The sequence below is a fragment of the Sorghum bicolor genome, chromosome 2, assembly GCF_000003195.3.
Source record: "Sorghum bicolor cultivar BTx623 chromosome 2, Sorghum_bicolor_NCBIv3, whole genome shotgun sequence".
In the NCBI taxonomy this organism is placed as follows: Eukaryota; Viridiplantae; Streptophyta; class Magnoliopsida; order Poales; family Poaceae; genus Sorghum; species Sorghum bicolor.
The window spans coordinates 69,547,168-69,649,287 of NC_012871.2; the positions used below are offsets into that span (position 1 = coordinate 69,547,168).

The window sequence follows — 102,120 nt, forward strand, 5'->3', positions numbered from 1 at the left end:
GTCGTGCGGTACCGATCGTGAGCCGCGCCAAAACCCTAGATATCGCATTGATGAAGAAGGCGTACCTGGCTGGCGTTGATGAGGAAGGCGTCGTAGATTCGTCCTATCGCGCGCTGCGTCGTCCTATTGTGCGCTGCTTCGTCCAAACACGCGCGCGAAGCTGGCGAAGGAGGACGCGCGATGCTTCTCCTATCGCGCGAAATGGTGGCAGCGCGAAGGGAAACCGCGCGAAGGGAAGAAAAAAGCCCGCGAGGTGGAACCGAGAATCTCGTGATCTCTATTTGCATAGCCGGACTCCTTTGACATATATGCCAAGTTTCCCCCTCCAAATGCATAGCTATGTAAAATGCAAAGTCCAAATGCATAACGATTGGAGGGTTTTTTTTTTTTGAAGTTTTATGCATTTTGGTAAATACCAAGTCCATTTACATAATGGTTGGAGTTGCTCTTAGATATATATGTATGTGTGTATGTATGAATGTATGGATCATCACCGGTTCCATGAAATTTTTGTTAGCACCACGATGGATTGGTTCACTGGTAACTAGATTCAGAGTAGCAAGGTACAAGACCTCAGGAAAGAGGGAGGTCAGAACAGCAGGAGAAGAGTCTAGAAGACTCTAGAAGGGACCTGGATACAGGAGAGGGAGAGGTAACTGGGGAAGGAAGATGAACAGTAGACTTGAGAGATGAGAGGAGAGTTCTCTGAATAATTGTTCCCTGGCCTCCTGAACCTCCGCTTGTCTTCTCCTCTTTGTAATCTTTGTCTCTTCCAGTAAGGACTGAACTGGGCTCAAGGCCAAGCTCATGCGGTGACGAGTTGACGACCCAGCCATAGCTGATTCCTAACAATTTTATTCCCAAAATTAAGGCGAAGAGTACATTTGAGTGGGCACGTAGCAGGTCGACCACACGGAGCTACCTATTAGCTCCCCGTGCGCGCGCCAGTGATCACGGCGAGTGCTCGATCGATCAGCACAGGCTTGAAGCAATCAACCTCAGCTGGAACGCCAATGCAATGGACGCGGCCATACGGATTTGTGATCCCTGATCCGTGACTATTGTGCGCGGGCGACCGCGAACAGACTCAACAGCTGTAGTGAACTAGTGATCGATCCATCGTCGGCGATGAGCGATCACTATAATATCCAAGCTGATATGATATTATAATTTTTATTATTCATGCATGGAATCGTGATTTGTGACGGGTGGATTGGACGATCCGTGATGCACGCACGGATATATGATTTAGTATTCGAAACGGAATTATCGTCTGATCTACTCCATCCATCTATCTGGAGCGGATCATCATCATCATGCAGGGCAGGGCAGGGCAGGGCAGGGGCCGCACATGCGCAGATGCGCTCAATGGCCTGATTTGGCACGAAACGCAAGTTCGCTGCACCTCGTGGCCCCTGATCGGCGAAGAAGGGCTCGTGTACGTTGACTTCGATCTCTCGCCCGCCGCGTCCCGTCCCTCTAGCTCCCTGCCCTATGCTATGCACGCATATGGTCCCTCTCGCCGTGTATGGCGCGCTTTGACATTTTCCCCCTTAATTTCTTGAAAGAACGGGCAACAATTGTACTGCATGCATTTTTTTTTTTGAAAACAAACAAACAAACAAACAAAGAGGTTCTAGTTATTCACGGTGCTGGAGATTGCTGTTTTTTTTAGAACTACAATATAGCACGCACGCTCACTCACTGTTTCCAAGAATAATTTGTCGACGATGAAATAAACCAAGACCCATGATGCATAATTTCATTTTACATTTTCATAGGCATCTGTATTTGAATATCGCAGAGTGTTATGAAATAAAATGCTCCCAATAGTGTTTCACTCAATTTCCAACTAGTTGAGATAAAACAAGACGCTCTTAGGGCACTCACAATGCAGACTCTATCATAGAGTCTAAAATTATTTATTACCTCAAACAATGTGGACTTAGAGTCTAAATAAGACATAGAGTCATATTTTTTCTACATCTTTTTTCAATAAATATGCTGCCACATCAGCAAAATACCATAAATAATATGTAATTAATTGTCTTGGACTCTGTGATAGAGTCTTGTATTGTGAGTGTCTAAGAGCACTCACAATGCAGACTCTATCATAGAGTCTAAAATTATTTATTACCTTGAACAATGTGGACTTAGAGTCTAAATAAGACTTAGAGTCTTATTCTTTATACCTTTTTCTTCAATAAATATGCTGTCACATTAGCAAAATACCATAAATAATATGTAATTAATTGTCTTAGACTTTGTGATAGAGTCTTGCAGATGCAGACTTTATCATAAAGTCTAAAGTTATTTATTACCTCAAACAATGTGGACTTACAGTCTAAATAAAACTTGGAGTCTTATTTTTTCTACTTTTTCTTCAATAAATATGCTGCCACATCAGCAAAATATCATAAATAATATGTAATTAATTGTTTTAGACTCTGTGTTGTGAGTGCCCTAAACATATACTACTGTCTTAGAAAGAATCTGGCGGGATAAATAACTGTTCTTACGTCATTGCACTAAGCACTAAGCAGCAAAGCAGTCCAATATATATATATATATATATATATATGCCCTTTTTTTTTCTTCCGCATGCTGTAACTCTTCAGGTGCATGCCCCACCTTATTCTCCCCCAAAGCAAGCCATGTTGGACTTGCATTGCATCCCGAATGAATCCCAGTCGTACCTTCATCTTAAAGCTGGCAACTCATCACCGCTAGTAAATTGATCCACAACATGTTATAACGATTTCCAAGGATCACTAGCAGAGTGGCTTGCAAATGAACCAAGAAGGGATCACTCGAAATATATAGAGATGGAGCGTATCTACTCCTGTGGGTCACACACTCCCTCCTGGTCCCCACGCAGCAAAGAATTCTTTGTATCGATGTACTCCAAAAACAATTCGTCTGAGAAAGCAGCGGTACTGAAATCCCTCGGAAATCGTAGAGTTCGGAATAATTTGGCGTACGAGTTGGCTCAGTTAGCTATTAGGTCCAAGGAGTGTTAAACTTTTCTTTTTTTGCTTATTTCCCCGAGTGGGTTAAACCACTCTTTTGTAAAAACGTCACTTAATCTTTAATAAATTCTCTTTTTCGCGAAATCCCTTGGAAATTTCTTGGCAGTCGCCCGATCGAAAAAGATTTAACTGCATGCGATACACAATATACTAATAACATATATATACACGTTTGTGAATTTTTCCTTGTGGCCGATCGAGCTAGATGGTTAATCCCGACATCCCGTACGTCACTAGCACAGTGGCCGGGGGCACAGAAGTCTTGCATGCATGTGTTACATACTAGCTTGTTGGACCCGGTAGTAGTGACATATAGTGATACATACAGCTCCTCTACTGCATAGGAGTATATACACAGTACACTTGTGACTTGTGCTTCCATTCCATTCCATGTGGCTGGCACACACAGGGCAATATGCATCTGGCGGCGCTTCAACTTGGGAAATTAATGGGAAGGGGAACGAACGTAGTACGTGCGGTAGCTGTGCATGCTGTCCAAGCAAGAATGCGGCCGGTATGTTCCAACGGACCAAAGTGCTCCACCACAAGAGGACCACACAGCCACAACGGAGACGGACGGCCGGCCGGCGACCGGCCAGAAAAGGTTCAGAGAATGAATGCGAAACATATTGCAGGTCTACCCGATAAAACCACGCACTGCCAATGCAATGATCCATATGCGCTTTTCGTACGTGCGTCGTGCGCAGCGATATATATACGTAGTATAATCTAACCAACCGGACCGACCTGTGAGCGAAGTCACTGCACGCATGCACTTGGCGATCGATCGATAGATGGAGCAGCCGCCGCAGCACTTGCTGTCCTTGTCCTTGTCTTCGATTTCTTTATCATGCATGGGCAAAAGCAGGGCCGCCTGATCTCCAAATGTATGATCATCACTTCATGAATTCAGCAGCACTTGCACGTAGTGCTCGACTAAAACTGATCGACAGATTTATCAGAGCTCGGAATGATAACGACGTGGACCAGTGGAGCGGCGGCGGACCGCTGGGCGCCACCACTGAACCTTTTGGTTTCTTTTACAGATCATCCGTGCGAGTTGCGGGCAGTTTTGCCCGCCGGCCGCCACCCATGCATGGCTGCGCATGGTGCATGACATGAGCGCATATCAACAGCGACAGTCACTAGCGAGAGTGCGAGACGATAAGAATTCCCCCCATATGCTCCTGCTTTCGCATTCTACGCTATTATTTGGTTCTTTTATTAGTTCTTCGGATCAGAGGGGGTGCTATATATACTGCTAAGTGTAAGTGCTAACTACGCTCAGTACTAATTCAACAGTACTTTTCAGCAAAAAAACAATGTTAATATTTTTTCACTCAGAATAAATTAGCATCAGCATAAGTTATTTTTTTTATTCATTAAAGGTCCACTAAGGACGCGTTTTTTTTAGCTGCCGCTTTTGGTTGTTTGACTTAAGGTCTTGTTTAGTTCCGATTTTTTTTTAAAAAAATTTCGGTACTGTAGCATTTTCGTTTTTATTTGACAAATATTATCCAATCATGAACTAACTAGACTCAAAAGATTCATCTCATGATTTTACAGGTAAACTGTGTAATTAGTTTTTGTTTTCATCTATATTTAATACTCCATGCATGTGCCGCAAGATTCGATATGACAGGGAATCTTGAAAAGTTTTTGGTTTTTGGGTGAACTAAACAAGGCCTTAGAATAGTTGCCTAAGAGCCATCCCAAATCTTTACATCCAAAAAACTTTTGGCGGTAAACTTTACATTCCAAATAAGTGTTTATATGTTTTCCAAATTTTTTACTCCCGTACCCAACCTCTCGTTTCCTTTGACCATTGGCGGACTCAAGGGGAGGGGAGGGGGGGGGGGCTGCAGCCCCCCTCTTGGGCTCAAAAAATATTTAACAGATTTTCTTTTTAGTAAAAGACTTCATGTATTTAGTATTTTTCTATGTTTATTCTATGAATCTTTGCTTTTGAGCACTTTATAAATCAATATTAAATTATCAATTTTAGCTATATTTATTAGTTCCTCTCTTGGTCCGTTTCTGGGTCCGCCACGGCCTTTGACCAAATTTCTGTTCCCTTCTCCACCACCGGCCCCAACTCTCCAATCCTCTAAGCAGGAACTTGTTCAGCTTCTGGGGCTTAAAGTTCCTGCTTTCACATTCAGTGTCGTGTCTTGGAAATTGAAAGGTGAAATCTCATATTGAGACGAGCCTAAAATTGCTCAATGTCTTTACATCTGTAGTTATGTCCTTCCTCATAATCATTAGTCTTAATGAAAGATGTGCCCAGTCAGTAGTCCGGCAAAGCGATGTTGAGGGCGATGGACACAGCAAATGTGACCGTGATGAGCACCGCAAACAAAGGGCGCATCAGATTTTTGAAGAGAAAGCTCGTGATGAAAAGCCAGAAGAACTCTTCCAAGCTCGCGGGACGCCGGTGCACATTGATGAGCCCTCTCCATCCGGCTCGTCGCCAGATGGCTTTCCCGAGGTAGAAGGGCGCCCAGATGCCCGGGAAGCAGAGGAGCACCGCGGCCAGCGCGAGCACGTACACCAGGGTTACCAGCCACCGGTTGTCCTCGCCGAGAACGACGTGGATCCCGAACGCGAACGCGGCGACCATGAGCTGCGCGCCGGGCGGCAGGAGCCCCGACGCCGACTACTGGTAGAGGCGGCGCTGGCCTCGTGGGACCTGCCCCGCGCCGCCGTAGACGAGGAAGCATGTGGCGACGATGGAGCAGAGGAACGCCATGGTGTCCGACGCCACGAACGCCCGGAACGCCAACCGCCTGGCCAGCACGGCCGTGCCCGCACGCGGGTGGTCGTCCGCGACGTAGCCCCCCGGCACGGTGAACGCGGCCGCGAACGTGACGGTGGCGATCAGCACGGACGCGATCGTTGCGGTCGCCGTGATGCCGTCGATGTCCTTGGGGTCCTCGTCCATAGCCGGCGTTGTGGTCGTACTCATCCTGCTGTGCAGACGGACATGATCCTCTCCTGTGACCGGTGCTCTTGTCCAGTACAAACAGTTCTTCACTACGGCTCGAGGATTCTGTACACCAAACATCACAAGACGATCAGATGATCAATGGAGTCATGGAGAGTGTGTGACATTCTTGGAAACAGATAGTGTTATTCATTAATTACCAGGAAATAGTGTAAACCAGGCTCCAAATGACTGTAAGCAAGATCTGCAGGCGTTAGACCATCCACGTTGGTAATGCCTACCTCCACGCTCATGGTCTGCAGCAGAAAACTGACCATCCTTGGATGCCCATACTTGACGGCCAAATGGAGCGGGGTGTTTCCTTCGTAATCCATGGCATTCAGCAGGATAGCAAACATGCCATCTCGGCAAATGAATCGAACCACACCTTCCTGATTATGCTCAATTGCACAGTGCAAGAAATTCCTTCGCCGGCGATCTACAAATTCTGCAAAGTCAGGGCATCTCTCTACAAGCTCAACGATGTTCCTAACGTTCCCCATCATGGCGGCGACATGCACTGGAAACAAACCTTCGTTGTCGGAGACACGCGCTAGTGAAGCTTCTGCACTTAGGAGCAGCGAGACGACGCCGTGTTGCCTGTGCGACAGCAGCGCATAGTGGAGAGGAGTTTTCCCCGATAAATCAGCTCTGGGCAGCAATGCCAGACCCTGTTCTGATTCCAGGATTTCTTGAACGATTTCTAGTTGAAGATTGCCAGTTGGTGGTCAACCAAGATTGCAGAATTGCTACGGGGATATGATATGCATGCATCCAGCAAGTTGTTTGCCATACCTTTGCTTTTGGACGCCGCGGCAGGCAAAGCAGTCCGTCCCTCTGGTCCGGCAAACGATGCCAGCGACGGTGTCCCGTCAGGCGCCGGACGAAGCAGCGCGCGGACCATCTCCACGGAGCCGGTCATCGCCGCCAGATACAGCGGCGAGACGCCGCCGTCCGTCGTCATCGCGGCCAGCTCGGGAGCCTCCGTCGCCAGCAGGACCACTGTCTCCGCGTGGCCGTTCCGGACGGCCTCGTACAGCGCCGTGGCGCCCAGCCCGTTCCTCGCCCGCAACGCGTCGGCGCTTGCTCCGCCCGCGCGCATCGCCGACAGGAGGCAGGCCGCCACCTCGCGGTGCCCGGCCATTGCCGCGCGGTGCAGCGGCGTGTCGAGGCCCCCGTCGCGCGTGGCGACGAGCGAGGGCGCCAGCTCGCAGACGCGCCTCGCGAGCCCCGCGTGCCCGCGGCTGGCGACCAGGTGGAGCGCCGTGCTCCCGCTGCGCGTCACGCCGAGGAGGCCGCTTGCTGCCTCCCTCTGCCGCGGCGACGGCAGTGGCGCCTCTGCTCCAGTCGTCGCCGCTCCCAGCTGGACGTTTACCGCCACTCCGCCGTCCGTTCGCGAGTGGCCATCGTTTTCTCGGGCCAATAGCTCCTCCACGCGGGCCTCGTCGCCCTTAGGTCAGCGCGCGCAACAGTTCAGAGTCGAGGCCGTTGTGAGATCCCGCCATGATTGGATCTGCAAGTTTCCCCTGCAACATAGGCCTTGTAGTTCACCCAAAAACAAAAAAGTTTTCAAAATTTTTTGTCACATCGAATCTTGACATATGTATGAAGTATTAAATATAAACGAAAATAAAAACTAATTATACAGTTTGTAAATCACGAGACAAATCATTTGACACTAATTAGTTTATGATTGGATAATATTTGCCATAAATAAATGAAAGTGCTACATTAGCGATCGTGTGCCTGCAACTTGTATTGTACTGTTGCTGTTCTTTTTTTATATATAAATTGTATTGTTGCTGTCTTTGTTTTGTTGGAATTCCTTGTTTTGTTTGATACTTTGATGATTGACGGAGACAGATTTCGGGCGTTCAGGGACACGGACATGGTCATCCCCAGATTCCAATGCAGGGACTATGGGCTGAGCAGCCCATCCGTTCGAAATTAGGCCTTGTTTAGGGCCTTTAGGGAGCTTTTTACCTGTATGTCATTACGAAAGATTGACCAAACCACCATGCCACTAAAAAGTTGTTTCGCACCGCTGTGCCTAACTTCATCTTCAACTATACCCGTGTGTCATTCTGTCTCTATTCCGTTCGTTCAGGGACGCGAGCGGCAGCTACCTCCCCGACATGACGCCGCATCTGGAGCGCTCCCGCATCTGTCCGCCGCCGTCCTGTGCCGGCTTGGGCTCGGCCTCCGCCGCCTCTCCGTTCGCCGCCGTCCTGTGCCGGCTTGGGCTCGGCCTCCGCCGCCTCTCCGTTCGCCGCCGTCCTGTGCCGGCTTGGGCTCGGTCTCCGCCGCCTCTCCACACTCCCCGAGTTCCCTGTGGCCGTGGCCGCGGCCGGGGCGCCGCATCCACAGCACCCAACCTCCCGACCTGGCGCTCCGCCCGTCCTCCATCTGGCACTTGACGACGTCGTAGGAGGCGAGGAGGCGGAGCATCCGGTCCACCATGTCCGCCGCGCCGGGGTTGGTCGGCGCCACGGGCAGCCGCGCCACCACCTCCTCTGCCGCCAGCGCCTTGCCGGCGTCCTTCTGCAGCACCTCCAGCAGGCCCAGCTCCAGCGCGTTCTTCAGCGTCATGGGGAGGATCGACGACGACGCCAGCTGCATCGCGTACATGCACGCCTCCTCGTCCGGCACCGCCGCCACGTCCTCCGCCGTCGACCCCATGGCTAGCTAGCTAGCTGACGACGGCTGGCCGGCCGGTGCCCGGTGGAAGAAGATACTAGGAGCTAGCTGAGCGACGCGAGAGCTTGGCAAGTGTTGGCGTGTGCTGCTGCTGCGAGGAGGAAGGAGGAGGAGGGAGGGGGTTATATGGGGCCGGAGAGCTCACCAACCACCACACCAAATCACGCGCTAGCTTACCAATTAGTCAATTAATTACCAACTGTTTTTTTCTTTTCTTTTTTTGCATTTTATTTAACAATGGATTGAAATTTTGGGAAGAAAAAAGGTAGCATGAAAGATGCATGGCACTAAGAAAAAGCTATACTGCTAATCTCCTATGCATGCATGGACAGTGATTTTAAGATGATAAGCAGGTAGTGTAAGTAGGGTCCATTTTTTCTGGTGGCGTTGTTGGTGATGACATGATTAATCTATGCGTTAATTAGGTAGATTTAGAAGATTTGGCAACCGTGCGAAGGATTTGGTAAATTTTGTGCAAAAATTCAGCGAGAAATCAAATGATGAGCTGTGGACGCCTGGACTTTGGCCGGTGCCAGCGGCCGGGTTAGTCAGCGATGACCACCGTGGCAGTGGCAACGGTCGTGGGTTTGACAAGGATTTATTATTATTATTATTATTATTATTATTATTATTATTATTATTATTATTATTATTATTATTATTATTATTATTATTATTATTATTATTATTATTATTATTATTATACATTTTATCTTTCTTTTATTTTTTCTTATTATCTTTATGATGTTCTATATTTTTTTATGTTTATGCAGTATAAAGTTTATTATTATTATTATTATTTATATTTGGCAGTCAGTGGCACTGGGGACAATGAAATTTTGTTGTGGAGACCAAGTGGCCTAGGGGCATTTAAGTCTTTTGCCAGATCACTTAACTGCCGTTAGGCTTCAAAATGGACGGAATGACACACAGGTATAGGCGAAGATGAAGTTGGGCACAACGGTGCGAAACAACTTTTTAGTGGCATGGTGGTTTGGTCAATCTTTCGTAATGGCATACAGGTAAAAAAACTCCCTTTAGGGCTTGTTTAGCTCATTCAAATCCGAAAACTTTTTAAAATTCTCTACCACACCGAATCTCGTACCACATGCATGGAGCATTAAATATAGATAAAAAATAACCAATTACATAGTTTGTCTGTAATTTTCGAGACGAATCTTTTGAGCCTACTTAGTCTATAGTTAGACAATAATTACCAAATACAAACGAAAGTGCTTTAAAATTCAAAAAAAAAGATCTAAACAAGGCCTTAGTTTATAAAGTGCTTTAAAAATTTGAATACATACATAGAGTATTAAATATAGATAAATAATAACTAATGTACAGTTTGTTTACAATTTACGAGACGAATCTTTTAAGTCTAAGTAATAAATGGTTGGATAATAATTGTCAAATACAAACCAAAGTGTTAGAGCAACTCCAACAGTTTTGCATTTGAGTTAGGCATTCTTGTTTTTTTTAAAAAAAACTCAAAAGTGACTCTAACGGTTTGGCACTTGGTTTTGACAAATTTGGCAACTTGGCAAATGAAGGGTCAAACTGTGCATATATACAAAAGTTACTCTCCAACGGTTTGGCAATTAGTGTTTTTGCGCGACGAAGAAACTCCTTCCGCGCGTGTATCCTTCTCTCGCACGCCGCCGTCGGAGTTCCCATGCGATTGCTCCCTGGTGTCGCCATCTTCTATCAGAGTTCCAGTTGTTGGCTTGGTGGAGTCTCCAACGACCTAGAATCCATCGGTGTCGTGCCTGCTAGCTAGCCTAGATGTGCCTCTCTGGGAGGAGTTGTTGGTCGGCTGGATGCAATCGCCGGCGACCAGACGAACTGGTGAAGGAAAACAAAAACCATGCAAACTCATGGCGGCGTGCGAGGAAAAAAGCGCTGGCAACAAGTGGGTCCATATTTCTATTTTTGCAAAAAAATTATGAAAACCGGTTAGAGATAAACTTTTTTAGCTTTGCCATTTTTATTTGTGAGTTGGCAAACTTTATGTGTTGCCAAACAAAAAATACAAAATCGTTGGAATTGCTCTTATAATAGCTAGATTTAAAAATTTTTGTGAACTAAACGAGGCCTAGGAAAAGGTCAGTGAGTACTCGAATGACAGATGGGTTTTGGGCTCCCTTTTTGTGCCGGTGGACTGGCTTCATTTAACCCTTTTGGATTGCATTCAAAAAAAAGTTAACCATTTAGGAAAGTTCATTAGGAACAGGCCTTACATCACTTATTCTATTTAGAAAAAAAGTCTACATAACCCCACAACTATTTAAGTGGACTACTTCACCTCCAAACTCTAGAATCATATTTTGTACCTCTAAATTTCTAAAACAGGTCAAATAACCCCCAAACGGTTTTTACGGTGGTTTTATCTTATCTTATCTTATCTTATTTATTTATTTATTTACGCTGATTGTTTTGAAAAATCATAGTAAATTACAGAAAAAAATTATAAAATAAAAAATTCAATTTTGCTGGACTTCACATGAGTAGATCTACACACTGAATGTATAATTTGGTATGCTTTAATACAATGTTTTTATCGTAGCTTTAGATTTATGCTCTTCTATAATTAATTGGAATAATTCATAGCTGCAGTTTCTATGGTCCAATTATGGTAAAATTTTTATGGTGAGATAATTATTGTATAACTTAGTTATAGATAAATCATAAATTTAATAACCATAAACTTAAATAAATCTATAACTACTACCATCATCTATCCTAAAGTATAGATTTTGTTGACTTTTCTAGATTCAAGATACTTTAGGGCTTGTTTAGATCCAAAAACTTTTTGGATTTTGACACTGTAGCATTTTCGTTTTTATTTGACAAACATTGTCTAATCATAGAGTAACTAGGCTTAAAAGACTCGTCTCGTGATTTACAGACAAACTGTGTAATTAGTTTTTATTTTTATCTATATTTAATACTCCATGTATATGCCGCAAGATTCGATGTGATGGGGAATCTTGTAAAGTTTTGGGTTTTTGGGTGCATCTAAACAAGGCCTCTATACACTTAGATATACGATATGTTTTGATATATAATAAAAATTATATCTAGAGAAGCTAAAACAACGTGGAACGAAGGGAGTAGTAGAGATGGACACCTCTGGAGATGGACGTTACCAAACAACATAAATACACCATGCTAAACTAATACTCCCACTGTTCCAAAAAAATGCAATTTTTATTTTTTGAGAAATCAAACAATTTAAATTTTGACTAGATTTATATAAAATGTACTAACATTTGTATACAAAATAAGTATTATTAGATTAGTTATAGAATATATTTTCATAATACATTTACTTGGGAATATGAATGCTAATAATATTTGCTATAAACTTGGTAAAATTTAAGCAAATTTAATGGGCACAGATTCTATAATTGTATTTTTTAAGATAGTGAGAGTAATAAATAAAATAAATAAAATAAATAAATAAATAAATAAAGATGTTCATGCGTTTGCAAACATGCATATTCAACGCCATAGATCGATGTGGATGTTGATCCCAAAAAATATATATCTACTCATCATCCAAGTCATCTTCTTGTATCGTCTCGAGCTTGGGCTTGGATGGCCGCCGGTGTCTCTCCGCCGCGTGCCTGAACTCCGCGACGTCGACGCACACGGTGCCCATGCTCATGATCTCCGCCACGACGTCTTCGTCAGGCGTCCCTCGGCGATCGGCGCTCTCCAGCAGCCGCCGCAGCTGGCCCTTGGTCATTCTGATCTTGACGCGCGTGCCTCCGCCGTTCTCTGCTGATGACGACACCACCCCTCTTGCTGGCCTGCCGGAGCTCTCGGCCGCCGCCGGCAGGCCCCAGTCATCGTCGACGTCGTCGTCCCGCCACGCCGTCACCCTCACCCGCTCCAGGCAGCTGCAGTTTCCCATGGCAAACAAATTCTAGCTAGCTAGTTGATCTCCAAACTGGCTAGCTAAAACTGCTGCACACCGTGGATTGGGAAAGGCAGGAGGAGGAACAAGATGAACTATGAGAATATAGGCTGAAGACGAAGGCTAGCTAGAGATGGCGTTGTTTGGGCTTATTGTACGTTTTGGGGTTTAGAAAGAATGGGTTTTAGTGTAGTGGAGAGACAGGGGTATATATGGAGGTTGGGGTGCCTATACGAGTGTCTGATGGTGAGACGACTGCGCATAGAGATTAGAGAATGGAAGGTTTGTCCAGAACCAGAACAAAGCAGCCGCAGGTTCCAGGAAGCAGACTAAAGACTACATGCATGCCGTACAGGTACAGTACAGGATATAATCGTTGCTTTGCTTGGGATTTGATTTTATTTTAATTTAAATGAGAGATGCATGGTTTTGCTTCTGTATCTCATCGCCGAGGCCTGAGCTTGAGTATGCTTGACCGACAGAGAAAGGCTGGCCTGTGGCCGTGCGCAGGAGAGCTGCATGCATGCGTTTAAACAAGTAGCCTTTGTCTGCAGCTAGGTTGAAGCCGCGTCGGCGGCGGATTATTTAAACTTGTGGATGATGCTGCTGATCATGACGACTCTGTGGTATGAGCCTAGCTGACGATAGTACTCGAATAGTTTATCTTGTATGTCAGCGGTCAGCGCCTCTGCTTACAACTTGTATTGATTCGAAACTTTGTTTTATTAGTGTATGTATATAAAAAAAATGTATATAAATATGGGGTACGGTGGCATGCGTGCGTTTAATTAACGTTTATAAACCGGTCTGAGAATTTGGCAGCTTTCAATAATTCCATGGCCATTGTCACGAGGATGACCGTGCCACCGGCAGAAGAGAACCGGGAACACTGAAGAAGAAGAAAGAAGGCTTCCATCTAAGCGGGCTATATATCAGGCCTCATCCAAGAGTGAGTGACCCGCCCTGCGTGGCTTTTAACCAGGCCCAGCAGCCCATGTAACTCCTTAAGAGAGCCCATCTTAGATATAGATCGGAGTAATTATAGCTTCAAGGGATTCTAACTGCAGATACATGGAGAGCAGTATTTATTTAGGTAAATTATTATTTTATTTATACGTTAGACTAACTAAAAAAATTTATTTAATCTGCTTTAGTTTACTCTATATAAAAATTGCTATACTAGATTAGTTCAATGAAAGTATACACTACCGGATTCGGCTTTATGTACGACACTCAACAGAGAGTACTCGCCAAATATTTTGACGGCAAAGAGCTTTTTGTGTTGCCGAGTGTTAAAAAGACATTCGAGAAAAAGAAACACTCAGCAAAATAAAAAATAAAAAATAAAAAAATTCATAGCATTTTTCACACGCTACATGACCGATAGGAGTTTAATCTATGGCCTCCCTCGCGCATCTCCCCCTCTAACCACTGCACCACACTATCATTTTCTATATTCTATTTTGGTTCCTCATAATAGTATAATTTATTGTTTGAAGCTCTAAATAAATTTAAATTAAAAAGTTATCAACTACAAAGTTTTATAATTTTTTAAGATCTATAATTTTCGTTTACGAAGTTTCTCCATCTGAAGTCTTTTACAAAATTTAAATTTTTTAAGAAATTTAAACGTAGTTTTATATGGCAAAATGATTTCAAATGAAAAAAATGACAACTACAAAGTTTTATAACTTTTCGAGATCTACAATTTTAATTTAGGTTGTTTTTTCATCCGAGGTCTTTTGAAAAATTCGAATTTTGAAATTTAGAAATTCAAATGTAGTTTTGCATGACAAGATAAACTCAAATAATAAAGTTATCAACTATAAAGTTTCATAACCTTTTGAGATCTATAATTTTTATTTACTTGTTTTTCCATCCGAGATTGTTTAAAAAATTTGAATTTTAAATTTCTAAAATTGAGATGTAGTTTTGCATGATAAGATGAACTCAAATAAAATATATGTCAACTACAAAATTTTATAACTTCTCAAATGACATGGTGGTCATTTGTTCATCGGACATGGTGGTTCTAACATTGTTCACAAATCTTATATATCTCTCTTGTAGTTTTATGAACTTATGAGAGAGATGTAGATTTGTGAATAACGTTACTATCGCTTTGTCGAATGAAGAAATGACCAAAATAAAAATTATTTAGAAAATAATCAATAATAACCATTGGATGTACTCTAATTTAGAAAAAAATTTCCCACCTCTGCATTATGAAAAATACATAAAGCAACCTCTAATTTTGCATCTAAATTACCCACTTATACCATTTACACATGATAATTCAAAATAACTCGCTTAATTTGTATATAAATTACCCACATCTATCTAAAATCTTCTTTTTTAGTATAATCGACAACTCTTCTATCTGTTTTTTTAATACTCAAGTACCCGACTGGATTAAGGTTTCAAGTTTAGTAGTACAACTTCAAAGTTTTGGTTCCGCGGTTCAACAAAGGGGCACGAGATGAAACAATCTCACTTTCAATTCAAGTGTTGTCTTTTAGGGTGGCGTCCCTCAAGCCTAACTAATCAAGCCATATTTCTCAATCAGCTCTATAAATAGCGGACCATTTTTAGAAACGGTCGGAGTTCCTAGCCGCCTCAAAAATATCATTTATATTAGAGCCGTCGTTACTAATGGTCGCAGTACAAACCCCTCCTCCCTCAAGATAGGTACTAAGAGCATCTCCAAGAGTTTGGCTAAAATAAGTAGCTAAATTCTAATGTTTAGCCATTTTGTAAAATAGATAACTTCTTAAAAATAAGAGGTTTACAACAGTCTTGCTATCAGATAGATAGTGCCAGTGGTTGGCTATATATGACCAACGAAAATCAAGGGATAACAAATTTTATATTTTACAAAACCAAACAGCACATCTGCTGGAGCCTATTTTTCTACTATAAAAATTCTAAAAGGCCTCCATAATAAGAATAGCAAAGCTGTTGGAGTTGCTCTAAGGTCAGTCTCAATGCATGTTTTATGGGAGTGTCATGCACATTAAATAGGGTATCACATAAGCAAAATAGCTGACTTGGCATGGTCATTAAATAAAGAGTTTCATCATATGAGAGAGGAGTTTCATCCTCATGAAACTCATGTGGCTCGGTTACCTAGTTTATAGTCTTGGTAACTGTGCCATGAAATTATACATTGAGACTGGCCTAAGCTGTAGCTCGAGGAAGAAGCAAGGAGCTTGGGTAACTTATCAAACATTACAAAACTAAGGGGAAAGATTTTGCTTTGACTCTTGAATTGAAGGTAAGTAGATGCTATTCCTAACATCTTTTTGAAGGTTTAGTGGTAGACTATTTGGTTAATTAGGTTTTTAATTTTCTCTCTTGCATGATGGTTGAGGTATTTATGAAAGAAATTAGACTAAATCTTTGAAGATCTCAGGTTAAATTTAGTTGGGGAATAAGATTCTACCCTTATTCAATAGCAACATCTTAAAAAGGCTATAATACTATTAATTAGAATTGGTTTTTTTGTTTGATATCCATATTTTTTTTTGTTTTTGAATGATGATCAAGTGCATCAGTAATAGGTTGAATATTAGTTGGTGCAAAAATTAATTAACTTTTTTTGGTAGCCATGTCTTGATGTAGTTCTTTTTTTGGGTCTTTCGAAAATGAATATCGTTACAACATACACAAAGATGGGAAAATCTCTGAAATCACATTACTTAGCCAAGCATGATCCACAACGTGATGTCCAAACATTAATAAATGTCTACCCTGGCTTTGCTTTGCTGGTGCGGATAACAAGACGGACCCTTGCTAGCCTAGGAGAGCTAATTTGGTTCTCTTGCATCAGCAAGGAAAATCTTGCTAGCACAGGAATCAAGATAAGTTGGCTAAACATCCAAACAAGCTTCCAATTCTAGAATATCATATTGCAATGGCCCTGTTGTGCTGTTTGTAGCTTAAAATACTCCATACAATCATAAAACATACTGTATCATTTAGAACAAAACTCGGTAAAATAAAAAAAATGCTATAAACACTAATAACTTATAATTTTTCATTTGGAAACATGTAAGACATATATGTATTTGTATTGGAAAACATTTGAAAAAAAAAACTCATGAATTTGGAGAATTTTAAGAACACGTTGTTTAGTATAATATTAGCGGTCGAATCATGTAAAGTCAAGTATTTATATGAGGAGTTACCTAGTCTCGTGTCCAGTAAAATGCAGCTCGACCGAGCATTTACTATCAAGTAAAACGCTGGCACACAAAGGATATACCGCTGCAGTAAGCTGTAGTTGTTTCTAAGGAATTCAAGGATAAAATACTTGCCCGCTGTCACAGGAATATAGGACGAGCATTTGTGCCTTTGTGTTTGCCCCAGGGCAAAGTTTCGGCTACTGTTCTTCCGGTATCTGCAAAAACTTGAAGCAAGGAACCTAAAAGTAGATTACAAAATTACTAAAGAACATCAAAATCTCAGAATATTACTGCCTTTACACCCCGCAGCTTCAGTTACAAGTACAACCTCTATACACATGCTGAGAGAATCAATACATGAGGATAGAGGGGCGAAACTAAAAGGGAGCAAAAAAAAGACTCAATTCAAAAGGCATCTTCACTAATCCTCTTAAAAGATCGAGACTTGCAGATTTAGAGTATCACCAATCACCTTAGAAGAGAATTTGCACACCTTCTGTTTCCCGCTTTCCAGCACAGTCCAACTCCTGAACTCCCTGCTAGGAATCAAAACCCAGATAAGCTCCTCTGTGTCTTTGCGTGTCAGCATCTCGCCTTTGCTCAAGGCACGAATATTACTGCCTTGCATGCGTGCACAACGGACCGGGCCCCTGCTGCAGCTGTATATAAGACGTGGATCGCCGGCCGGCGACACCATCACCGTGTTTTGGTGTGCAAGACAGACAGCAGCAACACTAGCAGATCATCAGAGGAGGAGAAGAACAAGCTAGCAGAACAATGCGGCGCTACGGGCAGTCGCTGTACCAGCCGCAGAGCCCGGTGGCGCGGTGCGTCAACTTCCTCTGCGCGGTGCTGCTGACGCTGATCCTCATCGCCGGCGTCATCCTGTTCGTGCTGTGGCTGAGCCTCCGCCCGCACCGCCCCAAGTTCTACCTCGCCGACTTCTCCATCCCCAACGCCAACCGGCAGTCGGCCGGCCTGGCCAACCTCCCCGTGCACTTCACCGTCAACGAGCACAACCCCAACCAGAAGATCGGCATGTTCTACGACGAGGTCCTCGCGTCCGTGTTCTACGGCGACCAGCTCGTCGCCACGGGCCCCGTCATGAACCCATTCTACCAGGTGCCCAAGGGCGACACGCCCGTGCAGGGCACCCTCCTCGCGAGGGGCCCCGTCCCGACGGACCCGTCGTGGGGCCTCTTCGCCGGCGAGGTGGCGGCGGGGGCCGTCCAGATGCGGCTGGTGCTCACCTCCAAGGTGCAGTTCCAGGTGAAGGTGTGGGACACCAAGCGTCACCACATGAAGGTGGAGTGCGACTTCACCATGCAAGGGGACGGCACGCTCCGTCCGCAGGACAAGAACTCCCAGTGCACGCTCTACTTCTAGTTCTAGCATGCATGTCTCTCTCGAGATCTCGATCGGCTTGAATTGGTGTGGACATCGCTGATCCTTTTTCAATTAGTCTTGGTTTCAAAGGTCATGTTGTATTTAGTGTTTTTCCCCTTCATTTGGCTGGTATTTGCGATTGTTGTAGTGCAATTATTTTTAACACGTACGAGCGTATTCATTCAAGAGAATATTTGCAAAATGTGATGATCTGCTCTTCCAAAAGTTTAAGAATCAAGAAGATGTAGAAAGGATGTAGTCTACTCATATTATTAAACCAATACTCATATGAATTTAAACCATGACATCGTCAGTTCATAAATACCGACACAGCATTCTCAATAGGGCACCGTGTTCCAAGTGTCAATTTCTAATCAATCATAGAATGAACAGCCAAAACACATGCAGGTATTCTCCCTTCCTTGGTAAGTACATACTAATTCTGTCGAACTTCTAACAAAATTTACAACAAAACTGAGCTGGCCACTTGGCATGTCCTGGGCTCACTTTTTTTTTAGTAACCGAATTACAAGGTAGCTGAACGGTAAACCCCTAACCAAACGCACTTGTATTGTTTGGCGTCTCCTCATTTCTCCTCTAGTCTCCTCAAGACAGATTCTGCGAATATGCGTTGCCTGGAGATTGGAAACCACTTTAGAAACTTTGGAACAGTACAAGTCAGGAAATGGGGGAAGGAGTGAGGGAGGAAACTCACTTCTCTTCAGTGTGTTTGGGACTAGGGCGGTTGTGTTTCAGATAGCCATCCCAGGGAACCTTCTTAAGACCAGCTCTAGCTGCTATCATGTCTCTTACTCTGTTCGAAGCATTTAATCATGCAAGAAATAATATATTAAGCTTAAGCTTTTCTTGGAAAATAAAATACATATTTTTTAAAAAATATGTTACCTCTCAGCAAACGCAATTGCAGTCTCTCCCTCCCTCAGATATTGAGGCTCCAAGTACCAAACATCACACACAACGGCCCACGATGTCATCAGTCGGACCAAGTGCATCGTAAAAGATTGCCTAAAACATTTCATGCGAGGTAATCATGTTAATCAACCAAAGAAAAGTGTGGATGAAATAAATTTGTTTCATCATTTACTGTATTCCTTACTTCTTACTGTTCCAGAAGGCATCCACGAATATTTTATTGTACTTGATAGCTATTGGACAGACAGCGCACCCAAGCTCAAAGGCACCCTAGAGAAAGAACAGAAACAATAAACAAACATTGTCATAGTAAATAACAGCAAGTCAGAAATTATGCAAATAAATCCTATGCTGCTACTAACTTCTAGACTCTGACATCTATTTACTTTCTCACAGAATATCCCATGTTTAGCTACCAGGAAGGCCGAGATAGAAATTTACATTTTTTTTTGAAAAAAAGTTCTGTAGTTACTTGTAAGTTTTTCTTGAATACACTGCATCAAGGACACCCCCCTACCTAAAACACTAACCACACACCAGAGTAAATGAAGATAGGGTTCACCTTCTTGAACATGACGGTGTACTGGTTGTTAACACAAGTTCCTTCTGGGAAAATCAAGAGAGGGTTGTTGTCTGGTTGTTGAACATGGTCACGCAACCTGACAATGCAATTCTTTGAACAAAATAAACTACATAATCAAGGGGATTGTCATTTCAAAGACAAAACTTACTTCCGTGCCGTAACTTCACGATCCCGGAGATCATTACGGTTAAACCAGATGCAACCCACACTTTCCAAGATAGTCTTCTGAATAAATCCTGCAAATAATGGGAACCGCCAAATAGAGAAATAATAAATAAATCATTTGAAACTTAATTCAGTAGAGAATTTTCTGAAGAACCGGGGACTCACCAACCCATCCAGGATGCTTCTGCATGATGACAGCAAATGCCGTCATTTGCTCCAGAATAATGAAATCTATCATTGATGTATGGTTTGCAACAAATACCTAATGTATTGGAATAGAATTGCAAAGGGCAGTTATCAGCAATGCACTCAGATTTAAGGAAGCTACAGTGCTTACATGGACCTACCTAATTATTCCAATAAGACAATTTTATTGGAACTACAAGCAATCTAATTTTGAATGCAAAAGGTTGACATTTTTTTTACAATTGCGAAAATCAATATTTTGTAATGCATAAAATTTAGTTCCAGCACTCTTATGTTTTGGACAATTAGCACACCTAACTCTAACGTTCTTACATATGCACAAATCTAAACACGAGTTACCGGACAAAGAAAAAGGTAACCTGATGAGGTCGTGTGCTTGGGCGTGGTCCATGGTACTTGATCACTCCAGTCCATGAAGCAACAAAAACACTGCACATCATTTCAACCAACTTCCTCTACATGAAAATTGAAACAAAATAATGTAATTAAGAGACCAAGAATACACAATATAAATGAAGTAAAAAAGAAATAGCAAATAAACAAAGACTGTGGAGGTATGGAAATGTAGACTGCATTATTAAAAAAAAAGACCAGAAACTGTTCAATCCTCCTGGTGCTACTCTTTTGCAGTCAAATCTAAGCAAAGCAAAATATCAATTTCATGAGAAATACTGTGAAAACAGGACATTTCCAAAAAGCTTGAAATGGCCATCTTTTAAGCACTTGCTAGGTTTAATAAGATGACTTAGAGGAAAACCGTAGCATAGACGGTCATATTGATTTTCATGATGCAGGTAGTTGCTGCCGCCATGGAAGCTTTATTATGAACTAAACAGATGAAATTGAAAAAACTTAATGATAAACTAGGTGGATGATGTTAATCCCTATAATTCAATAGTTTAAAGTCATCACTCAAGGCCTTAAATAGCAACAGCAGGTTATTACTCCAAGAACATCATCTCAGAAGTAGCCTGAGGAATGATGGATGAACAGTGATAGTGTGATACTATGCAAGCTAACATACATATACCGGATGGAATAGCTTACCTCAATTTTACTTCTCAACTTGTCTTGACCTTTGAATAAGAAATGGACGGGGAAAAAGGCGGCAAAAAATGCTAGCCATCCTAATGCAAGTGTTAAGGACCTGATTAGAAAATTAAAACAATCAGGTGGTGATCATTTAATGTTTGACAAAATAAATAGAAGAAGGTGAAACACTAGAAGAAAATGAATTCCATTGACACGCTTATCGGCAAAATTTTATAAGTGAATTGTGCTTCTGGAAACTAAGTCTTCTACTGAAGCAACTGAAGAAGATGTGGACTGTATGCCATAGAAGATGGCTTATGATGAGATGGTTAGATATAAAAATACACATATATTTTCAATCTGGTCTATGAAAGCAAGTGTAGATCATGACATTTTTACATTGTTATCTTATTAAAGGCGGAGGTAACCAAATAGGCCCGATTACATATTTAGTATTGTACAAACTAGCAGGTTCCACACAGGGCCTCTGGCCTCCCTAAATCCTCTGTTGACTCCAAAGTTTTGCTACTTATGTTGGCTTCAAGCACTTCCCAATTTGTGCTGACAATAAACAAACAACTGCAGAACAACACAGTGCTAAGGAAAGAGTGGGTTTAGAATTTAGTGTCTAATCAGTTGAATAACAAAAATTACTCACGGAAAAGAATTAGGAATTAGGAATATCTTAACACTCAAGTACCTCAGTGGGAAGAGTATTCCATATCTAATTACTACACCGAAGCACCATAAAGGGAACAAATATATGTTCCAATTCCATGGTTCTGGAGAATTCGACTTAAAGCAACGCGTGAATGAATCCTGCATATGTGTAAAATACAGTCAATAAAATAACTAAGTGAAACAAATAAGTAAGAGTCAGAATAACAAATGTTATCCCATTTATTTCATACAGCAATTTAAGTCAAATAAACAGTGGTACAGAAGAAATAAAAATACGAAGATATGTAAGATTTTATGTGATGATAACATCTTTGCAAACAAACACATAACCCGGATTTTTCCACCTCAAACATAAGGTGGTCTGTGGTTTGACCAGGCTATATACATATACTCCTACAAGGATCATCCAGTTAGGGGGTGATTGGTTGCAAGCACAAGGCCATCCAAAGGGCCATCCTGCTCCTTTTCGTGCACCTGAGGCTGTTTGGTTCACCCACCTGCATCATTTGCCTACACCCGTCCATTCACTTTGAGTCCCTCCGTCCTAGCTCTTCTCATACGCAAAATTTTAGCTTCCCTTGCGAGCCAGGATGACTTGATGCATGCGCGATTCAAGGACCCATATGTCATGCTCCTCGTACTTCAATGCTACATGCATCCAAACAAGACCTCTTCCCATACAGGAGCGGCAGCAAGAACAACCAAACACAATGACCTATACGAGATCAACCTGGCTAATTTGGGCCTGCACTGTCCGGTCATCCCAGCTCATAGCATGTAATGCAACCAATCACCCCCTTAATATTCGTGTGACACAGGACATTCATGTTCCATCTATATGAACATAGGAAGATTTCCTGCAGATCTTAGTTGACACTTGACAATGTGGCAAGAACTTTACAATCTGAGTTAACTAATGTAAAAAAAAAGGAACTATCACTATTTAGAATGACAGTATGTGGCTCTTCCAACAATATGCTTCAACTAGCTCCACAACAGCCTATAAGAGTACAAATGATATACCAAAAACTATGTATCCACAATGCACAATGAAAGAAAAATAAAATTAAACACTGAACCAAGCACGATTGGTTCCAGCAGGAGCAATATGCTGGCAGATGGACAGGATCACCGCAAGGTTGGTTAGATAATTCATTTAAATTATAATAAAAACAAAAGGGCAGTGGTATCCTCCACAAAAGCTAGTATCCTGTCAAGATTTACTATACTATTAGCAGATTAGCTAAAAAGGAGGCTCGCTCACTCAGATTGAAATCCTTAATACTGAGGTAGTACTTCTTCATAAGTTCATATTCACCAGAGTGGTGACAATTAACTACAAATTACAAAAAAAATTAAAAAATAAAAATCAACATTTTAAACAACCAAATGAAAATCTTGCTAAGCAAGGGGACAACTTAATAATTGATAAAATTTGTGAATTGTGAAGTCTCTTCACAGAAACTATAATAAATCCTCCACAGGGAAGATTCATAAAATCAGGCCAATTGGATACTTCCAATAGATGTTTTTTTTGTATATTCATCTGAATTAACTACAAGATTAAGTTTTACACCATTATTTCATAGACCAAAGCCAGAAAGACCTTGAGGAACTTTAAAATAAATTGGAACATCTAGCAGGTGAATGGAATATATCAAATTCCAACAAAATTCCAGATAATAAAGTCATGAATAACAGATTCAATGAAGTTCCTTTGATGAACGGTGGGCTATAGCTGAGTGTTTGGTCGACGAGCAAGCTAGGAAGGGCATAAAACTATGTTGTCATCTTATGTACTTGGACAATTTGGGAACACCATAACTGGTGCACACTTGATGGTTCTGCTCCTAGCATAGCTGGAGCTCTGACGCTTGCTGTTGAGGAGCTCCATCCCTAGGGTTTGGCAGGGGCTCGAGGAATCACATACCTTCATGCCCTTGCTCCACGAGGATGACGGGTAGCTTTTGTTGCCTTGTTGGATCCAGATCATTTGTTAACGTGTCAGTTATTAAAGGCGAGATTTTCCTTTTCTTGTGGGTGTGTGTGTGTGTGTGTGTGTGTTTTGTGGAGAAATGGTTCTTACACCTTTTTTTCAACTTATGTGTTCCAAAAAAAGGGGGATAATAACAGAATAAATGAAACAGTTAGACAACAGCAGCTAAAGCCGAGACTCATCTCCACAAATTGCCGCTATGCAGAGATAACTTGCTAAACCTGACAGATCATAAGCCAATCCTCTGCCAGGAACCCAGCACAGCACCTTCTAACCCAAAATACATTACACAGAGGATTAAAAATCCGAGGAGGCACTCACATCGACGATGGCACCCGCCGCCTCGGTTAGCACCGGCGAGATGTCCAGCAGATCGCGCCTGCACAGCAGAAGAAAAACGCAGAAAGCCTCATAAGTCTCGGTATATAGTACAAGCGAAGCACTAGGGTTAAGGAACGGAAAAGTAAGGACTGATTGAGACAGGGTCTAGGGCGATTACAGATGGAGATTCCGGGGCGCCTCCTGCGGGAGCGAGTCGGGCGGGAGGTAGTCCTCCAGGTTCGGGCGGTCCAGCTCCATGTCCGCCGCCACAGACGAGCTTGCCATCGCCTCCGGCCTCCGGCCGCCGGCCGCACGCCCGCCGCCGGTGAGATGGCGATGACGCCGAGGAAAAGCTACGCGATGGGGGAGAGGCGAGCACGTGGATGGGCGTAATGAGGCGTGTACGGTAGTATCCTCTTCCTCTTCTTCTCCAGCGAATTGGTGCGGTGCGGACGTGTCTGTCGAATGGAATCGCACCACCATCACATTCACCAACGAGTGGATGCGGCTCATAAACTAGCGGGGCCCACCTGGCAGAAGGTCCATGGGCTGGCTCGGTTGGCTCACAGGCCAACCTTTGCGGCCCGGCCTGGCCCAAAAGGATCGCTTAAGGTGAGGGTGCTCGCTCTCTTCGGTCGTGCCAGCGCCAGCCCTCGAGGAGAGAAGCCATCCCTCGTCGCCGCCGCGCCCTCGCATTCGTAGCAGCCAGCCGCCGCCATGGCGCCGCCGGCCAGCACCGACGAGCCCGCGCGCCATAAGAAGGCCAAGAAATCCAAGCTCGATAGCGAAGAGAAGAAGCATAAGAAGACGAAAAAGGCGCGCGCTGCCACAGAGGGCGCCCGGGTCCCCGACGCCGCCGAGCGCAAGAAGCGCAAGCACAAGGACGAGCGCGAGGAGAAGCGGGACGGCAAGAAGTCCAAGAAGGAGCGGAAGCTCGAGGGAGAGGGAGCGGAAGCCGAGGCCGCCGACGGGAGGGACGGGAAGGTGAGGCGGGCGATGGAGGACGAGCGGTTCGCGGCGGCGCGGACGGACCCGCGGTTCCGGCCGATGCGGAGGAAGGAGGCCAAGGTGGCGCTGGATTCGAGGTTCAGCAGCATGATGACGGACCCGAGGTTCGCCTCGTCGGCGGCGCCCGTGGACAAGCGCGGGAGGCGCCGCAAGAAGCGCGAGAACCCCATGCTGGAGTACTATCTCAACCAAGAGGACTCGGAGCAGGAAGGGAAAGGGAAGGGGAAGAAGGAGAAACCGGAGCTTGTTGAAGAAGAAGAGGAAGATGAAGAGGAAGTGGAGGAGCAGGAGGAAGAAGAGAGTTCTAGCAGTGATGACGACGAAGATGAAGACTTGGATGACGACGACGAGGTGACACTTTGCTTCTAGTCTTTTGATTATTTAGCTTATATTCAGCTTGCATTGCTCTGGTCGAGGTCTTTCTGTACATGAGTTTTGCAGCTTCCTTCCATTTTCTGTCGTCCTATGTTAGTGCAGGGTCTATGCCCTTTAGCTCTTGCGCCAGCTAAATTGCAGTTATCTTAAACCAGTACGGCTATACTGTCTTCATGCCCTTGCTTTCAAGTGTTGATGATAATGTATTTTAGATTCCTGGGAGAACAATTAGCGTTGGAGCACCTTCCTGTTTACATTGTGAATTAGTAGCCTAGTAGCCTATTTTGTGAATACTTTCTAATTAGTTATTGCAGTGCAAGTTAGTGTGTTCTAGTCTCTAGAGTCTATTTTCCGTGCAGATCTCAGGACTCAATTCATGACTGGAAGATGTCATAGGTATATGTATTTCTGTAGGGCATTTCAACATAGCACACTTGATTGTGGACATCTCAGTAACATTGCTTAGTTAGTTCAATCCCTGTTTTAAGTGAAGTAGTGTGCTTATGTCTGTAATTATCCAAGTGATTGTCTCAGTAACATTGATATATGCTTGTGATTATAGACAATTACACAACCCAACAAGTGCTGAAACCTGCATCCAAGAAAACTTTGGTTGTTCTTCTATGCTTTAGCTCTCTTTGCCAAGTGTTGTTCTCTTCTGCCTTGACAACCTTCGTAGCGCATCTCATCTTCTGTAAAATGTGTAAATCCATTTGTACAATGGTGCACATGCGGAGCCAGAAAATCAAAATTTCCTTTTTTAGGGCTGCCAATAGTAGTAATATTTTCAAATTTTGTTGAATTCAATATTTTATTTTCAAATTCAGCCTTCTGTTTTTCTATGCTCTATCATGTTGCATATTTTATTATTTTGTTTTTACCAGCCTTGTTATTTCCATTGTTTAAAGGATATTTTTTAAAGTTCCATGTAGTTTTTTTTAAAGTTCCATGTAGGTGCTTTGCCTGAAAGAACAAAATATGCTAATTCTTTATGGCTAATTGCCTAATTCTTGGTTTTTATTTATTTTTTCTACAGTGCTCTGTTGGCAGTGACATTGCTCATTACTTAATGGCAAGGCATGATGATACGCCTATGATCGACAAGGAAACTCACAGGCTTGCTGTTGTTAATATGGACTGGGATCATATTAAGGTGTGTGTTCATGCAATAGTTATTTCATCCTGAGAAGTGAACTGCTGTGACTAAACAAAATATCAGCTATGTCAAAAGTCTATCTTATTTTACATGCATTTTAAAACTGGCTCTTACAACAACTTTACTTGAAAGATAACTGTGAATCAAACATGTATCTTGACTCCAAATGACAAAGTCATGTGTCTTCCTGCAAAAAAAAGGAGGATTAAAAGTAAAGTAAATGTTGACAGCGAATCACTGAGTTCGTTGACCTATTTATGCATTAGCTGATCAGCTATTGCTCGTATGTACATGAGAGCCAGACCATAATGGAACTTAGATCAGTGCAAACACCTTAACTTCAGATGTCCTAGTCCTAGATGCTAGCGCAGACAACCAACACAACTTCCTTCATAAAATTTGAAGGTCGGGCAACTATTTTGTGTGGTTCTATGTAATTAAGGTCGTACATAGGATCAGGATGGAGATAATCCAACAGGATTTTACCTACTGGCTGTGCAGAATTGCTAATTGAGATACTGAACCGTAACCATGTAAGATTGATAGAATGGTACCAAATCCAGATCTAATTTATTGAAAATCATCTTTTGCTAAAACTAAAGACCTGAACAGCCCCTTACCATTCATGTGTGATTTTTAAAGTTCTTCCTAGCAATTTTTAATGAGTAAATTTGAATGCAGTGAGCTGATGGCACAATGAATTTATTGCTTTTTCATCCCTACTTCACAGGCAGTTGACCTGTATATGGTGATGACTTCTTGCCTCCCAAAGGGTGGGCGAGTTTTATCAGTCTCAATCTATCCATCGGAATTTGGACTGAAGTGCATGGAAATTGAGTCAACACAGGGCCCAGCTGCTCTTGTCAATGCCAATGTTGATGAAAAAGACAGTGTTGAAGACGAAGATGACAAGGATGATGATGAAGAGAACACTGACGATGATGATGATGATGACGATGAAGAAGAAGAAGATGATGATGATGAGGAAGTTGACTCCGACAAAGAGAACAACAAGCTGCGTGCTTATGAGCTAAATAGACTGAGGTTAATATTGAATTGGAGAGACATTCATTTGATGATAGATTTTTATTATTATTTGCTTTTCCTGTGCCATAAGTAGTAAATGATATAAAATTGGCATCTCCAAACTGATATCTACAAAAGTGTATTATAGATTAGTTCTGGTGGAGTCTCCTTGACATATTTAGCATTTTTTCTCGAATACGCAAAAGATCTGCATATCCTTGTATTAAGTAGAAGAGTTTAGACGACATATTTAGCATTGCTTTCATATTATTTTTGTCAATTGTTTTTTTTTTTGATTTGTACCATGTTAAAAGTGTTAGTATCCAAGGCTTACATTTTTTTGCTCTCATGCTTCAATTGATCCTGCACAGGTATTACTATGCAGTTGTGGTGTGTGATTCCAGCGCAACAGCAAATCACCTGTACATGACTCTTGATGGGACTGAGTTCTTGAAAACAGCAAATGTGTTTGATTTGCAGTTCATTCCTGACTCTAGGGAGTTCAAACATCCTGCTCGAGACGTCGCTACAGAGGTACCTTCCTTTGTTGATTGTATCCAGAACCAATTTCTTCATAGTAGTATTGGTTGAGCAGTGACAAATTATTGGTTAGCATAGTGCCTAGTGCTTTTTTTAAAAAAAGGTGGCTGATACTTATATTTCCCTTTTCCATTTCTTTTCTTACTTTGTGGTTTCTATGAATGTACAAGGTCCTAGTCATGCTAAATGAAGCTTCCCTTTTGTAAATAACTTGAATGATTTCAGGCGCCTCCGAGTTACAAGGAACCTGATTTCGAGACTCGTGCTTTGCAACATAGCAGAGTTAAGCTCACCTGGGATGATGATGAACCTGAACGTAAGAAAGTCTTGAGGCGAAAGTTCACTGATGATCAGGTTAGGTCTTTTTTTTTTTGTTTTTTTATATTGCTATTTATCCTTGTAGTTATTTGTTTCTTGTACTCTTATATGCAACTTTTGTTACTTCTATTTTCTGATGCAGCTAGATGAGCTTGACATGTATTTAGCAAGTGATGACAGCGCGTCAGATGATGGTGTAGACAATTCTGAGGACGAATCTCTACCAAATGGGGGATCCAAAAGGAAGCTAACAAAAGAGGAGAGGTTGGCTCTTCTGCTGCAAGGGGACAAATCTGATGAGGAGCAAAGTGATGGCCAGGATATGGAGATTACATTCAACACAGAGCTTGAGGATCTTAGTAAACGTATCCTAGAGAGAAAGAACAATGAGGAGAAGACCGTCTGGGAGAAGCACCAAGAGAAAATGAAAGAGAAAAGGAAGGCTAGGAAGAGGGGACTAAAGGATGAAGACGAAGATGACGACTACAGCAGTGAAGATGAGCGTGAGAATGATGATGATTTCTTTGCAGATGAACAGTCTGATGAAGAACCTAAGCCAAGCAAAAGCAAGAAGCACAAGGACAAAGCAAAGAGGAAAGGAAAGGATGAAACCACAGAGGACCATTTGGAACAAGAAGCAACCAAAGAAGAGTTGGAGCTCTTGGTTGCTGGTGATCAGGACACTGCCAATGGTGCAAAGGGTTATAACCTGAAGCGTAAAAAGGGTAAAAAGGGCAAGAAGGGCAAAGAGGAATCTGCTGAGGACAAACTTCCTGACATTGATCTTACCAAGGATGAGAGGTTCTCACCGATGTTTACTTCTCACTTGTTCGCATTGGATCCTACTGATCCCCAGTACAAGAGGTACGTGCTGTATACATTTACCTTGTTATGATAAGCGTGAGACTTCCTTAATATTTCTGGTTTGTGTTCACGCGTGCTGGAATGTTATTTTGTAGGAGTGCGGCCTTCATGCGGAAGCAAGCTGGGAAGCCAGGTCCACATGGAGGCAAATCAGGCAGAGAACCTCCGCTGGAGGGTTCGTCTCTGGGAGGTACAGTACCACCTGAAGATGCTGCTACTAACAATGATGATCAGAAACCTGATGGTTCAACCACAGAGAAGCTGCAAATTTTGTCTGCTGTCAAATCTCTCAAGAGGAACCTTGGTGCTTTCAAAAACTCAAAAAATACAGGTGACCGCTAAAAAGAGCACCATTTTGTTCCGGCTATTACACTAAAGTAGTGAAATACCTTCGGGAGAAAAATGAAATAGTTTCATGATTATGTATGCTTATCTCTGTAATTCTGTACACATGCGTCCAATCTTTGGATTTTCAGTTTTGACACTATTCAGAATCCAGTTGGACGAATCTGTTCAATTATGGTGAGATAATTGGTTGAATTTATCAATTTAGTCACACCGCAGGTGAATATCTGGCATGGTTGTAAATGTAACAGCTCTACGGACCCTTTGGAATACCTATGGAATTCTAGCAAGAGACTGAGACTCGTACTAAAGTTCTGTCAAGTCGATTTAATCATTGGAGCATGTCGAACCGTGGAGGAGAGAACCCCTTATTAAAGATATCCAGTGAGCAGTCATCAAAGCAAGAAAGTATTGTCAAGTCAAATTCAAGCAAGAAAGTACTGTCAAGTCAAATTCCTAAAAGGGGATCAATATGTTGTTTGACGAAACCCTAAAAAAAGGGAAAACCCTTGTAAGCGCTAGTGGAGTTTTGACGCTTGAACACACAGCTACAAGAAATAACACTATGAGCACAGTGTCGCCAACGTAGAACTAGCAGACAACTTTGCAGTCGCCGCCAAGAGCTGTTTGTTCGTTTGGCTGGCTGATTTGCTGATCAAGCGAGGCTATCCGGAGCTCTCGCCGCACCGGTGGAAATCGGGCCCGAGCAGACGACGCTGGGCACGGAGCTGCTGCGAGTGCTCACCACCGTCGACGTGTCCCGCTTGAAGGAGCTGCTGAGCGGCGAAGGTCGCACGCAAAGGGCAGACGGCCACGTCGCTATTAAAGTCAACGGCACGTCATCACCGGGCGCAGTGTCGTCGCCGGGCGCGGGAACGGGAACGGAAAGTCTCCTCGGCGTGACGAGCAACGGGAACACAGCGCTGCACCTTGTCGCCAGCCGCGGGCACGCCGAGCTCGCCGCGTTCGTCTGTGAGAGCGCGCCCTCGCTCGTCGCCGCGCGCAATAAGGGCCTCGACACGCCGCTGCACTGCGCGGCGAAGGCCGGGAGCAGGGGCGTGGCGGCCTGCCTCCTGTCCAAGATTCGCATCGTCGCGGCCGCCGGTGGAGCGGACGTGGCGACGGCGGCTGCGGCGGCGCTGCGGGCGAGGAACCGCCTGGTCGCCACTGCCCTGCACGAGGCCGTCCGGCTCGGCCGTGCCGGAGTGGTGGATCTCCTGATGGCCGAAGCTCCCGAGCTGGCGTCGGTGGCGACCGACGATGGCGTCTCGCCCCTGTACCTGGCGGCAGAGACTCCGTCGGAGCAGATGGTCCGGCTGCTGCTTCGTCCGGCGCCTGACGGAACGCCGTCGCCGGCCTCTTTTGCTGGTCGCCATGGACGGACTGCTTTGCACGCTGCGGCAACTTTTAGCAAAGGTACGACTGAAAACTGGGTACAGATAGAATTCGAAGTTCCAGTTTACTGACTATTTACTTGTACAAATTTTGGACTCAGTACTTTTATTTTTTTGTTTCAAACAAGTTCGTCTCAAAACATTGTAGAAATTGCAATTTCTGATCCATCAATCGGTGGCAAATTGCCAATCCTCAACCAGATATGGCTCAAGAAATACTGAACTGGGAGCCAGTTGGCCCAACACTGCTTAGCAGAGCTGAGCTGATTCGTCTGGGAGAACCCCTCTTCATTTCGCAATACTGCATGGACATCTGGATGTTGTTGAGCTGTTCCTCGATGGCCATTCATCCATAGACCAAGCTCGCATTTCCGACTGCCATGGCTCATTTCCTTGTGCACGCTGCAGCCATGGCGGGAAGCACACGGATCCTTGATGAGCTCGTCAAAAAAATGCCCGGACCACTACGAACTGGTTGATGACCAAGGAAGAAATTTTCTTCATTGTGCAGCTGAGCATAATCAGGACAGGGTGGTCCAGCACATCTGCCAGAATGACACCTTTGCTATGCTGTTGAACGCAACGGATTATGAAGGGAACACGCCGTTGCAATTTCCAAGGATCGTCAGTACGCTGCTGCGAAATATGACTGTGGAAATAAGCATTGGCAACACTTTACCGTGTTGAATTGTCTGTGCTGGCTGGGACTGGGAACATGCATTACTCCAGATCGACGGCTCCACCCTCTTCATCAGCAGGCAGACCCGAACCCAACCGAAGAAGGGGCTTCTGACGACGAAGGGCATGTCATGGTGAGAAAACGGCACGATTGGATCAGTCCTCATCGCCACCGTGGCATTCGCGGCGGCGGCTTTCACCGTGCCGGGCGGTTTCGTCGCCGACGACCGCCGGAGCACAGGGTCGACGGCGATCCTGGCGAGGCGGTTCGCGTTCAGAGCGTTCGTGGTGTCGGACACCATGGCCTTCCTGTGCTCCATCGTCAGCAACCTCCTTCCTCATATACGGCGGGCCGGCGGCGCGAGAGAGAATCCGCTGAGCCATCGGATCTGGTACAAACTGTTGGCTTCTAGGTTCATGCCGCTGGCAGTGCGATCCCGGCGTTTGCCTTCGGGTTTCACTTGGTGCTCGGCGACGCCAACCGCGGGCTGGTTGTCTTCGTGTACTTGGCGTCTCTGGCTCCGGTGCTCTTCTGCTTCCCTGACGTCTGGATTCCCTTGCTACTTGGGCTGGCGAAGACGCTGTGGCGGCGGGACTTGTCAACGTACACAAACGGCCGTCGAGCCTGATACAATTGGCCCAACTTTTCATGGCAAGCTTTTTCGTTCCATTATCTTGGAGGCACATTGCTTGTTGTGCTTATCACTGCCGCCTTCGCCGCAGCAATCTCACTGGATATTAGTTTGCCAAACTACTGAGACAGTCTGTCAATCTGCAGTATGCATTAGAATTCTGGAATGCATAGAGCCGTCAGTCTGTTCTGTATGCATTAGAATTCTGAAATGTAATCAAGTATTTGAGCTGGGCATAGCTTTACAGTAAAACAAAATGATCATGTGTAAATACGTATTTGTCAGTTGTCACAATATAGGAGATTTTGATATTTGCAGGTCCTATTGAAGCTTGTCAAAGAGATGATTTATCCATATAGAAACTTGTGTACTCGCCTTCTCATAAGTGAGCTCATTTGTTGTTAAGAAAAGAAAAGATATACATGAGAGCTCAGGCTAGGGAGCGTGACTGCGTGAGGGTTGCTTGATCAACAAAATCCATTATACAAAAGAGACTTGTAAGGATTTAGAGGCTTTCCTCATTTATTTGGTACCATCTTTTGTATAATTGTATTGCTTCATCTTATGCTAGATTGCTTATCATCGCCTGTGGTTTCCATGTAAAGGAGTATTTGTCTACACTCTTAATTCGGTACTCACCTTGGCATATATGACTTTAGAGTAAAACAAAAGATCGAATGGGTGCTAATAATACAAACCTAAGTTGTTGTAGAAAACAGTATGATATATTATCCGCACAGTGTTAACTTTTTAAAACACTCTATAAGAATACGCAGCAACGGAAAAAGTCAATGCCCGTAACAAACAACGATTGTTCACTTGTCTTGTAATCCATATTTTTGTGTGAGCCAGTAGTGTTCATGACTTTTCACAAGCGAACATGCCTCGTCGACGTTTCAAAAGAAGAAACCGGGTGGGCGGGTGGGTAGGTGTAGTCTGTAGTTTATCATACTCTTATATCATCTACGGAGTACTAATAAAAATTTTCAGCATAACTCTTGCCAACAAGTAACCAGTAGCAAAACAACGTTGCAGTTGCAGGGCAGCCAAGAGCTCAGGTCCTAGCGAATCATGTCGGAAGCTGCCGCCACACTGGTGGAATTTGGGCCCGAGCAGGTGACGCTGGGCACGGATCTGTTTAGAGTGCTCACCACCGGCGAAGTGCCCCGCTTGGTGGAGCTGCTGAACGCCAGCGGCGAAGGCGGCCCGCAAGCAGCAGACGGCCACGTCGCGATTAAAGTCAACGGCGGCGCAGTGTCGCCGGGCGCGGGAACGGGAAGCCTCCTCGGCGTGACGAGCAACGGGAACACCGCGCTGCACCTTGTCGCCAGCCGCGGCCACGCCGAGCTCACCGCGTTCGTCTGCGACAGCGCGCCGTCGCTTGTCGCCACGCGGAACAAGGGCCTCGACACGCCGCTGCAGTCTGCACTGCGCGGCGAGGGCCGGGAGCAAGGGCGTGGTGGCCTGCCTCCTGTCCAAGATGCGCACCGCTGTCGGTGGACCGGACGAGGCGGCAGCGCTGCGGGCAAGAAACTGCCTAGGCGCCACTGCTTTGCTCGAGGCCGTCCGTCTCAGCCGTGCTGGGGTAGTAGATCTCTTGATGGCCGAAGCCCCCGAGCTGGCGTCAGTGACAACTGAGGATGGTGTCTCGCCCCTGTACTTGGCGGCAGAGGTATGGTCGGATGAGATGGTCCGGCTGCTGCTTCGTCCGTCGCCCGATGGAACGCCGTCGCCGGCCTCATTCGCTGGTCGCGACGGACAGACTGCTTTGCACTCTGCAGCAACTATTAGCAAAGGTAAGTATGACAAAGGTTCCATTTTGCTTGATTTACTGCTTCCACTTTCCGACTGGTAAAAAAGTTGTGCTCCTAAAGTTCAGTAAATTGCAACTTCTGTTGCTTGGTGACGAATTGCCACTTGCTTTTCAACCAGGTATGGCTCGAGAAATACTGAACTGGGAACCGGTTGGCCCAACCTTGCTTACCAGAGTTGATTCGTCAGGGAAGACGCCTCTCCAGTTCGCAATACTGTATAGACGACTCGATGTTGTTGAGATGTTCCTAGATGACCATACATCATCAGAGCAAGCTCACATTTCAGACAACCATGGCTTATTTCCAGTGCATTCGGCTGCTAAGGTGGGAAGTACAAGGATTATTGACGTGCTCATACAGAAATGCCCAGACTACTGTGAATTGCTTGATGATAAAGGAAGAAGTTTGCTTCATTGTGCTGTCGAGCATAATCAGGAATCAGTGGTTCGCCACGTCTGTCAAAATGGCACATTTGTTACGCTGCTAAATGCTATGGATTCTGAAGGAAATACACCGCTCCATTTAGCGGTTAAATACGGATGTCCGCGAATCGTCAGTTTACTACTACAGACGATGTCCGTCAAAACAGGCATTACCAATAAGGACGGCCTAACTGCTGGAGATCTTGCTCACCGTGTGTTAGAGCGCGGAAGAATGAACTATTTCCTGGTAATACTCCTAAATTGTATTATTGTGTTATTAAGGCATTGCATTATCGTTCTGTTTCTGCCTGCATCATTCTCAGTCTCTGTTAGCTTGCTGTCATACACTGAACGACTACCTTTTAGAATCAGAACTTCTACACGAATTTTGTACAGTGATTTTCTTAGTTTCACTGAATTGATGTTTAGAAAACTTGACCACAAACACACTATTTCTTTATTTCCTAACACCAATTACACACGCACACACACGCACGCGCACAAACATGCACACGCACGCACGCCCCGCCGGTTTGCAACGCACTGATGTGCCAAATTCTCGATACTGTGCTTACTTGAACCTCAGCTTAATTTATACTTTCTTCGTTTAGCGTAACGACACGGTCTCCAAAGTCTAACTTTGATTCTTTATTTTTATAAAAATATTTATCAAAAAGTGGTATATGTATATTTTTACAAAAGTATTTTTCAAGACAAAATCTATTTATATAGTTTTTATATTTTCAAACTTAACAACTTAAAAGTTATTCATGATTTTATGTTTGACTCAAATCTTGTTCAAAACAAATTTCTTTATGGGTAGCATAAAAATAGATGGCTACCCCAATAGATAAATAGGTAGTCTAGTTTGGATAGTATATAAGCAAACCATAATCCGATAATCCCAATCTCCTGTTCCCCATCTCTCTCAAAAAAAAAAAAACTATTATCAGACGCACTACTGCCTCCTTGTTTCCGAGTCTTGAGCCTTGACCGACCCTGCTCGCCACGGGACACCACACGTGCTCGATGTGGGGCACAATGGCACACACTTGCCATTGCCATTCCTCCCGTCCTGGTTGGCTGACTGCCTGGCTCCCTACTCGCCTCTCCCTCCTCTCACATCCATGTCTCACTCCTTATTATCCTCTCCATCTTTGTTTTAGGGCCTGTTTAGATTGACAATAAAAATTTTTTAGGTGTCACATCGAATGTGTCGGAAGGATGTCGGGAGGGTTTTTTAGAAACTAATAAAAAAACAAATTACATAGCTCGTCAGGAAACTTCAAGACAAATTTATTAAGCATAATTAATCTGTCATTAGCATATGTGGGTTACTGTAGCACTTAAGGCTAATCATGGAGTAACTAGGCTTAAAAGATTCGTCTCGCGATTCTCAACTAAACTGTGTAATTAGTTTATTTTTTTATCTACATTTAATGTTCCATGCATGTGTCCAAAGATTCGATGAGATGGATGAAAAAATTTTGGGTGGGAAACTAAACACGGCCTAGGGAAGTCGATGACTCCAGTCTCACTCCTTGCTGTCCTCTCCCTTTTTTTTTGAGGGAACTCTCCCATTTTTGTTTCAGGTAAGGCCTTGTTTAGTTCTCAAAAACTACCAAAAATTTTCAAGATTTCCCGTCACATCGAATCTTAGGACACATGCATGAAGCATTAAATATAGATAAAAATAAAAGCTAATTACACAGTTTACCTGTAAATCGCGAGAAGAATCTTTTGACCCTAGTTAGTCTATGATTAGAGAATATTTGCCACAAACAAACGAAAGTGCTACAGTACCCGAAGCCAAATTTTTTTGCAGACTGAACAAGGCCTAAGTCGATGAATCTAGTCAGGTGCCTAGATTTGACATGAGTTATGTCGCGAATTCCAGCTAGAGTTCTCATGTTTTGGAGGGACTCGTCGGATTTCAGGACCCAGCAGCGGTGAGGGCTGATGTCCCCCAAAAACTAAGTTTGGGTGGGTTTGTGATGAGTAAAATAATCACACTTCACCCAAACACCAAGTTTAAATACAAGTGTAAAGTTTTATTCATTTCATGATTGTACTTTACATGTCAGAGGGGGTATTTATAGAAGTACTAGTCTTCGTAAATGATACTAAAATGACATTAATCTCTTTAACATTACAACCCTTTTGAACTACAAGGGCAAAATTATCATTTTTTCTTTGATAATCAATTTCTTAGGCTTTTTCATCTGACTTGAAATCAACTTCGTCCTTGACCTTGCTTGATGGACGAAGTCTTTATGACTTCGCACTTTCTTTATCATAGAGCGAAGCTTTACTCTTGACTTTGCATCTTCATTTCTTCTGAGCGAAGTCACAGTCTTCGTCTATTAGTGTTGCAAACAAACTTCATATGAAAGTTATTTGCCAATTCCAAAGTTTTATGATAAAGTTTGCTAGCGGAGTCAAACCCTCCATCAGTTTGGGTTTTACTCTCGGGTTTTGGGTGCGGCCAAACTAACCCACCCCATTGCCATCCCTATTCATGATTATCTCCATTCAAGCAAAAAGTTAAGAGGCATGCCTAGGAGGACATCAGTACTCGGGAAACATGTATAAGGGAGGAGGCGCGCCTAGGAGGCTTGGGTCAGGATGTCATCAAGATTGCAACAACTTGATCATGAATGACTTAGGGGCTGCTATGGAGGACATGACACCCGGGTATTTCCATGAGACATATATCTGGTTATAGTGGACATAAAGTGGTGATGAGATGGAGTCCAAGTATTACCTAGGTTATCTTCACTACCTTAATACACACAAGGGGTTGAGACTATCTTGGAATCACTAAGATCATGTTGTGACAAACTAGAAAACATATCAACTTGACCGAGGCAGAACTTACCTTCTATCCTTAACCCCTGGCTATATAAGGCAGGTAGGGAGCCCGTGTCGGTATCTCATCATCCACCTCATATATTGATTTGTCATGGTCGTTAAGATGTATGCTAGGAGAATATGTCTAGACATGTCAATGGGATGATTAATTAGGAAGGAGCCTAGGCCTAGTTGTTATAGATTAGATCTAAAAGGATTAGTAGGGGTTATAGACCTGTCGAGGACGAGCTGATTCTCCACGCGAAGAGAGATATCGTGGTCGACAAGACATATAGCTGGAGAATACGTGCAGGCATGTTAGTAGGCTCATTAATTAGAGAGGAGCCTAGGCCCAACTTTTTATAGATTAGATCTTAAAGGATTAGTAGGGGTTATTTACTCTATATAAAAAGACCTAATGACCATTAGCAATCTTGTAAGCCCTTGTATATTTTGTGGTGAAATAGAAGGCAAGCATGTTTCATGTTGCTTCTAAAAAAGAATAAGTTTAGTGTTAATCCCTTATCTCTTCTCCTCCTCATCCTTTGTAGCCGCCACCTCCCTCTCTTCTCCCTGTGCTGTCTCTCTCCTATGCTATTGCCGCTCTCTCTGCCTAGCAACAACAGCCGTAGTATAGGGGATATTTAACTATTTGCCACTGATATAGAGGTCACCTCTCTGTTTGCCATGTTTCTAATGCCAACTACAAATTTACCACCAAAAACAAGAACTTGCCTATAATTTTGCCATTTTTGCTGAGGTGGCACACCACTTCAGCACGCTAGCGTGGACTTGACATCTCTATCCACTAAACCCTAACGGCACCAGCTGCTGCTCGTCAGCTTCTCTTTTCTGCTAGTCATTGTTATTATATGAGGAGGAGGAGGAGGAGGCCTACCTCGTCGGTGCCGCCACTAGCAGAGGGGAGGGAGGAGCTTGCCGACCTAGGTGGGGGCGACAGTGGGCGCGTGCGCGTGAGCGGAGGATTGCGCTGTCACCGATGTCACTATGGTCGTGAAATATACTAGTTTTATCCATGTACTCAATTTTCACGTTTAGTCATCTTTCATAGCTCGCCATATTACAACAGTATTCTTCTATTGGTATGCAGAATCCGCATCGCATTGTGTATGATTGTGTGTGCTGGTCTCGAGCGACCATTACTTTACATGGAATTCACCATGTGTATGTAGACAAGAAGCCCACTGATTTTTCTCAAAAGAAAATCGAAGCAAACGAGGAAGAAGCATCCAACAACGAGGACAACATGACGAAAACGGGAACCATTGCATCAGTCCTAATCGCTACAGTGGCATTCACAGCAGCATTCACCGTGCCAGGGGGGTTTATCGCCGATGACCACCCAAGTGCGGGGACATCAATACTTGCAAAAAGGTTTGCTTTCAGAGCATTTGTGGTGTCAGACACCATGGCCTTCGTCAGCTCCATCCTAGCAACCTGCTTCCTTATATATGGTGGTGCAAGAGAAATCCCGCGCAACCATCGCTCCTGGTATAACTCACTGGCGTCGGGGTTGGTGCCGGTGGCAGCGCAGTTTATGATCGCTGCGTTCGCTTTTGCATTTCATCTGGTGTTGGGCCACGCCAATCATGGACTTATTGTCTTTGTATATGCGGTGTGTTTGGCTACGGTGCTATTTTGCTTCCCCGGTATTTGGGTTCCCTTGCACCTCGGGCTAGCGAAAGCGGTATGGCGGCGAGCTGGATGGAGAGGACTCGCCAACGTACACGAGCGCCCGTCGAGCCTTGTCCAACTATTTTGGTGTTTCGCCACAAGCTTTTTGTTTGAAAATCTTGGAAGGCCACTATTTGTTGTGCTCATCTCGGTTACCTTCATCGTCGCCATCGCACTAAATATTGCTTTGCCCAGCTACTGAGTCATGCATGTTTAAAACTGTTATTAAGTGTGTGCATTAATTATATTGGTGTTAAGAACAGTTTTATGTAATGGCAATTCTATGGAGTATGGAGTGATATGTCAAGTCCCTTAAAAATGGTATTACTGCACAGAAAAGATTGGATAATTGCAAAGAAGAGGGCTCTAATCGAGTATATATAGCTCCACTTGAGAGTTTACTCTCTCCTCTATTTCATTGGCATACGGATCTATATGTCAACTCTTCATCCTCTCTTTCCTCCTCCTCTATTTCATTGGCACCTGGATCCACGCGAGCCAGCCGCCTCGCTGCCTCGCCGAAGCTCGGGGGCATTTGGATGTTTTTTGTGCTGTACTCGAGATTTGCTAGACTTGACGACTTGAGTTTGCTATAGAGGACTTGTCATGTCCTGTCGACCTAGCCCCGTCATGACTACGACGACTTGAGTTTGCTAGAGGGGAGAAGTTTTAGTGAAGTTTGGACATAGAGTCATAGACCAAGTTCTTAAAAAAGAATTTTAAATTGGCGTTTTATTCACTATCTGGTCACAGTCTCAATCCTTTATATACCCAACTCCTTACAGGCCGGATATTTTGTATCCATTATCTAAAAAAAACTCCTTACGACCAAAATAAAAGACTATGTCCATAGGACACTTGAATATTTCTGGTGCTCAGAATACTCGGTTTTGTTCTTCACACCTTCTTCCTCCACCCGACACACCCGACACACCGCTGCCGCCTAGCGCCACTGCCCTACCACGATGTCGTAGAGTCTCGCGGGCTCCGATGAGACCTTACTGTGGGCCCACAGCAGCCTCCTCCTCTCCCTCCCCCTCCCCCTCCCCCTCCCACTATTTCCATGGCTATGGGCGCTCGTGTCGTGACCTAGCCCGACTGCCTCCTCCACCGTCGGAAATACTACCTCCCACTGTCTCCACCGCCTAGCCGGCTTGCCTCCGCCAAGCCCCTTCAAAGCCCATCGAATCTGAAGAAGTCCAGAGATGAAGAAGAAGAGAGGGAGAGGAATCAAATGTTATAACACTCAAGTGTGTTATAGCATCAGTGAAATAAAAAAATTTATAAACTTGTTTCAAGAAAACTGTATTGATAACCAAGAGTAGTATGTCAACGGAGCGTATAAATATCAACGAGATTCAGTCACGGCACAAAGAAAAGAAAACACCTGAATAAATGGGCAACCCATAGGATAAAAAGCAATAGGCCCTGTTTGGATACTCTAACCAAGTTAGAGGTTAGAGTTATTTTGTAGCTCATGACTAACCCTCAAGTAACTCTAGCCGAAGAGGTGTTTGGATGCAAGGGTTAGATTGACAATAAATACAATTTCCCAATCATTTGGCTCCTTTGCAGTTGGATTTGATGTGGCCAACTGCTGTGTGACCACTTCCCACTCAGAAATGACAAAAACAAACATCTTTAGAAATCAAGCATCCATCACAGGATAAATTTTATTTTCTCCATACAAATGAGATGTCTCACTCAAACATACACGTCCTGAATGAAGCAAAAAAAATTACACTCAATTAAACAAAGCACCAGCTAACTGATCACGGAAGGCATTCATGTTGATATCTTCAATAAGAGGTTCATCCTCTGGCCATGTTGATGCAGAAGAACTAGGCATTGGGTTATAATTTTCATCCGCATCACAAGCATCAAATTCCCTATCTGCAATTCTGCTCTCTCGAATAAAATTATGAAGAGCCATACAAGCAACAATAATTCTAGTTTGCTTGTTCTCTGGAAATCTTGGCATGTTCAACAAAATCCTAAATTTCATCTTCAACACTCCAAAAGATCGCTCTATGACATTCCTAACTTTGGCATGTGCATGGTTGAATGTTTCTTTCATACCTTGTGGCGGCGGGCCATTTTGCCATTGTTGTACATGGTACCTTGTACATCTGTATGGTGAAAGGTAGCCCGGTCGATTTGGGTACCCTGCATCAACCACATAATACTTCCCTACATATTTTGAAAGGCACACAATGAGAGTTTGATGAACAAGTCTAATTGGATTTAAGTTGTTGTAAGACAGTTCAAGTAGCAAACCTGGTGGTGGATGTGGAAATTTGTGCTGATGAGTAGTTATGGCATCTTTAAAAACTCTCATGTCATGTGCTGAACCAGGCCATCCCGACAACACAAAGGTAAATCTCATATCGAAATCACAAACAGCAAGCACATTCTGATTGGTTTCATTGTGCCTGTTCAAGTATGGTATCCTCTTACTCTTATCCACCACAACCTTCACATGTGTCCCATCTATAGCTCCTATGCAGTCGTTGAAGTGTGGCCAGAATGCAGGATTTTCTAAGTTTGGGTGCACCTCTGAAAATGTTGGGTCATTGGGTACAATAATGTCATGTGCTAACCTTAGGAGACATGTCAAAACTCTGTTAAATGATCTGCTTACTGTCTCTGTAGACCTCCTAAAACGGTTATCAGCCTGTCTAACTGACTGTGGTGAACCAACAACCCATAAAAACATAGCAAGAGCCTCTACAGATGTCATTTTTGTAGTGGACTTTAACCCATATGAATGGACCAAAGTATTATGTAGCCTGTTAAATAAAGGTCTCTCAACCCTAAACATGTTGTAGCACTGGGTATCTCTAGCTAGTGTCTCCTGCACCCAATCCAAACCAGAGTCTCCAGTGACCCTCCTAGGTAGTTTCACAAAGTAGTTATCAGAGTACATACCCAGAATAGGAACCAACTGCACGATCAAATTCTGGGCCTGCACCAAATTGTTGCAGCACATGGATATAATCTCATCCTCACTTGTGCTACCTCCATCATCCTCTTCTTCCTCAATCATAGGGCCCTGATCTTGTTCCTGTTTCAGCACATGTAGGAAATTGTCAACACATAGCATAAAACTTGAAGCAGTGCAAGCAAATGGACTTAATTTGCCACACATAATAATATGTTCAGCACACAATAATTTAAGACTTCACACACACACAATAGGTTCAGCACATAATAATTTAAGACCTCACACACACACAATAGTTCAAGACCTCTCACACACATAATAGGTTCAGCACATAATAGTTGAAGACCTCTCACACACATAATAGTAACCCCACAGCTTCACACACACATTTCTTAAAGAACTACTCAACATCTCCTAAGCTCATATTGTTGTCCCTGCACCATTTCTTGAAGTAACCCAACCTAAGCTGAGGACTTAATTTGCCACAGAAGAACTGCCTTTGGTACTCTGATTCAAACAACTTGGACATAGCATATACAGAATCAACGGTTTGTTGAACGCCACACTCAAATGCTAGCTCCTGACACCTCTCGACAGAATATGCTGCCTTTTCATTTGCACGTTTCTGAATTTGAGTAGTGTTGACTGTGACAGAGTCTTTGAAGGTACTAGCTATGTCCTTCACAAACTTCACCATTGGGTTCTTGCTCTTCTTCACTGGACTGGTCAAAGTGCTTGAAGTGCTTAATGACCTCTTTCCCCTTTGGTTTCTCTGGCTGCTTCTACTTGTAGGTGTTGTTTGAAACTCCTCTTCCTCTTCTGCCCCTGCATCTTCCTCCTGATTCTGACCATAATCATCTCCAGGCGCAAAGGCTGTGCTTCCATCGACAGTGAACCCTCTGAATAATTCATCAAGCAAGTCCTCGTTTCCTGGAGGACCCCACTGCAACCTCTTTAGGTATGGTTTTTTCTGCATCATAGGTTTAAATCACAATGAGATCAGAAAACTAGTTAAGGAATAAGCTAGTGTCATATATAAATCATAAAGACAACAATTAAAAAACAGCAGGTGACACAGTCCCTTATATAATTTGCTCAGGTAGCTCAGGTTGTAAACTTGGTTCCTCAGGTTGCTTTGAGAAGGTGGATGGTGGGGACATATCAAAAACTAGACATATCTGTATGTTTGGTAAACTCTTACATTTTTTACAAAGAAATTTGATGACAAAAGCAGTAATAATAGATGGCAGAAAGAACATTTGTTACTGACTCTTGCATGGGCCACGGCAATTCTAGATGCAGCAATATTCATTGAGGAATTCAGTTACAGTAATTAGAAGATCGATGCAGCCAGGAAACTTGCAAGTGACAGAACAGAAGTACACTATTTCTTTGGGGACCAATTCACTGTCCATGCCTATTCGTTGCATCTAACATGTCGGTCAATAATGCCTTGTTGGCCCCCAAACTCAAACAAGAACACTTCTTCATTGCTCAGTCCCTTATATATTTGCTTTCTATATACTTTCAGTTTGATGCTTGTCAAAATGAAATATATTAGGCTCAAAATTATCATTAAAAAATCAGTAAATAAAATGAATAGATATACTCAGCTAGTTGTGAATTTGGTCCTAGTAGGCTAATGTATAATTTTTAATGGTTACATGGTATATATATGGCTTTCAAGCATAGAATTACCTCTGTGTGTGTTGTCCAGAAATCAGACTCAGCATCAATTGTTCCATCTGGTTTCCTCCCCAACCCTGTGTGTGTTTGCAAGTACCGCCAGAATGAGTGGGTGTTCTTTAGGATGCCTATTTGGTTCTTCACCTGTAGACGAGTATAGAACAACCCTTTCCGAGCAAGTAAGCCGTCCATAACAGCTTGGTACCCTTCACCACTCATAACAGTACCATTATATGTTCCTGCTCTACGTTGGTCTACGCACAATTCTAGCAAGCAAGCATTATTTGCATCATTCCATTGGGCTCGATTGGCATGGCTCACCGAGGGAACGCCGGAGCTCCCTAACTCCTCCACATCATGCTCCATTTCTTCATCGATGTCGAAGGGTGCGCCAGAGGCAGGTGTCTGAGTCGGCGCTGCCCTCGGTGCCCTTGGTAGTCGGGGACGTGGTACGCGTTGGCTGCCACCGCCACGGGAGGTCGTGGTCGTGCGCTGCCCGCCGCTGCCACGTGGAGCCGTGGTGGTGCGCTGCCGGCCGAGTACTGCGTCAGACGAGTTTGCGCGCTGACGAACGCGACCGTCTGCCCCCGATGACGACCCGCCAGAGAAGACGCCACCGTTTCCTCCACCACGACCGGTTGCCGACGAGGACCCGCCGGGGAAGACACCACCGTTTCCTCCGCCGCGACTGGCTGCCGCCGACGAGGACCCACCAAAGTTCACTTGCCGAGCGTAGGGTGTTGCTGGGGTTGCCCATGCGTCTCCTACTCCAGCTCGCTGTGGTCGATTAGGAGGGAGGCCAGAGCCCATGGAGCGGCCAGAGAAGAGGTCGACGCCGTCGGCCCTGGAGGACGGCTCCGTAGAGCCCTATCCCCGGGAACTCCTCCGCCGCCGGGACTTGCGAGTTGAGGTCGAGATCCGGCAGTTCGCTCAACGGGGGCTGCGAGCCCCACGCGTCGAAGCCATCTCCACACGTCGAAGCCATCTCCTTGGACGCCGGATCTGCCTCCGCTTCTGGCTGGGAGGCGCCGGCGAGGCGGATCTGCCTCTGGATGGCTGCGTGGGGGCGGCGAGGCGGGCTTCACGGCGTGGGGGCGGGCGGCGACTCGGGCACGGAGGCGACCTGGGACGCGGGCACGTCCGGCGAGGCGGGCTGCGCGGCGCAGGGGCGAGCTGGGACGCGGGCGCGGCGCGGGGGCGAGCTGGGACGCGAGCGCGGCGCGGAGGCGGCCTGGGACGCGGGTGCCGGCGCAGATGCGGCCTGGGACGCGCGTGGCGAGTGGGGATCTCCTGCGGCCTTGCCTGTGGGTCCCACCTGAAATATCTCCAAATAACCCAAATAAGCACCTCTTTGGGGGGTAGTTTTTGGGTATGGGTTAGATGCAAATAACCCCAATCTAACCCTCATGTTTAGATTCTTTAGGGCTATTTAAGCTCCAAATAGCTAAATCTAACTCTAACCTATGGATCCATTGATAACCAAGAGTAGTATGTCAACGGAGCGTATAAATATCAACGAGATTCAGTCACGGCACAAAGAAAAGAAAACACCTGAATAAATGGGCAACCCATAGGATAAAAAGCAATAGTTCGCGCAAGATGCATGAAACGACATATATACAATTTTGGAGCTGTGAATGAACAACAAAATCAAAGGCTAGCGCAATCCGCCGGCGCGAAGGAGAAGGTCGCGCCGTCGAGATCGTAAAGCACGTGCAGATCCATCTGCATGACGTTGCCTATCACGGACACGCCCCTCGTCGGCAGCACCAGCAAGCACGCCACTCTCCCTCCCTCATCGACGGCGTCGAAGTAGCTCTGCCGCGGCACGGCGTACTCCGCGCCGCCCGCAAAGCGAAACACCAGCCTCGGCACGGGCGTGTCGGCGGCACCGGCCTCGAAGCAGAGGTCGAAGTCGAACTGTGCGCCGCTCACCCTCGTCAGCAGGCCGGCCGTCTGCGACAGGAACGCCTGCCTCAGCATCGTGTACCCTGCCTCGGCCAGGTACGTGAACGTCGTGCCGGAGTCCACGATCACCCCGCCCGCGCCGGCCGCCGTGAACCCGAACGTGCTGCTGGTGACAGGGAGGTCGGTCGAGCCGACCGCGATGCCGGTGAGGTTCACGTAGTAGTACGGGGCGCGTCGTCGCGCCGCCACGGGGTTCCGGAGGAGCGCCGTGGACTGCACCTTGTCGCCGGTCACGTTCGCCAGCGCGCCGAACAGGATCGGGCTGGCGCCGGCGTCCGCGTCGGAGCGGAGGCAGTACGAGAACCGGCCGACGCCGATCTGCGACAGGAGGGACAGCGCGCTGCGCCCGAGCCCGACGATGCCCGACGCGCCGTCCATGTCTCCGCCGTTCGCCGTGCTGCACCCGAACGCGACGCCCGCGAACGACGACGAAGCGTCCCCGTCCCCGTCCCCGTCCCCGATGGCTAGCGTGTCCGCGGCGAGGTACCCGGCGGTGAATCCAACGGCGTAGCGGTAGTCGTAGACGCAGCCGGTGGCGTTGCACGCGCGGAAGGCGCTCGGCAGGGCCTGGCACAGGGGGCTCGCGCAGGGGAGCTTCGAGAACGTGGAGGAGCGCGCCGGGTCGTACAGCGGCGTGGGCTGCGCGAAGCACGCGGTGGTGCACGGCGCGCACTGCGTCCAGGTGAGGTCGCTGCCGGTGTCGATGATGGCCGGGAAGGCCAGGGGCGGCGTGCCGACGGACAGGATCATGTGGTACGCCCCTGCGCCGTTCTCCGCTAGCGCCTCGAGGAGGCCATGGCAGGAAGAGGCGGAGACGGAGCTCGTGGTCGTCGGCGCGCCTCCCATGGGGGCCCGGTGCGAAAGCAGCGCGAGGCGGCGCGCGTCGCGACGTGCCGCGGCGGCGTAGTTGCCGGGATGCTGGTGGACGCGAGCGAGGGTGGCGCGGAAGCCGTGAGCTGTCTTCGCGGGAGTCACCGGCGAGAGGAAGCCGATGAGAAGAGCAGCAAGCGTCAGCAGAGGTGCTACAGCTCTGCACGCCATGTCGTGAGAAAACTGCGACGTCTTCCTCCGTTTTGTTTCGACAGGTTTCGTTTGATCAAACAAAGCAAAATTGCCCATTGACCTTTATCAGCACCATGCCTTCGAACGTTACGTGGTGAATACGACCTAGCTGAAATTTAGTATCTCCAGAGTATATTTGGATCACTCCTTTTCATAATACGTGTACGCAGGATAATTCAACGCGTATTTGTATATATCAAGTGCAATGTTGCAGATGCCGTTGACGGCAGAGCTGACGGGACAAGCTCGAACTAGCCAACGCGGGATGGCGCACATTCGAACTAGCTAGGAAGCTGTGTGTATACAAAAAGGGGCAGCCTCTATTTTTTCAAGTGATCAAAATTCTGTTATAACCTAGTTATATAGTACTCCCTCCATTTCATTTTTTTTTGTTTTTATATATATAGGTTATATTTAGAGACATAACAAATATTAGAAAAGCCAAGTACTTATGGAACGGAGCTAATTTGCAATTTTGGCTGATTCAGAGACACAGAACATTTCGGAGTTCAGACTCTCTAACATCACTCAGTTGAGCTCATACCTTTTCATAGCCTGAGAGCTGCATGCTCTCTAGCCTCGTTTGGTTAGAGGTGTGATAGAATCAATGTACGGACGCGCGTATAATCTTGTTTCAGAAAAATCTATTCAGATTTGATTACTTCTTTCGCAAAACACAAAGTTATATAATAAATTCCTCCATATGTGTATGTTGGTAAGGAGTTTAGCGATAGCCCAGAACGACCACAAATTTTGTATCTCTCCTAGTCTGCGCAAAATAAAAAGATGATGAATCACGTATAACAGCATGCCTTTAAAAAGCGAATCTTTCGTGTATGAGCAACGAACGACTAAGAGTAGTGGCGGAGTAACACACTCTTTGTGTGAGCAACACAAGAAAATTGAGAGGTAAGGAGCTAGCACATGAGTGGGTAGAATGGAAAACCGAAATTGCCAACTATATTAGGTTTGACCGCTTGAGGCAGCCATACACTGGATTTGATTCTCCGATCTTTAATTATCACAATTAGCAAACCGGAGCACACAGAAGCTTAGTTTGGCCAAATGATGCCTTAGTGAGAAGAGCCAACGAGAAGCCTAATCATGCACAAAGCGATCGAGGGTTCGCGTGGTAGAGGATAGCCGTTGAACATGGTTGAGCACCCATGATATCGATGGAGGTACTCTCTCCGTTACAAATATAAGATATCTTGACTGTTCTAGATTTATTGTTTTTATCATGCATCTAAACATGCATGGTGTATATCTAAGTGCATAGCAAAAACTATAAATCTAGAAAAGTCAAAACGTCTTATATAAGAATGGAGAGAGCAACACGTAATGGAGATTAGTGTTCTGGCACAAGTTATGGTGAGAAGGAAATTGGCAAATTGCATTAGTGTTCTGGCAAAATCCCTACCCCACCTATGTTGGTGCCCGAATGTATGAGTGGCAGCTTGGGTGAAGTGTTGTAGAAGTAAGTGTACTGACAAATTGCCTTAGCGTTCATCCGGGAGCATTGGACGTTTATTGTTGGGTACACAAGTTGACAATATCTCTCGTCTCTCATCTTGAGCTGTTCTAATTGGCCAACCTAGGAAAATCAAACAAAACATTGGCTGCAATAACATTCATCTTTAGAATTGCTAAACTTAAATTCTTTGATATGACTTCTCAGCTTTGGTAACATATACCCATGCCCTAAAGATGCGATAGCCCAGAACCCACAGCTCCAAAACTAAGAGTTTGCTTATTGTATTTTTTTCGCCAGTTAACAATTTTTTTTTCTCATAATAAATTAGCGAACGGTATTTTGAGTCACGACTTTTCAAACCAAGGCAGCATATGCGAGAGCCAGGCAATTCACCTAAAAACAATCCCTCAAACATTCAGCTGCAATATGCTTCGAACATCAGCATACAGATGGTCCCCATTTATTTCAACGCACCGTTCCCAAATCCTAGAGCTCGCCGCAGTTAGCGGGCTCAAAGGACAAGACGTCCCTCCCGACGTCGTACCGCACGTGCATGTTCTGCTGCTGCATGCTTCCGAGCACCGACATCCCCCGCGCGCTGACAATCCCCAGGCACGCGACCCCGGCGACCCTGTCCTCCACAACGGCGCTGCTCCGCGGCAGCTCCATGTCTGCGCCGTCGAAGTGGAGAACCAGCCGCGGCACGTCCACGGCCTCGGGCCCCCGCCCCTGGGGCGCCGCGAAGCAGACGCTGAGGCCCAGGTGCGCGCCGCTGGCCAGCGGCAGCGCTACGCGGGCAGCGACCGCGCGCGCCAGCACCACGAACGCGCGCTCCTCTAGCGCCGTGAACGTCGTGCCGGAGTCGATGATGAGACCGCCGCGGCCCGACGCGGTGAGCCGGAACACGGCGGGGTCGATCGGAAGCAGGGTGTCCCCGACGGTGATCCCTTCCAGGGAGAGGTAGTAGTAGGAGCTCCGCCGCGGGCCGCTCGGGCTCGGCACGAACGGCGTCGACTTGGCGGCCGGCGAGAGGCTCGCCGACGAGCCGAGGAACAGAGGGCTTGACGTTGTCGTGTCGTTGAATGGCGTGAAGCAGTAGGAGAACTTGGTGACGCCGAGCTGCGACACCAGCGACAGCGGGCCCCGGCCCATGCCAACCAGGCCGGAGGAATTGTCTGTGCCGCCGAGGTTGTCCGTGCCGCACCCGAAGGCGAGGTCATGGACGGTGGTGCCCGCGCCGAACGTGAACGTCTCAGTGGCGAGGACGCCATCGGTGGAGCTGCCATCGCCGTAGGAGTAGTAGTACGTGCAGCCGCCCCGCTCCGGCGCCGGCGCCGACGCCGACGCCGAGCAGCGGGAGGAGGGCCTGAGGCTCGGGAGCGCATCGCAGAGCCTGGAGCCGCACGACACGTTGGCGTAGGTGACGGACCTGGCCGGCGCGTACAGCGGCGCGGGCTGCGGGAAGCACCGGCGGCACGGCGCATCGCACTGCGTCCAGATGAGGTCGCTGCCCGTGTCGAGGACGGCCGAGAGCGCGAGCGGCGGCGTGCCGATGGCGAAGTCGACGAGGTAGGTCGCCGTGCTCGCGTGCACGGATGCCGCCGCCGTGGCGGCGCAGGCGCCACCACCACCACCGTCGCTCCGCAGCGTGGACGCAGCCGGCGGCGGGGCCGCGGCGAGGAGGCCGTTCACGCGGCGGTGGCTCCGGTCAGCGGCGCGGCGGACGCGGTCGGACCCCGTGAAGTCGCCGCGGGCGTCGACGTGTGTCAGCTCAAGGCGGATGCCACGGCTTGGCTGGCCGTGGCCTGGGACGGCAAAAGACGGCAGCAAGAGGAGCAGGCAGAGGAGAAGCGATCGCTTGGCGGCCATTAGAGACGGTACCAAGGGTTCCGTCATACTACCTTGTTACTTACTTGTTTCAGGACGTCGTTTTTAGTAATTCTTGATGAACTTGGTCTGGATGCCAGAGATCTTTAAAGTATTTGAAATTTTGAATGATTGAATGGGTGGTGGCTGGCAAGTGCGTTGCACGTCTGCGCAACGTTGCCAGAAGTTTATAAATCTTGTTCGTCTCCATTTCGCCCATTGGATTCTTCAATGGAAGTGACAAGTGATCATGCCACTTGGTGAACTTGAGTCATGTGCTCCAGGCGCGGCGGCGCCAGCGACGACGACGACGAGAGCTCCCGGACAGTGATGAGTCGCCGGCCTCGCCGGTGTTTTGAGTGCTCTGGTACTTGCGACCTGAATAGCGTGGATCTGTCGGGCGTCCTTACCGAGCCCAACTGATTGGCCCAGCTTGAGAAACCAAAAACCTTCGTGAGCCCAATTAACAATGATTCACATTCCACGGCCCACCTGTTTTGGTCCATCACGGTTGGTTGGAGTTGGAGTGTCGCTCTGCATCCTGCAACTGCAACTGCAACTGCAAGGCAAGTGGGCAGCCGTATTTTTCCTCTCCCTGCAAAGAGAAATCAATCAGTGTATCGTCGTCTCCGGCCGTGGGAACAGGAGTCACAGGACACGGGAGCCAAGTAGCCAACGGCGGCCGCCTTCCTCTGGGCGTCCGGCCGGAGACGCTCCGCCGCTGCATCCATCGACGAAAGCGTGTGAGTTCATGCATCTCTTCCATCGATCGCTCCCTTTCAATCTTGGAACCACGTACGTAAGTGCTGTTTCTGATTTTCTCTGTAGATCCGCGTGCTACGTTATCTTGCTTGTCTTTGTCTATCTGGTTGATGCTAAACTGTTTCAATTTAGATCCATACTGTTTTTTTTTTTTAAGATAGATCCATACTGATTAACTGTGTCTGCGAGAATGCCAAGTTAACCAAATACTTTAGTGCAAGAATTCTATTCCGTCCTTTCCAAATTATAAGTCGATTCAACTTTTTTGTACATAGATTTGACTTAGACTTAGCAAAATTGATGTACCAAAAAATTTAAATTAACTTATAATTTGGAAGTGGAGGGAGTAATTAGCAAATCTCTGATTACCTAGGCCTTGTTTAGTTCGCGAAATAAAAAGTTTTCGACTACTATAGCACTTTCGTTTGTTTGTAGTAAATATTATCCAATTATGGTGATTTACAGACAAACTGTGTAAATAGTTTTTGTTTTCGTCTATATTTAATGTTTCATGCATGTGCCGCAAGATTTGATGTGACGGGAAATCTTGAAAACTTTTTGGTTTTTGGGGTGAACTAAACAAGGCCCTAGCTGTAGAACCCATAATTAACCACCAACAATTTGTGCCTAATCATTAGGTTTTGGGGTACTTTTTTCTTGCTTTTCTTTTGGAAGTTGGAAATAAAGGCTGACCGAATCTTATGCATCATACGTATCTGTGAATCTTATGCATCATACATCTTTGTGAGTTCATTGAATTGTTACGGAAGTTGTTCTACAATGCACTTAATAATTAATCATTCGTTCATATATGTACTGCTTTGTGTAAATAGCAAAATGTGGACTGGAGACTAATCAGCTGTATTTCAAAGTAATGAATTTAGATTGGTTTGGTGCCCTGTTATATATGTTCAGTCCCTCCAACATTTTTTTTATACCTGCCACTTGTTTTTTTTCAAAATCTAATAATTAGGTTATGCATGAGGAGTGAGTTATTCCACTATAAATTCATAGGATGATGTCATTATGCACCACCTCATATAACAACACAGCCTAAATCTCTCTTATGTATCGTAGGCACATGTCTAGCATGGTGCAACCAGACTTTCCCAGGCTCATACCATTTGGTGCCCGAAGAGACTATGTCACATCACATGGGCCAGAAATGTTGAGAATTATTTAGCGCAGAATAATCTCAGAGACACAATTGTCTCAGGCTCCAACTGCAGTAAACAGGAGAAGGCACTGGCTCTGTTTTATATCCGCCGCCATCTGAACGAAGATTTCAAAAACGAGTATATGCTCGAACGGGATCCACTTGTTGTATGGCAATCTTTGAAGGATCACTTTGATAGGATGAAGGCGGTAGAGCTACCAGGAGCGAAGTTGGACTGGGACCGCCTGCATTTCAGCAATTTTGACTCTGTGACTGCATATGATTCGGCTCTACGACGCATAGTCTCTCAACTGAAGCTGTGTGACAAAGAAATCACAGATGAAGAAATGATCGAGAAGACTTTGTCGACCTTCCCGCCAAGTCAGCGTATCCGCCACCTGGTGCATAGGATGGCAAACTATGGCAAATACTCGGAGCTGATTTTCGCGTTATTGCAGGAGGAGAGAGCCAGTCAGGACGTCATGACAAACCAAAATGTCGAACCAGCCCAGAGGGTGTCTTTCAAAAGGAAGAGAAGACGGGGTCAGAGTGGAAGGTTGAATTGAGTGGCATAGCGTCTCTTAGCACGGGACCTATGACAGCAACTAGGTTGCAGATTAGGGAGGTTAAGAATTATATTATATCGTTTGGTCATCTGTCCTTGTCGGACCTATGTATTCTTCAGTAGTCATCGATTTCATGTTTGCTTGTTGAACCCCCATTGCATGTATCGAATGTCTCACTCATGTAAGTGTTAAGCTACATCTGGAATGCTCGGTTGACAGTTCTGAACAAATCTCATTTTTCAATAGTTGAATGCCAGATCAATGTAGGCTACTTCAGTCATCGATTCCATCTTTGCTTGTCAAAACCCATATATCGATTGTCTCGTTCATGTATTTTTCAAGGCACATTTGGACTATTCGGTAAAGCATTCCGAACAAATTGCAGTTTCCAAAAATGGAATTAGAGTGTTTGGTTAACAATCCACTGTATAAAAAAACCATGAATCCTGTGCTGCACATACTTATATTAGTAACTGTATATATGTACAAGTATCGTCTCGTCAAAGAGTGCTGCACTTGGCCGGAGCAAACGACAGCATCTCGTTCCGGACGTCGTAGAGGATGTGCATGTTCTGCTGCTGGTAGTTTCCGAACGTGCTCATGGCGCCGTCCGTCTGGTTCCGCATGGCCAGGCACCAGACGCCGGAGCCCGAGATCATGTAGCTGTCCGCGGGGAGCACCATGTCCGCGCCGTCAAAGTGGAGGGTCATGCTCGGCATGGCCGGTGGCGCCGACGTCGGAGTCGGCAGCGCGTAGCACAGGTCGAGCCCCGTGGAGTCCGACCCGTCGATGGCGGGCAGCGTCACCAGGGACTGCACCGCGGCGCGGACCTGCTGGTACGCGGCGTTGACCAGCGAGGTGATGGTCGTGCCGGAGTCGATGATGAGGCCGCCTGTGCCGTCGGCTTTCAGGGAGAAGGCGTCTGGAGAGATGGACAGCGCCTTCGCGCCGAGGGATATGCCGGTGAGGTTGAGGTAGTAGTAGGTGCTCATGGGCGCCTTGGCCGGGCTAGCGACGAACGGCGTGGAGCGGACGCCGGTGCCGTTGAGCGCCGCCGACGGGCCGAGGAGGAGCGTGCTGGTGCTGTTAGTGTCCTGGAACGGCGTGAGGCAGTAGGAGAACCTGCCGGCGCCGAGCTGCGAGACGAGCGACAGGCTGCCCCTGCCCAGGCCGACGAGCCCCGCCGAGCCGTTCCAGTCGCTGCTGCTGGCGTTGCTGCAGCCGAAGGCGATGCCGGGGACGCGGGCCTGGTCGGCGGCCGCCGAGCCGAAGGTGAAGGTCTCGGAGCCCTGCACGCCCGCCGTCCACCCGGTGCCGTACGTCTGGTTGTACATGCAGGCGCACCCGGGCGGCGGCGCCTTCCCCGCCAGCACCCCCGCGCACATGCTCAGGGAGCTGTTGCAGGGGAGCACGCCGAACGTGGTGGAGCTCGCCGGGTTGTAGAGCGGCGCCGGCTGCGCGAAGCACTGGTCGCCGCTGCAGGGCGCGCACTGCGTCCAGATGAGGTCGCTGCCCGTGTCGGCGATGGCCGGGTACGACAGCGGCGGCGTGCCGATGGACAGCGTCATCAGGTACTCCCCGCCGTTGGGCAGGTCCTTGCGGGTGCGCGCGGACACCGTGGTGCCGTCGGACTCGGCGAGCTCGCGGCCGAACAACGACCGGGACTGCTGCCGGTGCATGTCGCGGCGCAGTGCGTCGCGCACGAACTCGGGCGCGGTAATGTCGGGGTCGGAGTGGATGCGCGTGAGCCCAACGCGGACGCTGGCGGCGCCGGAGGCAAGCGTCGCGCAGACCACCAGGAAGACGAGCACGGCGAGCGATGCCATTTGTGAAGTCGATGACGACATTGATCTAGTGATGGCAAGCTAGGAGCATGCAATGCAAGATGTGGTGGCTGGGATGATTATGGATGCAAGAATGGAATGGCATCGAGAAATGTGATCAGCTTCATATAAGGCGACCATGGATGGACTGTGGCTTTGCTTGCTCTAAGCTAGCCTCGCCTCCTCTAGTACCAGGTCAGAGCCGCCATCTTGTGCCGGTCTCAGCTGGTGAGTTGCCGGGAAGAGATGAAACAGTCTGCAGCGCTAGCAATTTGTTGTCGTGCTCACGCCAAGAAGGTGTCGCCTACGGTTGTATGGGCGCTGAATTTTTAAGGGATTAGGTGACCTATTTGTTCGGCGTGTGGGCAATAAGTGTTCAAACAGGGCTCTACTAAATTGAACGGGGCCTGTGGTCGTTGGATAATTGTTAGGCACTTTTTGAGGAAGCAGCAGCCGCCGTCGTGGTCCAAAAGCAGGTCAGATGCAGGAAATTGACTGAATCAGAAGAACGTAGGCGAAGAACCGTGTGCAGGCATCGACTGCAAATTTTCCACCTCTGTTGGTACTAAATGAGATCATCAGCAGCATTGGGAACATATGGAGAATTGGAGATGAAGAAAAAGAAGATGAGGGATGCAATAAAGTAAATTAAAGTAAAGTAGGATGTAGGATGAATGTTTTAAAGAAAACAGCCGTTGTTTAGTGATTTTTTTTATTTATTTCTATTCCATGTAAATGTACTACTCTACGGTATATACTACCTTATCGTTCTCCAAACATTACCATTGGCCCTTTTTTTTCATGTCATGGCACGTGTGGTGTGACCACATAGGCTGTCCGCTGTCATGCTGAGGCCAGGCATGACAAAGTACTTCTAGGGTAGGCGTACAAATCGAGTTCTATCTCTGAATTAGTTGATCTAAAAAATCTAATGCAACCACAGTAGTTGTTCCTGGTGATCTCTCAACCTAATTTGCTTCGCCAAGAATAAAACTAATGGACGTATCAACATGCAAATGATACATGAGAAACTTCCTGTTAACATCGTGCGATTCTGTTATATGTTCCTCAAATGAGCAATCACCTGACTCAGGAACATGGCCCCGCACCATCCAAGATGAGCTCCTACACTTTATCCCTGACTTCCACTCCATGTGTGTTGGCATGATTAGCCCAATGGCGAACAACATCACTGAGTTCGGCATCACTCATCTTACCCACTTTGGAACCCTCGCCAAGTTCTTTGGCTACTCCACCTATAGGTACCAGTCATCTCACGAGTGCTACATGGTGGACACCCCACAACAACTAGAGGGGCCTCCAGAGCACTACATGTACCTTTGCGAACAGGACAAACACCTCAGGGCTCAACAAGCGTGCCTCGAAATGGAGAGGCGCCAACTTGCTGAGCAACAAGGAAGAATTAGATGATCATAGTTTTGCTTAGGTCGAAGGTCATCGAGGGTTACTTGACATAGAGAAGGGAATATGTTTTAATGGGCACTACTCAAGATAAGAAGGTGCATTGATGTGGATTTACAATGGTCATGCCACTATTGTAGAGCACACCACCGAGGAACATCTTATCGAGAGGGATGATATGATGCAAGAGGGTTTTAAAGAAAAAGTTATGACCAAGACATCCAAGGATGGTGATATGTTGGTTAGGCTTATGCCATGAGCTCAGCTGTGTTGGAGTTTGGCTGAATAAATAGGATGGGCTAATCCATGTAACTGAGCTCTAAACACCCATAAATGGTAACAAAATTACTATTTACTTAATGGAGTAAGCTGAGTAAGGAGGGTCATGGTCCATCTTGGCCTCAACTAAAGCTTCACACATGGGCTTGGGCTTCCTAGGCTGACCTGAGGTAGAAGGCAGGTTTTACAAGGATTTAACAAAAAGTTTAATACGATTGACTTTAGATAACATTTTTATTTCAACAAAAACATTATGACATATATTTATATTGATAATATTGTTATACTATTTTCTTTTATAAAAAGTGCCACTACACATGTAATTCTTGATAAGACAATTCAATATCTTGAGCCACGAAGGAGGTTAGTGCACACCAAAAATTGACTATGGTATCCCTAGTTTTTGAGATTTGTAACTCCTAGGGCCCAGTTTTAGATCTCACTTTAAACTATACGCTATCTTAAGCATTGTGCGGAATCCTTACATGACAGTTTTGATAAACAGTGTACAATATGCACAAGAGTTGGAGTTTAAATTTGAGAACAAAAAATTGCAGAAACAAGGTATCAACTAAATACATCTAGGACGCACACGTAACGTAAGCAGTTTTCGCTTCGAAACTGAAAATTCTTGCCTTGAGGGTCAAGACCAAGCACACTGTAGAGTTTGATTTATGGATTCAGAATCTATTGTAATTTGTCTTTCTTTCTTCATCATCTTCTTTTCTTCTTTTTGTTTCTTGAGCCTTTGCTTCTGGTTGCTCCTCTTGTAAAACTTGAGTTTTCTTTAAAATAAATTCATGTAGGGGCTTTCAAGCTCCTCCAGTTTCGTCAAAAAAAAGTGAGAGAGAGAGAGAGAGAGAGAGAGAGAGGAATATGGACATCATGGATGAAATAATATATAAAGCATGTGATAAGTTTATTACAATTGGATAGAGATTATAAAGTATTTATATGGATATTGTGTTAGAAGATAAACAGAGAGGACACGCAAAGATAAATAATTTGGTTTCTTGTAGGTATTGAAAATGAACTTGTAAATGAAGAATAAAATCCTGACAAAAAAATGAAGTACATCGAGCCCAAAGGAAAAAAAAAAGTATCTCCTGCTTTACAACACAACTCTAGTAAACGTCCTAGAAATTTCTTTTCCCTGAAACAAAAAATAAACATAAAACTAAACCACAGCTAGACTGTCACAAGGGAAATAGCACTGCGCCCAGCCGAGACGAGTCAATGCTTATGTATCTATATTCCTTGTGGTAGTCTAGTTCGAATTTCAGATTTGAATTGGAACAGATTTTGAATAGATTTCTCGATCGACAGCCCATTATTATATACACATATATAACCTATATATGCACACACATATTTGCAATTCTGTAAAGCTCTGATCAGAGCGTGCTGCACTTGGCCGGAGCAAACGTCAATGTCTCCTGCCCAACGTCGTAGAGGATGTGCATGTTCTGCTGCTGGTAGTTGCCGAGAATGCTTACCCCGCCATCGGTCTGGTTCTGCATGGCCAGGCACCACAAGTTGGAGTCCAACATCATATAGCTGTCCGCCGGGAGCACCATGTCCGCGCCGTCGAAGTGGAGCGTCATGCTCGGCATGGTCGGCGGCGCCGACGTTGAGGACGGCAGCTCGAAGCACAGGTCGAGCCCCGTGGCTGCCGACCCGCCGTCTGTCGTGGGCAGCGTCACCAGGGAGACGACCGCGGCGCGGACCTGCTGGTACGCCGTGTTGCCCAGCAATGTGATGGTGGTGCCAGAGTCGATGATGAACCCGCCGGTGCCGTCCGCCTTCAGCGACAAGGCGGTGGTCGGGATGGACAGTGCCGTCGTGCCGAGGGATATGCCGGTGAGGTTGAGATAGTAGTAGGTGCTCATGGGCGCATCGGAAGGGCTGGCGACGAAAGGCGTGGAGCTGACGCCGCCGGTGTCGTTGAGCGATGCCGACGGCCCGAGGAGGAGCGTGCTGGTGCTGTTGGTGTCCTGGTACGGCGTGAGGCAGTAGGAGAACTTGGGGACGCCGAGCTGGGAGACGAGCGACAGGCTCCCCCTGCCCAGCCCGACGAGGCCGGACGCCGACGAGGTGTTGAAGCCGCCGCTCGCGTTGCTGCATCCGAAGGCGATGCCCGGGACGCCGGTCTGGTTCGCCGGCGTGGACGACCCGAAGGTGAACGTCTCGGACCCCTGGTAGACAGACGTCCACCCGCTGCCGTACGTCATGTTGTACATGCAGGTGCACCCCGGCGGCGGGGTCGTCCCGGCCAGCGCCGCCGCGCACATGCTCAGCGAGCTGTTGCACGGGAGCACGGCGAACGTGGTGGAGCTGGACGGGTTGTACAGCGGCGTCGGCTGCTGGAAGCACTGGGAGCTGCAGGGCGCGCACTGCGTCCAGATGAGGTCGCTGCCCGTGTCGGCGATGGCCTGGTAGGACACCGGAGGCGTGCCGATGGCCAGCGTCATCAGGTACTCCCCGGCGGTGGGCGAGATCTGGGTCGGCGCGGACACCGTAGTGCCGTTGGACGACGACGCGGCGAGCTGCCGGGCGTTGTGCCGGTGCATGTCGCGGCGCAGGGCGTCGCGGACGAACTGGGACGCGGTCACGCTGGGGTCGGCGTGGATGCGCGTGAGCTCCACGCGGACGGCCGCGGCATTGGAGGCAAGCGCTGCGCAGACGAGGGAAACGAGAACGGCAAGGGAAGCCATTTGCGTCGGCGATGACATGCAAAGCAATATGCAAGCTGCAGGAGTATATACAAGAATGGCGTTGGAACGTTGGCGTAATCGCGTTTATTTATATTGCTAGTGAGATCATATCATGGGTTGCGACCGTGGCGGCTAGCTCTAACAGGACCGTAATGTTGACCTGGTCAGAGCACGGCACCATTGTGCCGGTATGATTTGGTGAATGATTTTTTTTTTTTTTTGAGGAAATTGGTGAATGAATTTGCCTGGAAGAGCCGAAGCAGTTTGCGACTCGGCTTTACGTTGTCCTGTGGCCACTGTTGTCGCTGTGGACATCAACACGGTGGCGTCTACCGGTTTCATGGGCGTTGAATTTCAAAGTGATTAGCCGATTAGGAGTGGAATTTGGTCGCCATCCAGGCCAAAAAAAAGTCATGCCTGGACGACTGATCGCCAAGTACACACAGGTGTGTCTGTGTCAACAATTCTCAGCCGACCACGGCAAGCTAATAAGACGCTGGACGGCCCCTTGCAAGAAAGCTCTGTGCGCCCAGATGAACCTACCGGGGACGACATTAGGACGCGATCACAAATTCTCCACACATTCCCGAATTTGAACGTCATTAGGACGTGAACTGTGACCGCGCCTGAAATATTATCCTGTCGTCGTTTGTGAAGATGATCGCTCACCGACCACGACCATCAGGCCAGCACGGCGGCGAAGGGTGAGGAGAAATCAAGGAAGCAGCCTACTATGTACATGTTTTATATATGAAAAAAAAGGTTGTGTAATTAAGGGGCGAAAAGCTTAGTCAACAATTGGACACTTCTTAATCATGCTGCTCCTGCTCCTTCTCCTGCTCTTCCTCGCGGCGGACGTGGATGGACTCGTCCAAGCCCAAAGTGCATGAGGACCTTGGATTGACACAGCGGCCACCGGAGCTCCAAGCAGTGCGCAATCCGTCATGCTGCGGTCATCCACGCTCAGCCTTGACCGCGCCGAGATGGCCATCGCAGCAGCGGCGGGCCATTCGTTGCACGCCGCCGGAGAGGACGACATCGCGGCAGCGGGCCTCTCGTTGGAGGCCCCCGGGAGAGGCCCGCCGGAGCAGGCGGGGGATGAGGGGACATCGATGATCAACGCCCACGATGAACGCAAACAAAACTTCAGTAGCTAGTTATTTCTTTTGACATACAAAACGTCCATCTTAGCAGTCTAGAGTCCACTATTATTTGTAATTAAAGTTCAATAGCACAAGAATTATGATATCTACGTCAGCGAGACATCATCCACTACGAATACAATCTCCACGATTATGCTAATAAATCTATACATATATTATATCATGTTCATGCATTTTCAACATCATACATATAAATTTCTCCTTTATATCCGCGACAACATACGGGAATTCTCCTTGTTAACATGAACACCCGATGACCACCACTCCAGCAGAAAAACAATGACAATCGATACGAACACAACTATTCTAATTTCAAGTCAACATAAAACACATTATAATATGATGATTATGAATACATTGTAGGTTGACAAAACTTATGTCCACAACAGTTCATGTAATTCTGTAGCATAACAAAAGCACCTTGTCAGCAGGAAAACCCACAAAATGCGAAAAATAAGTTGACATCGGTTATCCTTGCCTGGTGATATGGTGATATAATATAATACTGTTCTGACCGTAGGTAGAGAGAAAACAAAGTTAGCCCTCATGTAAGCAACTGTGCACATTGGACTCTATGGTATTTATCAATAGAAAGATAGACACTCTATGGTATTTATAAATAGCAAAGTAGGCACAGTTAATCGTTTGATGCACATAGGTCATCAGAAACTTAATTTATCCAAGGTAGAGGACCAACACCCCACCGTGCCGCACATACGTAGTCCTAGTGACGCTTCTATGTAGTCAGACGATAACATCCACTAATTATATAGATAATGAGAGCTTACTAGCAAGTAAGCACCAAAATGAATACATAAAGATTCAAATAAATTTAAGCTAGGCACCATAAGATAGAGCATGGTTTTTAGAAAAAGAAATTGTGACACCAGTTTCATAAATTTTCGAGGTGAAGCAAACATTCTATAAATTTTCTAAGATTAAATCAAATTTGAGGAATTTTAATTGCATTATTTCCTAGTAACAACATTTATATAATTTTTTTAAAAAAAATATTTTTAAGATTTTTGGATAGTTTTTTTTTTAAATCTAGTATGATTTATATCCTAAACATTCAACTTAGTCTAATTGACCCTTTGACGTGGAGCAACATCAGTAAAACCGCCATCAGAATCACTCAAGGTAAAAAAAACAATGATTTTAAAAGTTAAGAGGATTTAAAAAACTAATTTTATAGTTTAGGAAGAAAAGTCAGAAGGCCGGGATAGTTGAGGGGGTAAATAGAAGTTTTTCCTATTTTATCTTCGGTTACATCGTCTCAAAATAAGCATATTAACTCTTCACCTATCTATATGGACTAAAATAAGTTTTTTATGAGATCCGGCAAATATCGAGATTGACAAAGTCACCGCATGCATCTCGCTGTCGATGGACATGTCACCAACCACTGGAAGCATAGTGCCATTAAATCCTAGAGTGAATCCAGGAAAATACAAGCATCCGTGTCAAGTCGAGTAGGTTTTACCACAAAGAACCCAACCAGCATGATCAGTTCACGACTAAAACAAGTTTTATGTATAGACTAAAATAGCTTTACTAGCCACTAAAAAATATTTAGTTGATCCAACAATCTAGATTATAGTAGTGATTGCAGAAATAATAAACAGATCAAGATCACTTGGTTCTTTGAATAATCGGGTTTTGCCGAGTTGATTCTAACAGGCAGTTGGTGGGAACGAAGGAATTTCGTCTATGGTGAGACAATCCAATCAACAATGAGAAGTGCATTATCCATTGTGACTTTGACAACGAACTATCAATGAGCTCTTAAGAAGAACGCCAAACAGAAAGAGGGTTAGAAGAAGCCGCGAAAGAAACTTTTTGCTTTTGAATATAGATACTAGCTATAAATCAGAGATGGGTTTCGAAGGCAGTAGAGGATAGAGGAGCCATGAAAGACTCGTCTGGTTGATTCATAGCTGAATCCTAGTGTTATTTTGATCATATCGTGGATGCCCCAACAACAGAGGTATATGCTTTTAGAAAAGAACTCTTAGTCCAATATATTGGCCGCCAGCGACTCATTATTCATTTTAACTGTTAGAGGTTGTGGATATGATGAAGCAAGGAGGGTTTTCGGAAACAAGTGCACCAATATATGATGATTGTATGGAGCTATGGTAGGATTTTAGTTCAATCTCTACATATCATTGTAATAGAGATATTAATATAGTAGCGCACAACTTAGTTAGTTTAGTCATTCAGTGAAAGAATTCTTATCTTTAGGTCGATGAGTCCCTAGCTTTATTACCGAACCTGGTAAATGATGTAACCTTGTTTTCACTTTTGAGATCAATAAAGTGTTTATTTTTGGGTCAATACACCTCCTAGCTTTATTATCGAAGCGACGAAGCCTTAGTAAATGATGTAACCTTGTTTTGACTTTTTGAGATCAATAAAGTGTGCCAGATTATATGTACATTCATAAAAACACAAAAAAGAACTCAAAGATGAAGTTGTTCCTCTGGCTAGCTTTCAGACGGAGGCACTGGACAGCGGACCGCAGGCGCCGTTACGGCTTGGACGCACACGCCAACTGCCTTCTCTGTGACCAAGAGCCGGAGACCATCGACCACATCGTCATCACCTGTTCATACGCCAAGCAAATATGGTGGAACATCAGGGCAGCACTAAATGAGACAAGTGCGTTGAGGCATTGTGACAACGTCCTGGAATGGTGGGAGGTTTGGCGCAGCCTCTGGGTGGGCGAATACAAGCAAGGAGCAGACTCCATCTTTGCTCTAGTGGCATGGGAGATCTGGAAAGAGAGGAATGCTCGGCTTTTCTGCGGCACAGTGACACAACCCTTGCAGCTGCTGGCCTCCATCAGGCACCAAGCCCAACTCTGGGTGCAAGCCGGTGCCAAGGGTCTTGGGAGTTTATTGCAGCGAGTAGTACAGTAGCAATATTAGAACTGGGGTTGGGCTGGTTTTTCCTGATTCATGTACTGATTCCGACCGCAGTGTAAAACCTTACCCTTTCTCTTAATACAAAAACGCGCAAACCTTTTGCGTGATCGGAGAAAAAAAAACACAAGCAATTCCGAAGCCCCGAAGGCCTTTCCAGACCACGCTCGATGGCGCGCTGACGCGGCCTGCGGCCACATGACAGAACCGTCTGTACAAATTCCACCGAGCAAGCACTAGTCCAATATCCAAACGGCACCCTACAGGAATTCTGTAGCGCTGCGCTGTGGTCAACATTTTAAGTAAATTTACCAAGAAAAAAGAACTACTAGTACTATCGATGTCAAATCTATTAGCGCTCGCAATTCTTCTCCTCTCCACCACGCCGGCGCCGACGGCCGGTGACCACTCCTTCTGCAGCGATGCCACGTACAAGCGAGACAGCACCTACATGTCCAGCCTGAGGTCGCTCGCCGGCGCACTGATCAAGGACGCCGCGAGGCTGCACTCGGCCACCGGCGCTGCCGGGGAGGACCCTGACAGGGTCTACGGCGCCGTGCTCTGCCGGGCGGACACCGCGGGTGCTGACTGCGCCAGGCGCCTTCAGGATGCCCTTGGCGCCATCGACGGCGACGATGGCCGCTCACCTTGCGCGCTCCACAGGGACGTGGCCGTCTACTCCGAGATGTACCAGCTCCGTTTCTCCGACCGGAACTTCCTCGCCAACTTCAGCAACGCGCCGGAATGGGTCGACGTCACGAACCCGGACCCCGTGCCACTCGCCATGGCAGCGCAGTTCGACGAGCGGGTGACGGAGCTGCTGAGCGCGGTTGCTGACGCCGCGGCAGGGCAACCGGGCAGGTGGGCCGTGGGCGAAGCACCGTGGCCGTCGTCGTCGTCCGGGGACAGGGACCGGACGGTGTACGGGCTGGCGCAGTGCACGCAGGACATGCCGCCGGACCACTGCCGGGCCTGCCTTGATGGCGTCATGGCGGAGAGGCGACAGAAGATCAGCAGCGGCAAGATGGGCGCGGCGCTCTTTGGTGCGCGGTGCACGATGCGGTATGAGATGGACCTGCAGTTCTTCAACGTCAGTGGCAACAGCAAGATGGTGTCCCTACGTAAGTTCCTGCCTAAGCATGTCCGGTATTCAGCATGAAAATCTGAAAGAAGTAAATGTTTTTTTCCCCTATTATTATGCATTACAAACCTGGGTCGTCATGCTTGCATGTTACCAAGATGAGTTGTTTCTGAAACCTCCAAGAATTCAGCTGGCTCCCCGAAGTAGAGTAAATCAATCTGGAGTGCATATCGGCACCCCGAAAATTCTTCAGAAGTTGTTAAACCCCATCACTGATGATTTCGTGTATCATGTTCAGGGAAGAAGAAAAACCGTGCGTTCATCATCATTGCAACAGCTTACTCTTCGGCAGTCCTCTGTACACGCTTGTTTTTCTGGCTGCTAAGCGTCCGGAGGAAACAGAAAAGTAAGCTTAGTATAGTATTTTTATAGCCAAAAAGGAAGAAAAGAGAAAACTCTATTCTAATTTCATGTAAAACTAATGGAGAGATGCACATTTAGGGAAAATGAACTTGATGGAGGAGCCCGAGAATATGAATGAAATTCTGAGACAATGGAGGATTGAAGATGCTAGTTTGGAGTTCTCAATGTATGATTTCTCTCAGATTGCTGATGCTACAGACAACTTCTCACCCAGAAATATACTAGGAGAGGGTGGATTTGGCCCAGTTTACAAGGTATTTCCTTGCTATAATGCTATTAGTATGTCATGCATCAATATATTAAAAAGCTCCGTATATGATGAATTTTGCAGGGAGTATTTCCTGATGGACAAGAGGTAGCAATAAAAAGACTGTCTGCTCGGTCACGACAAGGTCTAATAGAGTTCAAGAATGAGATCCAGATTATAGCAAAAGTTCAGCACAAAAACCTTGTTAGACTGCTTGGTTGTTGCATTCATGAAGAAGAGAAGATGTTGATTTACGAATATCTGACGAACAAAAGCTTGGACCACTTCATTTTTGGCATGCCCTTACTATAAAATGCTCATTATTTCATAATTGCATTTGTTCTCATATGCAGAACTGACACCTGGTCTTGTGTTACATTGCTTGTAGATCCAATCAGACAGGCATCACTTAAATGGAAGAGACGGATTAAAATAGTTGATGGTATAGCCTAGGGACTCCTGTACCTTCACAATTTCTCACGAATACGCATCATCCATAGGGACTTGAAAGCAAGTAATATCCTGTTAGATTCAGATCTAAACCCTAAGATTTCTGATTTTGGGATGGCAAGGATATTTCCATCGGATGCCACTCAAGCAACAGCCAGCAGACTTGTGGGCACATAGTAAGTGTATTATTATACTAGTTCTGTTACTTGCTAATATTTCTATCAAAGCATTTGCATTCTGACTACCCACATTCTCTCCTTCTCTAGTGGATACATGGCTCCTGAATATGTATCTGATGGTCTTCTCTCGATCAAGTCAGATGTTTTCAGTTTCGGGGTCCTGCTTCTTGAGATTATAAGTGGAAAGAGGAGCTCAGGTTTTCAGCACAATGGAGAGTTTTACAACCTTCTTGAATACGTAAGCAACTAAGGACTAACAATCTGTAAAACTGGTGGAACAGATATGCTTTCCCTTATAACAAGATTGCATTGTACTAACAGATCAGTTACTATTAATGGTGTATTTTTATGGTCTTCTACATTATTTCTTCCACGAAGTATAGGGCTCAAAGTACAGGGCGGTTTCCTTTACCTCCTCCCTGTTTCATTGCTATTTTCTAGCATTTGTAGCTACATCTAACAGCTAAAGATATACCATCATACACATGTAAAATATTCATTTTTCTTTTCAGGCCTGGGAACTGTGGAAAGATGGGAGATGGAATGAGTTCATTGATCAATCATTTGGTGATGACTATGAAATGGAAGAGCTGATGAAATACCTTGCTGTGGCATTGCTGTGTGTTCAAGAAAAAACAATTGATCGTCCTACAATGCCTGATGTTGTTGCAATTCTTAGCAGTGATGACATCACTTTGCCAGAACCAAAGCAGCCAGCTTACTCCTATGCGAAATTAGATGTGTCAGTAAATGTCGCTGTATTGAGTAGCAGAAATGATGTCACCATCTCTACTACAAATGGCAGATAATAGAATATGAGTATACTGTTAATAAAGTCAGAGCTACAGGTCTTGGTCATCCTTCTTGTGTTAATTAATTGCAAGGCACTGCGTTCTGCTGTTTCTCACCAGTAAACCTGTCAGCTGCTTTGACCATTGGTTTTACATATTTAACAAGATTTTCCTTATTATTCTATATAAACTGAGACAGCATTAATTTATCTTTCAGTCCCAAACTGCCTACCACTGGGCGCTGGCACATAAGCCATGTTCTGGTCTCATGATGAATCACATTCCCCCAATAATAGACAGATATCATTTGTTTGGACATATCATAAATCTATTCCTGGCTGTTTTTAGTCTTTCTTTATTTTTTCACAGTCAAGACATCAGCATAAGAATTTAGAAGACGTAAATACGTAATCAAGAAGTACAACAGTACCTGGAATGTAGACAAGTCCACTGCCCACAAGAGAACGAAGTAAACTTCACATCACGTGGAATAGTCCACAAGAGGCAGCTCTCTAGACCAGTCTTCTGTGGAAAATATGGCCATGGCACCATCTTTCAATTTCTGTTGTAAAGAAAGAGTCTGAATGGAACCTAAGCTTGACCATTGAATTCCTTTGCCTTTTCGAAGACGGAGCAAATATGACATCTGGCACTCATCTGTGACCAAAGGCCATGGCGCTCTAGTTACCAGTCATTATGAAACTGTTACCTCTCCTATTTCTCTTCCTCTCATGCCCAGCATCATTGGCTGGCCAGACGTTCTGCAGTGATCATAATGGTGCCAGGTACACGCCAAACAACACAATCTAACCTCCCTCACTAAAACACAATTTGCCCATGCAATAAAGGTGCACTCAGCTACAGGAATGGTGTTGTTAATTGGCTAGCTCTTGCTGTTTTGCCTTCCATGCGTTATGACTTATGAGCAGATGGTGCTATGTTCTTTTGGCCATGCCTCCCTTGTCTAGTGACAGGAGCATGCTTGTATGGCCTAGCAGTAGCAGTAGATGGTATGGCAAGTATGGCCTTGCAACAGTAGTATTCTCTCTTCTTCTATGTGAGTTGAGGATCATCAAGGCATGGGAGCTGGCCAAGAATTGGCATCAAAGCCCAAGGTTGGGAGATCGATAGCGATCTCAGGCTTAGGGTAGCCATTCTTTCCCCCTGGATCGGTACGGACACCAACCATCCAGACTCCCTGTCACTAGAGTGTCATCCGCTCGTGGTGCAGAAGATGGTGAGGTTGGAGGCGCAACCTAAGTTCTCACATGTACCAGCTACAGCGATTGAGTGGTGTTAATGAAGGTCATGCTCCAGGCTCAGGAGCTGTGTCGTGCAGTGGATCTTAGCGCTTGGGAGCAAGGCCATTGCAAAGTTGGCCTGGGATAGCCTCAAGTCAATGTGCATCGGCTCCAACTGTGTGAGGAAGGCAAAGGGCGTAGCAACACCAACAGGAGTACGAGTCCATCGCTTTCCTTGACGGCAAAGTACACACAAGTGTGTCTGTGTCAAACAATTCTCAGCCGACCACGGCAAGCTAAGACGCTAGACGCCTCCTTGCAAGAAATCTCTGTGCGCCCAGATGAACCTACCGGGGACGACATTAGGACGCGATCACAACAGATGGCGCACCATGGCTTAGTCCATGGCCTCCCGCTGATCATTCCATGTGGTCAACTTCATGATCTATTTGAGGTAGAGAGGTGAGGAGATTCATTTTTTGGGTTCCATCTAGGGCTGGACAACAAGCTCGCTGAGCTAGTTCGATGGTTCGTTTAGAAAAATGCTCTACCCGCACTCATTTTTCTTTCAAAATCAAAGTTAGATGGTTTTGAAAGAATTTCAACTTTGGCTTGGCTCGTTAAGCTCAGATTGAAGTGGGTCTCAAACAACACAATAGACTATAATAAATAAGAATATATCAATTTCGAATAAATCTCAAAGAGAAGTCCACTTGGCTTTGTTATCCACCCCTATTCCAACGGCTTGTGAAAGAATGCATTGGCAAATAACGACCAAATCTAGTGTACTAGCTAAACGCAGCATTAGGACTGCTTTAAGCACTGTGCAAACTTGCATAAAGGCGTATGCGGGCAACCAAACAAGGGTAAGCTGCACTACACAAATCTGAATACAGACTAATGCAAGCCAGTGTAAGGGTACGCAACCATAGGAGCAGCTCTTGGAGCGCCAAAGCACCAGCCATACACCAGATGCTAAAACTTGTCTTTCAGTTAACATAAATTGTTTCAACAAATGCATAAATAGAACTTTTCTCAAACTACAACTTATTGATCCCTGTGCATGGATTTACAGGTAACACAACTGATGTCTTTGTGGGAATTGGAGTTTTCGTAGTGGTAATATCTATTTCTTGCTTGGTTATCCATGTATGGATCAAAACACAGCAACAGAGAGGTCTGTACTAATATGACAACAGATCAAAATGTGTGCCATGAACTAGTATTTTCTTATATGTATCATTTCAATATTATTTTTCAGAACAAGCAATATTAAAGTTACGACGAATGTCTTTGGCAATACAAAGTGTGATAAACCTATGGAGGATGGATGGTGGCAACTTGGGATTTTCACAGTTTGATTACTCTCATTTGAAAGAAGCTACAAATAACTTTTCGGTTGATAATAAACTGGGAGAAGGTGGCTTCGGTCCTGTATACAAGGTATTATGTCCTTACACCACAAATGAAGTCCTGAAGTGAACTAAACATTACGTTGTTCATACAAATATAATGCCTTCTCTATATTATTGTAGAGATACATTCTGCAATGATGCATATTTAGTTAATATTTTTTGTGATTAAATAAAACACATATAAATTTCCAGGAAAACAAGTTACTGAAAACAGTAACTGTTTGTTTTATTTTGACCAATCGCAGGGCCAATTGAGAAGTGGAATGAAAATAGCAGTGAAGAAGCTAGAAGCATGTTCTTTACAAGGATTGTTGGAATTCCAAAATGAAATTCAGCTTATAGCAAAGCTTCAACACAAAAATCTCGTTAAGCTGCTGGGTTGTTGCACTAGAGGAGATCAAGAAGAGATGCTTATATATGAATACATGGAAAATAAAAGTCTGGATTACTTCATATTTGGCAAGGCGCATCTCTTCTACATATGTAATGTTGCTTACAGTATGTCAATAGTTTTGATTAATTTAATTATACATCTTTTGCAGATAATGTGAAGGGAACACACCTGAACTGGTCAAAGCGTCTTCACATAATTGATGGGATAGCTCAAGGGATTCTTTACCTTCACAATTATTCATGGCTATGTGTTGTTCATAGGGATTTGAAAGCAAGTAACATTCTCTTGGATAGTGAAATGAATCCAAAAATATCAGATTTTGGGATGGCCAGAATATTCTGTTCAAATGTGAAAGAATCAAATACTACCAGAATAGTGGGCACACAGTAAGAACATATGGATCTGTGCAGTTTGAGTACATTTAAAATTCATAGAGGTGCTTTTTAGGACCAAAAAAGGAACACTGTAGCATGTCATCAACTTAATTTTAAAAATACACCTTTTTGCATTACACTGACACTATTTAACTTCCATCCTCAGTGGCTACATACCTCCTGAATATGCTTTTCATGGGATTTGCTCCATCAAATCAGATGTTTTTAGCTATGGGGTATTGACATTGGAAATTTTAAGCTCAAAAAGGACAGCCCAATTCTACAAGTACAATGGAAAGCTATATAATCTCATCTCATATGTGAGTATAATTAACCTTAACAAATCCAGAACTTTATCTGTGCATGCCCATAGATGCATACCCCTATCTTGCTTGTTTCACAAAAACATGTTACTTTGGCAGGCTTGGCAACTTTGGACCGAAGGAAAAGTAGGTGAGCTGATTTATTCTCCTCCAGGCAATGTACACAAAGAGATTGAAAGGCGCATTCATGTGGCACTCTTATGTGTTCAAGAAAGCGCAGAGCATCGACCTGATATGGAGCGAGTTGTCACAATGCTAAACAATAAGGATGTGAGCTTACCAAAGCCTACGCAGCCAGCTTACTTCCATGTAAATCCTAGTGAGGAAGAAGTTTCATCACAGAGTGTTACTATGACTATGAGTATCACGCTAGAAAGGTAGAAACACATTGCCATCATTTCTGAGAAAAAAATGCTTGTAATTATCTGCATCAGGAGGAAAATATTTGCACCAACTTAGTGATACGAGTAAGTTTGATTGTTATGTATATTTATGAACACAACATACATTTTCACAATTTTGCTTGGATACGCAAAACACTTCTTGGGCTGAACCTGAACCTTTGAAATTTCAACCTCGTGCCTTAAACAACAAAATAGGGTGTCTGATCCTAAAACAAAGGCATTTTGAAAACCACAGTAGCAGCAGTTGCAACACAGTTTCAAATAAAAACAGAAACACTACTCTGTGGTACATGACATTGAGGTCCACTTGAATGGATCAGATAAATTCATGAGCACGGACACATAATGGGGGTACAGTAACCGCTACCGTAGGGTGCTCTCAACTCATAACTTCGGCAGCATATGGCACTCCCCATGAGGTCAATTCCTATAATCCCTAACTCAAATCGAAAGCAAAAGCGAAAAGAGGGGACTCGTAGGGCCGAACCTCGGTTCATTTGGCGCAATGTCTGTGTCACCACCCGCGCGAGCCTGAACCCGGAGAAGGTCGCGGCGGTAGTCCGCCGCCGTACCCGTCGCAGGCAGGGTGCGTCCCTCCCCGGCGACCGGCGCAAGGGTGCTCGCCGTCGCTGTTCGTCGCCAGTTCCACTTCGAGCCTGTCGTCGCCACTCACCAGTCCCATTCAGGCCCGCCTGGGCCGTGGGCTAATCGAGTTGAACCAAACGCAACAAGGGCCCAGTATGTTCTCTTGTGGGTCTTGATTGGGCTACCCCGTATTTTTTAGGGCATGTATAATATCATTCCTTTTGCTAAAAGAAAACGTATACTATCCTTCCTGTAACAATCTACTCATCAATAGAAGTTCATCTTCGTTTGTACTAAATTAGTTTTCTATAACTATATTGCAACCATATCTATAATCTATATAGGTTCACTACACAAGATTAAATTAAACAAAAAATATTCATGACAAAATTTCTATTCAAGTTAATACAATTCTATATTATATATAGATATTATTATTAGTTGGATTGAAGTTATAATAATAATAGTTCGGCAAGCAAGCCGGGGTTTTCCGTTGCAATTTGCAGCGCGCGTCGAAACGCTTATAATTCAAAACGTCAACACTTCTGAATCTGACTGTATGTACTCCCTCCGTTTTTATTTACACTTGTATTATATCTTTAACCATTGATTAGAAAAATATATTAGAAAAATTATGAGTTGTGACATAAGATTTATGTATTTTGATACTATGATAAACACTTTCACAATCTATAATTCATATGTTTTGAAATTATAAGGATTTTTTTGAAATAGATGGTCAAAGATGACAGTAATGACTCAGGACAAAGCTAACGTGGGTAATACATTTTCCCATTCAAAAACGACTGACTGTTGCCTTGTTTAGTTTTTACCTAAAACTTTTCGCCCTATAATGTTTGAACACGTATAGAGCAGTAAATATAGATTAAAAAATAACTAATTATATAGTTTACATGTATTTTGTTAAACGAATCTTTTAAACCTAATTAATCTATGATTGGATACTAATTGTTATAATAATATAGTATTGTAACAACTTCCGCGTGGTCGCTTCCAACGGGTCGCTGGTCTGAAAAGCTATAGCTGAAAGTACTGTTTGCTGATTTGTTACGAGAGGAAAACACTATTAGCTGTCAAATAAGATAAGCGACCGCAAACCAGTGCAAGACGCGCCAACCCACCCAAGTGGGATCGACAAGAGACTGGTTCATGCACCTGACATGCGGACATGCATGGTGCGGACTCTGCTGCTGCTAGTTTACTGCTCCTGCTAGTATTACCATTTTACCACTAGTCCACTCGCATTGTAAGAAAATATAATCACGCGTGATTGACTGACTGACTGGTGGCGGCTAGAACTGTTCAGTTCAGATAAGAGATATCACCATCAGTTTGAGAGCTTCCAACCGAACACAGATGCATACGGTGACCTGTTCATAGGGATCTTTCAGCATAGGTTCTAGTCTTCCAGAAGATAAGTCATTTCTTCGGAGCTGCAAGCTAATAAATATTGACATACCTTTCCAGGAAAACAAACGACAGTGTGACCCGTTGATATTTCCAGGTCTTAATCTGAAACTGCACAACTTATTTCTCAGTCAGATATTTCCAACTCCCTTTTCCTGAAAAGAAAAGAGAGAAAACCAATTGTGAAGTAGTACCATGTATTGCATCATTTATTCAAATAAGTCCTCAAGAAAAGTTTACCAAAACAATATCAGCATGTAAATCATAAAGGCCTCTCAAAGGAATCCATCTAAAAAAAATGCTTGAATCCAATAGCCAGCTGGGTCATTTTATAATTAAACGCACTCTCGAGAATTGCTACCTTCCTTGCCTCCCATATCACAAAGCCAGTCGACATCAGGTCAATTTGTTATTTCTAACAGCATTCAAGCATGTGACGTGAGCAAGGACTAGGAAGTTCCCTCACAAGAATCTTACAAAGCCAGTCGACGGTGTTTTCTTTTTCTTCCTGGTGAAAGTAACTTTCTTCTTGCAAAGTTCCCTCACAAGAATCTTACAAGCCAGTCGACTGTGTTTTTTTTCTTCCTGCTGAAAGTAACTTTCTTCTTGCAAAAACAAAAAAAAACAAAAAACAAAGACAATGCATGCATTATTTAAGACGCATTCATATGTACTCCATGTGTCCAAAGCCACAAGTTCACTCAAACACAAGTATCACGCACGATGCTACTTGTTTCCCTCCTCCTCCTACTTCTTTCTTCCCCAAAGCTGTTAGCTGAAGGTCCCTTCTGCAGCAATGCTAACACCGCATGCATGCCAAGCAGTACCTACATGTCCAACCTGAAATCCCTTGCTGAAGACCTGATTGGCAGCATCACAAGCTCAAACTCACACTCAGCTCATGGCGCAGCCGGAACAGGTGCTGGCAGGGTCTATGGAGCGGTTCTATGCAGAGGAGACACCAACCCAGGTAAAGATTGTGCACGGCGCCTTGAGGCCCTTTATGCAGCCATCAGCAACAGCAGTAGCTCTTGCTCCTCGCAGAAGAACATAAACCTTTTCGATGACAGAAACCGGACCCAGCTAATATTCTCTGATCAGGACTTCAGCTCCAGCAACGCTCAGGAATGCGTAGTGAGCGGTAATCTGAACCCTCCACCAGTTAGTGATGATGCTGACTCAGAGTTCGATGTGCCTCTTTCCAAACTGATGAACCAGCTTGCTGATGACATGGTGAGTAAATCAGTCAGCAGGTACGAGACAGGCCAGGGCTGGCTCCCTCAAACGAATCAGACAGTATATGGGCTTGTGCAGTGCACAGATGATATTGCATGGGAGGATTGCGGAGGTTGCCTGAAGGGCATTATAAACAACAGGAAGCAGATGGTTGGTACTGGACAGATAGTAGGTGCAATCCTAGGGATGTACTGCAGCTTGTGGTACCAGACTGATGTTAAGTTCTTTGCTGGTAAGCCGAAGTTGTCAGTAGATATGCCCGTAGACCCCCCACGTAAGTTCATCTTCAATCCTGAGTTGGTTGACTTGTTTCAAGCTTTCATCTTCATCTCCTCTAACCATCTGATTCAAACTAAACTTAGGTGAATGCAAAATTAGATTCCCTCATCTAAAAGACGAAGTGCCTCTTTTTTGTAGAAGGGTCAAAATTGGGGTGCACATACTACATTACAACATTGTGTTAAAAATTATTTTGAAAGCATAGAAAATGTTTCCTGCTTCCATTACAATCTACATGTGTATCAATCTACCATGTGACCCTCTTATTAGGATTTCTCGAAATCCAACATTGACTACTGACTAGAATTTGCATTGGTTATAACTCATATACATGGATGTGCAGCAAACAAATTTTGGATCTGGGTCACTATTGGATCATTCTCCATCGTGGTTTCTGTTTCTTGGTTGCTTGTTCATATATGGATCAGAACAGAGAGAAAAAGAGGTAAAGTATTAGTCTCATGGCACTAACCTTGTATGTGCTTTAATTTTAATGGTAAATAATGAGTACCAACAAAATAACTTCACAATTGCTTCCAGAACGAGCAAGATACGAACTGCAATTGCTGTCAATGGCAATACAAAATGTTATAAATCTTTGGAGGATTGAAGAAGGAAATTCAGGATTTTCGCTGTACGATTTCTCTCAGATAAAAGAAGCCACTGGCACCTTCTCAAGCGAAAACAAACTTGGAGAGGGTGGCTTTGGACCTGTTTATAAGGTAAATGTGCTAGCATATTAGCATTCAAATTCAACTATTTTTGTTATTGTATATTTGGTAAATATTGTTTGCTTCTTAATAATAAATATCTGCTGTATTTTATAAATAACTTTTCCATTTCTGAGAAACAACCATGCCCATATATTTCACAAGAAAAATAAAACCTAATATCTTCTACTAAACTTTTCCTTTTTTTTTCTGATTCTCTCTTTCACAAAAGAAAAAAAAACAGGAAGTAATGCATGCTTGTTGTAGCACCAGCTATAAAAGTGATGAATAAAAAGCATACTAATCTTTTTGTAATATTTACTAATTTCAGGGCCTATTGCCTGGTGGTGTTGAAGTAGCAGTCAAAAGGCTTGCAGCATGTTCCATACAAGGTTTACTAGAGTTCAAAAATGAAATTCAGCTGATAGCAAAGCTTCAGCACAAAAATCTCGTTAGGTTGCTCGGCTGTTGTATCGAAGGAGATCAAGAAAAGATACTCGTCTACGAATATATGCAAAACAAAAGCTTGGACTTATTCATATTTGGCAAGCCATCCATAAGACTCATCTTTTCATATATTCTGTAATTTGTGAGTTTTTAATTTTTTTTTGAAATATTCAATAATTCTGTTCCTATTTTCAGATCCAAAGAAAAGAGTACAGTTAGACTGGTACATGCGTCTACATATAATTGATGGGATAGCACAGGGGATCTTGTACCTTCACAAGCATTCACGCTTATGTATTGTTCATAGGGATTTGAAAGCAAGTAACATTCTCTTGGATAGGGACATGACTCCAAAAATTTCTGATTTTGGAATTGCTAGAATATTCAGTTCAAATATGACAGAATCAAATACCACCAGAATAGTCGGCACACAGTAAGTATAAAAGGCATGTGGATTTTAAGTTTATATCTAAAAAAAGAATTTCTACACTTTTCTAATGAGAATAATGCAAACTTTATAGCAGTCACATTACACAGACTAATCTCCACAATTAAATGTACTACCAAATTTGGGGTTTTCTTTCAGAAAGCATAGACACATATTGCAAAGTTAATTTTAATTTATATACTTCTTGTGTGTCGATAGACAGTAATCTTATATATAACAATTTATCTTGTTCCAAACAGTGGCTACATATCTCCAGAGTATGCCTTTGATGGGATTTGCTCAATCAAATCAGATGTGTTTAGCTTTGGCGTCTTGGTCTTGGAAATAATAAGTGGAAAGAGGACTACTGGTTTCTACCAATATGATGGAAAATTGTACAATCTCATTTCTTATGTAAGTGTTAATTATTTTTAGATTTGATGTCAACTTGCTTGTGCAATGTTATAGCCTTAGGAATATCATTAGCTTGACAACAGAACACTGATTTCTAACAGGCTTGGAAACTCTGGAGAGCAGGAGACTGGTACCAGCTGGTCTGCTGTCCTATAGGAAATGATCATGAAGCTATACAAAGGTTCATTCAGGTGGCACTGTTATGTGTCCAAGAGAGTGCAGAAGACAGACCTACTATGGACCATGTGGTTACCATGCTAAATGGTGACAATGTGAGTTTGCCTAAGCCAAGGCAACCAGGTTATTTCTTTGTACGTTCTAACGAGTCAGAAGCCCAATCAAGCAACTTCAGTATAAGTATTACATTGGAAAGGTAGACACTGTCAATCCATGAAATTGTGAACCATGTTTCTAATTTTCTATGACACTAGGAATGGTCCAAGCCTAACAAGTGGTTTGTCTATATGTACGATAATGACATTGTCATTGTTTAGCCAAACAGTGTTTCCAGTTTTCTTCTACTTCAAAGTAAAAATCAGCATTATATAACTCTAACCTTCTTTGGTAATATATATAATGTTTTCTGTAGTCACAGTAACATACTAAAATGGTTTTTTGGGTGCTGTAAGGGGTACTGATTGTAACATGACAACAACAAATAAGCTCCAAGTGCTTTAACTATTTCTGCTCCTTATCAAACATTCTGCGATTAAGACAGTAAAGTGTGCAAAGTTCTACTAATCAGTTGTGCATTAATCAGATATCAGAGCACCAGGCACGTCTGTATTTACAAAATCCTAGTGCTGACAAAAGTTGCAGGTGCTATCTCAGAAGGATAATTAAAGGCTTACATACAAGTATGAAAAACTCAGTAATGGCGTGTAGCAGGATAGTCAATGAACCATATAAATATAACAGAGCCATCATGCGAACACCACTTGCGTGGTTTCGATTTTGTTAAATACTGTATTCGATCTCCTTTCAGGAAAAAAAAAAAAAACCCTTTAAAAGTTTAATTTAAAGCCACTGTGGGGACCTCCCCACAGTATTTTTGCGTCAAAAAAATCGAGGAATTGTTCTATTAAATCTCGATAATGCAAAAGCACATGACCATCAATTTATGCCTGGCAAACACTAAAACATACCACGATCTATATTTCGAAGTCGATTTCGACTTCATCCTAAATCCAATCAAAATATCGAAATAAACCCCTGCCCTGAGTCGAAATAAGATCGCATTCTAGAGAGTGCAAATCAGCATCTTCGCGAGCTTTGAAAAGTGGACCTGAAAATTAGGTTTGTGGGGTGGGGAGCGTGGTGAAGTAACAGGAGGACTAACCTGAGAGGCCGGCGGAGAGCCAGGGAGATGCGCGCAACCAGCCACTGAGCCAGTGGTTGCCGTGCTTGTCCGCGCGGCCACGCCATTGGGTAGCTTCCTTCGCTCCGCTCTAAGGCGAGCAGCCGGGCCGCGACCGCCGGAAACGACGCGGGGGAAGAAGGCCCCGCCCCCCGCGCACGCGTCTACACCATTGACGACGAACTCGTCTCGCACCACTTTGAGTTGTGCAGAGCAAAATGGCCCGTTGGTACTTTTTTTAGGAACAAATGGCCCGTTGGTAATGGGACGGACCACTAACCCACAAGGCCTGATCATAAGGAGTGGCCTATGGGCTATCTCGAAATGGTGGCCTAGAACATTTCGACCAACACCAAAACACATTTTCCTTTTTTAGGAAAAAGTCAACATTACCTCTTTCAATTTTTATGAAAGGTAAACCACCTTTTTTAACTTTTAAAACTATTTATTTTTACCTTCCTGACCGGTTATAAACAGTTTTTAATGACGGTTTTATCTTTTTATTTTTTATTTATTTTGGCTAGATCCATAAAAAATCATAGTAAATTATATGAAAACCATAAAATAGAAAAATTCAATTTTATTGAACTCTACATGAGTAGATCTACATAATGAATATACAATATGGTATGCTTTAGTATAAATTATTTGTTGTAGCTTTAGATATATGCTTTCCTATAATTAATTCATAAGTGCAGTTTTTATGGTTCAATTGTAGTGAATTTTTTGTGGTGAACTAATTATTGCATGTTTGAACTGTAGTAAAAATTTCATACTCAATGGATCATGTATAACATAGTTATAGATTTATTTAGTTGTATGCTTGTTAAAAAGTGTATAAATCTATAACTAAGTTATACATGATACAATGAGTATGGAATTTTTATTATAGTTTAACCATATAATAATTATTCCATCATAAAAAATTTCACCACAATTAGACCACAAAAACTGCAACTATGAATTAATTACAAAAAAGTATACATATAAAGCTATAGCAAAAAAATTATACTAAAGCATACTATATTATATGTTTGATGTGTAGATCTATTTACATGGAGTCCAACAAAATTAGACTTTCTATTTTATGATTTTTCAAAGGTTCAACTGAAATAAATAAATAAGAAAAAATATAAAAACTTCTTTGAAAACTGCTTATAACCAGTCAGGGAGGTAAAACAAATTGTTTTAAAAGTTCAAGGAGATGGTTTTGTCTGGTTTTAGAGTTCATGGAGAAAAAAACAAACTTTCACAAAAGTTTAAAAATGTAATGTGGACTTTTTCTTTATTTTCTTCATTCTAAATTATGAGGTGTTTAGTTCCCTTTTCATCCCAAAAACATCTAGATTTTGTTCTATCATTTTGCATAATGGAACTAAACACCATATATTTTTTAGGCAAAAAGATAATTATTCTCCATTTTGGATTTTAATTTCAAGAGGCAAAAAAACCTAAAAGCACCTAGGAGCCCGTGCCCACCCTCACCAGCACCGAGAAAAATTTTGGTATTTTATATTTCATTATTCCAAAGTACTTGACATTTTGTATTTTACATTCCACGACAAACTCAACACACCCTTAACTGAGGCCTTGTTTAGTTCCCCAAAAATTTTGCAAAATTTTTCAGATTCTCCGTCACATCGAATCTTTAAATGTATGCATGAAGTATCAAATATAAATAAAAATACAAACTAATTGCACAGTTTAGTCGGAATTGACGAGACGAATCTTTTGAGCCTAGTTAGTCTATAATTGGACAATATTTGTTAAATACAAACGAAAGTGTTACTATTTATATTTTGCAAAAAATTTTATAACTAAACAAGGCTGATAGTGATGCATTCGGTAAGCAAATCTCTGCGAGCCCAATCCAGCAGCCAGCAGTAGGTAAAGCTTCCAAGCGATCCTTTTAATTTCTCGTTTTGACTTTTGAGAGTTGGTTATCGTTTCTGCGAAGGCTCACATCTCAATGAGCTAGCAGAACCTTGAAGGTGGATATCGTATGAATTGAAGCAAGGGCACATTGATGTAATAAGCGAATAACTATGAGTTCATAGGGCCACATTAAGAATCGATGATCAAATTTCACTGTATTTCAATTATATTCCGAGATAAAATACGACTCTCGTTGTATACTGCACGGCTGATGTCAAAAAAATATCAAATTTTATAATATATAAGTTAAGAAGGTCCAAGTTTCAGGGTGAAAATTAAATTACCCTACCAATTCCGAATGCATCATTATCGATTAAGTTAAAACTCCATGTATATGTCAGAGTTAGAATTTGAATTGAAACATTAATTGTGGTAGGATGCATACAAGGCAATGTAGCTAGGCTAAAAGCTCGCCTCGTTGTATATACTCCCTCAATCTCAAAATAAATATTTTTTTTAAAAAAAGCTTCCTTAAGCCTCAGGCTTTTTTTGTTGCTCCTATTTTTTTTAACTCCCATCACATCGAACGTTGGGACATAGGCATGGAGTACTAAATATAGACTATTTATATAAAATTAAAAATACAGCTAGAGGATAATTTGCGAGACGAATCTTTTGAGCCTAATTAGTCTATGGTTGGATACTGATTGCTAAATAAAACGAAAATGCTACGGTACCTGTTAAACTTTAACACCTCACCAAACACCCTCTTATGTATCTACATAAAATTACTAAGTGTTGGAGTGGAGTAGAGTGGAACTTAGTTTAAATCAACTCCAATCCACTTCAATATATGTGGATTGAGATAAATATATGTACATCCAAACAAACCATGAAGGATGCCAAAAGACATATGTGTCATCATCTTCTTTTCTTTCTTGCAGGATATCCTCTAGATTTGGCAGTTATTGTTTACACCCATAATTTGCTTCTGTGTTAAAAGGCAATGTATAGTAATTTTTTTATTTTTAATACAAATTAACAAAAAATATTTATTTTGTAACGAAGGGATTAGGGTCTTGTTTAATTGGTGAAAAAATTTGGGTTTGGCTGTTGTAGCACTTTCGTTTGCATTTGACAATTATTGTTCAATCATGGACTAACTATGCTCAAAAGATTCGTCTCTCAAATCATAGGCAAATTATGCAATTAGTTATTTTTTATCTATATTAAATGCTCCATGCACGTGTCTAAAGATTTGATGTAACGGAAAATCTTAAAAAAGATTAGAATTTTTTTGGCAACTAGGGTCTATATACGCTGCATGGCTGATATGGTACGAAGTCCAAGCACTGAAAGTCACTACAAACTCGCCCCAGCAGTTTTCTACAGTAGCTATGCTCGAGCAGTCGAGCTGCTTCAAACCCAAAGTCAAACTTCCCATATGAAATCATACTTTTTAGCAATGCTGCCACGCGCCCTGCCTCTCGTGCATATGAGACTATTTTCAACAAGAGACCTATATATTACAAGACTCAAACCTAAAATAGGTATCCAGAAAAGAACCTATAACCTTCAAAAGATTTATCAAAAAAAAACCTTCAAAAGAGTTACTTATATAGGAAACTCTTTTTTTAATGAGTTTTATATTTTGGGTGTTGTTGGTAGAGACAGGACCAAATCTGATCTGCATATGTATGCGGCAGCTGGGCAGTCTTTTTCGACATGATGGCAATGAGGCAATCGGTTATAGTAGTAGTATTATTAGTACTCCAAGTTCGTTCATAATTTTCGCTACACACGAGAGCACTCAATCATCAAACATCTATAATGTGTACTGAGATTATCTTCCGGCCAGAATAAACATATTCTAACCAACTTCTGATCTGTTCTTTGTTTATGTTCTACTGACCCCGTGCGTTTTATTTAATACTAATAGCTCTATCTTAAATCTTAATCCACTGAGATTATGCTGGTCACTTGACTACATTTGGTGTATTAGAAAAAAATCTTGCAAATGAGACACCCAAATGATCAGTTTATTGGATCATCTTGTACTTATAACATGAAATCTAGTGATACTTTTATTAGGACTAAAGACACGTTCATAGTACCAAAATTGGCTCAAGAAGTTCTGCATTTTTTTTCACATAATCAATTGAGGTTACAACAGATCGAAAGACCATTCCCCTTTTTTATGGGACTTTCAATTTGTCCCTACGCAAAGCTTCCTATCGTTGGTGTCGCCCGAGACATCCAATTTTGGATGGCTCATGCTAGAATCGCTATCTGGCGGGCGCTTTGCCTATGAGTTTGGGAACCAAACTTCCTCTATGTGGGATCCACTTGTAGAAGTGAATAATAGGTAATAAACACACATGCTTATGTGCTAATAAGAGCACCTTCGATAACTAATTCTAAGAGCATCTCCAACGGTTTTGCAAATAAGTTTTGCATTCTTGTTTTTGCTAAAAAAAAGTCTTAAAATCTTCTATCCAACGGTTTGGCAAATGAGTTTTGCATTTCGGTTAACTTGGCAAATTCCTAGCCAGGTTTGACATATATGTCAACCGTGTATTGCGCTTGGCATCGCATAGCCCAACGCGTGGTTCCCCTTTCGCCGCAGTTTTCTTCCCGCGGAAAGTTGAAGACCGCGATCTTTCGGTCTCCATCGCCCTGATCTTCCAATACGCTAGCTACATTTCAAGAAGCCCTGGCGGCTGCAAGCAGTCTCCACCGTCTTAATCTATTATCTTCCTTCAAGTGCACACACGACCGGAAACTGGAAGGTGGCGGCGCCAGGAATAGCGCGCGAAGAAAGACGCGTGACCGAGTTGACGATGCGAATAAAGTTTTCGCGTAAAAAAGTAACCGCTGGGTCCATACTTTGGGTTTTGCCAACTCAATTTTGCCAAACCATTGGAGGTAACCTTTTTTTTCCTCTCCATATTGATTTGAGACTTGGCAAACTCTATGTTTTGCTAAAGATAAAATGTAAAGCCGTTGGAGATGCTCTAAGCTAGTATTAGATGTCACATGGAGCGAAGAAAGGCATGTTACAATTTATGGGAAACATAACTCTTCTCTTCTATATCTCCCACCTGAGAGAGAAGATATGAATACAAAACAACTTACATATAGAGCATACACCATGAGTGACATCTAAGGGCACGTTTGGATGTCTCACTCTGCCTTGCTTTGCGTGGCTAGGCATAACACACAACGTTTGGTTTGTTTGCTTCCATCCTCGGTTTTTGCGCTTTCAGAATCCGTCGTAGCTGGCAAAGCCGAGCGAGGCGAGGCGAGCTGACTGTGCAAACCAACCAAACATGCCCTAAGAGTCGATACGTGAAGCACACAAAAAATAATTAAAATATTAATGTAGTATTTTATCATTATAATTAATTAGTTAACATGCATTTTTAAATAAAATTTTTAGATATGAGGCAGTTTAAGTAGTTATACATGGAACTGTCAATTTAACATTTTGTTACATGGCATTATTACATATGATTTCCAGTTTATAGCCAACAAATGGAGTTAACTAAATATTCATTGTCTTCTTAACGAAAATCGGTAATAATTAAAATCTAAAAAACAATGAAGCATTTCTTTGTCTAGCTTCTCGTTTTGCAACTATTATAGTTAAACTGGCCTCTAATAATAAGCATGGAATTCAACCATGTCCCCTTTTCTCTTTTCATCCCTAGCTTTTTTTCACTAACTTATTAGATAAAATCTTTACTACCAACTTTTTTTCAAATTTCATGAATAAAGTTCCAAAGCTAAGCTAAAACCTGGTAGGTAGGACTAGAAGTAAGAACTAATAATAAGAGAGCTTATTTGTGAGAAACGTCTATGTGACAGAGCTTTATGAGGTAAGTAGAGTCATTGTAAATTGGTTTTTGATGCCCCATGCAGTTCGAGCTCACACAAATTTATTGGCTCTCCATGTGAAATAGGCTTTACTTCGGCGCTAAAGTAGGAGTATTTCTCAAGAGTTAACGTTAGGTTACTTTTTCTATATAGGAGCACAGAATACGATGCGTGGAAACTAAGACCGTCTTGTAGCAGTAATACTAAGATGTTGAAGATGTCAAAGAAGGAAATAGATAAAAAGTGAAGCGCATGGCCAATGAAAATTATTGTAAACTGTTTATCGATGATAAGCTTGAACTTGAAGCAAGATCAGGCAGCATGCAGCCAACTAATCCAGCCTGCTGCTTTCTTTCGTCGTGGTCGGTCACACCGACCGGTGGCATTGGCAATCAAGTAGGAGTACACTATATAACTGAAGAGAATGGAATCCACACGACAACCATTTTTCCAAGTTTTTATCTTTACACGAGGAAAATTTGTCAAACTTCAGAGATAAATATACACTGTTTCTTTCAATCGAATGAAAGAGACGTGAAGCAAGTACCTGCCCTTGCATTGTCAAGAAATAAACAGGCAAACCAGAGCACAAATAGAACAATAATGATCAAATAATCATAAATCTTGTTGGGTCCTTGTCGAGTAATACCATCATAGGCTGACTTCATCGCTGCTCGACCGTACCTTCGGAGTTGTATTTTCAAGCAGTCAAGTGCGCATGTTTGGAGTGTCGTGTAATTCAACTCCTTTCTACCTTTAATACAATGATACACATGGCTTGCGCGTATTTTTGAAAAAAAAACAATCATAAATCTCGGTCGGTAAGAAATGTAACACTTGATGAAAGATGTATATAAACAATAAACAATTTATAAATATTTCAAAACAAAATTGGCCATGTAATCATATAAAATGTTCTTTTTTTTTGCTAGGAAGTCTCCAACTCTCATCCCATGCCGCCATCACCCAGCCCACTCTAGCAAAACAGGGTGCTAGGTCTTGCCTAGCCACTATCATGGTTCTTAGAATTTCTATTCTATTTTGCAATTCTACATCTATGTCTAGATTGATTAGACTAATATATTTCTATGACTTTACTCGCGGGATATCCAACCCAATATAAATATGTAAGCACAATGTTGTCCAATATATATATATGCCAACGAAAAGCCTACATATGGCCAATTGTCTCGCCGCCGTCGCCGCCACCTCAGTCTGTGCCCTCCTCCCTCTAAGCGAGTAACCGATAGTCCAACCAAGCTCTAACCCTAATGTTGGGGAGATGCTCTCCGCACTCCCCAGCAGTACGGTGAATCGTGAACCTTCTCACTCGGTGCCGTGAGAGGTTTGGGCTCCAACGGACAGTAGGCTCAACAGTAGGTGAAAACAGTGAATGCTCTCTCTCTTTATTAATGGCGGTATCGCGCCCCTTATATAGGGCCTGGAAACCGACCTAATGACATTTACATAAATGCCCCGTGACGGTGGGGGAATATTCCAGTATATTCTTTCATCGCAGTCTACTGACCCTAATACACCTGCGTAATTTCACATTGCAAGCCCTTCGTTCATCCTCTGACTGGGGCCTCAGCTGGTCGGAGGCTTGGATCCTTCGCCCAGTTGCGGATCCTCCGACGCTTTAGTGTCGGAGGTTCCTCAGCCCGGCTGGGCCGGAGGTTGCTCGACCCGGCCACCCCGGGAGTTCCTCCTTAGCCTGGTCCAGTCGGAGGTTCCTCGGCCTGGCTGCGTTCTCCCGCCATCCTCGGACCCGGGAGGGTCGGAGGTTACCACCTTTCCTCGCTCGTGGACCTCCGCCGGTGTCTCAGTCCCTGCACACACTTAGCACGACCAGACGAGTCGTCAACATTAGCATTTCCCGATGAAGGATATCCTCCGACGCTTCAGGCGTTGGAGGTTCCTCAGGTGAAGGATAACCTCCGACGCTACCAGGGGGAAGGATGCAGCTGTTCCCCAACAGTTCCCCCCTTTTTGGGCTAATGGCACTCCTGCGGTCCATGTGCTCAAAAACATGCTACGCTGCGGAGACTATGAGCATGGTTGCTGCCTTCCCCCCTGGTGCGCAGGATGTGTTTGTTAGCAATTGTTGGATAATTGTTTCTTTTGCTTAGTCATAAATTTTTTTGGTTTCTTTATTTTGCCGGGATCCTCCGATCATTGTTGCTATGTTAGTCTGATATCCTACGCGCGTTAGATTGCGGAGGATTGCGGAGGATATTATAGCCGTTGGAGTTAGCCGTTGGCATTGACGAAGCGCAACGGTCAGGCCGATTCCTCCGCTTATAGCCGTTGGGCGCGGGGAATCGCAACGGTCACGTTGCCGCAGGCCCCCCCCTATAAAAGGGCATTGGGGAGGCTCTTGGGTCTCACCCTTGCTGCCTGTTGTTTGCGCTTCTTCCTTCGCCCACTCGCATTCGCTCTAGTTGCGTATAGCTCTTAAGTGTTTGCGGAGGATATAAAGTGGCTCATTTTCCTTCGCCTCGTCCTTCAAGGTCAGATTTTTCTGGTCCTTTGCGTAATTTTCTTAGTGTGAGGTCCGGTGGTTGGTTGCGGAGGTTTGAGGAGTGGATGCTTGAGGTGGCAGCAGCTCAAGACCTGGAGGAGACGTTGTCCGACGTCGAAGCTTCTGTTGGTGATCTGATCAGCGCGAAGGAGTTTGAGGAGATGGCTGCAATTACCTTTGAGTTTGGGGAGTCAACAGTGAGGACGGAGGACATCGCTGACATGGTTGAAGCGCGGTTTTTCAAGGATGGCCGCGCGAAGGCTCCTCCTGCGGGTCAGACGGTGCCTGCGCCTAAAGAGGGTTATGCTGTTGTATTTAGGGACTTTTTTACCTGCGGACTTCGGATGCCTCCGTATCATTTCCTTCGCGAGGTGATGGAGAGCTTCAACGTCGAGCTACAGCATTTCAGCCCCAATGGGATACTGACCCTTAGCAAGTTTTCATGGGCGTGTGAATCCTACGGAGCCATGCCCCACATTGACACTTTTTGCTCATATTTCGAACTTCAGCGCCAGCCTAAGAAGGTGAAGGATGCCGAAGGTGTTGAGTGCATTGCGCAGTTTGGAAGCTGCGCGTTCATGCCGCGCCGCACAATGCCTGGGCCAAGGTGCGAGATCTCCTATTGCCAAAAGGGCAAGTGGGAGAAGGATTGGATGAGAGCCTGGTTCTACGTGAAGACCCCCGCTGCGTCGAGGACTTTGGATGACGGTAGCGTTGATAAGGTTTATCCTTACGCATCGTTGATGAAGGAGTTGAAGCCTATTTCGAAGGTTGATCCTTCGAAGCCGGTGTCGGAGGAACAGCTTGAGGCGCGGTTGGCTTGCGACAAGGCCTTTGCGCAGGCTTGCCGATACTCCGGAGGTCGAGACCTAGTTGAGGAGATGGTTGCAGCCGACTACTGGCCCCTTGGCCGTAGGACTGACGAGTTTACCATTGAAATGGTGCAAGTACCAGTCTATGGTCCTCCGGAGGGGTTGCCGTTTCCTCGTTTTGGCGCGGGTTTGCCTGAGGATGAGACGCGGGAATCTTTCCTTGACCGCGTGGAGGTTTCTGCTCGAAGGATCGTTGGGAAGATCTCAGAGAAGGAATACCTCCAGCGCAAGTCCGCGCTTGGGACTATGCCGCGTTTCAATCGCGTTTTTGAAGAGTTGGGGGTCGAGTATGAGGATTATGTCGTTCCTCCGGAGGTTCTGCTTGGCCTGGAGAAGAAGAAGGATTCATCCAAAGCCGTTGCCGCGGCGGAGGCTAAGAAAAGAAAGGGTTGTGGTGCTGTTAAGCAACTTGCGAAGAAGCGCAAGGCGGAGGTTGTGCTGGAGACTCCTTTGGAGTCTTCCTCTGCCCGCTCTTCTGCTGCCGAGTCTAACTCGGTGGCTTCTGTTCCTGCGGAGGCTGCTCCTGCTGGTGGAGTTCCTGAGGTTGAAGCCTCTCGCGCGGTTTCTTCTGTACGCGCGCCTTTCGCGTCCCTTCTTGGGGAGGAGTCTTCTGACGCGGAGGCCCCTGAGGCGAGTCCTGCGCGTGAGGTAAATCCTGCGGTGGCTGAGAGTCCTGCGCGGGAGGCTTTGGCTGGAGGAGGATCTCCGCCGAAGGATGGGCAAGAGGAATCCAGTGATGAGGCAGAGTCTGTCTCTGTTCGGAGGATTAAGAGGGCAGAGGATCTCCCGCGTCCGGCTGGAGATGGTATAAACTCGTTGTACATGGGTAAAGTTTTTGTTGATTCTTGTTTTTCTGTATATAATTTTTTTTATTGACTTGGTCTCATGTTGTTTATATATCTTTCAGAGGATGTTTTTGCTGGGTTGGCTACCGCGGAGGAATTGGCCAAAGGCGCCAGCGTTGCGCAGGAAGGACTTGCTGTTCCTCCGCGGCGTGAGCCTGCGCCTTCTGCGTTGGCAAGTAGGCCTTCGCCTGCTGATGTTATTGGTCCCGGTGAGTTTCTTCTTTTTTGTTCAACTAATTGGTATGTTTTTTGGCATTTTATTCTAAGGTTTGTTTTTGTTTTGCGCAGGTGCTTCTGATCCTTCGATCACAGGTTGGACTGATGCCTTGCGCGAGGTTCATTCCTTGGTCGGAGGTTCGTTGTCTGGCCTCCGCCAAAGGTTTTTTGTTTCTTACGATATTTTTTCTTACTTGTTTTTGCTTTACAGATCGTTTTCGTCAGAAGCTCCGCGGCATGGACTTTGACACGCTCCTTCGCGTGCAATATGAGCACCATAGCCTTGTACGTTTGCGATGTGTTATATTTTCCTTCGCCGTTTTTCGCTCGGAGGTTGGTTGTAATTCTTATTTTTTGAGCAGGGTCATCACATGGCTGCCGCCTTGGAGGAGCGCTGCTCCCGGGAGGTTATTTGCCGGGACGAGGCTATTGGTGCTCTGAAGAAGGAGAACGAGACCTTGGAGGTTGAGAAGGCTCGCCTGACGGAGGAGGTTAAGGAGCTTTCTTCCGTCAGGAGGGAAATTGAGTCCCTGAGAAAGGAAAGGGATGACTACAAAACTGGGTCGGAGGTTCTAAAGAAGGAAAAAGAAGATGCTGAAGCTTCAGCGGCTGTCCTTCGCACGAGTGTCGCCGAGGCGGAGGTGGCTAGGGATTTGGCCATGCAGCGAGTCGAGAAGGCGGAGGACATTGCTGAACGCCTTCGCAAGGAGCTTGATGCTGAGCGGTTGTCTGCGGCTGAGTTGCAGACGCGCATGCAGAAGGCGGAAGCGGAGGCTGCAGCTATTGTTGAGCTCTATGCTGACTCGCTTGCGAAGTTCGGGGGAAGTACCTCTGCTCCTCCGCCCAGCGGCGACGTTGGGGCTGGCCTAGCGTGGTTGAAGTCCCATATCCGCATGCTCCCTGACTTTGTCGGGGGGGCTGTTGATTTTGGGGCTTTGGCCGCGGTTAGCTCCTTTGCTAAGCTGCTGCGCCGCGGAGGTTGCTCCCACGCGGAGGATGTTGCCAAGGAGGAGTTCGCGTCGGCGGAGGATGTTGGCGAGGGCACCTCGAGCCTGCGCAAGTCTGTCCGGAACTTCATTAGTTCGTTCTGGATTAGGTTTGGGAGGGCTGAGGCGAAGAAGATGGCGGAGGCTCGTCGCGCTAAGGTATTCTTTGATTTGGTTTTTATTTTTGTATTATGTTTTGCTGTTTTGCAATGTTACTTAAGTTGGGTATTTTGTAGGAGATTGCGAAGAAGAAGGCTAAGGTTGACAAGGCCGGTCCTTCGCGTCCACCAAGCGAGGCGCATCTTCCGACCCAGGCTGAAGCGGAGGCTCGTGATGCTGGTGCCAAAGCTCTGGAGGGATCTGCTGCCAAGGTTCCAGAGCAGCCCGAGACTTCTGCTCCTCCTCCGCCTCAGGTGTGAGACTTTTTAGTTTTTAGGTTTTTCTTAGTCTTTTTTGCGTCCAAGCATGTGACGCTTTTTTGTAAGTAAGGCCGGAGGTTTTGCTTAATTTGTAAAGACTGTTGAAAATGTAATATATTGAGTTGTTTTCAGATAAGCCTTTGTTTTACACTTTGATCCTGCGCAGGTCTCTGGCGAAGGACCTGCGCAGGATCATTACATTACTCCCCTCTCAATTTTTTACAAGGGGATTTATGTTTCTAGCGAATTGTGGGAGTACTGGCGAATTGCCTTTCCTAACATGAGGGTGGTGGATATGTTTGAGTTTGTTGGATATGACCTAGATGACGAACGATCTGAATTTGTCCGGTCGCTTGCGCGCCGAGGTTCATGGCCTCCGGCTTAGGTGGTTGTTTTTGCTTTATTTTTCGTTTATCGTAGGTTATGTGTATATTTCTTTGACAAGGTTTGTTGTTTTTACGCAGCCGCCATATCCTATCCTTCGCATCTTTGGTGAGAAGGATAGGGTACGCTGGGTGTCGGAGGTTTCCGAGGATTTTGCTGAGCCTTTTCTCCATGGATATCCGGAGGTTCGAAAGCTTCGTAATACGTTTTGGTTTTATCCTTCGTAATACGTTTTGGTTTTGAAGTTGTTATTTTGTGCGTAGGTTGTGAGGTCTGCTCCGTTGGAAGATCTTCCTTCGAACTTTGTCGAAGGAAGTTACGTTACCCCGGTGACGTTCAAGCGTGGAGATCTGTATGGGAGGGGTTATCTAGTTGACTGGTGGCGCCATAAGTATCCTACGCGTAGTATTGATGACTTAGTTGATTTCCTTGTTCGTGATTACTGCGATGATCTTAGGCTTTTTCCAGATTCGTATGTTAGAATTGTGCGAGGGTCTTAGAACCTTCGACGTTTGACGGTCGGAGGATGTTTCTCGTTTTTTGTTGTAAGCTTTTGTTATGTACATTGTATATGGTTAATAAAGATCAGACATTTTTACCACATGGTCTCCGCACCTTTTAACTTTATTTTTATTACAACCTTCGCGCTATAATGTTTATACATTGCAATGTCACGGTGGTGTTGATCCTAAGGATCTTTGTGTTGCTGTGGTCTGCTCGTGCTTGATGCTCGTTGTTGCGAAGGTGTTGTTGATTTTTTCTTTTGCGGAGGATAGTCGCTTATTGGCCTTGGAACCTTCGACGTTATAGGTGCGAAGGAGCCTCCGCTGAATTGTGCTACTTTTTCCCTTTGCTCGACTCCCGTGGAGTGTTGTCGAGGAGAACCTTCGGGTATCTGAGTCGGAGGTTCTGAAGGGACGTTACGAGACTTCGTGCGATACCCTTCAGAGTCCTCTGAGTCTGACTTCCATTGTTTCTGTTGTGGCTGTACACGACTTTGTGGTCGATGTTCATCACAACGCCGCAATTCTACTATTACGAAGCTTCGTGCGATACAAACTTTTGTTGTTGTTGTGAGGCTAACTCCTGCTTCCATAGTGGCCTAGGATTTTTGATTTTTGACTGCTAGGTTTGCACTCGATGCTCGGGTCTTTGTATACTGATCCTGATTGAGGGTGGGGGCAAGGTGAGCCTGGTTTTATAGGCTTTCATGCATTTATTTTATGTACTTTGTTAGGTTAAAATTTATTATCGGGTTATTGATGGTTGTTGTGGTAGTTGGTTTTGCTGTACCTGACTGAGGGTTATTGTGGTTTTGTTTTATTTTCACACTTTGTTTGTTGGGGGTCTGCTTAGAGTAGCAGGATACCTTCGACCTTATTTTGGTGAAGGTTATGTGTATTTTGTTGAGGTCTGTCCTATGAATGTTAAACCTCCGCTGCCTTTTGGCGGAAATAATATAGTTCCTGATGCCTGATTGTCCTCAGGTCTTTGTCACGTTTGAAGGTTTTGTTCCTTCTGGCCATGTTGTGATGCCTGAGGGGGACAGGACTTTTTCACTTTTTGGCCATGCTGTCCTTGCTGCCCGGCTCTTGGCTAGGTCTTCTGCTAAGGATTTGGTGTTTTTTCACCTTTGAGGACGTTCCAAGCTTTCTTAGTTTTTGGATGAGAGCTGTGGAGGGTCCTTGTGATCACGTGATGTTTTGTCGAATGCTACAGCCTCGTTGCTGGCTGTTTTTCGACTTTTGGGCTTTGGTTCTGGGGTGGATTTCTCTTTATATTTCAGAGGTTTTTACATAGGTTCTGCCTCGTTAAAAACCTCACCTCCTGGTAGGAGTACCCCTGTGAGGAAAAGAGTGCAGACCTTGGAATGCGAAAAAGTAGAGAAAAAGAAAACAAGTGTATTTAGGGATGTGGATGTCGCCGCTTATTTTGCAGGGGTCATCCTTACACTCAAATGTAAAATCTACGTAGATTGTCGACGTTCCACGTGTGGGTGGAGGTTCTACCTTCGAGGTCTTTCAGGTAGAAGGATCCCGACCTTCCCGCTTGTATTGCTGTATAAGGTCCTTCCCACTTGGGTTGCAGTTTACCAGCGTTTGGGTGATCTCCTTTTTTCCTGAGCACCAGGTCCCCATTTTGTATGTCTTTTCGTACTACCTTGCGGTCTCTCCAATTCTTGGTTTCTCGTTGATACCTGGTAATGTTCTCCACTGCCTCAAGTCTTATTGATTCTAAGGTTTCCTTGCAGTACTCTTCATCTTCAGCCAACTGCTGCTTCATGGAACGCAGGCTTTGGTGTTTGATTTCTTCGGGCAACATTGCCTCTTCCCTATACAAGAGCTTGAATGGAGTGAACCCAGTTGTTCTTGAAACTGTTGTGTTATGTGACCATACGACTCTTGGTAGTTCTTCAACCCATTTCCCCTTGCGTAGGTTGAGTAAGGTCTTGGAGATTGCGGAGAATATTGTTCTGTTTGCTCTCTCCACGGCCCCGTTTGACTCTGGGTGATAAACAGATGCGAAAGCAATTTTGGTTCCTATGTGATGGCAGAATTCCTTGAAACTGTCTGAATCAAACTGCTTCCCGTTGTCAACTGTGAGCAAGCGTGGAACTCCGAATCTGCAGACTATGTTCTGCCAAAAAAATTTCCTGATTGTTTCAGAGGTTATGGTTGCCAGTGACTTAGCTTCGATCCATCTTGTGAAGTATTCGATGGCCACGACGGCGAATTTGTTTCCCCCCTGGGCAGTTGGCATTGGTCCTACCAGGTCCATTCCCCATCTCTGCAACGGCCATGATGCTGGTATGAGCTGAGTTAGTGCTGAAGGTCCTGAATGAATTGGTGAGAAGGTTTGGCAGGCTTTGCATGTCTTCACTATTTCTTCAGCATCTTTAATGTGAGTTGGCCAGTAGAAGCCTTGTCTTAATGCTTTAGCAGACAACGCGCGAGGTCCAATGTGAGACCCGCACATCCCAGAGTGTATCTCTCGTAGGAGTTCTCTGCCCTCGCTTTGTGATATGCATCTCAGCAAAGGTTGGACTACGCCTTTCTTGTACAGGATCCCGTCAATGGAGGTGTAATTCCTTGCTCTTGCCTCCATCCTCTTGGCTGTTGCTTCGTCATCTACAGCTGTCTCGCCTTTGAGGCAATCAGCTATTGCCTGCCTCCAATCTTCGCTTTCTGTCAGCAGGACTGAGCGAAAGGCTTTTGGCAACGATTCGGTTGCGGGTGTTGCGACAATCTGGTGGAAGGTTCCTTCTGGCAAGGGGTTGTTGTTGGCTGCTGCTTTCGCTAGCTCGTCTGCCTCGTAGTTTTCGGCTCTTGGAATGTACTGCAGAGTGAATCCCTTGAACCTTCTCTCCAGGCCTCTTACGACGGCCAGATATCTTTCCAGCTCCGGGTTGTGTGCTAGGTATTCCTTCTCCACTTTCCCTGCCACCACCTGGGAGTCTGTTCTGATGAGTAGGGTTTTTGCTCCCGAAGCCTTAGCTTTGTTCAGCCCGAGGATGAGACCCTCATACTCAGCTATGTTGTTTGTTGCTTTGAATTCGAGTCGTACAGCAAACTTTAGTTTGAGTCCAGATGGTGCGATTAGAACGGCTGCTGCTCCTGCTCCCGCTTGACCCCAGGCGCCATCTGTATACAGCGTCCACGGCTGATCGATTACCTTCTCCTCGTTTTTGTTCGAAGGTGTCCAATCTGCCATGAAGTCAGCCAGGGCTTGAGATTTGATGGAGGTTCTGGGACATAGGTGATATCAAACTGTGATAGTTCGGCCGCCCATTTTCCTATACGTCCAGAAGCCTCTTTGTTCCTAAGGATATCACCCAATGGCTGTGAAGTGGGCACTTTAATCTCATGGCTTTGGAAGTAATGCTTGAGCTTCCTCGATGCACACAGGACCGCGTACGCGATTTTTTCTATCTCCGTGTAGTTCAGCTTTGCTCCTGACAGAGCTTCAGATACGTAGTAAACGGGTCTTTGCACCGTTCCCTTATTGTCGCTTGTCTCGTGCACCAGGACACCACTGACAGCGTGATCGGAGGCAGCCACATACAGTAGTAGTGGGGTGTCTGGCTCGGGCACTGTTACCACCAGGTTGGTTGCAATGTAATTCTTGAGATGCCTGAAGGCCTCTGATTGTTCCGGACCCCATTCTGTTTTACCTTCTCCTCTCAAGAGTTTGAAGAATGGGAGGCTCCGTTCTGCCGATCTTGAGATGAATCTGTTGAGGGCTGCTATTCGGCCAGTCAGCTTTTGCACTTCTTTCTTGTTTGAAGGTTCTGCCATTGACATGATTGCTTTTGTCTTGTCTGGGTTAGCTCTGATTCCTTCGGAGCTGATGATATATCCCAGCATTTTTCCCTTGCTGACCCCGAATACACATTTCTCCGGGTTGAGTTTCAGTCCGGCAGATCTAAGGTTGACAAAGGTCTCCTGAAGGTCCTTGATATGATCCTCCTTGCGCTTGCTCATGACGACAACGTCGTCGACGTAAGCTATAATGTTTCTCTGCAGCTGACTTCCTAGACCTTCCCCATCATTCTGGAGAAGGTTGCTCCAGCGTTTTTGAGACCCTCTGGCATTCTGGTGTAGCAATATGTGCCGAATGGTGTTGTGAAGCTTGCCTTTCCTTCGTCTTCTTTTTTGAGCCAAATTTGGTGGTATCCGGAGAAACAGTCCAGCAGTGAGAATCTCTGACAACCAGCTGCTTTGTCCACAGAGGTATCTATCCTTGGCAAGGGGAAGGAGTCTTTGACACAAGCCTTGTTGAGATCCGTAAAATCTATGCACATTCTCATTTTGCCATTTTTCTTGGGGACCAAGACCACATTTGCCAACCATTCCGGGTACATGACTTCTCTGATGACCTTTGCGTCCAGGAGTCTTTGTACCTCTGCCTTCGCGGCTAAGGTTCTTTCTTCAGACATTTTTCTTTGTCTCTGCTTCCTCGGCCTCATTCTCGGATCAATGTCTAGCGAATGCTCTATGATGTCTCTGCTGACTCCTTGCAGGTCAGTGGCACTCCAAGCGAAGATATCTTGGTTCTTTTGCAGCACGTCCAACAATTCGAGTTCCTCCTCTCTACTGAGGGTGGCTGAGATGGTGACCTTCTTATCTGGAACAGCTCCCTGCAGAGGGACACGTTTCGTTTCCTCCTGATCGGCCAGGTCTGTCTTCCCCTTTGGCATGTCTGGTGGCTGGGAAGCCTCTTGTTGCGTAGAGTCCACGGAGTTTATGTTCCGGAAGGACTTGTAGATTGCTTTCTCTATGTTCCTTGCCTCCTTTTGACTTCCGTGGACCGTGATCACTCCATGCAAAGCTGGGATTTTCATGCACAGGTATCCCATATGGGCGGCCGCATTGAACTTGTTCAAGAACCCTCGCCCGAATATGGCGTTGTATGGGTAGTGTAGGTCTACCACGTCGAAGGTGACGTACTCTGTTCTTGCGTTCTCGGATGTGCCGAAGGATACGGGTAGGGCAACCTTCCCCAGGGCATGTATCTGCTTTCCTCCGAACCCGATCAAAGGTGACTCTGAAGGATGGAGCTGGCTTCTGCTGAGCTTCATTTGGTCGAAGGTCCCGGCAAATATTATGTCTGCGGAACTTCCTGAATCCACTAAGATCCTGCTTACTCCCCAGCCCGCGACATTCGTTGTTATGACCAAGGCATCTGTGTGAGGGTAGCTTTCCAATCTTAGATCTTCCTCAGTGAAGGTTATTGGGGTTCTGGACCAATCAGTGCATCTTACTGGCCCTTGAACTGCAACGTTGTTGACGAGCCGGAGGTGATCCTTCTTCTGCTTCTTTGTCTGGAACTCCATTGAGGACCCCCCAGCTATTGGTAAGATCATTCCAATCGTGGGCAGGGGTGTATGAGGGCCGATCTGATTATCAGGGTGGGGTTCGGTTTTTGGTGGTGGTGGGGCTTGGAGTAGCTGTAGCTGGTTTGGGGGAGGAGGCAGTGACTGCTGGTGGGGTTGCGGGGTTTCGATGTACGTGATATGTGGAGGTCATGGAGGAACATAGTTTGGTGGAAGGTTGTGGTCCGCGGTTTGCTGGGCTGGGTGCCAAGCTGGTAGGAAGCTGGGATAGTAAGCGGAGGCTAGCGCACTGGGCTGAAGTGGAGCTGGGTGCTGATGGCTTGAACCTCCGACGTATGAATGGTAGAAGGTTTGAGGGAATGTGTGATTTACTTCCCGAGGTTGAGCAACTGGTATCGGAGGTTGCGGAGCTGACCTGCTCTTGATCCTCTCCTGAGTTTCTTTTGCATCTGGGCAATCTCTGGTGGAGTGACCCTTCTCCTCTCCATGGAAGAAACAATACTGTTTCCGTGGTCGCTGACTTTGATTTTTTCGTCATCCCGCATTTCGACCCCCTCTTCCGGCTTGATTGGGTATGCGTTCTGAGCTTCGCGCTTCCGCTGGTGGACGGTTATTTTCCGGCCTGTCATTTTTCGGTTGCTCGATATTCATCATCTTTCCACCAGCCTCTCGCTGTGGCCGGCGTTCATCCTGGCTGAGGTTCTTCTTCTGTGAATTTCTATCATTGCTCTGCCTCTTCTGAGAGTTTTGGTCTTCCAACCTTTTGCGGTAGTCGTTGTCTGACCTGCAATACTTCTCAAACTCGTGGTACAGCTCGTGCATGGATGCTGGCTTTTCTCTGGCCAAATGAGCCGCGAAGGGCCCTACGCGAAGACCCTTGATGGCCGCTTCAATGGCAACCTCCTCCGGCACACCGGGTGCTCTCGCCTTAGTCTGCACGAACCTTTGGAAGTACTCCCGCAGTGCCTCTCCCTGACTCTGGCGACACTGGAACAGGTCCGTGGAGGTTAGTGATTCAACTGCGAATCCCTGGAAATTCGCTAAAATCTTGTCTCGAAGGTTCTCCCATGAATAGATCGACCCGGGTCTGAGCATCGAGTACCACGCCAAGGCATCTCCCTCGGCTGCGATCACGAAGGATTTTGCCATCACGGTTTCATTCCCTCCAGCTGAGGCCACAGCTGCCTCGAAACTCATCAGGAATTGGCGCGGGTCTGCCTTTCCGCTGAATTTAGGGAGCGTGATAGGTTTGTAGGTTGTTGGCCAAGGCGTGGTCTGCAATCCTTCGGACAAGGGGGAACGAAGGTCCAACGTGCCCCGCAGCATGCCACCGTAGTTTGCCGGTTGTACATCTAATGTCGGGCCGGCGCTGGTCAGAACAGCGGGCTGGCTCGTCGGCTGAGGTGGAGGCTGCATGCTAAGGATTTCTGCCTGCAGAAGTGAAAGCTGCTGCCTGATCTCGGCCGCTTGCGTCGCGGCCACCGCTGCCTCTTGGCTGGCGGCGTAGGCAGCAGCGATCCGGTCTCGCTCTTGCTGAAGGTTCTGCAATTGCGTTTGCAGCTGCTGGAGCTCTTGCGTGGCCGTGGGTTGCGTCGGGCCCGCGGCGGGAGGAGGTTCCTGGCGTGTTTCCGGCTGCTCGTTCTCTGGCTGCTCGCCCTCAGAACCTTCTCCCTCCACGGTCGCGTACGTGCTCCGCACGGCCCTCCTCGGCCTTCCTCTCCTGGAGGGCTCTGCCCGAGGTCTTGTGGTGCTTGTTCTCTTTCCAGCCATCGCATGTTATACTTCGGCCCCACGGTGGGCGCCAATGTTGGGGAGATGCTCTCCGCACTCCCCAGCAGTACGGTGAATCGTGAACCTTCTCACTCGGTGCCGTGAGAGGTTTGGGCTCCAACGGACAGTAGGCTCAACAGTAGGTGAAAACAGTAAATGCTCTCTCTCTTTATTAATGGCGGTATCGCGCCCCTTATATAGGGCCTGGAAACCGACCTAATGACATTTACATAAATGCCCCGTGACGGTGGGAGAATATTCCAGTATATTCTTTCATCGCAGTTTACTGACCCTAATACACCTGCGTAATTTCACATTGCAAGCCCTTCGTTCATCCTCTGACTGGGGCCTCAGCTGGTCGGAGGCTTGGATCCTTCGCCCAGTTGCGGATCCTCCGACGCTTTAGTGTCGGAGGTTCCTCAGCCCGGCTGGGCCGGAGGTTGCTCGACCCGGCCACCCCGGGAGTTCCTCCTTAGCCTGGTCCAGTCGGAGGTTCCTCGGCCTGGCTGCGTTCTCCCGCCATCCTCGGACCCGGGAGGGTCGGAGGTTCCCACCTTTCCTCGCTCGTGGACCTCCGCCGGTGTCTCAGTCCCTGCACACACTTAGCACGACCAGACGAGTCGTCAACATTAGCATTTCCCGATGAAGGATATCCTCCGACGCTTCAGGCGTCGGAGGTTCCTCAGGTGAAGGATAACCTCCGACGCTACTAGAGGGAAGGATGCAGCTGTTCCCCAACACCTAAATCTATATATTTGCCATATATTCTGTAGGAGTCCGTTGTTCTTTGGAAAAAGTGAAGTTTTATCCATGTCCCTACACAAGTTATGAACCAACCAATATTCATTACAAATCAAGCCAAGCTTATAGAAGCAAGCTTTCAAAAAGCTTTCATGATGCACTATACCACACATTTTTTACAGCAACTACAAAAGAGTCGCTATAAATTGTTATAGTGACCGGACATACATCGATATATAGTTGACATCTGTCCTTTTAAAATGGTGAAATTGGTACTTAGAGAAAGGTGAGATGAGAGTGAGGGTTTTGGGGTGGCGGCCACGATATTTTGTTGAGGGCACGCACGGCATGCCGTATTTTTTTCCTATGCCGACCAATGGTTTGATGTTATTACTAATTTATACTGGCCTATGATTGGATGAGATATATAGCGACAAATGTTTGGTCGCTACAAGCACGTTTACCGACAGATGCTTTGTGGGAATTTTTTACCAACCATTGTTGCATCGTTAAATAGCTATTTTTAGTGACAAATGTCTGGTCCTAAATTTGGTGTGTGTGGTATAGTGATGTTGTAAAAGAAAAGGACAACAATCTAAGAAGTAATCCTATATTCAAAGACGACGGCCACCCTTGTGTCATGTATTTTCTTTAAAAAATGATTGAACAGACTATAAGATTCTATTAATAATGAGATAATGGAATAACGAAGTCCAAAACAAATAAACAAGATACATAGATACATCCATGTAAAGAAATTATTTTTAATTTATCAATTTGCTACGAGCGTTTACTAGAAACCAAAATGCAAAATGGAGGTGGTCTTGCACAGGGCCAGCATCCGCACGTTGGAGGCTGCAAAGCTAGCTTCCAAATCTCAAGATCTATAATTTGTCACCCGGGGATGTACGCCACCGGTCGACAGTGGAGATGAGATAATGCCTGATGCCTGCCTCTACTGCATACTATGCATGAGTACATCGATTCCCCCAAGCACCAGTGGAGTCAGTGAGACATACACATGACAGTCTCATTCTCTACTCCTTGCTTATCTGGTAAACAGATGCTAAACAAGGCCAAGTGCATGCAGCTAAACTGCAAACACATTACAAAATTGGCCAGTACCCTGTGCAAACAACAAACCGTCTTTCTTGCTGAAACCAGATCTAATAAGCTACGTACAGGCCCACCAAATCCTTAAAGAAACCATTGACACGTCAGAGACTCTCTCGTGTGTCAGAGCCACAGCAATCATCATCCATTGTAAAACTGTAAACTACGTGCTACTTGGGAGCAAAACAATCAGCTAGCACAGCTAATAATAAGCAACACGTCCAGTCGAGAATGATATACGATATTTATCTCATATTTCCTAGCCGCCAATCTCTGTCACTGAGATAGTAGTTGGCCCCGTTCCTGGATCGAAGTCAACCCTCTCCAGCTTATATAAACTAAACATACTTGCACTGTCACTGACTCACAGTCACAGCGGCTCAAATGAAAAACTCCAAGAACATATTTCATTGGGTTTGGGTATTAGTATATTTTATTATACTTTCTCTGTTCCAAAATAACTATATATATACATGCATCTTGTTTCTTTGAGAGTCAATATTTTTTTCAAAAAAATAACTAAGCGTACAACAAAGTATTAGCATTTATACCTTAAAATAACTTCATTATAAATACATTCTTAATCAATCAAATATCACTTGTTATGCATCATAAATATTAATATATATTTATCAAAATTCAAAAAAAAATCCCGTTACTTTCAGACGGAGGAGTTAAGTACTAGAATTAAGTCCAGCTTTTGCACTTAATAAACTACCTGCCCCGGCCGAATGGCCGATGCCTATTAGTATAGACAAGTACAGCTAGCTTTTGTGCCACTCTCACACGACACCAGCAGCGCGATCCCCCAGTGTGTCCGAGATCCTCCCTCGACATCTAGCTAGCTAGCTATACCATGCGTGTCCTCTTGCTCCTCCTCCTCCTCCTCTCCGTGGCCTCTTCTCCGGCGACGGCGTCGGGCGACGGCGGCGTGGCCGTTCCAGTGGGGACTACCGTCTTGTCCTCCTTCTGCAGCCCCAACAACAAGACGAGCGTCCCGCGGACGTACCAGCCCAACAGCACGTTCGCGGCCAACCTCCAGAAGCTCGTCGCCGAGCTCCCGACGAACGCCTCGGCGTCGGGCTTCTCGGCGGGGAGGTTCGGCGCGGCGGGCCCCGGCGCGGCGTACGGCATCGTGCTCTGCCGCGGCGACTACCTCGGCCAGCAGTGCGTCGACTGCCTCGCCGAGGGGTTCGTGCAGGCGGCCAGCAGGTGCCCCAGCAGCGTGGACGCGACCATGTACTACGACCAGTGCCAGCTCCGGTTCTCCGACCAGGACTTCCTCGCCGGAGCGGGCAACATGCCGGAGAGCGCCGCCTCCAACATGAACAAGGTGTCCGCCGGGAACGCCGCCGCGTTCGACGCCCTGGTCACGCGGCTCGTCGCCGCGGTGTCCGACGCCGCCAGCAACAGGAGCGGCCGGTACGCCACGGGCCAGGCCGGGTTCCCGCCGGAGGACATGAACGTGTACGCGCTCGTGCAGTGCACGCAGGATCTGACGACGGCGCAGTGCCGGGAGTGTCTGGCCGACCTCAGGGGCCAGATGGCCAGTTTGTTCGCCGGGAAAGTGGGTGGGAGGATTCTCGGCGTGCGCTGCCACATCAGGTACGAGAAGGATGTCTTCTTCGCGCAGACCCAAGATATGCTCACGCTGACGCCGCTGCTGCGTTCGACCAAAGGTTAGTCCGTCCCTGTTCATGGTTTTTTCTGCTTTATTCAATTTTATAGAAAACTAGAATCCCGTTTCTACAAAATTCGATGCAAAGTTCAGAGCAATCCGTTCATTAGTTCTCACTCTCTCTCGCCTTAATTAGTAGAATTAGTTTGTTTTCCCCTATAAATAGCTTATTAGTCTTGGGAGTCCCCGTGAGTACGACTGATAAATAATTTTACAAGGTCGCTGTTTGCTTGCTAAAATGCATGCCATGTTTCACCTTTGCATACCCATTCTTGTCAACAAGATTTATTATGTATGTAGCTGATTTTATTGAATAACTTTTGCCTTAATTTCCCCTGGCATTCCATGGTCTTCATCCCATATTTTATTATTTTCTACTCGCTCATCCATGAAAGTTTGATGTCATAGGATAGGATTCAAAAAACATATCACAAAACTTGGTGTTCTAGTCTTTGGACAATAGAATGAGCTCGCATAATCAGTTTGAGTCTTTGAGATGGTGGTCTGCACTCCTCTATGTATTCCTTTTAATGGAGGGCATAATCCTTAATTAACATGGTTTATTTTCAATAAAATAGAGGTACGTGGTAATTTCGGCTGAGCACAACCTATCCTTATGATCCGAGAACACCAAGGTTTCTCTGGACAAATGAAGTACATACATTTTGTAGTCGATATTTTACAATGCTGCAGTAGAAGTTATGAGATACTAGATGATTAGTTAAGGAAACTTCCGAGCAGGCTGTGAGATATAGTAATTGGAGAAGTGACAACAAGTCTAGTTTTTCAATGCATGGTCTAGCTACATTCAGATATCCAGTGTCTACATTGTTAGTCAAAACCCAAGATACCAACAAGGAAAACATACAAATTTTGTTTTTCTTCTCCATGTGTGACGTGTTGAAGTTAAAATAAATATATTTGAATCAACATGTACTGCAGCATGCTTATCTTAGAGTAGGCCCCCCCGCTTGAGACTTTGGGCCCCTGTAGAACCGAAAGAGCACGTCAGCCTAGCTAATAAGGAAAATGCTCGGGTAGGGAATGATATGATTCGTGCTCGGGTAGGGAGTGTGACTTTTATGGATCGATCTGGGGCCGGCTTAGTGTGGCGAGCGAGGTCTTTTGTTGGTGTTTGTTGCGTTTCGAATCCGCGACCAAATCAGCCGTAATAATCCACACACACACACATATATTTCCCCCAATCCAAACTCCTTTTGCTTCGCCTTTCGGTAGGTGTAGGGCTCTCCAATCCGATCGCTGTGGACAATTTTTACTAACTCCGTATACGTAGGTACGTATCTTGCCAAGCTCATCATTATGTCAAAGAATCAAACGTAATGTATACTGGAACATTACAAAGGTAGTGGAAGAGAAATTGGTTTGGGTTTCGGAGATTTTAAAACAAAAGCTGAGTCACATGCATGGATGGCACATGCAAATCATCCGTCCCCATCTGGACAATGCATGCATGTGACGGTGACTTTGGTTTTGACTGGAATGGCTATAGGCGGCCGCTGGCATCAGTAGCAGCACTGGCTAGAGGCATGTACTTAAGCTTAAGATTATGTGTCAAATCTATCAATTATTTATTAATAATTTTTTTATTAGTAAATAATATTTTTAACCATATATTTTTCAGTCAAACGAATAGGCCGTTGGTAGGTCCCTCTGCCACTTCCTGTACGTCTTTGTTTCAAGATCGGGTAGAAGGTTATTATACCAGCATAAACCGTGTTTC

General features: G+C 45.1%; 15 protein-coding genes and 1 pseudogene across 18 annotated transcripts in view; 7 read left to right on the forward strand and 9 right to left on the reverse strand.

Annotated features, from left to right (window-relative positions):
- LOC8084067 (protein ACCELERATED CELL DEATH 6) lies at positions 5,201–7,529 on the reverse strand. 3 transcript variants are annotated; one of them, XM_021452926.1, is made up of 4 exons: positions 6,808–7,529; positions 6,545–6,715; positions 6,174–6,451; positions 5,201–6,078 (listed from the first exon to the last, which is right to left on the reverse strand). In XM_021452926.1, the coding sequence occupies exons 1-4, from the start codon at positions 7,154–7,156 to the stop codon at positions 5,686–5,688; spliced, it is 1,191 nt and encodes a 396-aa protein (XP_021308601.1). In that variant the 5' UTR covers positions 7,157–7,529; the 3' UTR covers positions 5,201–5,685. The 3 variants fall into 3 exon arrangements, with proteins under 3 accessions (XP_021308601.1, XP_021308600.1, XP_021308599.1); XM_021452925.1 differs by having other exon boundaries at positions 6,174–6,460; XM_021452924.1 differs by having other exon boundaries at positions 6,174–6,715.
- On the reverse strand, positions 12,167–12,791 carry LOC8084068. Its single transcript, XM_002462909.2, has one exon. The coding sequence runs from the start codon at positions 12,626–12,628 to the stop codon at positions 12,260–12,262; it is 369 nt and encodes a 122-aa protein (XP_002462954.1). The 5' UTR covers positions 12,629–12,791; the 3' UTR covers positions 12,167–12,259.
- Positions 17,524–18,386, forward strand: LOC8084069 (NDR1/HIN1-like protein 2). Its single transcript, XM_002460759.2, has one exon. It carries the CDS (start codon positions 17,593–17,595, stop codon positions 18,199–18,201), a length of 609 nt encoding a protein of 202 aa, XP_002460804.1. The 5' UTR covers positions 17,524–17,592; the 3' UTR covers positions 18,202–18,386.
- On the reverse strand, positions 18,469–24,579 carry LOC8081534 (glycerol-3-phosphate acyltransferase 3). Its single transcript, XM_002462910.2, has 12 exons — positions 24,298–24,579; positions 24,120–24,177; positions 21,822–21,940; positions 21,137–21,236; positions 20,449–20,544; positions 20,048–20,144; positions 19,866–19,953; positions 19,697–19,793; positions 19,319–19,404; positions 19,108–19,227; positions 18,917–19,015; positions 18,469–18,836 (listed from the first exon to the last, which is right to left on the reverse strand). The coding sequence occupies exons 1-12, from the start codon at positions 24,402–24,404 to the stop codon at positions 18,788–18,790; spliced, it is 1,116 nt and encodes a 371-aa protein (XP_002462955.1). The 5' UTR covers positions 24,405–24,579; the 3' UTR covers positions 18,469–18,787.
- LOC8084070 (pre-rRNA-processing protein ESF1) lies at positions 24,748–30,041 on the forward strand. The gene is made up of 7 exons (XM_002460760.2): positions 24,748–25,478; positions 26,539–26,655; positions 27,389–27,702; positions 28,056–28,218; positions 28,450–28,578; positions 28,685–29,406; positions 29,502–30,041. The coding sequence occupies exons 1-7, from the start codon at positions 24,837–24,839 to the stop codon at positions 29,746–29,748; spliced, it is 2,334 nt and encodes a 777-aa protein (XP_002460805.1). The 5' UTR covers positions 24,748–24,836; the 3' UTR covers positions 29,749–30,041.
- On the forward strand, positions 30,399–32,766 carry LOC110432360 (ankyrin-1-like; the record flags this gene model as incomplete). Its single annotated transcript, XM_021452599.1, has 1 exon — positions 30,399–32,766. A coding segment is annotated over one exon (819 nt), but the record flags the coding sequence as incomplete, so codon positions are not given.
- On the forward strand, positions 33,527–35,322 carry LOC8081698 (ankyrin-1). Its single transcript, XM_021453594.1, has 3 exons — positions 33,527–33,810; positions 33,878–34,251; positions 34,388–35,322. Exons 1-3 carry the CDS (start codon positions 33,527–33,529, stop codon positions 35,236–35,238), a joined length of 1,509 nt encoding a protein of 502 aa, XP_021309269.1. The 3' UTR covers positions 35,239–35,322.
- LOC110432777 (protein ALP1-like) lies at positions 40,869–42,282 on the reverse strand. The gene is made up of 2 exons (XM_021453595.1): positions 41,514–42,282; positions 40,869–41,426 (listed from the first exon to the last, which is right to left on the reverse strand). Exons 1-2 carry the CDS (start codon positions 42,280–42,282, stop codon positions 40,981–40,983), a joined length of 1,215 nt encoding a protein of 404 aa, XP_021309270.1. The 3' UTR covers positions 40,869–40,980.
- Positions 42,412–44,853, reverse strand: LOC8081700. The gene is made up of 2 exons (XM_002462911.2): positions 43,879–44,853; positions 42,412–43,150 (listed from the first exon to the last, which is right to left on the reverse strand). The coding sequence occupies exons 1-2, from the start codon at positions 44,674–44,676 to the stop codon at positions 42,581–42,583; spliced, it is 1,368 nt and encodes a 455-aa protein (XP_002462956.2). The 5' UTR covers positions 44,677–44,853; the 3' UTR covers positions 42,412–42,580.
- LOC8084071 (aspartic proteinase nepenthesin-1) lies at positions 45,402–46,953 on the reverse strand. The gene has a single exon (XM_002462912.2). The coding sequence runs from the start codon at positions 46,951–46,953 to the stop codon at positions 45,517–45,519; it is 1,437 nt and encodes a 478-aa protein (XP_002462957.2). The 3' UTR covers positions 45,402–45,516.
- Positions 48,759–50,409, reverse strand: LOC8084072 (aspartic proteinase nepenthesin-1). The gene has a single exon (XM_002462913.2). It carries the CDS (start codon positions 50,264–50,266, stop codon positions 48,857–48,859), a length of 1,410 nt encoding a protein of 469 aa, XP_002462958.2. The 5' UTR covers positions 50,267–50,409; the 3' UTR covers positions 48,759–48,856.
- LOC8084073 (aspartic proteinase nepenthesin-1) lies at positions 51,843–55,299 on the reverse strand. The gene has a single exon (XM_002462914.2). The coding sequence runs from the start codon at positions 54,565–54,567 to the stop codon at positions 53,221–53,223; it is 1,347 nt and encodes a 448-aa protein (XP_002462959.1). The 5' UTR covers positions 54,568–55,299; the 3' UTR covers positions 51,843–53,220.
- Positions 57,242–59,037, reverse strand: LOC8084074 (aspartic proteinase nepenthesin-1). The gene has a single exon (XM_002462915.2). It carries the CDS (start codon positions 58,974–58,976, stop codon positions 57,639–57,641), a length of 1,338 nt encoding a protein of 445 aa, XP_002462960.1. The 5' UTR covers positions 58,977–59,037; the 3' UTR covers positions 57,242–57,638.
- LOC8084075 lies at positions 63,386–66,283 on the forward strand (annotated as a pseudogene).
- Positions 66,876–76,408, forward strand: LOC8081701 (cysteine-rich receptor-like protein kinase 15). The gene is made up of 14 exons (XM_021453596.1): positions 66,876–67,001; positions 68,533–68,634; positions 68,719–68,900; positions 69,118–69,331; positions 69,415–69,652; positions 69,807–69,960; positions 70,063–70,340; positions 73,205–73,890; positions 74,239–74,340; positions 74,436–74,617; positions 74,937–75,150; positions 75,248–75,485; positions 75,740–75,893; positions 75,995–76,408. Exons 1-14 carry the CDS (start codon positions 66,992–66,994, stop codon positions 76,268–76,270), a joined length of 3,030 nt encoding a protein of 1,009 aa, XP_021309271.1. The 5' UTR covers positions 66,876–66,991; the 3' UTR covers positions 76,271–76,408.
- LOC8081702 (cysteine-rich receptor-like protein kinase 25) overlaps positions 99,466–102,120 on the forward strand; it is a 6,070-nt gene continuing 3,415 nt past the window's right edge. For both annotated transcript variants that reach the window (XM_021452381.1, XM_002460765.2), the window contains exon 1: positions 99,466–100,380. In XM_021452381.1, the coding sequence (XP_021308056.1) occupies positions 99,558–100,380 (823 nt within the window). In that variant the 5' untranslated portion in view covers positions 99,466–99,557. The remainder of the gene's footprint in view (positions 100,381–102,120) is intronic.

What these genes read in the sequence shown, in the direction of transcription:
- LOC8081698 (XM_021453594.1), top strand. Translation starts at nt 33,527, where the DNA reads ATGTCGGAAGCTGCCGCCACACTGGTGGAATTTGGGCCCGAGCAGGTG. An exon ending in GGCCACGCCGAGCTCACCGC is followed by an intron (nt 33,811 to 33,877) that starts GTTCGTCTGCGA and finishes ACGCCGCTGCAG; the next exon opens with TCTGCACTGCGCGGCGAGGG. An exon ending in TGCAGCAACTATTAGCAAAG is followed by an intron (nt 34,252 to 34,387) that starts GTAAGTATGACA and finishes CTTTTCAACCAG; the next exon opens with GTATGGCTCGAGAAATACTG.
- LOC8084069 (XM_002460759.2), top strand. Translation starts at nt 17,593, where the DNA reads ATGCGGCGCTACGGGCAGTCGCTGTACCAGCCGCAGAGCCCGGTGGCG.
- LOC8081701 (XM_021453596.1), top strand. An exon ending in TCTGGATTACTTCATATTTG is followed by an intron (nt 69,332 to 69,414) that starts GCAAGGCGCATC and finishes CATCTTTTGCAG; the next exon opens with ATAATGTGAAGGGAACACAC. An exon ending in TGTACAATCTCATTTCTTAT is followed by an intron (nt 75,894 to 75,994) that starts GTAAGTGTTAAT and finishes GATTTCTAACAG; the next exon opens with GCTTGGAAACTCTGGAGAGC.
- LOC8081700 (XM_002462911.2), bottom strand. Translation starts at nt 44,676, where the DNA reads ATGGGCTCTGGCCTCCCTCCTAATCGACCACAGCGAGCTGGAGTAGGA. An exon ending in TCTGGACAACACACACAGAG is followed by an intron (nt 43,151 to 43,878) that starts GTAATTCTATGC and finishes CCTATGATGCAG; the next exon opens with AAAAAACCATACCTAAAGAG.
- LOC8084070 (XM_002460760.2), top strand. Translation starts at nt 24,837, where the DNA reads ATGGCGCCGCCGGCCAGCACCGACGAGCCCGCGCGCCATAAGAAGGCC. An exon ending in TATGAGCTAAATAGACTGAG is followed by an intron (nt 27,703 to 28,055) that starts GTTAATATTGAA and finishes GATCCTGCACAG; the next exon opens with GTATTACTATGCAGTTGTGG. An exon ending in ACTGATCCCCAGTACAAGAG is followed by an intron (nt 29,407 to 29,501) that starts GTACGTGCTGTA and finishes GTTATTTTGTAG; the next exon opens with GAGTGCGGCCTTCATGCGGA.
- LOC8084072 (XM_002462913.2), bottom strand. Translation starts at nt 50,266, where the DNA reads ATGACGGAACCCTTGGTACCGTCTCTAATGGCCGCCAAGCGATCGCTT.
- LOC8084071 (XM_002462912.2), bottom strand. Translation starts at nt 46,953, where the DNA reads ATGGGCAATTTTGCTTTGTTTGATCAAACGAAACCTGTCGAAACAAAA.
- LOC8084073 (XM_002462914.2), bottom strand. Translation starts at nt 54,567, where the DNA reads ATGTCGTCATCGACTTCACAAATGGCATCGCTCGCCGTGCTCGTCTTC.
- LOC8081534 (XM_002462910.2), bottom strand. Translation starts at nt 24,404, where the DNA reads ATGGCAAGCTCGTCTGTGGCGGCGGACATGGAGCTGGACCGCCCGAAC. An exon ending in GGAATACTCTTCCCACTGAG is followed by an intron (nt 21,237 to 21,821) that starts GTACTTGAGTGT and finishes TTTTCTAATCAG; the next exon opens with GTCCTTAACACTTGCATTAG. An exon ending in ACACCGTCATGTTCAAGAAG is followed by an intron (nt 19,405 to 19,696) that starts GTGAACCCTATC and finishes TTCTTTCTCTAG; the next exon opens with GGTGCCTTTGAGCTTGGGTG.
- LOC8084068 (XM_002462909.2), bottom strand. Translation starts at nt 12,628, where the DNA reads ATGGGAAACTGCAGCTGCCTGGAGCGGGTGAGGGTGACGGCGTGGCGG.
- LOC8084067 (XM_021452924.1), bottom strand. Translation starts at nt 7,156, where the DNA reads ATGGCCGGGCACCGCGAGGTGGCGGCCTGCCTCCTGTCGGCGATGCGC. An exon ending in CGCGGCGTCCAAAAGCAAAG is followed by an intron (nt 6,716 to 6,807) that starts GTATGGCAAACA and finishes ATCTTCAACTAG; the next exon opens with AAATCGTTCAAGAAATCCTG. An exon ending in CTGGTTTACACTATTTCCTG is followed by an intron (nt 6,079 to 6,173) that starts GTAATTAATGAA and finishes TTTGGTGTACAG; the next exon opens with AATCCTCGAGCCGTAGTGAA.
- LOC8084074 (XM_002462915.2), bottom strand. Translation starts at nt 58,976, where the DNA reads ATGTCATCGCCGACGCAAATGGCTTCCCTTGCCGTTCTCGTTTCCCTC.
- LOC110432777 (XM_021453595.1), bottom strand. Translation starts at nt 42,282, where the DNA reads ATGATTGAGGAAGAAGAGGATGATGGAGGTAGCACAAGTGAGGATGAG. An exon ending in ATTTCCACATCCACCACCAG is followed by an intron (nt 41,427 to 41,513) that starts GTTTGCTACTTG and finishes CAAAATATGTAG; the next exon opens with GGAAGTATTATGTGGTTGAT.